Source organism: Panthera pardus, unplaced genomic scaffold, assembly GCF_024362965.1.
Source record: "Panthera pardus isolate Hobbes unplaced genomic scaffold, ASM2436296v1 HiC_scaffold_7, whole genome shotgun sequence".
In the NCBI taxonomy this organism is placed as follows: domain Eukaryota; kingdom Metazoa; phylum Chordata; class Mammalia; order Carnivora; family Felidae; genus Panthera; species Panthera pardus.
The window spans coordinates 19,153,382-19,297,560 of record NW_026527002.1 but is presented as its reverse complement, the minus strand read 5'-3'; the positions used below and the strand labels follow the sequence as shown (position 1 = coordinate 19,297,560).

Here is a 144,179-nt window from a genome sequence, read left to right as displayed (position 1 = left end):
GTAATTCAACAAAGATATAGGTTCTTTGAAGTTTAATTTTGTTAGTTTAGTGGTAAGAAGATAGATGTAACGTTAAAATAAAAAGAGACAGAAATTCATTAGGTGATTTTTACAAATGCTCCTATGGAAAATGACCTTATTGATTGTTGTGGATATGTAGACTGAACAAAACATCTAGAACTATGCCTGGGAAAACATCCACAAAACCAAAGAGTTATAATAAAACATTCTATTTCAAAATGGATATTACTTCACCACAGTTTTAAAGGGGCATTTTTTCAGATTTACAGATACTGAAACAGCCTACTTTCTATCAGTTAGAAATGGGTGAGATCAGTATGAAAGTTTGTCTTTTTCTTTAGAAAAGTACACATGTGAAGGGCTCGGCCATAAACACTCAATGAGCCAACCCTGGACTTTTAAGAGAATTCTGGTCTCCTTTTTCTTAAGGCAATGACTCAACTAATTGCCCAAGAGACTCACAAAGTACAATATTTTTATGACAGAATTTTTTATTCTTTCACAGTGGTCACTAAAGACAAAATTGTTTCTTGGAGACAGACTCTTAGAGCTATGTTTAAAAGGCATAAACTGCTACTGAGTTTTGTTTTCATTCTCATTTTAAAGTTTAAATAAACAAAATGTGTTTCCATCAACTAAATGTTTTTGCACTTTTGAAAATAATGAATAAAAAAAGAAAATAATGAATATATCTTTAAAATATTTTAAAATTTTGAGTTATTTTAAACCTTGAGCTTGGCAATAATGTCCCTGTCATAAATGAATACCAAAACTGAAGTTTAAAAATATACCTTCAAAAAGATGGAGGCATGAACAAACATGTATTGAGCATACTATAATGAAATTTTCAGTTCTTATTATTTATACATATGTTTGTGAAAGTACCTATGTAAAAGACATTCTAGCTATTAATAATTCAGGGAAAGTAAATTATAGAGCAAACATGTTCATGTGGCTTTTATCTTTCATGTCTCATTTTACTTTTCTTTCACATGCTACCAAAAATAGTAATTATCAAACTACTTTTATAAGACTTTTAATAACAACTCTGTATCTAAGTATTCTATCAAAACAAGGGAACGTAATGTAGAGAGAGAATCTTCATATTTTAAAGTAACAGACACATTGGAATTTTAATCTGTTTCAAGTGCTGAGTGTTGTTTAATCCAGTGTTGCTCAAATGGTTCTCTGGGTTAGTGGAGGGGACAAGAGGGATGGCATGGCTCAGGGTGACATGCCATGAGTCAGGACTGGAGCACCTGTATGCAAGAGGACAGGTGTAGGGAGGCATACTCAAGTCCGTGGATGTGCAGTGTGAGTTTGAAAACACAAATGTAGAAATTTAGGGGCACCTGGGTGGCTCAGTTGATTAAGCGTCTGACTTCGGCTCAGGTCATGATCTCACAGTTTGTGAGTTTGAGCCCCGCGTCGGGTTGTGTGCTGACAGCCCAGAGCCAGGAGCCTGCTTTGGATTCTGTGTCTCCTCCTCTCTCTGCGCCTCCCATGGTCATGCTCTATCTCTCTCTGTCTCTCAGTAATAAATAAACATTAAAAATTTTAAAAATAAAAATGAGAAAAAAACAAATGTAGAAATTCAGAGCTGATGAGAGAATGGGAGACACAGGGCAGGAGCAGAGCAAGGGCTGAGGTGGTGTTTTCTGATTTTAAGAGTCTGTCACGGGATGGGTAACGCATGGGTAGACTTCAGTGACCAGAGAGGGTGCCGAAAGCAGCCACTGAACTCGTTCACCTCTGTAACAAGAGACTAGAAGAGCTCTGTGGTCTCCAGGGAATGTGGTAGCAGGAGACACAGCAGAAATCAACCTCGAGAACAATCTCAGACTCTTCTTCCATCTAACCTGCCCACATCCCACACACACTAGTGTCAAATTTTAGGCTTTATTCATTGATTCTCTGGCATCTTCTCCTTCTTTCTCAGCTAGTCCTGTTCCCACTTCCATCTGCTTTCCCCAGCTTTCCTGAAATACTGATGAAAAGTTATCTACATACACCTCACTGAGTCTTTGCAACAATTCACTGAAATAAGCCTTTCCGTATTTGCAAGGGGGAAAGTGTCTGGTGACTTTCCCCACAGAATCACACTCTACAAGTGATTGATGCCAGTTAGATCGTTAACCATGTTGTAAAATGTAAACATAAACACATAAAAATCAAAAACCTACTAAATCCTGCCACTCAGAAATGGCCACTGTTGTCGTTCGGTGTGGTAATATAATGTACGTTCCAAATCAGGATCATATCTACTTTTAGACACTACCTCTCCCCCAAAGAATAACATATTGTATGTATTCTTTCTCATTTTAGTCATGAGAGTTCTTTATAGTCATTTTGGACTGTGCTCATATCTGTCATCCTTCCCCCACTCCCTACATCCCCTAAACTCTCAAGGTACAACTAAACCAACTGCTAGAGTCTTCCCTTAGCTACTTCAGCCCAGTCTCCACTATTATCATATATGGCCTAAAAAAGAAGGTTTCTATGAATATATTCTCTCTTTTTTTTGACGCTTATTTTATTTATTTTGAGACAGGGAGCACAAGCAGGGGACAGACAGAGACAGAGGGAGAGAGAGAGAGAATACCAAACAGGCCCCACAGGGCTTGATCTCACAAACCGCAGACTGAGCCGAAATCGAGTCTGACGCTCGACCGACTGAGCCATCCAGACGCCCCTGAATATATCCTAAGAGAACACATACTTCTATATGTTTAATTTCCTCTATTATCTGTGTGAATTCGCAAATATTCAGAGTTTGCAGTCTAAGGGGAAGGAGAATGTTGGAAAATGAGATAGGTTATCAACATAAATACCTCTGGAGAAAAGCAAAGAGGAGTTCAGAAAGCAATTCAAATCACCTGCAAAAGTATGCTTTATGCATTCCAATCGAAAGCCAACTTTGATCGTCTCCATGGACCTATGCTGTCTGGCTTGTCCCTACATCAGCTAGCTTTCCCCCCCTTGATCTGGATAAATCTAAATGGGAGACTTATCAATCCAGTTGTTTCTCAGCGCTGTCATGAACAGTTGGCTCTGGCACACAAAATGAAACTTAGAAAGAAAAGTCTTATTTTAACAATCCTGTTGACTTTCCAACTTCTCCGTTACCACAGTCATCAGAGTCTAATTTACTCTGGAGCTGGGCAGAAAGAAAATAATTTGTGCACTTAACAGAGGGGAAGTCTATACTCCCCAAACAAACCCAGTCAGACAGAGAACTTTGAATTAGCAGGCTCTGCTGATGGAATCCTTTTCCCTACTTTTCATCAGTCTAGTGACAGTGGACTCTGGACAGAGATAAATGAGGGGTCAAGCGACCCTTCATTTTTCCAGAGGATTATTTTGCCCAAAGATAAGGTACAAAGAAGGAAGTAATAGTCAAGACCAGCCTGTAACAAAACAAAAAAGGGATAACTAACAAAAGCTCATTCTCCCAGCCGCTGCCCCTGCCCCCCTCTGGCATGGTGAGCCTGCCCACCGGCAGGCATAGTTTGTTATTTTTTTCAGTGAGGGGTAATAAAACACAATGCTAATATGTGGCAAAGATAACTGTGCCTCACATAGTAGATACTTGCTTTGCTTTTCCCAACTTTATAGCCAAAGTAAAAATAAATAAATAAATAAATAAATAAATAAATAAATAAATAAATAAAAACTTTCTGCACTCATTATATTTCATAATACAGACAGCCCAGGACCCTAGCACATAAACATATATGGACTGATTGATTTTTAATGAAGAAAATAGTGATAAGCCTGACAGTCTCCCATTGTGACTCATTTTTCAGAAGGAAGAAAACTTTCTGAACTCTGTTATTATTCTTATGATTAAGAATAAGGGTTAAGAAAAAGGGAAGGCTCAACCCTATAAAAAGTAAAAAACAAGCACAAAGATACACATGAGTTTGTTACAGGCCTTTCTTGGTGGTGAAATTTGATTTGTGTAAGTCTACTTTCTTTCTTTTTTTAATGTGTTCCTTTTTCTTAATCTTAAAAAAATGCTAATGTTTATTTATTTTTGAGGGAGAGAGAGAAAGAGAGAGAGAGAGAGAGAGAGAGAGAGTACATGAGCAGGGGAGGGGCAGAGAAAAAGGGAGACACAGAATCCGAAGCAGGCTCTGGGATATGAGCTGTCAGTACAGAGCTTGATGTAGGGCTCAAACTCATGAACCATGAGATCATGACTTGAGCCGAAGTTGGATGCTTAACCAAGAGAGCCACCCAGGTGCCCCTACTTTCTTTCTGAGTCACTATTGAACTTTTACTTCTGTGGAAATAATACTAGATTCTTTGATTTTGTCAGAGAAACACTAATCCTTAATATATGAAGGACTTTGAAAGTCCTCATTCCTACTTCTTCGACTATTTTAAATACATGGTTTGAAGTAATGACAAGTCTCAGGATGACTTCTTAGAGACTTAGCACTCCTTAAAGATGTCAAATAAAACCCAATAATTAAGATTATTACTGAAAAAACTACTTTTAAGTAGACACATTAATTTATGTAGTTCCTTTAAGACGTACTTGTGGAAACAGAATACACAAATGGCTTATACCTGGTGGAATAAAACAGGTACATGAGCATTAAGACGTTCAGAAGTTGGGAATGCAAGCTGGTGCAGCCACTCTGGAAAACAGTATGGAGGTTCCTCAAAAAACTAAAAATAGAACTACCCTACGACCCAGCAATTGCACTACGAGGCATTTATCCAAGGGATACAGGTGTGCTGTTTCGAAGGGACATGTGGACCCCCATGTGTATAGCAGCACTGTCAACAATAGCCAAAGTATGGAAAGAGCTCAAATGTCCATCGATGGATGAATGGATAAAGAAGATGTGAGATATATATATATATATACATATATATATGGATATATATACAATGGAGTATTACTCGGCAATCAAAAGGAATGAAATCTTGCCATTTGCAACTACGTGGATGGAACCGGAGGGTATCGTGCTAAGTGAAATTAGTCAGAGAAAGACAAAAATCATATGACTCCACTCATATGAGGACTTTAAAAGACAAAACAGATGAACATCAGGGAAGGGAAACAAAAATAATATGAAAACAGGGAGGGGGACAAAACAGAAGAGACTCATAAATATGGAAAACAAACAGAGGGTTGCGGGAAGGGTTGTGGGAGGGGGATGGGCTAAATGGGTAAGGGGCCCTAAGGAATCTACTCCTGAAATCATTGTTGCACTATATGCTAACTAATTTGGATGTAAATTAAAAAAAATAAAAAATGAAACAAGTTAAAAAAATAAATAAAAATAAAAATAATAAAAAACAAGAAAAAAAAGACTTTCAGAAGTTGACGATGACTTCTGTTTATGTGCATTTTATAAACACCACGCCCAAACTGGTCCATTCTCACAAGGTACCAATATTGAAGAATGCAATTTAGGAATTTCAAAAAGTTGTCTGCCTGGGGTTTATGCTTATTTTTTGCTTAGAGGTTCATATAAAGTAAACCAGTTCCTTTTGTAGACTGTGAAGCTCTATGTAAATGGCAGCAGGGTGGCTTCAGAACCGATTCCAACTGCGACACTGTTAGCAAACCGATGAGCACCCACATCTGTCTGTCTGTTCAGGGGCCATGGGTGGTTGTGACGAAGCGGCCACGGCCTCTTCCCCACTACGCTGTCTCACTCAACAATCTTCCCACCGTACCCCCCGGCACTTTTCTCCCCACGGTTAACACAATCTCTCACACCCTCAAACTCTCCCCTTTGTGCTCTTGCTTTCGTTCCTCCCTGTAACCGAGCCTTGGCATCCTCCAGAAGGAAGCACTCCATCTCTCGTCAGTGAAAGCAGCTTTTCTGATAGGCAGCAGGATCAGGGGAGTGTCAGATGCTCCTCGCCACTTACTCCTCCAGCGCACCGTTATTCTCCAACACTCCTGCAGATCGCTGCTCTCTCGGGTCCTGCCATTCACACAGAGGACGAGCTTCCCTCCCTCGTTACCACCATCTACCCATCTTTAGGCCACGCCCTCCATGTATTGAATACTCACGTTCCCGTCTTCCTTCCTGCCCAGGTCTTTCCATCATGCTGGGTTATGGTAACCCTCAAACCCCTAATTTCTTATTTCCTTGGACTCCTTATCATCAATGACCTTTACTTCAACTCCATTTCCATGCTTTGGAATGTGCCATTTCCTGCAACTGCCCACCGTGGTAATCAAATTCTAACATCCCACACGCAGACCATGCCGGCGATTTCATTTGGTTACACCCACTCACTGTACCTGCCTTGGGTTTCAAGACCTGCTGTTGTCTCCACATATCACTTGCACCTTAATTTCCTATCCAGGTTCGATTTTACAGTCTCTGTTTCATTTTTTACCCAGCATCCTCCACCCCCTCATTCATTGTTTACTGTAGCATTTTGCTGGCAAAACCCCTACCCAGTCGACCTTCTTAATTTCTTGGCAAAGTTCCCACAGTTATTTGGGATTTTACCACTGTAAAATGGGGTCCTATTTCTATCAGTCCTGCATTTCTTCCTTGAAAAAATTCCATGCTGACTAATTTCTCATAAGTGTTCTATTGTGACTATTCTCAATATTTTAAAATTTTCTTAAACCTCTGAAACTACCAACTTGCCACTTGACTAAGAGATGCTCCATTGTTTTTTTTTAAAAAAATAACTCATATATTTAATTAATTATCCAGTTCTATTGATATATAGCACCGCATAAGCTTCAAGTGGACGGCACAATGATTTGCCTTACATATATTATGAAATAATTGCTATAATAAATTCCACATAAAGCATTTTTGAATGAACAAATAAGGATTGAATAAATACAGGTCTCCTTGGTTTTTGTCAAAGTCGCCTAAAATACTCTCTGTAATTGTAAGATGTCTATTTTTTTCCTTCAAATTTACCTATACATTCAATGCATTCTCTTTTTGAGAGAGGGACAGTATACACGTGAGCAAGAACACGAACAGGGGAGGGGCAGAGAAACAGGGAGAGAGAAAGTCCCAAGCAGGCTCCACACTGTCAGCACAGAGCCTCACAAGCACTCATAAGCACACACAAACTGACGAATATTCTATTTCTTGCTGATTAAACTGGATATTCATTTGGGGGAAAATGTATCTGGACTTGTACTTTACATCATACACACAAACTTAATTCCAGATGGATTAAAGGTATAAATGTGGGGAATAAACAGTCAGACTCTTCAAAGGGATACACTTTCATGTCTCTGGAATATTAAGAGACTTCTTAAATATAAGAAACACTGAGAAACCATACAGTGGGAGAGGTCTTCACAATGCATGTGTGAAACAAAGAAATCCTATCTGGAATGTAAAAAGAATGACTCCCGATAAATGAGAAACAAAGGCAGTCAAGTCATTAAAAAAAGTCACAACTTGAATAGAAATTCCACAAAAGAGGATTTCCAAATGGCGAGTAGACATGTGAAAAGAAGCTGAACTTCATTAGTAACCAGTGAAGTAAAAATTAAATCCACCATGAGACATCACTACACACCCACCAGATGGATAAAAATAAAAAGACAGATGATGCCAAGTACGGGCAAGGATACTGGAACTGATATATTGCTAGTGGGCGGGTAATTTGGTAAAACCACTTTGGGAAATTGTTTGACAGTACACACATAATCCTGTGACACAGTGATCTACTCAACATGCCCACCAAAGCCATGAACTAGAATGTTTATAGATGCAATATTTGTAATAGTTCAAAATAGAAAATACTCAAATACGGTGGCGTATTCACACAATAGAATAGTATAAGCAGGACTGCTAGACTCTTTCTATAAGGAGCCAGATGGTAAATATTTTAGGTTTATAGGCCATACAGTCCCTGTGCAACTATTGAACACTGCCATTGTAGCATGAAAACCGTCAGAGACAATATGTAGATGAATGGACATGACTGTACCCCAATTAAGTTTTATTCACAAAAACAGGCAGCTGATCAATGGACCATAGTTTGCTGACCCTGGCTATACATCAATGCATAAATAAAATTATTATATATTTGCACAATGAGATACTATATAACAAAAAGAATAAGTGGCCTACAACTGTATGCAGCAAAATGGATGTATCTCACAAACTATAGAGTGAAAGAAGACATGCTAAGAAGTACATATTTTTTTTATTGCATTTACATCATAGTGCAAAGATAGATAAAACTAACTTATGGTGTTGGAAGTCAAGAGGGTGGTTTCCTTTGGAGGGAAGGTAGAGACTGCATCAAGGTGTGAGGAAGGCTTGGCAGCATGGTAATGCTCTGTTTCTTGGTCTGGGTGCTGTTTCGCAGGTGTGTTCAGTTTAGAAAACTTCAGCTGGCTGTATAGTTACGTTATATGCACTTTTGCGTATACGTATTATAATTACAAAAGACATCCTCTGTTGCAAAAGGAGGGGAATACCTTTTTTTTAACAATTGGTTTGACTGACTAAAGTTCACATAGTTTTAAGTAGAAGCACAGGCTTCTAGAAAGATCTCTTCTCATAAGGTAGTAGTTTGGATGAAGACTTTTTTTTGGCATATGCCAGATTCTCCTTAATATAATCTAATTTATACTTTTAAAATGCAATAGCTTGAAAATAAAATAAAATAACTCAATGTGTTTTGATGTCCTATTTTTTTCTGAGACTACTCTTCCACTGGTACCTCAGGACAACTTTAGGAAAGAGAACAAGCCCATTTGAAAGAAACGCATTGGTTTCATAGTTCTTATAGGATTTTAATGAGGAATGGGTCATTTCTGGCATTAGTTGAGTGGATCTGGCATAATCTGGGGCTGTATGATCATATGATGAGAACATTTAGGGAGAGGGGCAGCTGGTGGCTCAGTCGGTTAAGCATCTGATTCGGCTCAGGTCATGATCTCACGGTTGGTGAGTTCCGGCCCCACATTGGGGTCTCGGATGACAGTGCAGAACCTGTTTGGGATTCTCTCTCTCTCTCCCTCTCTCTCTGCCCCTCCCCCATCTCAAAAATAAATAAACATTGTTAAAAAAAAAAGGAAAGACAATTTAAAAAAAAGAACATTTAGGAAGAAAACTATCAAGTGAAAGAATGAGAATAACAATTTGTCAGTAATATAGTAAATAACTTTTAGAGTCCTTGATGACATTTTCAGAATTGTTTCTTTTGTCTATGAATTATTTTTCAATCCTGTTGTCAGAATTTTATGCCTAGACTATTTCATTAGCTTTTTTTTTTTTTAATACTGATCACTTCAGTCACTTCAATTCAACTTCTTCCTCCCTCTCTGAGTCCAACCTCACAACATTGCCAAAGTGAATCACTGCAAAGACCAAGTTTGGAAATGCCACTATTCCCATCCAGTGCTATCAGGTGTCCTCATTTTCTGCCCAAATGAGGACCTCACACTAAATTCCCCTTTGATAGCCATTCATCTGGCCCTGACACACTTCTGTTAACATTTATTTCCCACTGCTGATCCACATGTGATCTCTGAACAAGCCACCTTTTGGCCTACTGATGCTCATGACTCTGACTGTAGGGCACTTATCGGTCCCGGCTGAAATCCTACCTCCATGCCCAGCTCTGATGTCACCTCCTCCATACAGCCTTAGCGGATCATCCCAGAGGGAGCTGTGTTTTCTCTCTTTCCAGCTAATGCTACATGGGCTAACTAACTATACATATAAGTATTTAGGTAGGTCTTAAGTCTCCAATTACATTTTTAGGCTCTTATTAACAATACTCTGTTTATCTTCGCAACCTAGGACACTAGTTTGTACATGGTAGGCACTTAGCAAATACTCGTTTAATGAATGAAAAATTAGCGATTTAAAGGATATTTCAAGTGTGCATATCCACATTTAACAATCGAATTCCACATTTCAAGGGCTCAATAGGCACATGTAGCTACTAAGCACAGGTATAGAACATTTCCACCTCTGCAGAAAGTTGTATTGCACAGAGCCACTTTAAACATTATCAATTTCCAAAAAGAAGAATGCTGAGGATGGAATGTATATAAAGGTATTGTTTTCCTCATCTATATTCTAAACCTAAATAAAATTTCCTAATAAAGTTATTTTCTAATAAAGTTCAGTTTTTCTCCTGAAAAACAAAAAAAGATATTATATTAAGCCAATGGAATGGCCTTAAACCCTACTATTGCAATAGTATATCAGAGAATGCTCAAACTGAGGGTCCTGTTACTAGTGGTTAGTGATTTCTTTAAAATCGAAAATGTCTTTCAATGTGCTGTGTTTTAGATTTCTTTTAAACATACTGGTTTTTATGAGGTGTATATTCTGGAAATCTGAACACATAATTTCAATGCACGTGATAGCACCATGTGTTTCCCAAAAGCCCAGAAGAACTAATTCTGCCAGTAGAAGGAGGTGGGCAGACACAAAAAGGTCTTGAAGCTCTCACCCAGGAGGAGATGGAGATGTGAGTTGGGTATGAGAAGATGCAGAGGAATTTGCCAGAGAATAAAGCTTGGGAGCACAGGCCAGGCAGAGGAAAAGCAGAGTGATCGCTGGAAGGAGAACCATGTAAAGTTAAAAATGTTTAACCTGGCCTTCTCTGGTCTGGCCTTTGCCAGGCTCTCCAGCCTTTTCTCTCTCTCTCTCTTTTGCTCCAGCAACATTGACCACTTGCAGCTTTTCACCCTTTGCTGCACTATTTGAAACGTCTGTGCCTCAGAGGGGCGCCTGGGTGGCTCAGTCTGTTGAGCGTCCGACTTCGGCTCCTCAGGTCATGATCTCACAGCTCGTGAGTTCAAGCCCCATGTTAGGCTCTGTGCTGACAGCTGGGAGCCTGGAGCCTGCTTCGGATTCTGTGCCTCCCTCTCTCTCTGCCCCAACCCACTCGCGTTCTGTCTCTGTCTCTCTCAAAAATAAATGAACATTAAAAATACCAAAAACAAAAATGTCTGTGCCTTGTGATGAGCACCGGGTATGGTATGGAAGTATGGAATCACGATATTGTACACCTGAAACGAATATTATGCTGTATGTTAACTAACTGGTCATCCTAGTGATCACTGTGCATGGCCCTCTATTTATACCTTTTGTTTCATTCACCTCCATGTCCCGGGTGCCTGGAGCAGTGTTTTGATTGAAACTAGTGTTCAGGGGCACCTGGGTGGCTCGGTCAGTTAAGCATTTGATTTCAGCTCAGGTCATGATCTCATGGTTTGTGGGTTCGAGTTCCACATCGGGCTTTCTACTGTCCGCACACAGCCTGCTTTGGAGCCTCTGTCTCCCTCTCTGTCTGCCCCTACCCCGCTTGTGCTTTCTCTCTGTCTCTTTCAAAATAAATAAACTTTTAAAAAAACCACAAATATTTATATATAAGAAAAGAAACTGGTGTTCAATGATTTGACATTGAAGTTTTCTCAAATGCTCAGAAAATACAGTTAGGTTATTGTAAGATAAGACTCAGAAGAATGTTCACATTTGTTGATCATTAAGAAAATAACTTCATTAAAATTTAGTGACACTTTTCACCTATCACATTTTTTTAAAAAATTGAAGACAATAAGAGTAATGGTGGTGGAAAGTCCTTCTGGTACACTGCTAAAAGATGACATTTTATTGCAACTCTTAGGGAAACAATTTGGCAATAGGACTTAAGGGTCTCACATCTTGATCTAGACATTCTGATTCTGGGAATGATCTCAAAGGAAATACTACTAAATATGGAAAGCGTTTTATGTACAAGAGTGTTCATCACAGAGTTATACTTGTGAAAAATTACAAACAACATACATACCCCCTCAAAGAAAAACGATGAAGTAAAAAGCACAATATAGTTATATTCTCAGCAGGAGGTTAGGATGCTTCCAATAATTACTTCGATAACTATTGTCATATAACTCTCTTAGCTTGGCTTGCTATAACAAAATGTCATAGAATGGATTGTTTAAAACACTGACATTTATTTCTCACAGTTCTGGAGGCTGGGAGTTCAAGATTAAGGTGCTGGCAGATTTGATTCTTGGTGAGAGCACTCTTGTGGTTTAGAAATGAACTTCTTGCTGTGGCCTCATGTGGCAGAGAGAGAGAGAGAGAGAGAGAGAAAGAGAGAGAGAGAGATTGAGAGGGCCATGGTGTCTCTTCCTCTTCTTCCAAGGACACTAAATGCAATATGGGGGGCGCCACCCTCATGATCTCATGGAAACCTAATTACTCCCCAAGGGTCCCACCTCCAAATACTATCACACTGGGGGTTAGGGCCTCAACATGAATTTGGCTGGGGCACAAATATTCAGTCCATAGTCCTAACAGTGAAAATGTTTGTGCTATGCTGAATAGACAGAGACAAGAAATAAACATGTAAAACAGATGGACTTCATTGTCCTGTCATGCCTCCTTCTTCCCAATTCTTTAGGTGCTCACGTATCTGTTGTTCCATCCCAGTAGCAAGGAGCTGAGACCTCAGTTTCCAGATCTCTTATTGCTTAAGAGAATGGATAAGAGGTCCCTTGAGTTTCTCTGGAGTGAAATAAAGGTAGAGCTTACAAAGCATTGCAGGGAGGAGTAAAGGTTTTTCCATGAAATGGGGAATCCAAAACTAAGTGAATGTCTCCATAGGTAAGACATGCATAGCCTACTGCTCCAGACATTGGCCTAATTCCCATTCAGAGCTGGCCTGTCCTTTGTCACCAGACGTGCAGGTAGTCAAGTGCTCAATGTCTGTACTACTCTACACATCGGCTTGACAACCATTCAGAAGTAGGGTCAGAAATTTCCCTAACACTGACAGTTTGGTTAACATTAAGTTTGCATTGTGAAAGTTGAACTGTAAATAAACATGTTGGTGTCACTTTGCATCCTGCTGTTAGAAGCCAATGCAAAGGATTTTTTATGTATCCATCATTTCATTGAGGACAATCCAGAAAGTATGACATTGGATTGCAGTTAAAGTTCTTTTGCATTTTTTATGGGAATAAAAAGGCCCAAAGGTGAATTCTGCAGGCAAACAAATCTGTGAATAGAAGCAAACGTGTGGTTATGTAAGAGCGTCAGGATGGTCACTGGGGCCCTAGGGTACACATGATTTCTCAGGACCAGGTACTGCTATGCATATGAAGGAGATTAAAGGAGGAACTACACTTGAAATTTGCTTTTCAAGGCCATGCTGTGACATCAACATTAATCCTGTCCTCCTGGGTTGTACATGAGACCCTTCAAGCATTGTTGTCCAGCTTCGAGTTACTTAAAGCACACAATCATCCAATACAATAATGTTCTTGCTCGCTGAACATATTTGACCCGAGGGAAAGTCCAGCACTTGAATGGGATTAAATTCTGCCTCTTTCAGTAAATAGTCTAGACATTACGTCATTACACCTTGGATGCTGTAATGGGCACGTTTCTGCGTGGGTCACAAATTGAGATATTTGACAGAGTTGCCATTGCTTACTGAAGTCTTTGACTGTAGTGTTACCACCGCGAGCCTGGACCATTTGCAGAAAGGTGAATCTTAGCTACCAAGAACAAGGGACCATGTGGTATAGAATGCTGTTATTCTTGGTTGGTAATTTTGCTCAATAAGCCATAGACTAATGAGACCAAATTTCTGAAACTTATAGGAAGATGAATTTTGCTGCTGTTTGGAGAATGGATTGGAAGGAGCTAAAGAGAAGACAGTTTAGAAGGCCATTGTAGTAATCCAGATGAGAGAGGTGACGGTCACTGGAACCCAGATGATTACAGCAGGGACCGAAAGAAGAAAGCTCATTCAGGAGATGTTTTGGTCATAGAGTTGACAGGATTTGCTGAAAGATTGGATGAGGGGGTAATGATTACAGAAGTATCAATGATTGTTTCCAGGTTTCAGGCTTGAGGATGTGGGTGGATGACAGCTTCTATTCTGTAGTGGGGAAGACTTGTTGGCAGCACCCATTTGGGGAAAAAATGAAAAACTCCATTCAGATACGTTAATTTTGAAATTTTTGTGACAGAGTCAGGCACAGATATAAACTAGGTAACTGGATATGCCTGTTCAGCACTCAGATAATAAATAAATTTGGAAATTTGGAGCATTACAATGACATTTAAATCCATGGTATTGACATCTGGGAGATGGGTAGAAGAGGCATGAGTCTGATCCCTGGGTTCTACAGCACTTGCAGCTCTGGAGGAGAAGGAGGAAGCATCAGCAGCTACTGAGACGTAGAAGCAGGCAGGTCAGAGCACGTGGGAACGTGTTGCTACGTTCTTACCCTCTGTGGTCTTTCCTCTCTTCCTACCTCCCACTCAGGAGCATCATTTCTCCAGACACTTGGGCCAGTACCTATCAAGGACCAAATGGAGAAGGGGAAGCTTTCCAGAGGGGCAAGTGCTTCAGCTTTAAAGTACAATTCACTGTTTTCCAGAGTTGGTATCTCTGGTAAGTGAGATATATACACTCACTGTATACATTACCCCTTAAAGGGGCCACTGACCAGAATAATTATAACTGTTGTCATTCATAAAGTGCTTAATGTATGCTAGGCAAAATAGTTCAAGTGCTTTAAATGTATTTAGTATATTCAGTTTTAAATTAAATTTAATACTTAAATTTAAATATTCAATACTCACAAATACTTGTGAGGTTGATATTATTACCCCATTTACCCCATATTATTACCCCCAAAACTGAGTCGGGTCCATAACGTCAGAGGAGTTCCTAAAATGGAGCCCTGACAAATGTTGGGAAGAAGTGTGTATGTGTGTGCACATGTTTTGGAGTGGGTGTGGGTGTGGGTGTGTCCCATTACTGAATTATTCACTTAGGTTAAAAAGAAAAAAACATCACAAGGAGTGTGTATATTCAACAAGGATTTATTAATCACATTCTGTATCTGGGGGTCAGGTTTCAGCGGAGGGGTACCCTGTGCTCACATTTATGTCAGTTGGTTTAGTGGATTTTCTTCCTTCTGCCTGGCTGAGTTAGAGAGGCCCAACTAAGGTAAGGCAGGTTCCATGAGTGACAGGGAAGAGGGTAGTCATGGGGACTGGGCCTGGGCAGGGTGTCGTGGTAGGGGTTTTAGCCGACTCACGTGGAATCGATAATTGTAGGAAGTGCTCAGTAGTTTCAGTTAGCAATACTTGAGTCAGATTTTGACTTCTGGAATTACTGAAAAGATACAGCTATATACCAATTTGCCACCTGGCTTTAATCAATCTACCTGCACAAGGGCGTATCCACAATAGATCTTCAACACAAACAGAATAAGAGAAAAGAGGTTAAAAAAACATTGATTCAAATGACTTTAATCAAAACTTGTTGGGCATCGCCTCTCAGAGGGATAGAATACTCCCAGAAATAAGGTAATTCTGTTTAAAAAATGAAGTAATTGCTTTTGACCACTAACCAATCATTTGGTGACTGTTTTAGTGTGTTATATTCCTTCTTTACCCTGGGAAGTAGTTTTGATCATGAAGAGACCCCATTCAGTATAAAAGTATACTCATTAGTATAATAGAGATGAGAGTCCACAGAATTGCAGTGCAGAGTGAAAATTAATTTGGAAACTTATATTATGGCAGTAATAAGAATTTACTTATTCATGGTTAAAGAATATTCAATTAACCTTTCAAGTTTATGTGTTCACTGTAGGTGGCAGAGTGAAAACTTCATAGCCAGAAAATTCATGCGATCTAAAATACATATTATTTATAAACTCTTATGCATACCAGATTTCGCCTTTTGATGTAAATAGCCAGATGTTAGCCTTATGGAGTTATCGAAAATTATTAAAACATGCTTATGGTTCATTTCATTACATAAATACATTTCTGATTTTAAAAAGACATGAGCTGAGACAAGAAAAAGGGCAAGACATGAAGTTAAAACAAATTTTTTTAAGTACTATGCATCCCAAATGTTTAAATATATCAGAAATTCTTTACAAATACCCAAGGCATGAGCGTAGAAGCAATATGTAGCCAATAGTGTGGTGCCATTGGAATAATGACCGTTTCATTTAGTCCAGATTTCCAGAAGCAAATGTGATTTAACTATTTTGTGAAAATGGTGAGATAATTACCGACCATGGTAATGTTTAGTGTTTTCTATGTCCTAAAAAGGCATTCATTAAAAAAAGCCTCCTTTTTTTCAGAAAAGAAGGCTTGCATAAATGAACCATTAGCCTTATATTCTTTCCTAGTGTGCGCTCTTAAAGTACCATTAGCAGTAATGGGAATCTTACACAAGCATTAATGAAAACATATCCCATTTGGAGTATGATTTCCAGTTTGGATCCGCGGTAATATAGCACCTGGTATCTTTCAGTGAAATAGGGTGTACACACTTCATGTGTACAGAGGGTGGTGATGAAGGATATGCTCAACGGTCACCCTTATGAGATGAGAACGGATCCCTTAGGGTTTTGACTAGGTTAGAACTGAAAGCAAGCAAAAATACAAACCAGTAAGCAGGTAGCTTAAGGTTAGAATTTTTAATGTATTCAAACCTCAGATTTTCTTTTCTTTTAATGTTTATTTATTTATTTTGAGAGAGAGAGAGCATGCACACACATTTGGGGGAAGGGCAGAGACAGAGGGAGACAAAAAATCCCAAGCAGGCTCAGCACTGTCAGTCCAGAGCCCAACTCAGGGCTCGAACTCATGAACCACAAGATCATGACCTGAACTAAATTAAGAGTCAGATGCTCAACTGACTGAGCCACCCAGGTGCCCCACAGACCTCAGATTTTCATTTTTTCATGACAAGTTAATGTAGAAAATGACCATAGAAACAAAGAAAATTGTTTTGAATTCTTCTCTTCCTCTAACAACAAAGTATATGTCTTCGGCAATCATAAAAATACTATTAAGTTTGTTTCTTTTTCAGTAATATTAGGGTTGTATAATCAAGGTGCTAATCATGTCTTGCACTGTCCACGTCATCCAATGCACTTATAGAGTATCTAAAGGAAATAGGGAAAAACACCTGAGTCCACTGATCTGGGCTCAGTAGCTTCTAAACTCTGTGTGTGTGTGTGTGTGTGTGTGTGTGTGTGTGTGTGTATGTTATGACTATCAGGATGACAGTTATGATGAATTTATAAGTAAATGGTAATTCTTTTTTCTCTTTGAACAGATTATTTACATGAGTACTCTCCTTGGATGCCAGTTCATGGATTCATTAAGTTCAATTATGAACCACGTCTTCACATAGCTCACAAATCAGATCATTGATGCCTAAACACTCTAGGTCTATCTATTTTATCTCAATATATTTCAAATGTTATTGCGTACACATTCACCTTCAGGTTTCCAGTCCTCCTGCTAGTAGGTTCTCTGGTGGTTTATAACAGCAGTTCTTCATGGATATGTGGCCAAAATCAAATGTGTCAAGATCAGCAGTGATACGACAAGGGCAAATTTTTTTAATGAATAATATAGTAGTAAGGTTCTCAGATTGTGTACTTCTTACAAAGTTAAACACTATCCTTACAATATCATCTGCTGTCTGAATGGCATTGTGATTTGCCTTCGTGGATAGGATGGAAGGATTTGGAGTAACGTAGGTGTCCTCATGGAATTAAGCATTATTCTTAATATTTCCATGAGGGCATGGTAGACATCCTCCCTCCTCAGTGCGCTTCTGGAAAAATATGACTTGAGAAATCTGGCTTAGGAAATGCCACAGTAACCACATGGAGGGATTTGACATTTAACCAGGCAATTGACATTGTGTATCATCATCGTCAATAAATGGTGATGGATTCTTTGAAAATGATAGTTCAGGTGCTCTATGAATATATCCACAAGCTTCAAGTGCCTAATTCATCTGTCTACTCCAATTACCTCAGAAACAAGCCCAGATAGAGCAGAAATGCACTTGCTTCCACCTGTGCAGTTGGAAATGATGACAAAAATAAGTAGCACTCTTCCTTTAGTGAGTACATATCATTCTGGACACTTTATATATGGTCTTTCAAATATTTTCAGTATATCTTTAAGTTAGAATTTTTATTTCTGTTTCCAGATGAAATGACTACACTTTGCCGTAAATGGCTGAAAAGAAACTTCTGTCTGGCTATAAAGTCAAAACAGTATCTACTAAATGATGCTGTTTTTCAAATCTCATGTCACCTTGATGGACTAGAGTCAATTGCAGTGATTTGGGCAATTCCTATGGTTGTCTTCTGATGAAGGTGATGCAGTCACATGAGCCTAATAACAGGATAATGGTGACGTCAAAATCCCGCCACCAGCAGATATCTAGAAAGTGTAAGAGAAGCCGCTGATAAAGTGAATGCTGAATATTATGCATTTCACATCAGTAAAAACCTCTGACTGCAATTCTTATTCACTGATAAATATGGAATCTAAGACCAAAGGAAGTTGGTATCTGAAAAATCCCTGCAAGGCAGTTGAGCTGTTTCTTACCACATCAGGAGACATTAGGTATTAATTAAGAATAAAATTTTCAGTTCAAACTGAATGTTTCTAGTGTGTCTGGCCCTAACGGGATAGGTATGCTTGAGCTATGTGACTCTCTTAAGCATTATACTTCTGGTTATAAGTTTTTTAAGTAAATCAAAATTCCTTCCACTGTTTTTCAATATATTAAGATTATTTATTCATACGTTTTCCACAAGAGATGAAAAAAAATCTCAAGTGCATATAGTGTTTATCCAATCATTCCCAAGAGTCCCTTATGAAATGATTATAACTTCAAGTGCTTTAGTTACTATAAACAAACTGCTCACTGAAGCTTTGTCCCGCAAATTTCAGTTAATCTATGGTAAATGTAAAGCAAAAAAACACCTATTCATTCTATTACTTCTTGTTTTTCTTATATTTTTAATCTGTCTTGCTCTAATTAACTACTTTGCTATACACAGCCCATGTTGATTTGTCATCAAGCAAAACTATCCATTTATTCTTTAATATTAAGTGACATTTAAGCCCATCTCTCTAATAATTGCACACAGGAAAATAGGTCTTCTGCTTATTATACAGTTTTATAAGGCTCCATTCATTATTTTAATCATAACTAATGGGATGCGTTACATTTTTCTTTCTGAAGGGACAAAGCATCGAGTCCGAATAAATATCAAAAACAGGAAAGGTCACTCAGACATTCATTTGTCAACACACATGTGTTGAGTGTCCATTCTGTGCCAAACACTGCTTGAGTCATTAGGGATAAGACTGTGTGAAGGCAAAGTCCCTACTCTCACAGAGCTTATGTTCTAGAGGAAAGAGCCAAAACAACAAATGAATCAATAAATATATAATGCCAGTTGGTGACAAGTGCTAGAGAGGGAAATAAAGGAACATCGGGGATACAGTAGCAAGGAAGTGGTGTCTTCTGATTAGATGACCAGGAAAGTTCTCTTTCAAGGAGGTGGTAGAAGACAAGGAAACTGGGGTGCCTGGGTGGCTCAGTCGGTTGAGCGTCCGACTTCGGCTCAGGTCATGATCTCGTGGTTTGTGAGATCCAGCCCCATGTCGGGTTCTGTGCTGACAGTTCTGAGCCTGGAGCCTGCTTCAGATTCTGTGCCTCCCTCTCCCTCTGCCCCAACCCACTCGCATTCTGTGTCTCTCTCAAAAATAAATAAACATTAAAAAAAAAAATTAAAAAAAAAAAAGACAAGGAAACTGAATTAAGTGAGTTAATGCTATAGGTGGATGTCTGGGTGAAGCATTTTCTGGGCTCAGTGATTGACAAGTTCAAAAGTCCTAAGGCAAGAGTGACTTTGGCGTCTTCAAGAACAGCTAGAGTCAAGTCAGTAAAGACTTTGAAAAACAGCAGGAGAACTTATCACAGAGGTAAGCAGTGGTCAGTCACATTGGGCCTTGTGGGTCCTGGAAAGGAAATTGGATTTTCTTTGCAGTGTGATAAGAAGCCATTGAGAAAAAGGAAAGAGATGAAATATAAGTTATAAAAAGAGTAATTTCTCATAGAAAAGATACTGCAGGAGAAATAGGGAAGCCATGCAAAACTATTGAAACAAGTTAGGGAAAAGATGTTGGCTTGTTCTGTGGTGTAAGAAGCAGAGATGCTAAGAGATGACAGACTTAGCACACATTTTGATGGTAGAACGAACGAAATTCTTCTTTTTAGATTAAATGTGAGATGTGAGAGACAGAAAAGAGTCAGTGATAATTTCAAGCATTTAGTCTGAGCAACTGGGTTAACAGGATGCCATTTCCAAGATGGGAAATGCTGAGAGAGGAGCAGTTTGGGGGTTAATGGAGTTCAGGTTTGGGTATGCCATATTTGCAATGTCTATTAGTTATCCAAGTGGAAATATGAAGTAGGCAGTTGAATAAATAAATGTGTAGCTAAGAGGGGAGGTTTGACCAGAGGTACACATTTTTGAATTATTGGTATATCTATAGCATTTAAACCTATTGAAATTGGATGAAATCTCATAAGATATCAGCTCTGAGGACTCAAAAACTATGAGGCCTGGGAGAAGAGGACCCAGCAGTGGACACTGAAAAGAAATGGCCTGTGAAGGAGGAGAGACATCAAGAGAGTGTGGTGGCCCTAGAAATCAAGTGACAAGAATGTCTAAAAAAAAAGAGAGTGATCAACTATGGCAAGAACTTGAGAAGTCAAGCAGGATGACTGAGGACCGAAGGTGGAGGTCTTTCTTAATCTTGTTAAGAATTCTTTTAGTGGATAATGGGTGTTGAGGAAGTGGAGTCTGTGAGGATATACAACTATTCTGAGTGTTTTTCTAGAAAAGGGAGAACAAAATGGGGGTGGCTGTTAGAAGGGAATGTGGGTCAAGAAATGGACCTTCCTTCCTTCCTTCCTTCCTTCCTTCCTTCCTTCCTTCCTTCCTTCCTTCTTTCTTCCTTCCACTTGGGTAATTTAAAGCCTATCTGTTTATTGATAGAATTATGTATCTGGGAGGAAAATCTGGTGATGTGGGAGCAGATGGATATACAGTTGACCCTGAACAGTACAGGTGTTAGGGGTGCTGACCCTTCATGCAGTTGAAAATCTGTGTATAACTTTTGACTCCCCAAAACCTAACTACTAATGGCCTATCATTGACCAGAAGCCTTCCTGACAACATAAATAGTCAATTAGCACATATTTTCGATGTTAGTTTCAGTATATACTGTATTCTTACAATAAAATAAGCTAGAGAAAAGAAAACGTTATCAGGCAAATCGTAAGGAAGAGAAAATATATTTACAGTACTGTACTGTATTTATCAAAAAAATCCACATATGAGTGGACCGATGCAGTTCAAACCTGTGTTGTTCAACGGTCAACTGTAATTGCAGGTCCTAGAGGTCCTAGAGCAGGTGAGAGAGAGGTCCAGTTCACGGATGGGGTGGGGGCAGACCAGCTTCAGACTGCAGCAGAAACAGTGCAGTCTGGAAACTCTGGAGGGAGTTCAGCCGCAGCTCAGCTGATTGGCGGGGGTGGAGGGTCATGAGGGTGTGTTTACGATTACTCCTATGTTCTAACTAACATTCACTAGCTGAATTGCAACGAGTGGTGAGAAGTTGAAGGGACGATGGATGTTTGCAGGGTGAGAGGAAGTGCACTAGTTTCCTAGGACTGCTATAACCAAATACCACAAACTAGGTGGCTTAAAACAATAGAAATTTATGTTTCACAGTTCTGGAGGTTGGAAGTCCCGAATCAGGCTGTCAACAGAGTCATGCTCCCCCTGAAACCTATCAGGGAAATCCTTCCTTGTCTCCTTCCAGCTTCTGGTGGTTTTCTGGCAATGCTTGAAAATGCATTCTTTGGCTTGTAGATTCTTTTTCCGATCTAAGTCATTATATGGTGTCTTCCCTCTGTGTGTCTTTCCCCCCTCGTAGTAGAAGAACACCAGTCATATCACATGGATTAGAGGCCCATCCTTCTCCAGTATGATCTCATCTCCACTAATCACATCTACCATAATCCTATTTCTGAATAAGGTCATATTCTGAGTAATGGGGGGGGGGCACAATTTTTATGGGGACACAATTCAACCCATAATAGGAAAATGTGAAATAGTTGGCCTGGAGAGGAGTGTGAGTCACGAGGTAAGACTTCCTGGCAGCTCTGAGGGTCCACTTAAGGCTGCCTTCACAAAGTTTAAGAGCTCTCTCCGTTTGGTCACCTCAGACTATGATATGACAGGTACAGGTGTGTTTCTTGTTTTAGTGTTTTTGTGTGCGTTGGTTTTTGTTTTTATTGGTTTAGCTTTGATTTTTAAACCAATTTTAATGACTTCACTTTCTGCCTAGAGGACAAAGATATCACCCCTCCAAGTGGAAGCATGGCCTATCCAAGCAGCATATATTTCTTCCTACTGAAACTGCTTTTTGCTAATAGACCAAAAGAATAAAATATGTTTTAAAACACCTGTTTATTTTAAAATTTCATATTCTTACAAACATAAAGAGACATTTGTATGGTGTAATGCAAATATACATTTTCTGCTATTAAATCAGCTGAGGAGTAAATCATTCTCAAACCAGATAGATGGTTTCTTTTTCAGAACTATTTCAGCTTATAAACAAAGAAATCCCCATAGAAACCTCACTAAAATAGCCTTCCTTTATGGGGAGATATTTAAAGGCAACACCTGTAAAAACATCCTTCTCTGAACTGTTTTTGAGGGTACGGGGAAGGGAAGGGGCAGTTCTGTGTTTTATTGCTTGAGACTCAGCCGGCACATTCCTAGTAGAGGAGAGATGAGAATGACCAGACGTTTGTGAGGCAGAGGGAACTAATCCTAACAGGGAAGTTCATCTTTGCAGATGAAGAGAGGTTGAGAATAACTTGCCCTCCGTCTCTGAGTTACCCAGCCGTGGAGACAGGATTTGAACCCGGCTCCATATAACTGCGACCTCTGTGCCTTGCCTGCTTCACTACAGTGCCAGTGCGTACCTGGGCCATGCTGTTCCTCTCTCTGGGTTGTTATACATTATGCTAATCTTTGTTTGTCACCTCTACCAACTAGAATCGAATTGAGGGGAAGGCCTTTGTGGTGCTTTATTATTATTATTATTATTATTATTTGTAATGTTTATTTAGTTTTGAGAGAGAGACAGACAGAGTGCTAGCAGGGGAGGGACAGAGAGAGAGGGAGACACAGAATCTGAAGCAGGCTCCAGGCTTGGAATTATCAGCACAGAGCCCCACATGGGGCTCGAACCCGTGAACTGTGAGATCATGACCTAAGCCAAAGTTAGATGCTTAAGTGACTGAGCCACCCAGGCTCTCCCTAGGTTGCTTAGTTTTGTAATGCTCATGATACTGTATGTATCAGGGTGAGGCTAAATCTAAGAGATATCAGAATAGGGTCAGCCTTCTTCCCCCTTCCAGGTTGGTTTATACATGGCCTAAGGAACATCATCTAGTCTTTTCCTTCAATCCACAAATATTTGAGTGCCTAGTATATGTCAGGTATATGCTGAATGCTTCACAATGATCTCTTAACCTTGTCACACTACCAAGACCCCTCTTCTCATAAAAAGAATTTAGACAATGTCAACAATCAAAATTCAGACATACACAGACATGGGTGTGTGATAGTTAATTTTATGTGTCAGATGGTCCCATGGGATACTCAGATACTTGTTTAAACATTATTTCCTCAGTGTGGCTATGAACGTGTTTCTGGAAGACGTTAGCATTTGAATCGATGGATTGAGTAAAACATGTTCCTCCACAAAGTAGGAGGGCAGCATCCAAACCCATGAGGGGTTGAAAAGAATAAAAAGGAAGAGGTTGGTAGAGTTGTCTGCCTGACAGAGCTGGAATACAGTCTTCTCCCACCCTTAAGCTGGAACTTACACCATTGGTGTACCTAGTTCTCAGGCCTTTAGATTAAGACTGCGATTATACCACTGGCATTAGTGGGTTTCCACAGAGCAGATCAGGGGACTTGTTTGCCTCCATAATTGTGTGAGCCAGTTCCTCTATCATCTGTATCATCTATATCTATATCTATATCTATATCTATATCTATATCTATATCTATATCTATATCTATGTCATATATCTATATCTATCTATATCTGGTTCTATATCTATATCTGTATCTATATCTGTATTTATCTATATATCTATATCTTCTATAGCTATATCATGTATATCTTATTGTTTCTGTTTTTCATTTGTAGAATCCTAAGTATTAATACAGAAGGGTAGTAGTAAAATATTAAAGGAAGGTTGTGGGTTCGAAGAGAGAATCCATGCAGAGGGATTACCATATTACCAGTAAAATATTAAAGAAGTCTATGGGGTTTTAGGAGAGAATCTGTGCAAAGGGATTACCATATTACCAGTATGGCCTGGTGAGCTGCCTTTGCAAAGACCGTGAGCAGTAAGCGAAAGAAATGGCTCCTGGCACAGTACAGGCAGTCATCTGAGCCAATCTTGACCTAACTGCTCTATAGGGATGTGCATACCTGTGTTCATGTGAATCTTAAAGAACCACTTGGGGCAGGCACCAATGTGCCCGGGCCCTCTAAAGCAGCCTAACACAGAGAGGAAAGAGCCGTTATTCCCCTTTTCAGCTCCCAGAAGAGATTGAGTGGGCACTGGGGCCAGGGTTAAGTGTGGGCATCTAGTCTCAGCAGCAACCCAGATGAATGATGGGAAGGGGCTGGATTACTAACCACAGGGGACAGGTGAAGACTGAACAGCAGGTTCAACAGCTGGGGCCAAACACTCAGGGCTGCAAGGCAAATGCAGAGAGGCAAGGTGGGGGCCTAGAGATGATGGGGACATGTTCAGAGCAAATCTTAAACAAGGGGTGGGTCTGGAATTGGTAGAATTTATGTAGCAAAGACATTGCATTTCTGAGGCCAGGCCCTGTTGTAAGCATTTTAGACATATCAGCGCATTTAATCCTCCCACCAACCCCAGGCATCAGGTGTCACGATTCCCTTCAACAGCAGATGAGGAAACTAAGCCACAGAAAGCCTGAGTTGCACAAGGTCCCATAGCTAATAGGTAACAAGGTCAAATCCAAAGTTGGGTATCTGGCTTGAGACTGTGCTTTCGGCCATGGTGCTCTGTTGTCTGAGAAATAGGAATCTCTGGCCCACAGATTCAGGTAATCATTTTATAAACATCTATTAAACTCTGTGCTAACCATATGCTTACTGCCAGGAGTAAAGTAGTGAACAGATAAATGAGACCCCTGCTTAAATAAAGGTGAAGATAAGAACTGGAAGGAAATCCCAGAAAATAGCATTTAATATTACAGCTGTATTATCTAATATGATAGCCACTAAAGACATGTGGCCAGTGTGACCAGAGAACTAATTTTAAATTTAAATTAATTTGTATTTAAAATTTAAAACTGAGGGGCACCTGGGTGACTCAGTTGGTTAAGCATGCGATTCTTGGTTTCAGCTCAGGTCTTGATTTCATGGCTTCGTGGGTTCGAGCCCTGCATCAGGCTCTGCACTGGCAGTGTGGAGCCTGCTTGGGATTCCCTCTCTCTCCCTCATTCTCTCTCTGCCTTTCCCCAACTTGTGCTGTCTCTGTCTCTCTCTCAAAAAAAATTGTTTTTAACTATTACTCAATTCAGTTATCAGGAGAGCTTTTAAGTACCTTTGGAATAACATGGGTATGTGAATCTATTTTTTCAACTGTAAATTTTATGAAATCTGACTACAGATCAACCATTTCCTATGAAAAGTTAGTGTTTATATGGAGATGTGCTATCAGTGTAAAATATATGGTCCAGATTTCAAAGACTAAGTCAGAAATAAAGAATGTAAAGTAACTCATTAATAACTTTTATATTGATTACATGTTGCAGTGATAACATTTTGAATGCATTGGATTAAATAAAATAGATTATTAAAATCAATTTCTTCATTTCTGCTTTTTTTTTTACTTTTTTCTTAAGGTGACTACTAGAAACTTTAAAATTACCTCTGTGGTCTGCATTATACTTTTCATGGAGCGTACTCCATTAGAGAGTGGTAAGTGTGATGGAGAAAATAAAATAGAGTGATGGGCCATATAATGGTGGGGGGTTGAGTAGCTAATTTAATTTTTATTTTATTTTATTGTGGTAAGAACACTTAACATGAGATCTGCTCCCTTAGCAGGTTTTTAAGGGCACAGTACAGTATTGACTATGCATGTTGCACAGTGGGTTTCTGAGACTTACTCATTTTGCATAGCAGAAACTTTCTACTCATTGATTAGCAAAGAAAGGTATTCACTGATCAGGAATTGAACCCAGGTCACAGTGACGAGAGCACTGAATCCTAACCACCAGGCCCCCAGGTTGCTAATTTAGATTGTGATGTTAGGCTGAGATTTGAGGAATTTATTGGGATAACAGGAAAATGTACTAGGCGGAAGGAACCATTAATACAAGGAGCCTGAGGCAGGAACCAGTGTGCCTCCTGTGAGCGAAAGCAAGCAGGCCAGCCTTGGAGCCCAGCAGGCAAAGATGTCAGATGGGATGGCAGAAGCCAGATTACGTAGGGCCTTGTCAGCCAGGGCAGAGTTGAGAATCTTCCTGTAAATGTGATAGGAAGTGATGGGAGGGGATCTGAACGGGATCGTATCAAAAAGTGATTTATGGAAAAGGGAGCTGGCGGTGTCAGGGCAGGCGGGGCTGGGATGAGGGCGCAGCTCCTGCAGATCCTCATGCAGAGCAAAGGTCCTGCATGACATCCTAATGTTACCAGGGGCGCACTGTTTGAGCCGCCACAGTAGCATGCCTTTGGCTGTGGCCACAGGCTGGGGGTGGCCCTAGAATATTTGGGTTTCACTGGGAGCCGATCGGCATATATTACATACTCAATGGGTGTTTACTGAATTGAAAACATTGAGGGTTGCATAGTTTCTTGTGAGAAGTATAAGCCAAGTCCCGTGTCAGGGATATCCTAATTCTCTTTCCTCCCGCTCGGCAATGTTTTAGCAGTGGCTTTCTGAAGGTAATCAACCTTAAACCTTAGTGTGGAAACCCTGCTAACGGTCACGCAGGACCAAGAGGCTGACAGCCAGTGGCTGACTTCTCCTGCCTCTGGTCTTGTGGTGGGTTTGCGTGTGAGTGTGTTTGGCTATACAGCAGGCGATGAGCCACACTCTGTTGAGGGAGGAGGAGGTGCGGACACAGATAAGTGCTGATTTTGAACCATAGGCTTTCAGTAGGCGGGACTTAGCACATTTGCTTTCCTCAGTAGGAGGCAGCGTGGCGCAGAGGTGAAAGAATGTTGTCACGGAAATGAGCAGGGTTGATCTTCACTGGCTTGGCCATTCTCTTCAGGGTGACCTTGAGCAAACCACTTGTATTTCCTGGGCTTCGGGTACTGTTGGGGCGAACTACTCTTCTACCTCCTGACTGGGTATGTGAATCAAAGACTTAGTGAATACTACAGTGTCTGATTTAATCTCTTTATTTTCTCCTCTGGACTATCAGATTGCCACATAAACTGTGTCTGTCTGAAGACTATTAGTTCTGGACAATTTACATCTTATTTGAACAAATCTTTCCGACCCAACAGCATAAATTAATCAGTGAAATTTCATAACTCGTGCAAATTGGCTTTATCTTTACGTCCTTACAATAGATAGTTAGGCGAAACACACTGGAAGCAGTGTCTGCTATGCAACCCAAATATTTACATAGGGTCCAGAGGGGTAAATGGATATCCCAGAGTCTAATTACTGGTAAGATATAAAAGGGTTATCCAATCAAACCACAATTTTATAAATTATCTAAGGCCGGTTAGATGTTATAATAAAAGGTAAAGGGTAGTGAATTTATTAGGGTGTTTAGTACGAATTAATTTTTTCTCACTTCAAGTGAGAAGGAGTTTTGAGAAATCAGATATTTTTAAGCTCATTAAAGTTTTAAAATCTAGTGAAGGGAAACAACCACAAGGTTGTGTCAACTCTGATTTGGTATTACACCCTTTTTTAAACTCTCATGAGGGGTTCTGAAAAATCTGATTGTAAAGATGGAATGCTGTGTGTCTCATAGCAAAGACTTGTGAGTTACAGCCTACAAAGAAATACTTTTTGATACTTTCAACAGAAAAAAAGAGAATATATAAAGTGAAACACACCTCTTATCACTATGCACTTGAATCCAGAGTGCTAAAGTATTTAGGGCAAGTGCCAAAAGAATCATGTCCAAATCCCACCATAAAATTAAATCTGAATTGAGAAAAAAAAAAAAAAAAATCTGACTCTAAGAGATAAAATGTAGAATGAACTATCTTAGAGAAATCCTTACCATCTGTCTGGAAAGGAGAAGGTGACCAGGCAAAGGAAAAGGAGATTTTCCATGTTAAAAATGCATCTTTTTTAAGACAATAAAAATATTTGAAAAAATATAAATCATTCCTTCTTTCAACAAGTATGTGTTGAGTACTCTTAATGTTCCAGGAACTGTTATAGGTGTGAGGACCAGTTCTAAGTGTTGGATATGCTAAGTGACACAAAACAGTCAATATAAATGGACTGAATAAGTCTGTGAGATTACATTAATTTATCGGGGGCCTAAAATAGTGTCTATGAAATGCCTAGCACGTTTTTTTTTAACTGTAGTAGTTCAAGAGTATATAAAATGTAGCATACGTCCACTGAAAAGACCTATGGTCTAGCTGGGCAAGCAGAACGCACGCGTCTGAGAAATGGTAGACTGAACCAAAACAACATAGAAGCAAACGCTGGGAAATCTGGCACAATTCATAGTTCTTACACTCTGATGGCACCTGAGACTCATTTTGTGATGTAGATGGATAGGAAAAGATTCAGGAAATAAATAAATGGTGAGCTATTGCTTGAAGAAGTGGAGAATGTAGATAATGGGTAAAAAAAAAAAAAAAGAAAAAGGAAGAGCATGCATGAATTTGTTCTTTTTCTGGGCTTTGAGGACACGGCCCCCAAGGCCCTCCATTTAGTGGTCAGAGAGGAAGCTGAAAACCTCCACCAAAGCCATTCTGTAAAAATTAACTACCAATCACAAAGGAGGAAGATAAAGCAGTGCCTTTCTGAATTTAAATGAGAAATCAGTGATGTGAAAATTTCGGATACCTTTGTCAAATTTGCAAAGGTGCAAAAGTTATTGCCTGAGGGGGCCCTTGGGGACTACTCCACCACTGTCCCCCATCCCTGGTGGGCCAAGGACTCTCTTCTCACAGAGCAGATTCTTTTTTTTTTTTTTAATTTTTTTTTTTTTTAACGTTTTTATTTATTTTTGAGACAGAGAGAGACAGAGCATGAATGGGGGAGGGTCAGAGAGAGGGAGACACAGAGTCTGAAACAGGCTCCGGGCTCTAAGCTGTCAGCACAGGGGCCCGATGCGGGGCTCGAACTCACGGACCGCGAGATCGTGACCTGAGCCGAAGTCGGCGCTCAACCGACTGAGCCACCCAGGCGCCCCTCACAGAGCAGATTCTATAAAAGAGACTTTTTTTTTTTTTTTTTTTTTTTTTTTTGCTTTTCTTCTCATGCCGATTAAACAGCCAGCATTTACTTTCAAGTAAATAATTGCCATATTTGCTCTTTTTCTCTCAAAATATTTCCTCCAGTCATTTCCTTGCCTGTACTTGTTAACTTTCTTCAAATTTATTACAGCAGCACTGTCTGGCTTTGAAGACCCTAAAAGCCACGGTGAGAAATGATCCTTCCTTAAGGAAACATTCTGGTGGATCTTCTTGCCACCATAACAAAGGTAACATTTCTAATAATGGATATAATTGTTACTTAAAAGCATCAGCAAAGGACCTAAGACACACACTTTACAACAAACACTAAGCATCCCTGAGGGAGTTAAATAAATCCTGCCTTGCAGAAGTGTACAAGTTAAAACCACGGCTGAAATCATTTAGATGACCATTAGTTCATCTCTATGATATTATTGTGTAATTTTAACTAACACACGTTTTCAGAAAAAGCATTATTTCGCAATGTGGTATCCAGAGTTATACACTATATCTGGATTTCAACATACGTCATTGAAAGCTGACATCAGAATCACTCAATACGTTTCACCAAATGATTACATTTAAAGCCTGTTTTGAATATTTTCCCAGGTTTCTCCCTTTCATGAAATATCTACATCCACGACTTTTCTTTGTCAAATGAATCAGCTTAGACTTTTCTGTCCTGATCTCACTTTATCATATATCTACAATCCTATCTTAAGTATGTATTTTTTTAATAATGTCTCTACCCTTGTTGAAATATAATAAATCTTTAACTAATAAGCATAAAAAGGCTCTATTGATAAAAGGGCTGAACAGACACCCCACCAAAGAGAGTATACAGATGGAAAATAAGCATATAAACACATGTTACTCATATAAGAATGTGTGTATTACATGGTAACAAACTCAATTTTCTCTTTGGAAGAAAAAGAGTGACCTTCACCTTAAGGATCTGCTCTAGTACTTTTTTGAACCTACATCTGAGCACTCTCAAACATACATAGAAGTTCAAAAACTGGTAACAGTTTCTAAAACTCCAGTCCAATGTCTCTGACTGTAAGGAAATTCACTCTGATTATCCAACAATACTGAAAATGACAAAAGCTGAAATTGACAAGATTGGGATGCTTTTAAGAGATGCATACTATATTTGGTCTATATAAAGGAGTATGGCCAATACGTGTATGTGTGCATACACACATATATATCTGCTTATATACACACAAACATATATATCATCATCAGCCTTCTTACAAGAAAACTGAGAAAATTAAGAGGAGACTCAGGAGAGAGAAGAGAAAAGAAGAAAAAGACAGAAGGATTCAAGGTGCAGCAGTGACAGCTTTCAGAAAAGGCCATGGGAGAATGAGAAGTCACAGGATTAACAGAGAAGGCCGGTGACAATTCACAGAGAAGGCTTCCTGACAACAAGGAAGAAATGTTCTCCGCAATTGGAGTTGAAGATGCCTGTGAAAAACTGTCTGTACTTCAACTGTCCTTGATAGCACCATCATAGGAATGGAAAAGAGGTGGCAATGAGATGGATAAGAACACAAAGTCACAAACCTAAGACAGCACACTGGGACCTCAGGAGATCCTCAGGGCCTGCTCTCAGCCATCCTAAACCCAGGGGGGAGTTGTAATCCATTTCTTACCAATGTGCTTGCTGCAGGCACAACAGGCAGTATAACAGAGAAAGAAAAGGAAGAAAGAAAGAGGGAGAGAAAGAGAGAGAAAGAGGAAGGGAGGGAAGGAGGGAGGAAGGAAGGGAGGAAGGGAGGGAGGAAGGGAGGGAGGAAGGGAGGGAGGGAGGGAGGAAGGAAAGGGCAAAGAGAAATTATAAAGTGTGAAAGAAAGTACTGTAGATAGTAGAATGCTAGCTTGCACTATTTTAGCGTAGGCATAGTGTAGCAAACCCAATTAACACACTCTAGAGTCTGTCTAGAGTCTAGAGTAACACACTCTAGACCCTGTCCTACTGTGGGATCCTATGGACAGTTATATCCACATATCATTATCTATTGCCAAGCCACAGTGAAATAAAGAGTGAAAGCAAATTTAGATTTATCTACTCTGAATACTGCTTATTACTTATCCATCAATAAAAATATGAGAATTTCATCTACTTGGCAACACTTGACGCTCCCTTCTTCCACTATTGTTTTGTTCCTTCTTTGGTAAACTTTAGAACTTGGATCAACTTCAGCCTCTACTTCTGTCCCATCAACTGTCTTCAGGGTCTCTCTCCCACTTTCATGTCTCAGATTCTGCCGGCTGTACCTTTACTTTGTGATTATCAGGACTCTTAAATCCCATTTTATAACCATAAGCAAATCTCATATGTGCTTTATATATAGGTTGATTCTGAAAACTGAAAATCGATAGTGCTTATATTATCATGAAGATGCATCTATTTTTCATCGCTTAGTGAATACTGTTATACACTTTAAAAGTGAAAAATAAAAGGGCTTATGAAGGAAAATCTTGATTATTCAGTGTGATATTAGTTCAATTACCTTGTATAGTAGTAAGACTTAGGAAGGGCTGTCATTAAAATTCTTTACAGATTCCATGTCATTCATTTAAAAGCTTTTAAAAAGAGGTATATCCATCACTTGCCTAATTAGAGCACCATGATTTTATAGCAATGATTCTCAGGAATCTCAGGAAGAAGGCTGTTTTTAAATGGCCATTATGCTTATTTTTAAAGGCAGAATATTTTATTTTAGTACCTAACTATGTTTATCTTCCAGAGAATAGATTTAGTGCTTCTAATTGAGACAATATATAAAACTTGATGTAGGTTATGGAAGTTGCAAAGAATAATACTGAAGTACATGAATGTGGCTTTTCCAGACACTGGATGTCTGAACACTGTTTTAGAGTTAAGCCACGGCTAGAGTTTAGCTTTCGCTGTGCTTGCATCCAGTGGTCACTGGTGAATAGAGAGAAGCATTGCTGAGTATAACCAGAAGAGAGGCTGGTTTTTCTTTCAGTTTTAGATTTAGGCTTTTCTTGTTTTGTTCCTTCCTTCCTTCCTTCCTTCCTTCCTTCCTTCCTTCCTTCCTTCCTTCCTTTCTTCATTCCTCCCTTCCTCCCTCCTCCCTCCCCCTTCCTCCCCCTCCCTCCTCCCTCCCTCTCTCTCTTTCTTCCTTCCTCCCTCCCTCTTTCTTTCTTTCTTTCTTTCTTTCTTTCTTTCTTTCTTTCTTTCTTAATGTTTATTTACTTTTGAGAGACAGAGAGTGTGAGCAGAGGAGGGGCAGAGAGAGAGGAAGATGCAGAATCTGAAGCAGGCTCCAGACTGAGCTGTCAGCACAGAGCCTGACACGGGGCCCAAACTCACGACCTGCGAGACCATGACCTGAGCTGAAGTTGGCTGCTTAACCAACTGAGCCAGTCAGGTACCCCAGATTCAGGCTTTTCTAAGAGAAAGCCTTTGGTAACAGAATAAATCATTGCCTTTTCAAAGTTATTGCACCTTTGCTTTCTGTTTATAGGAAGTAAACTAGCACATGCAAAAAGAGTTTTCTTTCTACCTTATTCTTTTATCTTTAATAAATTTAAATGAATGTATCCTAATATCCTCAGGTTACCTGCCTTACTTATGCAACCATTTCTGAGGAAAGCCAATTGAATGGCCCCGCCAACCCAGTCATAGCTGATTGGATCACAGATGGGTGCCAATACCCACCATAATGAAGACCTGGGGTGCAAGCGAGATAAATTGCTACCTCACCAAAAAAGATTTTTGCGGGGAGGATAGATGTTGAGAAACTCACAGAATTTATAATGTTTGAAAAATCATTCCTATAACGCCTGGCTCAGTTGGTTGCGCGTCCAACTCTTGGTTCTGGCTCGAGTCATGCTCCTGGGGCTATAGGATGGAGCCCTGCGTTGGGCTGTGCACCGAGCATGGAGCCTGCCTGGAGTTCTCTCTCTCTTTCTTTCTCTCTCTCTCTCTCTCTCTCTCTCTCCTCTATCCCTCTCCCCCATTTGCATTCTCTCTCTCTAAAAATAAAAACTAAAAAATAATCATTCTTACAAAACAGGAGTGTAAGAGCAGCGAGGGACATTGTCAAGAGAATGTCTCAGGTACAATCTACTTAAGATAACACTGCTCAAGCTATTGGAATCTTGATCATACTGCCACCATTGCGGTGGCAGTCTCTAACTGATTCTGGGAATTTATGTCACTTTGTCTTGATTTGAATACCAGGTGAAGACACCTGGTTTTCTGAGCGTAGTTCATGTGACCATTCTTTGAGCCAAGCAACAAGGAGAAATTCCTGGCTTCCTATGGCTGCTTCCAAAACATGCACAATGGAAAGTCTAAACAAATGGGAAGGAGGTTGGATGCGGGGCAGCCCAAATTGACAAAATCTCCTACAATACTTGGCCTAAGGGCTGCTCAACACTAGGCTCCCAGGAAGTCTATGAAGCGGTCTGGAGTGAGCGTTCTGCCCAACAGAGCTAACAGTTACAATGGAAACCAATCAGATGTTTTCCCTTAAAATGTGAGTCATACGGACAGAGTAGTTTATTTGAGGTTCTATAAGCTGAAAAGCAGAAAGAGAGAAGCCAATCAGCAAAAAAGCAGAAGAAAGGAGGTGTGCCTAAGCAGAAGTCATGAAATAAGACTACAGAGAGTAATTAGGACCAGCAAGACAAGGATTTGTTCAATCATCATTAGCACAAAACTAGAGAAGGGAGGGGCACCTGGGTGGCTCAGTTGGTTAAGTGTCCAACTCTTGATTTACGTTTAGGTCATGAGCTCACAGTTCGTGGGTTCGAGCCCCAAGCTGGGCTCTATGCTGATAGCTCAGAGCCTGTTTGGGATTCTTTCTTTCCCTCTCTTTCTGCCCCTCTACTGCTTATGCTGTCTCTGTCTCTCTCTCTTAAAATAAATAAATAAACTTCTAAAAAAAGAAAAACTAGAGAAGGGAGTATCAGAAATGTTATACTGAAGAAAAACCAGGTAATCTGGTTTCTAGAGATTATTGTATCACAAATGACTTTCCCATTCTTGATCTTTCATAAAACACAGATATTCCTATATCTCTTATTTTACGTGTCTTTTTAAAATAATCTCTACTTTAATTAGGTAGAAAGCAAAACTCTTCCCACAAATAAATTTAAAAATAGAGTAGCTTACAAGAAATAGACATCTATATCTTGCAAAAGTAACATTTCACAATAGACAGGTGGGCTTTACTCCACAGAGCGGAGGCATCTTTGCTAACTTTAACATGATACTTATGGGATTGTTCTAGTAATTTCCACTTCAGCCTGGAGAAAGGAAAGGGAAGAAAAACAAGTTCCAGAAAAGCATTTTTTAAAAGGATCTAGAAGTTACCCATTCAATGCTACTCACATCGTAATGGTGAGAACTTAAGTCACATGACCACACCTATTCACAAGGGAGGCTGGGAAATTTCGTCTTTAGCGGGGCAACTGTATGCCTAGGAGAAAAATAAAAGAACAGATTTGGGGTGGAGGGAGGATGATAAGTTACCCTATATCCTAAGGTAATCTGAGCATGTCCCTGTTCCTAACGAGCCCTACTTTTATTTGGAAGTTATCTGATTCATGAACGTCTGAAAAAGAAAACAAAGAGGGATATTTTGTAGATAGACAAATGTAGACATCTTCTTGATTTTAAAAGATTAATATGTGATAGTATTCTTGTTATCATGCTACCAAATTTCCCAAGTTCTACCTGAATGATTCAGTCTATAGAACAGATTTTTAACCAAAAAAATATTTGGTGCCAGTCCCTGATCTTCTTTTCGGGGCTTATGGATGCATTCCTCCAGCTTCCAGAAGTATCAAATGCTGAAGGCTCACTGCTCTGCCTTCACTGGGACTCATCCTTATCTGCAAGGAATCTCCTTGCCCTTGTCTACATTCCATTTTTTCACCCCCATTGGGGGTCTGCTGATAGCTAATGGCATGGGACACATCTGGAAGATCTGCTTAGGTCCAGAACTCCTTGTAGGATTGATTGGCTGAGGCTTCAGTTGCAATCATAGTGTCAGATTTTCCCTTTTCCCAGTCCTGCCTTCCTTACTTACACAAGACCTAGCTCCTAGGAATACTCTCCCAATAAATGTTTTGCATCTAAATCCTTGTATCAAAGCCTATTTTCATGGAACCGGAACTGAGACATCATGTGACCTGCAGGAGATTTTCTAAGAACTTGATCAATAATGAGTCAACTATAAGAACATTTCAATATGATACAGTAATTTGGTTATAATTTTTATATAAACTGTGGAATTCTTCATCACACACTATGAAAAAAAGTACTGCAAATGGGAGATATGTCAGTTTTAAATTAACAAAGAGGGAGTACCTGTGTTTCATTACGTATGAAGGAAAAAAACCAGAAAATATTCTAAATGCTGTTGAGCATTCAAAGGACAATGTAAGATAAAAAGATGGAAGGTAAAAAAAAATCACTTGGGAGAAACATTATTGGCTTTTTATTCCATAATGCATTTATCAGAATAAATAGTACATGAACCAGGCAGCCTTCTGAAATCTTTTCTTTACACCATCTTTAGGAAACAGAATAATTAGTGAAAATTTTGTGGGAAACCACATAGATTCAAAATAAAGTTCTCTTGTGTTTGAAATCAACATAAATTTATTTTCAACCGTATATGAAAAAGAAAATTTTAATCTAAATAATATTCTGTATTACAGAATGTTAACTATCTCTGTACTGTATCTATTCTGTTACATGAAATTCAAATTTCACATTTGCTTCTTTATCGTTCCTAAAGCTACCATGAGAAAATGTTAGTCTTCCAGCAGTTAAAAGAATTATCCATCTGTTAATCAGATGTCCAATACTATTTACTCTCTCCTCAGTAAACACATGTTCATTATATTTAGCTACCAAATGTGGCAATTCAATGAGAAAAATATTCCAAATAATGAATATAAAATGTGACTAGGTTTTTGGTAGCTAGTCCTTAATGCTAAATTCTAACAGTCTGAGAATGGGGTGAAAATGAAGGACATTACAAAGCATTCCTACTCTCTGATGAATCTAATCTATCAAACATCTCTGGACAACTTCTTTTACTCAGTTCAGGTGGGTTTTGTTTTGTTTTGGTTTGGTTTGTTTTGTTTTGGTTTGTTTTGTTTTGCTTTGTTTTATTTTGAAATAAGAGGAGCAGCCCCCTGAAACAAAAACAACAAAACTGAAAATCACTCTGAATGGTTTCTAAAATATAGACATCTGGTCACAAGTTCTCAAATATTTTTATTTTAAAAACCACACTTGGTTCTGACTGAAGTTTGGAGGGTTTGCATGATTGCTGTTTGTTTTATCATATAGATGTTTCTCTTAGTTTAGAGACTGGTGGTTACAAATTTCTTGCCTTCCCACACCCATGTATGCCTCTTTTTTCCTCCTCTGTGAGAAAATTTGAATATTGCTTTCAGCCACTATAGTTTTCGTTCTTTCATTTCTTTTGTTTATTTATTGTTTAAACATTTATTTGTTTATTTTGAGAGAGAGAGAGCGCGCGCATGGGTGTGAGCACATGAGATCAGGGGAGGGGCAGAGAGAGAGAATCCCAAGCAGGCTCTGCGCTGAGGGGCTCGACCTGATGATTGTGAGATCATGACCTGAGTCTAAATCAAGAGTGGGAACCTCAACCGACTGAGCCACCAAGGTGCCCTCCTTTCACTCCTTTTAGACCTTAAATTCCCTTTCCCCAAACTAGAGAATTCCAAAGAAAGACCACAATGGACCTTAATACGTCTTTGAATCTGACACTGAAGAAGCACGTATTAAAAACATGTAGGGGCGGGGGCACCTGGGTGGCTCAGTCGGTTAAGCGTCTGACTCTTGGTTCCCACTCAGGTCATGATCTCACAGTTTCGGGAGTCTTGATTCTGTGCTGGCAGTGCGGAGTCCTCTTGGGATTCTCTCTCTCTTCTCTCTCTGTCCCTCCCGTGCTCACACTGTCCTTGTTTCTCTCAAAATAAATACACTTAAACAAAAAAAGGGGGAATAATAATGTTACTGTTGTTGTTTTTCATTTGTAAGTATATTGGTCATGAGGAACAGGGGAAGAGTTTAAGATAGACAGTGTGCCTGTTAATGTTAGCAAATAATAGAGATATATAATCAAGGCAACTAATTCTTTATGACCCTGCTCTGGGCCCTGCATGAGGTTGCCATATTGTCACAAAAAAGGGATTTGGTAGTTGGATGTAGTGCCTGCCTTTCTTCATCTTTATTTACTTCTTAACAAACACATGGCTTTGACCTTAAAATTAGGTGCCCTGGGTTTCTAGTTTTCCTGTCTTACTTACTACCATGTCTTAGAGCTCACTCCTTTTAAATTTAACTCTGAGTTCATCTTGGGACATTATTCTGCCCTCAATTGTTCTGATGAGTTCGGCCTGAGGTGTCCAGGCCCTAGTACACCGTTGGCACAACACATCTGGGTAAAATATCAATATTATCAAAAGACCCTATAATGTCAGGGTCAATGATTGGGGAAATCATGCTGAAGAGGTGTCAGGGATGTTTAACATTTCCTTCCTTTGTTAACTGAGGATAGCCCAGAAAAGGAACTGATCTGAAATTGACAGTGCCTTTCCTTGCCACTAGATTAAGTCAGCTGAGGATAAAGATATCAGAAGCTACCTTAACTATAGGTATCTATACCCAGAGAGCCCTGGCTTCATCATAAATTGTGGTTTTCAGGGGTCGGTACCCAGACTCAGGCTGCTGTAGACTCAGCCCCATTAGCAGACGTATCTGTAAAGCAGAAGTGTGAAGTCTGCCTTGGTTCATGTAGATATTTGTTATTGGTAGCTGTCCTCTGATGCTAAGGGAAGGCAGTGTGCATTGAACACCTTTGCTCTGTGCTAGCATTTGTTCTGGAACAATAGTAACCTCGGTCTGATTCTTTTTCTTCCTTCTGTGATAAGTTAACTATCGTGATAGTCTGAAAGGAAGTTCTAACTTTTCTTATGCTATAATCTAAAATGGACGAGAAGAACAGCTAAAGGTTTTGAGTGGATCATTCTAAAAATAAACAGGAAGCATTGTTTTTATAAAAGGATTAGAAACTGAGTAAATTAATCTAAGCCACATCAGTGAGTTAGTGAAAGGGTTGAGGAACAGATTTCATGTTTTATGACATCTGGTCTGGTTCTTAGACTCCTTGTCTACTGTCTCACTGTGTGTTCCTGGAAAAATCACTTCCCATATACTCATTTTATGGGAAAATTACATTAAATCCATCTTATAAATGTACTTAGGGAAATCTCAAATCCCCTGAGGGCTGGGCTGGTGTCTGTTTTCACTTGCTTACACATGCATTGCTGCCTCTTGTAATTGAGGAGGACATTCCTGATGACTTACTATCTGCACGTTTCAAAAGACCAACTCAAAGCAAAGTCCTTTTCTCCTAACCCACAGAACTTTTATAGACCTTCATTCATGGAATGGGCTGTAAGGATCCTAGTGAAGCACGTCAGACCGTTGAATGCTTCAGACTTCTGTTCTCCGTCTCTTCAAAATTTCTACCTCTCCTTCAATTTTCAGTATTTATATAAGAAAGACTCCATTACTTGTAAATAGTTTTTAACACTTTCTAGTGTGTTAGCATGACTGATTAGATTCCACTGGCCATTCCAAGCAACACTTGTGAAGGGCATTGCGGGGGAGACCAAGAGAGGAGAGCTCCAGGGAAGAAAGGGCCACCATGACTTTCCTACATTGGAGTGACAAGGGGTTTTATTCCCTGTCCTTGATTTTCTGCTTGGAAACTATTGCCTCAAGTACTAACTTTGAGTCCAGTATAGGTAAAGAAATGAAAGTCCCCATTTTGATGTGATCTTTATGAACGCATCATAGTCATATGGGCCAGAAAGCTGTAGAGTCATGCACCCAAATTCATGATGATTATTTGAGAGTAGCAGAGGGGACACTTCTGCTGCAGAGGAGTCTCTTGCCAGGCCCAGAGTCATGCAACTGGTGATGCCAATCAATTTACCTTTCAGTTCTACCTGATATTCTCAAGGAGACCTATTCACAGACATTCTGCTTAAGTCAGTGTGTGTCTCTAGTCTGCCGGGTTCAGTTGTGGAGGTGAGGTAGTGAAAGAGGCTATGGAGGTGGATTCCAGAGTCCCCACTCCTATTCAAACTCTAAAAAAAAAATCCTGATTAGATCAAGACTTGGCTTTATGATTTCCTTGGGGGAAAAAACACCCCCGTGACTTCTTCATTCAGGTTTTTATACATAAAACAGAGCAACGTCATTTTTTCAGTAGAATTGTTAGCATAGCTTAAATAACTGGGAAATAAACATACATGTTCTACTTTTAAATATTCATGTCACAGTAGAGTAATTGATCTGAATATATTGCAAGGAACAGAGCTCTATCTCCCTCGATGCTGTCATCATGGCCAGAAAGAGATGTTTCAGCGAAGTATCATCAAAAACATGGGCCACATAAAAAATGTGAGTCAGAGACCCTATACCTAATCAGTCTTCTGAAACAAATGGTACTGATTACAACATGCCTATAGTTTCTTTCAAATTCTTCCAAAAATGATATACTGAATGAAATATATAAGCTATTAAAAATGAAGAGCAAGCAGGCAACTGGAAATAAAAGTGCTAACATGCCACTTTAAGTGGGAACACATGGTCCCATGGAATATGGGTGTGGACAATCTAATGCTAAAACAAGGGATTATAAGAATGACATTGCAAACAAGTAGCTTCAGAGCCCGAAGGAGAACTATTTTTCTCCTTTTCCACTGTCTCTCATTACTCCGTCATTTTGGAGCAATTTCCAGGTTCAGTGAGATTCAGGAAAAGCAACATCACTGGTAAAAACTCACCAATATTGGCAATATTCCCCCAAATGAAACCTACATGGGACTATGTTAAAGCTAACACTAGTTTGTGCGATATTTCATAGACAGAGTGCAAACTGGACTGATTTATGTCTTTGTTTTGGAGATGGAATTTTTCATGATCCATTAACGGATTTCTTTTCTTGAATTCTGTAACAAAATGAGTAATCTGCTTCATTTTAAAATAAACAATGGGCCTTGAGAAAGCTCAACTTTCCCCTTTAATAACAATACTCAAAATATGCAATGTCCCAATGGACAATTGAAAAAAAAAAAAAAGATAGTGCTGAGGATGTAATAAGTAATTACATCGGTATCCAAGATTATTTTTACGTACATAAGGTGTGATTAACTTTATTCAGCATATTTTTTTTTATAAACAAGTAACATTAGGGGCACCTGGGTGGCTCGGTCAGGTAAGCCTCTGACTCTGGATTTCCACTCAGGTCATGTTCTCGCAGTTTGTGAGTTTAAGCCCTGCATCATTGTGGAGCCTGCTTGGGATTCTCTCTCCTTCTCTTTCTGCCCCTCTCCAACCTCTCAAAAATAAATAAATAAACTAAAGAAAAAAAAAGCACAATTAAACAAGTAACATTACAACTGAAGCCTGTGGAATAGAGACACATTGTGTCTCATCGCTCCTTGGTATAACTACCCATTTCCCTTAGTCAGTAGAAGGCAAACCAAAATAGTGTTTAAGCTATAGAATGGGAGAGATTTTAGTGACAGAGAAATAAAAACAAAAGAAATGGAAAGAGGCGAAAGGAAATTTGGGTCATCGGTCATTCTCTTTGCATGTATTCTGGTTTTATATGTTGAGTGGTTTAGAAGATTTTGCTAACACCTGTGAACACACTGATACTTCTCCACTAAAACTTGAGATGGTAACCAAGGCTATCAGGTAGCATTCCCCCTAATTAGAACATGTTTGGGAATGGACAATATGGACAGTGATTTACTACGGCAGCTGTACAGAGGGTCACTAGACCTTGAGTTTCGGCTTATGGAGTTGTACCATGTATAGCTTCCCGCATTCACTCACCAGCTAAATATAGTTTGTTTACTTGCTTGAATGGGAGGTGAAAGGACTATAGCAATACATTTTATACTATGCACCTGTTAGGAGGAAGAACTAACGAGTGAAGTCAGGAAGGAAACATTAAAACGTTTTTCCAAGGAAGCAAAAAAGAGTTCGAATCTGACAGTCCTTTTGTCACAGGTTCTCTTCCAGCTATTGCAAACTGGTCTGTCTGCCCAAGTGACACTCTGTTTGAGATCATGGTTAAGGGCACCGATTTTAGAGTAAGGCAGGCATTAAGGTCAAATCTTAGCTTTGCCGCATGTTGATTTGTTGAATGCTTGGCAAATTGTTAAGCTCTTGGAATTTCTAGCTCTTTATCCGCTCAGATGATTTTCTCCCGTGGGCGAGAATGAAATAAGGCAATGCATGTAAAATGCTTACCAGAATACCTATCACTTATTAGAAGAATAATCTATACTTGGAGGAGACTCTGATCTTCTACAACCCACCCTCTGTGTCACTGTGCTGAGGTCAAGTTTGATTCCCCTTCTTCCTCAACTTGGCTTTCCAGTCTCATTCTCATTTCCTACTCTGATCTTTTATCTTTTGTGAATTTTGCCCATGATTCCATGGTAACTTCCCTGTCCTTCCTGGAAGGAAGGAAAGCTTATCTGTGTCTTAGGACATTTTCTTTTGCCTTTCCTGCTGCCTTGGCAGATTTTCCCCTGATCTTCATGTGGCTATTTTCCTTCTTCGGTTTGGTGTCATTTTTCATATCACACCCCCAATTAGACTTTTCCTGAACAACATTAGCCTTCTGCTTTCTCACCATTGACATTGCCCTATTTTTTTGTCTTCATAGCCCTTCTATTACCTTACAGTGGTTTTTTGTATTTATTTTCTGTCTCTCTCCACTGGAACGTGAGCTCCATGAGACCATTGCTGCAAAACTAAAGTAGTGTAGGACATGTAGTTAATGTTAAAATAGTATGTTGAATAAATGAATAAATTTATTGAACCTCTACTCTGTGCTAGAGACTATTGGGGATTAAGAATATTGTGGTCAGAAAAACAGACATCATCCATGTATGCCTGGAATTGCAGGTGAGGAAAAATAATTTACCCTTCTGTGTTCTCTGTTGAGATTTCCCTGTAATAAAAAGATTAACAAGAAAAAGACAAGCAGAATCTGAACAATACATATACCTTCTGTATACATGGGAAATACTCAGGAAAACAGAGTAACTCCCCCAAAGTGGCCCAAGCCATCACATTAAATATCTTCCTCAGCTAAAGACAAAAGATGTAGAGAGGGGCGGGGTACCTGGGTGGCTCAGTTGGTTAAGCCTCAGACTTCAGCTCAGGTCGTGATCTTAAGGTTCGGTTTGTAAATTCAAGCCCCGCATTGGGCTCTATGTTCTCAAAGAGCAGAGCCCAATTCAGATCCTGTCTCTCTCTGCCTCTGCCCTCCCTAGCTCTCAAGCGTACCCTCTCTCTCCCTCAAAAATAAATAAACATAAAAAAAAAAAGAAGTAGAGGGGTGGAGGAGTCAGTTTTGGGAGGTTTTCAGCAAAGCACAGTAAAGGAGAGTATAGTTGTTATGCAGATGTAAGTCTTGGCCTTCTTCATTGATAAGAGCTTCTCTTTTTCTAGAGGGAGGGAGACACCTTTACAAATGGAGATTCCCCTTATAAATGTAAATGTCTTTTACAAAGGGTGGCAGAGGAATTCCATACAAAACGTGCTGGCCCTGAAATGGCTCAGGATAGTGGAAGCATAGAAAGATAATGGTGTGGCCCACTGGATTCTCAGCCCACTGCCAGCTCCTTTGGGAATAAATCCCGGGAAGGGACTGTAGTGACTGAAATCCAGCTGAAAATCTGCAGATGGTTATTTTTTCTTTTCTTTTCTTTTCTTTTCTTTTCTTTTCTTTTCTTTTCTTTCCTTTCCTTTCCTTTCCTTTCCTTTCCTTTCTCTTTTTTTTTTCTTTCTTTTACTTCTGCTCATTTTTCTCAGAATGTTGATTCCTTCTTTAGCTAAGAAGGGAAGCGGGTAAGAAGGAAAGTCCCGCATAAGGTTTTTCCATGTTTTCACATTTAACTCAGAATAATATATATAAATTCAAGAATAGAAATGATTAATAATAATTTGAGATTAAATATACTTAAAATTTTTAAATAAGACTGGTAAATAGAATAGAGAAATAGGAGTAAGCAAAAGTATATAAAATCAGCTCAATCATGGAACAGTCTAAAGATACCATATTTGTATAAAACTTGTATAATTAAAGAATTATGCCTCAAGAATGTCTTTGAAAGATTGTGATAACCACTAGTACTATTAAAAATATATTGAGTACTTTTTAAAACACTAGAGAAGCCAAAAGCTAAGAAAACATATTCTGCAGTATTTCACACAGCAGAAAATATAAAACAAATAAGACAGATGTATAAAATAAGTTGATAAAAGTGAAGCTGAAATCATCAGTTATGGAAGTAACATAAATTATTTTAAAACTATGTAAAAACAAAGACTCTTGGATTGCGTTACTAAACAAAATCCAGCTAAAAATTATGCATATGCTATAAATCTAACAAGTGAAGCAAGATATTAAAAAGAAATGGGCAGAGCCATCAGGAAAAAACAAAAAAAGAAAGTGAGGGAAGTATGGGTGTATAAAGTTAGCTGTAGGCAAAGTGAAAAGGTATTAAATGAGAGAGGGGGTCATTTGTAATTAAAGGAAAAATCTTACAAAAAAGCTTACCTTAAAATTGCAAATGTAATTCCCATGAGATAGCAAATGCTGACCAAGCTAACATCAAACTATGTAAAACGAAAACTATATAAGTCCAAAGAAATAAATAAAAACAGAATTGGAAGAAAATTTACTACCTTACTCAGTCCTGAGATTTAAAAAATTAAAACAACACCCCCCCACCAAAAGAGCGAGAGAGTAAAACATTATAGGAATGTATTTCTTTAAAATTGAATAATAGATGTAACAATTCAAAAAAATTTTTTTAAATGTTTATCTTTATTTTTGAGACGGAAAGAGACAGCATGAATGGGGGAGAGGCAAAGAGAGAGGGAGACACAGAATCTGAAGCAGGCTCCAGGCTCTGAGCTGTCAGCATAGAGCCCGATGCGGGGCTCAGGCTCACAAACCTGGAGATTATGACCTGAGCTGAAGTCAGATGCTCAACCGACTGAGCCACCCAGGTACCCCAATAGATGCAACAATTTAAAAAATCAAGTATTATTTTTCTTGTCTACTAGCTATGTGATTTCAATGCTCCCTCTGTAAATGAAAGATATTAACAATATATCGTCACAGTGATGGAGTTTTGGGGTGATGATGGTGGGTTTGGAGCTGTCGGCCATGAAAGAATTCTTGAGGATGTCTTTGGTGCAAAAAGGTGATTTTATTAAAACAGGGGGACAGGACCCATGGGCAGAAAGAGCTGCACTGGGATTGTGATGGGTAACTGATAATATACACTCAGGTTGGGGGAGGGGGTCAGGGATAAAGTCTCTAAGACATATTTTGGAAGCAAGGTTTTCAGGACCTTGAGGGGCTAGGTATTGTTAGGAAAACACTGTTTATTACTGTTTAGTAAAACCTCAGTGGTGAGACCCTTCAGATGTATATCAGGGGGCCACAAGCTTGGAGTATGATTCTCAGCATATATCTTGGGGGAGTTGAGATAAAGGAAGTTTCCAAAGGAATTTTTATATGTCAAAGTAGACTTACAAGATCGTGAGGGGTCAGGATAATGTTAAGCCAAGGTTCTCTTTTGCCCCTAGAAAAGTATCATCATCAAGGTGGCTGAGATCCTAGAGGGAGGTCACTCTGCCTGTTTCAAGGACTTGTCAGTGGGCTATAGGCAGTAAGGGAATTTGATTTTTCATTTACCTTTGTTTCCCACATCATCATGACAAGAATTTATGCCCCCTTACATCTTGATGAGGGTGATATTAGGGCTCCAGGAAATGGAGTCTGTAGGTGTCTGGAGATTAGGTTATGGATAAGATTGCTTTTTTCTTGCAGTTTACTAAGTTATCCGTAAACTGAAGGAGACTCCTGTCCTGCATGTGACAGTCTATCAGTCAGCCCTTTGCTTCTTTTCCTCTCCCTTGTTCTTGGGCAGCTGGGAGTGTCGGAGGAATAGCACACATATCCCACCTGGCAGTTGTGGGGGTGGGGGGGGGGAATGCCGTTAGGCTGTACTTGGCCTTCAGCTTGCCCCATGTTCCCTCATCAACAGTATGATTAGGTAGATTAAGTGAGATAATATCTATAATTGCATAGCATAGTACCAGCTAAACTCTTAAAAATGCTGTTAATATTATTGTTATTAGTAAGAAAAATATTGCCTACTTATTTATTCTATCTTTGAGTGGAATATTTTTTCTTTTAATTTTCTTTTAATTTTTTAATTTTTTTTTTTTTGAGAGAGAGAGAGAGCACAAGTGAGTGGGAGAACAGAGAGAGAGGAGGACCGAGTTTTTTGAGGCAGGTTCTATGCTGACAGCAGAGAGCCCAACGTGCGCTCCAAATTAGATCATGACCTGAGCCAAATTTGATCATGACCTGAGCCAAAATCAAGAGTCAGGTGCTTAACTCACTTAGTCACCCAGTCACCCCTGACAAAGAAAACTTCTAAGGAAAACCTGAACCAGCCAATTTCTATTAAAAATAAAAGTAAATAATAAAAGTTTATTTAAAGGTAACACAAATACATGTAAATTTAAGTCTACGAGTTCTAACACTTAGAAACTATCTAGACATTATTATAATCTCAGAGATACAGCTAAAGTTGTACTTAAAGGAAAATTCATTGATTTAAAACCTTTTGTTAGAAAGTGAAAATAAATAAACCAAACACTCTACTAGAGCTTTTTGAATGGCAATGGAATTACATTAAGGAAGCAAGAAGAAACAAAATAAAAAGGAAAGCGGAAAGATGATGTTAAATATCAAAAATGTAATTGTTACTTTGGTAAGCAGAATCATGTGTTTTCCCATCCCTCCCAGAAGTTCATGCCCTGATCCCTGGGACCTGTTAGGTTCCACAACAAAGGAGAATTAAGGTTGTGAGAGAATTAAGGTGACTAATTAACTGTTTGTAAAACAAAGAGGTTATTCAGGCTAGTCTGGATGGACTCAACAGAATCCGAAGAGTCCTTCAAGTGAAAGAGAGAGGCAGAAGAAGAGACAGCATTAGAGGCAGATGTGACTACAGAGGTTTAGTGACACGACGTGGAAGAACTGGACCCCTCCCTTGTGTCTAGCTTTGCAGGTGGAGAAATGGAACCTCAAGACAAAGAATGGAGGTGACTCTTGAAGTTGGAGAGACAAGGATATGGAATCACCCCTGGCATTGCACTCTGAAAATGTCCTGTCCACATCTCGATTTCAGTCTTGAGACCTGCATCAGTTCTGACATACACACCCATGAAATGATAAATTGGTGTTGTTTTCAGGCATCAACTCTGTGCAATTTGTTAGGGCAGCTACAGAAAGCAACCACAAATATATCCAAGAACTTGTATTAGAAACAATCAGATAAGACAAACTTCTGATTTTAAAGAGGATCAAAAAGCTCAATAAATCATGAGTAACATTTTAATGAGATTAACAAGAGATGAAAGTGATTAGAGTGAATATAATTCTATGGTAATATATTTGAAAATCTTGAATAAATAGGAGATTATGTTGGGAAATATAAATTAGCAAAGCTGACTTAGATATAGGGGCCTGAATTAACTGATAATCACAGAAAAAAACATACAAATGTGTATAAAATAATTTTATTCAGGATGTGTCTTTTTAGACTTTGGTGAGCTTATTTTTTAAATGCCAAGGAAAAGATTTCTGTATTATATAAGTTATTCCAAGATTTAGAAGAATAAAAAAGTCTATTCTATTCTGAGTATTTTATGAAGTTGGTAGAACCTTGACATTAAAACAAACGAAAGATAATCCAGAACAGTAAAGTGGACAACTTTATTTATAGATATAAAAATTAAAATTCTTGGAACAGAACTTAAAATATGGTTCATTAGTTTGAGATGTGACAAAAGTGGTATCACCCAACAGTATGAGAGAAAGGTGCACAGCAGAAAGCGGATAATTATATACCCTACATTACACCAAAATATATTCCAGAGGAGGAAACAGTTAAATATTATTGCCATTAAAAAAAAAAAACAACTGGAGTATGTAATATTATCATGAAGGAAGGATCACAAATCGATAAGGAAGGGATACATCATTTTTAAATGGCACAGAAAAATCTAGCTATTCGCATTTAAAAGATAATTTTTAATATTGATCACATCTTTCTCACTAAATTAAAAGCCAGATAAATTAGAGTTAAATGACAGAGCCATTTAAAAATGGAACTTTTAAAAAAGTTGCTTTGTGACAGGTAGGTTGCTCAGAGTCTGGACCAATTCTTGAAGATGTTGGAGGACTTTATTTGTTGGGATGCTGTATAAATGCCACTGGAGAGGTCTCTGATCATTCAAGCAAAAATATCTTCCTCTGGTCACTCCATATCTCTGCCTTTGTATCTCATTTACGGCACTCATTACAGTCTATGAGTGTCTCATTTATTTCTTGCTTTGTTTATGATCTGATAACTCTCTGAAATGTATGTTGCATGAAGCTGGGGACTTTATCTCATCTCCATTCTCTAGACTGCATAGAGCAGCCTATCAAGTAATATTTTTTTTAGATAAATGAAGGCATGAATGAATGAATGAATGAATTCTTTTTTTTTTTTTTCTGTAAGCCTTATGTTATTTACTTGAAATCCAGGGGATATTCCTTCATTATGGTTTATTCATAAATCATATAATCCATTTATACTTCAGATGGGAAATAAATTTGCCCAAAATTAGGTAGGGCGGAATCAATACCAATGTCCCATGTACTAAAGATGCAAGGAGCCCCTCTGGCATCTTATGATGCATCCATCCACAGACTTAAACCTAAACTCATGCATATGGATAACAGAGGGAAAAGCTTTTACTGCTGCAGGGGAATCAGAGAGAGACTTGCATAATACAACATCTTGATCGTATGAAGTTAAATTAATTACAATGTATTAGCTATCAACCAACCAGTTGGTGGAGTTGAATACCAGTTACAATTTAATACAGCCTCTGTTTATCCTCTAAGGGAAAATTTCTATTTATCTTCAGAAGTTGCTTTGTAGGCACAGTTAAATTTTATAGCATCAGGAAACCAGTGGTAGCTTGGTAACCTGAAGGCTACCTCACTAGGAAAACAGAACTCTGATGATCTAAGATGTCTGACAGAAGAACAAGACAGGCATTGTGAAAAGGCTCCTGTTTTTATTTTTGTCTCTTTTCCAAATTTACTTCCACATAAACAGTGTTTTCTCCACTACTTATTTCTCATTATTTCCAAACCTACCATGCCTAATATTTGGTTTATTTAATAATCTTACTTTTGTTCTTAAACAAACCTGGTGATAGTATAACTAATGCCTTCTTGAATATGAGGAAACAATAATGCACATCACTTGATGTTTCCAGAAGTTTATTTAATGGTGTACATAGGAAGTATCAAGCTGATAATGTTTCTGGAAAATGGAGTATCTATTTTCATCATATAGTCAGGGCTGGAAATGATTTTTTTCCCTTCCTGAAAGCCCTCCCGTACATAAAGCATATGGAAAATACTGATGTTCCAGGGAAATACTGATGCCATAGAGAGAACACAGTTGCCAGGAAGAACAGAGCACTCAAGAGAGAGAAATGCATAAAACATCACCTGGCACATAATAGATTCTCAAATAATAGATTCTCAAACAATATTTGTTTAATAAGTGAATAAATATGTTCTCTGTTAAGAAATCAAGCAGGCAGCCTGGAATGAACCATGCAGATTGAAAGGAAAGAAAATTTGGGCAGGAAATACATTGTTGATGGCTTTCAGCAAATTGATTTGTCAAGACTCTTTGTGATTAGCAATAAGGGTTCTGAAAAGAAACACGGATTTCCAACAGTGCCCAATGGGAGAACAATAATAATTGGAACATAGTAAAGGACAGAGAGATGGGAGAGACCAAATTATCAGCAGAAAGGTCAAATTTTGTCACCAATTCTTTGGTAAGAAGGAATAGTGGATTATTGTTGTTTATTCTATGATTATTTTCTTCCAAATAACAGCATTCCTGTATGCATTTGGTCATTTATTCATCTTTCACTAACTGTTCATTGAATACTTTTTGTGTGTTTACATGTACCAGGCACTCCTATAGGCAACAGACATAGCAAATGAACAAAATAGGTGAAGTCTCTGGTTTCACGGTGTGTTTGCTCTTATGGGAGGATTTAGGCAACACATAAAAATGTGCACTCCCACTACTCTAAGTCAACAGGGTCTTGGAAGTTCTAATAATAAGATAGGAAAGGAAATAAGGGGCATACACATTAGATAGGAGGAAGTAAAATTGTTTCTCTTTGCACATGCCTTGATTGTTTACATAGAAATTCCCCAGGAATCTACCAAAAATACTTTGTAGAACTAATAAGTAAGTTCAGCAAGGTCACAGGATAATGTAAAATCAAAAACAACAAAATCAGTTGCATTTCTGAATACTGACATTGAACATGCAAGAATCTGAAATTAAAAACATGGTATCACTTAGAATTGCTCCAAAGAAAAAGAAATACTTGGGGTTAAGTCTAATACACATATACAAGATTTCTGTGCTAAAAATTACTAAACACTGATGAAAAAATTAAAAAAGATCTAAATAAAAGGAGAGACATCCATGCTCATGGACTAGGAGATACTATATATTAAAGATGTCAATCTAGTCTAAATGTATCTATAGGTTTAATATCTTTTTTATCAATATCCTAGTGAGGTTTTGTTGTTGTTGATATAGATTTGTTTACTCTAAAATTTACATAAAAGGGCACAGATCCTAGCATAGATTAAAAAAAAATCTTGACAAATAAAACTAAATTTTGAGGTATCAATCTACCTGATATGAAGGCTTGTAGTTATAGGAATCGAGACAATGTGGTATTATGAGAGAAACACATAGATCCATGAAACAGATGTAGAACCAGCACTCAACCCACACAAATACGCTCAACTGATTTTGACAAAAGTGCAAAAACAGTTCAATGAGGTAGGATAGCCTTTTCATCAAATAAGCTCACATTTTTACAAAAATGAACTGAAAATGGATCATGGGCTTAAATGTAAAATGTAAAACTAGAAAACTTTTTAGAGAAAACAGTAATGAAAAATATTTGGGACCAGGATCTAGGTACAGAGTTCTTAGACTTGATCCAGGAACAAATAATAAATTGGACCTCATAAATCAGGTGAACAGACAAACTACAGACTGGAGAAAATATATGAAAACCACATGTCCATCTAAGAACTAGTATCTAGAAAATACAAAGTGCTGTCAAAACTCAACAGTGAGAGGGCTTCCAGGGAAGGTGGCAGAGTAGGAAGACCCTAACTAACTCACGTCATCCCATGGACTCAACTAGATAACACCTACATCAGTGTAAGTAACCCAGAGAATGACCTGAAGACTGGCTGAACTGACTCTCCACAACTAAATGCAGAGAAGAGACCATATTCAAGATGGTAGGAAGGGCAGAGACATGGTCAGGAGTCAAATGGACCTGTAAGATTGTCTACAGGAGGGAGGGATGCTGTGAGCTCAGAATGGAGAGAGAAACAGACTCCGAACCAGGCACCCCAGGCATGGGGTACCCACACGAATGAATTCTCCATAACATTTGGCTATGAAAACCAGAAAGGCCTGGCTTCACGAGTTTTTACAGTCAGTGGGGCTTAACACCTGGAACTTTAAAAATCATCAAGTTAAGCTCTGAATTCCAGAGGGTGATAGGAAACTGAGTCTTTGCCCTTAAAGAGACAGAACAACAAACAGTTCCACTGAGATACTGCAGAGAGGAAGCAGTTTGAAAAATGCCTGGGGTATACACGAAGGAGATTTATTTAGTAGTCTGAGTGTGTGCTGGAGGGGCAGGAATCTGTGAGAGACTTCCTGAGGAGCAAAGGAGCTGGTGGGTATTTCCCTTCCTGACCCCCAGCCTAGATACACTGACACCTGCAGGAACCAGGAAAGCACTAATACCCTCCACCTAGTTTGTTAAAGTATGTCCTGTCTCTGGGCTCTTCTGTGAACCTGCTCCATCCATCCAGGCCTGGGCAGGAGTTTTCCCGGGTGGCTTCAGTTTCCCTCCACAAGTGGACCAGTGTGGGCTTTGCTAGCTTTCTAAGACCTGTCCCTCTGTTCTCTTGCAGACACACCCTCCAGCATAACCTTGACAGGAGTCCATCCAAAGTGGTGCCACAAGCCTGGTAGTGTGCAAGCAGCCTCAACAGAGGCCAGCACCACTCCAAAATGACTTGTGCTCCTAAGAGAGGGGATTATAACCACATAGATCAATCTACCTGCAACCTCAGCAGTGGGCTAGGGGCACACTTTGGGTCTGACTGCAGGCCCTGCCCACCAATGAAATCTTAGGGGACAATACAGGGAAAGTGCCCTATAGTTTGGTGCTCCTGCATCTCTGGCTAATGCCTGGTCTCCCTCAACTCAAACCCAAGGCAGCCACAGATGGCCCATTAACAACACAGGGACCAAACCCTGTCCACAACAGGCAAAGAGAGGCATTGCAGTTGACTGGACTGAAGGCAAACACAGCTCAGTCACAACAGCAGGGTGCACACAACACACATAGGAGATACCTCTGCAATGCCAGGTTTTGGTGACCAGGGGACATTGCACTACAGGGCACTACAGAAACTCTTCTTCATAAGGCCACTACTTTCAAGAGCAGGAGATATAGCTGGCTTTCCTAACACATAGAAAAAGACACAGTTAGAGAAATTAAGGAGACAGAGGAATATGTCCCAAATGAAAGAACAGCATAAAAGCACAGAAAGACGGCTGAACAGAAAGGAGGTAAGTAATACACCTGATAAAGAATTTAAAGTAATGATCATAAAGATACTCAGTGGACCTGAGAAAAGAGTGGAGGACCTCAGTGAGATCCACAACAAAGAGACAGAAAACATAAAAAAGAACCAAAGAGAGATAAAGAACTCACTAAATAAAATTAAAAGTACACTAGAGGAGGCAGAATAATGAATTGGTGACCTGGAGGACAAAGGAATAAAAAGCAATGGAGCTCAACAGGAGAGAGAAAAACAAATAATAAAAAGTGAGAAAAATTAAGGAAACTCAGTGACACCATCAAGTATAATAATATTTGCATGATAGGGATCCCAGAAGGAGAAGAGAGAGAAAAGGGAGCAGAAAATTTATGTGAAGAAATAATAGCTGAAAACTTGCTGAATCTGGGGAAAGAAACAGACATCTAGATCCAGATGATACAGAAAACTCCCAACAAAATCAACCCAAAGAGGTCAGCATCAACACACATAGTAATTAAAATGGCAAAAAGTAGTGATAAAGAATTTTCAAAGCAGGAGAAAAGAAAATACATATAAGAGAAACCCCACAAAGCTATCAGTTGATTTTTCAGCAGAAACATTGTAGGCCAGAAGGGAGTGCCATGATACATTCAAAGTGCTAACAGGGAAAAATCCACAGCCAAGAATACTCTATCCAACAAGGTTATCATTCAGAATAGAAGCATAGATAGAGTTTCCCAAACAAACAAAAGTTAAAGGAATGCACTACCATTAAACCAGCCTTACAAGATACATTAAAAGGGACACTGTAAGTGGAAAGGAAAGACCACAAGTGGGAGTAAGAAAAGTAGGAAGCACAAAAGCAATAAAACTAGGTTTACCTATAAAAATCAGTCAAGGGATTCACAAAATAAAAGGATGCAAAGTATGACATCATGTATCTAAAATGTGAGAGAGAGGGATAAACATTTAGTGCTTTTAGAATGGTTCGAACTTGGGGCATCTGGGTGGCTCAGTCGGTTGAGTGTCCGACTTCAGTTCACGTCATGATCTCACGGTTTGTGGGTTCGAGCCCCGCATCAGGCTCAGTGCTGACAGCTCAGAGCCTGGAGCTTGCTTCAGATTCTGTGTCTCCTCCCTCTCTACCCCCCCCCCCCACCAGCTCATGCTCTGTCTCTCTCTCTCTCTCAAAAATAAATGAACATTAAAAAAAATTAAAAAAAAAAAAAAGAATGGTTCGAACTTAAGCAACCATCAACTTTATATAGACTGCCATATGCATAAGATGTTAAGATGCATATATAAGCCTAGTAGTAACCACTAATTGAACCAGTAATAGATGTCCAAAAAATAAACAGTAAAGAATCCAAGTACATCACTAAAGAATGCCAGCAAACCTGGAGGGAAGAGAGCTGGAGAAAAAGGAACAGAGAAGAAATATGAAAATAATCATTAAACAAGTACCAAAATGTCAATAAATACATACCTATCAATGATTACTTTGAATGTAAATGGACTAAATGCACCAGTCAAAAGACACTGGGTGATAGAATGGATAAAAAAGCAAGACCAATTTATACACCTCCTACAGGAGACTCATTTCAGACCTAAAGTTACATACAGATTAAAAATAAAGGGATGGAAAAGCATTTATCATGCAAATGGAAATGAAAAGAAAGTTGGGGTAGCAATACTTAATACTGGACAAAATAGAGTTTAAGGCAAAGACTGTAATAAGACACAAAGAACAACACTGAATGATCAGAAAAAGAACAATCCAACAAGAAGAAATAGCAATTGTAAATATTTACACACTCAACATGGGAGCACCGACACACATAAAGCTGCTATTAGCAAACATAAAGGAAGAAATTCATATTAGTACAATAATAGTAGGGGACTTTAACACCCTACTTACATCAATGGAGAGATCATCCAAATAGAAAATCGACAAGGGAATAGTGGCTTTGAATAACACATTGGACCAGATATATTGGATCTAACAGATATATTCAGAACATTCCACCTTAAAAACAGCAGAATACATTCTTTTCAAGTACACATGAAATGTCTCCATTACAGATCACATGTTATGTCACAAAACAAGTATCAACAAATTTAAAAAGACTGAAATCATACCATGCAACTTTTTTGACCACAACACTAGAATCAACCACAAGAAAAAATTTGGAAAGAATACAAATACATTGATGTTAAATAACATGCTACTAAACAATTGATGGGTCAACCAGTAATCAAAGAGGAAATTAAAAAATACATGGAGACAAATGAAAATGAAAACCTAATGGTCTAACATCTTTGGGACCAGCAAAAGCTGTTCTAAGAGGGAAATTCATGAGCAATACAGGCACACCTTAAGAAGCAAGAAAAACCTCAAATAAACAACCTAACCTTACACCTAAGGGAGCTAGAGAAAGAAAAAGAACAACAAGCAACATCCCAAACCAGCAAAAGGAAGGGAATAATAAAGCAACAAACAAATGAGAAACTAAAAAATGGTTAGAATAGATCAATGAATCCAGGAGGTGCTTCTTTGAAGAGATCAACAAAATTGATAATCTTTAGCCAGACTCATCAAAAAACCAAAATGATAGAGGACTCAAATATACAAAATCAGAAATAAAAAAGGAGAAATAACAACCAATACCACAGAAATACAACATATTTTAAGGAAATATTGTGAAAAATTTTATGCCAAAAAATTGGACAACTTAGAAGACATGGATAAATTCCAGAAACATAGACTACCAAAACTGAATTAGGAAGAAATAGAAAATCTGAACAGACCAATTACCACCAATGAAATGGAATCAGGAACAACAACAACAAAAAAGATGTTCTCTCTCACCACTTTTATTCAACATAGTATTTAAAGTCCTAGCCACAGCAATCAGACAACAAAAAGAAATAAAGGCATCCAAATTGGTAAGGAAGAAGTAAAACTTTCACTATTTGTAGATGACATGACACTATATACAGAAAACCCTAAAGACTCCACCAAAAAACTACTAGAACTGATAAATAAATCCAGTAAATTTGCATGATACAAAATCAATATACAGAAATCTGTTGCATTTCTCTACACTAATAATGAAGCAGCAGAAAGAGAAATCAATAATCCCATTTATATTTGCACCACCACCACCAACAAAAATACCTAGGAATAAATTTAACAAAGGAAGTGAAAGGCCTGTACTCTGTAAATTATAAAACATTGATGAAAGAAATTGAAGATGACACAAACAAATGGAAAGATACGCTATGTTCACGGATTGGAAGAACAAATATTGTTAAAATATCCATACTACCCAAAGCAATCTACACATTTAATGCAATCCCTACTAAAATGCCATCAGCATTTTTCACAGATCTAGAACTAACAATTGTAAAATTTGTATGGAACCAAAAAAGATCACAATAGCCAAAGAAATCTTGAAAAAGAAGAACAAAACTGAATGTATCATAATCCCAGATTTCAAGATATAATACAAAGCTATAGTCATCAAAATAGTATGGTACTGGCACAAAATAGACCCTTGGATCAATGCAACAGAATAGAGAGCCTAGAAATAAACCTATGATTATATGGTCAATTAGTCTTTGACAAGGGAGGTAAGAATATGCAATGGGGAAAAGATAGTCTCTTCAATAAACTGTGTTGGGAAAGCTAGGCAGCTACATGCAAATGTATGAAAATGGACCCTCTCTCATGCCATACACAAAAATGGATCAGAGACCTAAATGTGAGACCCGGAACCATAAATATCCTGGATGAGAACACAGGCAATAATTGCTCTGACATCAACTGTAATAACAATTTTCTAGGTACGTCTCCTGAGGCAAGGGAAATAAAAGCAAAAATAAGCTATTGAAGCTACATCAAAATAAAAAATCTTCTGCACAGCAAAGGAAACAATCAACAAAACTAAAAGACAATCTACTGAGTGGGAGAAGATATTTGCAAATGACATATCCAACAAAGGGTTAGTATCCAAAATATATAAAGAACACCAAAAAACCAAATAATCCAATTCAAAAATGGGCAGAAGACATGGACAAATGTTTCCCCAAAAGACATCCAGATGGCCAACAGACACAAGAAAAGATGCTCAACGTCATTCATCATCAGGGGAATGCAAATCAAAATGACATGAGATAACACGTCACACATGTCAGAATGACTGAAATCAAAAGCATAAGAAATAGCAAGTATTGGTGAGGATGTGGAGCAAAAAGAATCCTTATGTGTTGTGGTAGGAATGCAAACTGGTGCAGCCACCAGGTAAAACAGTATGGAAATTCTTTAAAAAAATAAAAGTAGATCTAGTGTATCATCTAGTAATTCCACTACTGGTTATTTACCCAGGGAATACAAAAACATTCTTTCAAAAGGTTATATGCACCCCTATGTTTACTGCAGCATTATTTAGAATAGCATAAATATGGAAGCAACCCAAATGTCCATTTATAGATGAATGGATAAAGAAGCGGTATACATACACATTGGAATATTACTCAGCCATAAAAAATTATGAAATCTTGCCATTTGCAGCAAATGGTTGGATGTAGAGGGTATAATGGCAAGTGAAGTAAGTTAGTCAGAGAATGACAAATACCATATGATTTTACTCATGCATGGAATTTAAGAAACAAAACAAATAAACAATGAAAAAAAAAGAGACAAACAGAAAAACCAGACTCTTAACTATAACAAACAAACTAATGGATACCAAACTAATGGGGGAATGGGTGAAAGAGGTGAAGGTGATTAAAAGTAGACTTATGGTGATGAGTGCTGAGTAATGTATAGAACTGTTCAATGACTATAATGTACCTCTGAAACCAATATAACATTGTATTTTAATTATACGGCAAATTTAAAAAGCAGTAAGAAAGTAAGCGATCCAACTAGAAAATTGTCAAAAGACACGAACAGACATTGCATCAGGAGGATACACACTTGGCAAATAAGCACATGAAAAGATGTCAGTCTCATTAGCCATCAGGTAAACACAAATTAAAACTTCAAAGATACATCAATATAAATCTAGCAAGATGACTGAAATAAAAAATAGTGACCATATCTAATGCTGGCTGTGACTAGAATACACTAGATCACTCATGTATTGCTGGTGGGAATGTAAAATGGTAGGTTACTATGGGAAAAAGTTTGGAAGATTCCTATAAAATTAAATATGCCAATGTCTCTTACCAACCAATTACACTCCTGAGTGTTTATCCCAGAGAAACAAAGACATGTTTACATAAAAACCTATGCACGATTGTTCGCGGCAGCTTTATTCATAATTGTCCCAAACTGGAAACAGTGCAGATGTTCAACAGGTAAGTGGCTAATAAAACTATGGTAGAGTCAAACCAAAGCAAAGGAAAGGAACAAGCTTTTGATACATGCAACAACTTGCTTGAACGTCCAGGGAGAAAAAAGCTAATCTCTAAAGTTTATGTACCGCATGAATCCATTAATACAATATCTTGAGATAACAAAATTGTCAAAATGGAGAGCAGATTTGTGGTAGTCAGGGATTAGGGATGAGAATCAGGGAAAAGCTGGAGGTGTGGCAGGAGAGAGGCGGGTTTGGTTTAAAAGAGCAACATGAAGGATCCTTCTGGTGACAGAAATTTCCAGCATCTTGACTGTCATGGTAACTGCATAACTTACACATGTGATAAAATCATATATAATTACACACACACACACACACACACACACACACACACACACACACACATGTACCGGTAAAACTGGAGAAATGTAAGATCACTGGACTGCATTAATATCGATATAGCGGTTGTGATATACTGCAGCATTATACAAAGGAAAAAACTGGGTAAAGGGTATAAATGATCTCTTTGTATTATTTTTTTCCAACTGGCTGTGAATCCACAATTATCTTAACAAACAGAAAAAGTGAGTGTTGGGGGGCCTGGGTGGCTCAGTCAGTTGGGCATCTGACTTCAGCTCAGGTCATGGTCTGGAGATCCCTGGGTTCAGGCCCTGCTTCGGGCTCTGTGCTGACAGCTCAGACCCTGGAGCCTGCTTCAGATTCTGTGTCTCCCTCCCTCTCTCTGTTCCTCCCCCTCTTGTGCTCTGTCTCTCTTGGTCTCTCAAAAATAAATAAACGTTAAAAAAAAATTTTTTTTTTTAAAGTGAGTGTTAATTCCTAGATTGTTTGAGTATCTTAGTCAGGAACGCTTGACAATTTGGGGTCAGGGAATCTTAATCCTCAGACCCAATCCACTGTCTGTGATGAGTTAACAGTTTCTCATCTTCAAATAAATACTTAAGGATCTTCATCAGTATATTAAGACTGCATAGACTTTAATTTTTTTTTTTATCACTGTCAATAGTTTCTCTCTCTCTCTTTGTAATGTTAGCAGAAATAAATAAGAGTCATTTCCAAAGCTTCCTTTGAATGAGAGCTGGAGTCCTATTTATTCATGACTGGACTACAAGAACAACATAGGGCAGACCAGGGCTATTATTTAATAAGCACCAGCCTAAGAGAGTTGAGCAAACAGCCTCCATTTATTTCAAATAATTGCTGAAACCAAGAATGGAATAATGAGAGAATAAGCATAAGGTATTAATTGAGTCACTGTCTCCATTTCTTCCTGGGAAAATGCAAAAATATAAAACACACACACTCAAAAGGATACACTGAAATCCCTTTAGAGATGCCTTTCATTTCATTGGGAGACAGGAAATGACTTAAATAGATTTTATGGTATTCTTAAGAAATAAATTACCTTGAGTGATGAAATGATGTAAATCTTAAATAGTGTGTTCTGTGAAAATGTCATGGAGAAGGGTTCTATAGCTGCAGATCTTTTATCTAAAAATAAACACAGAACAGCAATTACTCATTGCCCCTGTGTAAAACACTGAGCCATTGCAGTTGCATAATTTTTTTAAATTCTGAAGTATTCAGTATTTTGTTGGCAACACCTTTCCCAACATGAACATACTCCTTCCACATGAATAAAGACATTTGTGCTTTCTTTGAGTCAGATTGTTTAATAGACAAACTCTCAGAAGAGTCGGTCTGAATCACAAAGTCCTATGTCTGCGAAACTGTCTTTTCTTTCTTTTATCTATTTACCATCTTTGTCATGTGAGAAATGAGTATTCACCTTTATATCTATTTCACTCGTATGTACAGAGCTGGCCTGTATCAATTATCTTTTTTTTTTTTATCTTTTGTATTCAAATCATCCGGTTAGATTTGGAACAATTTATCTTGCTCCTTTAAAAGATATTCTATACTTACTCTAATCTCTGTTTTCTGTGAATGCATATGATCTCATATTCCTGAAATCTAAACTACTTTTCCAAGACACATTTTCCCACATCATTCATGAAATATCACTTTATTGTATTAGTTTTGGGGCTGCTGTAGCCAAATAACACAGACTGGGTTTAAAACAAAAGAAAGCTATTCTCTCACAGTTTTTGGTCTGGAGTCCAAAATCAAGGTGTTGGTAGGCCATGGTCTCACTAAAAACTCTTGGGAAAAACCCTTCCTTGCCTCTCTTAGTTTTTGCTGGTTGCTGGCAATCCTTACCATTTGTTGGCTTGAGGCTGCATCATTGCAGTTTTGGTTTTCACTGTTACATGGCATTATCTCTGTGTATCTCTGTGTCCAAAGTCCCCTTGTCTTATGTGGACACCAGTCATAGGTTTGGGCCCACTCAAATTCAATACGACCTCCTCTTACTTTGATTATATCAACAAAGACCTGATTTACAAGTAAGGTCATATTCACACATACTGAGGGTTAGGACTTGAACATATATCATTTCTGGGGACACAACTCAACCCACAACAATTGTGAAAATGTAGTTTGACTTATGCTGATAGATTAGGATTTAGAAAATATTTATTAGCTAATAAAGTCCACATGGAACTTGAAGGTTAATGAAATTTTCTCTGATTATTGTTTTCTTAATGCAATGAAACTAATTTAAAAAAATTTTTAAATTAAAAAAATATAAACATGATTTTCAACATTTCTAAATTAATTTGTAAGATGCAACTTGAATGGAGAACAATTAAATCATGTTCACAGTTGAGCACAATTTATATAATATTTTTTAAAATTATTTTTGAAGCTTATTTATTTTGAGAGAGAGAGAGAGAGAGAAAACAAGAGGGGCAGAGAGGGAGAGAGAGAGAATCCCAAGCCGGTTCAGCGCTGGCAGCATAGAGCACAGCACAAGGCTGATCTCAAACCATGAGACCATTACCCCAGTTGAAATCCAGAGTCTGATGCCCAACCGACTGAGCCACTCAGGCACCCCTTTCTATGGTATTTTAAATAGTGAATTGTTTTCTTTCTGTATGGATGATTCAAGAATATGGCATGAAATTGAAAAGCAAAAAAGGAAATGATCTTCTACCTCTTGTCTTTTAGCTACCTAATTTCCTTATGTGAATCCTTCCAGAAATATTCTTTACATATTTGCATGCACAAGCATCTCTCTCTCTCTCTCTCTGTCTTTCATCTATCTATTAAAACTCAGAACACACAAATGGTAGCATACTATACACATTCTACACATTTCTCGTTCATTTAATAATAAACAAAACTCTTTTTACTCCTTACTCCCCTGTAGTTACTATCCTTCTCGTCTCGTTTATAGCAAAAATACATCAACAAAGCCATCTATACTCATTGTTTGCTTTCATTCACTTCCTCCTTTCTCCTACCCTCCACTCCCACCTCAATCAGAATGGTCCACACCATCTACAATAGCTGTCTCCTCCTTCACTGCTACTGTCATTTTATCTTGCTTTCTGTGTATCTCTTGTCTTTAGTGTCCTCGTAACTGTTGTGCTCCTAGCAGTTTGATGATGAAAAATGTTATCTCATGGTTTTAATTGCACTTCTCTTAAGACGAGTGAGGATGACCATCTTTTTAGATGAGTTATTTCTATTTCTGCTTCAGCGCACTATCTGTACATGTTTTTTGCTTATTTTTCAGGGTTTTGGTTTTATTCTTATTGATTTATAGAAACTTTCATGTATCAGAAGAATTAGGTCTTTTTTTTCTGACATGCTCTTTACCACCATACAGTAGTCTTTCCTTTCTTTACTCGGCCATTCTCATCTGGATTTAAATATTCTTTGCTTCTTATCAAGCTCTGTCCATTTACTGTACTATTGAAATATCCTGTGTTTCTATTACAGTATCCATGAATGAGATATAAACATTGTCATCTTACATCCTGTTCCCTTGCCCTCCTTCACACAAAGTTGGATTCTCATTTACTCAGTTACTCTGAAGAGTACTTGATTTCAGTAAGAAAATTTTAATCTTATTTTCTGTTCTGTGTATCATCAAAATGTGTAAATTTGCCATTAGTTAGCAATTTGGAATATTTATAAATAAGGTTCCATGCTAGGGAACATAACTCTACCTCTCTGCCATTCCTGGAACCACTCAGGTTTCCTGTTTTGCTTTCTTCACTAGAGAGCTTTGAACCACATGAGCTAATCCCTGTTAGCAACCGTTGAAGACCGTCAGCTCATTGTAACTGTAACTATATCAGTAATCATAACCTCTTTTAACTTTATGTTTATAAGTCACTTAAAAATCTGTTAGAAAGGAGTAAATTGTAAAAATGCATTTTTTTTTTTTGGTATAGCACCCAGCAGAATATCTGGTACATACACCCAAAAAATGAGATGCTGATGATAATAAACTCTATAATACTTTGCTCAAGGTAAAAAGGCTTTACCTAATGTAGATTGTTGAAATGGTGAAATATAGCATAAATTTCCAAAAAGTAATAAAATTATTGATTAGCTACAGTACATACTTTTTGCTATAATATAAATCAACAGCATAAGGTGTTTGCTTATAGCTAGGTTGTATTAGACAATATGTGTAGCTTGAGGTAGATTTGTTACTTATTCACTATGCAGAATATAGCAATTATAGATTTTCATTCACTATCTCTCCTTATCATAAGAAATAGATGATTTGCTTATCCTGTAAATTTGTAAAAAGCGGAGCCCTTCTGCACAGAATGTACTTGATGAGAGTGGGAAGCAGAGATACATGCATTCTTATAGGTCAGGTTGAGTACATAATTTTCAGTCCCTTGAAAAAAGGAAGCAAAAACTCATGAACCACATCTTCGATGCAAGATTTCTGGTAGAGCGAGTGAGATTAAAGGCAGAATTTTATGGGACACTTTGTATTAAGTTAAAATCTGTATTTAAATTTAAACTGACTTTTGAATACATTAGACAAAGAAAGACAAATTCTATTCTAAACCCAGTACACTGGAGTAAACAACTAATATACATAATTTTATACGTAAAAAAATTACATAGGACTGTTATAATAAAAGCCAGATTGAGTTCTGCTGAAATTTGATAAGGCTTGAAGTGATTTCATTAAAATAAAGGAGAAAATTTCAAGTGAATTAAAAATGGAAAACTAAGTGCAATCAAGCTCAGTATCATTCTTATTTTTTGAAATAATTCAATTATTTCATTATTGAGTATATATGATATATGCCAAGATTATTTGGGCACGAGAATGAATGAATAAATCATGTTAATTGTCCAATATTCTAACTGGTTCCTTGGACTAAACCTTTAAGATTTTCATAAATATTTTAATTTTATTTTGCTATGAAAATACCTGCCCTTCAAAAGTTTCTTGTATTCATTCTCTTCATTTAAGTTTTTCTTCTCCACCCTCACCCCCAAGATTCAGGTCAATTTCTGCCCCTTCTTTACCATCTTTTCTAACTTCTTTGGTGCACGTTTTTCTAAAGTATGTATTGTGTGATCAGTACATGCTTGTTAATGTAATAGCCACGATGTAGCCAGCATTCAAACGTACTACAAATATGCCTTCAACTACATTCATTTTTATGAGTAAAAATGTGGGTCAGGTACTATGTGGTAAATGGAAGTCAAGTGGAAGAGGGAAATATAGACACCCCTAACTAAAGTGTTTCCATAATTCAGTAGATTTGGATAACTACCTAATACATTGAAGATAAGAAGGTTGCATGATTGCAAGAGTCAAACTTACACAGTAGAGTTGCCAGATTTGGCACTTCAAAATACAGGACACTCAGTTAAATTTGCATTTCAGATAAACACTGAATAATTTTTTAGTATAAGTATGTTGCTGTTTATCTGAAATTTAAATTTAACCGGGCTTCCTGTGTTTTGTCTGGCAACCCTAAACTTGAGGTGTAGTTCTCTTAGCCTGGTTCATTCTGAAGACCAAGGTTGGCTTCAGTAATGGGGAAGTTAGTGGGCACACTGCCACTTTGTGGCAGCCAAGAGCAATGACATTACAGCTCCTTGTGGAGCTATGGGCGTTCATTTTCATTGTGCAGAACACATCAAGTACCAGGAAAGGCTAAAGTGCCCTTTAAAGAAAGAAGTATGGACATTACCACATTTATCTCCCATAACATTAGTTTTGGTTGGCATGGCGACAAGATTTATCTGCTTTCTGAAGAACGGATATTCCAGCATTTCTAGATAAGGTTTTGAAGAAATGGGAAAATGACTCTACTGGTGAAGATTCCCAGTAACAGTATGTAAACTGTTCTCACGTGACAAACGGTGATTATAAAGAACTGCTTACAAGAACATGACGTTTCGAACTGCTAATATGATTTTGTTTTTTATATCAAACCAATACTTGGGAGAAGGATAAAATAATTTCCTGAAGTTTGCATATCGGATCAATAATAGAGCTGGAGAGAAGAGTAATAATCTCCTGACTTCTGACCCTTGAAACCTTTCATTAGCCCGGAATCACCATTGTTTTCTGAAGTGAATCTCTTTCAGGCACCCTAAAATATTAGTCCAGAAATACTAGCCACACATGTGGAAGTGATAATCTCGTGATAACTTAAGACATCCTATTGAAACCGAAAAATTCCAAATTAAATTTCTCAACTATCTTTAGAATCTCCAAAGCAAACAGAACTTTCAAAAATTCATTTGCTCTTGTCCTTTCTCCTAATTTACTGTCATAAATGTATATTCATGTTCTTTGGAAAAAGTGGGTATTCTTGAAAAATAGTGATTTTTTTTAAGTTTATTTACTTATTTTGAGAGAGAGAGCAGAGAGGGGGCAGAGAGAGAGAATGAGAGAGAGAGAATCCCAGGCAGGCTCTGCACTGTCAGCATAGAGCCTGATGCGGGGGGCTCGAACCCACGAAACCATAAGATCATGACCTGGGCAGAAACCAAGAGTCAGATGCTTAATCGACTGAGCCACCCAGACGCCCCTAGGATGGTGATTTTTTTTAAATCTACACAAGACTGTATTGAAAGTTAATTGATAGTAAGCTACCAAACACTTATTTACTAACACTGTCAAAAGTTTTAATTGAGCTTGAATTTCATGTGGCTACACTTAAATATTTGAACCTAGACAATAAACAAAGGTAGAAAATGGAGGTTCAAATGTATACCAAATCATTATTTTTATTCATAGTAGAAATTATAGTTTCTATGTATAGTCTACATTGAAACATTTAAAGCTGTTTTTACCCTGAAAAATATGAAGAGATTAGACCCTGAGGCTGTTAAATTAGAAAATAAAAAGTTATTCTAAAAAAAAAAAATCATGGTCCTACTAATCAGTGAGCAGAGGCAAACACTGGTAGACTTAACCAGAACTGCGGTTTGGTACAATACTTTATTTATTTATTTAAAAATTTTTTTTTAATGTTTTACTTATTTTTGAGAGGGAGAGTTGGAGTACGAGCTGGGGAGGGGAAGAGAGAGAGGGAAACACAGAATCCATCAAACAGGCTGCAGGCTCCAGGCTCTGAGCTGTCAGCACAGAACCTGATGTGGGGCTCGAACCTGTGAACCATGAAATCATGACCTGAGTCGCGGTCAGATGCTTAACCGACTGAGCCACCCAGACGCCCCTGGGTACAAAACTTTATTAAGGATGTTTCACCTTAATCTTGATGGAAAATCACCCAATAAATCAAAATTGTAGTAATTTGTCTACAGACTGTAGACAATTTGAAAAATATGCATATGTCACATTATTTAGTTTAGCAATCTGCCAAACATGCCATGTAATCCTGTGATAGAAGAAAAAGGGCAAGGTCACTCTGGCCTTAACCGCTTACTGGCAGAGCGTTGACCTTGTGCAATGAACTCAGTGTTCCAGAAAATAAGCAGTTAGCATAGAGAAAAGAGATAATATGAGACTGGGTGGGAAATTATTGTGAAAAGAATCTATTCTGTTAGCACCGGTTCCTTTGGGATATTAAGTGACTTACAGCATATGAAAAGATGACTCTAATGAATTCAGACAAAATCAGTATTGCCCCAGAATGCTTTTGTAAAATACATGCTTGTGTCGTAAAATAAGCTGATAAATTGGTGGTGGTATTGGAAAGTGTTTCTATTTTAGACGTAGTCAATCATAACCTCTGGACCTCTTTTGCTACCTTTCTCCGTAGAAACATACTGACTCTTAAGTTTTTGAATATAAACACAAAGGTGTGTTCCTTTTTTTCTGTTATTTGTTTTGTCTGCTGTTCTTTCTTTTTGGTCAGCCTTCTGCAATATTCTCTCCACCTCTTTGGTATGTCTGAATAGTATCCAGTTCCCTTTGAATCACTTCCTTCCTATTCTTAATGCGAATGATGTCATAAAAATGATGTGTGCATGAAGAGTTTCTCCCGGAGCTCACACAACAAGTCACAGTAATTGTCCTATCTTTGACAGTGAAGAAAATCTTGAAATATATGAACAATTTTAATCCATAGACACCTAAGTCACTTTTAAAACTCGATTTCATTTTATCAAGATGCAGTCCTAAGAGATAATACAATAACAAAATTGAAGGCAAGACCATTCACTTAAAATGTAGGCATATTTTGCTGGGCTTAAAAGAAACAAGCAACATACAAACTCTGAGGCTCCTAACAGTTATTTTGATTGCTAGTTCAATTTCGATAGCATGTGAGTGATTATGTCCTTGAGAAGAGCTAAAACTTCAAAACAGTACCATCATCTGAAAGTTTGCCTTTTGGTCAACTAGTATGAATTACTAGTTACTAATGTGAACAGCCTGTGGAAGGTTAATTTCAGAACTGAAATGATTAAAAAACCATGGTGAAGAAACTCATAGTTTCATGCCTTGAAATTCTGGCAATGTTCCTGGACCTATGCAGGGCCTTCAGAATTATTAATAATGTTTAAAAAGTGGACCTGGAACGAAAAATCCAAATTCTACCCAGAAATACAAAACAGATCTTTCTTCTATTCATCTTAATTTTCATGTTGTTTCATCTGATTCCAGTTTTTATAGCATAAAATCTGTTTTTGAGCATTGCAGTCTTTCTCACCTGTTCATGTTATGGGTCAAGCCAAAATTTTCTTAACTCCAATTATTGGCACTGAGGCCATTTCTAATGTTCTAAGTGTCTCCATTTTCAAATGCAGAAATGGAAAGGGTGAGAAAGTGACAACTGTGGAAAGGCACGGCTGCAAAAGAGCCACTCCTTCTTTGTGACATTGCTCAAGTGTCACCTCCTATGTAAAGTTTTTCCGGACTTCTCCACCCACCCAGAGTACTAGCTGGACCCTCCTGCATTCCCGTAACATCCATCGGTGTTATGCCCTCACTAGACTATGAGCTCTTAGAGTTGGCTGTTCTGTTTCTTATTTGTAACTATAGTGCCTAGAACATTGACCTTGACAAATAAGTGAAGGTACGAATGAATGGAAAGATCTGCAAAGTACTTGGAATCGCTCTGTACACTAACAAAAAGTGACAACCTTAATTAGTTTGGGACCAAATATTGAGTTGTCTGATTAAATACTCAAGTCTGAGTGAATTAGTGAGGTTAAAAAACAAAAACAAAACTTGTAAGTCTGGTGAATACAGTTTGCAGGTTAAGATGTTAAGTTTCAGGCAAACTTTTGTTATTCTCACCTAAAAAAAAAAAAAAAAAACTGTGTTCTGTAGTCTTTTATTTCATTGGTTTTCTAATACTTTGTGGTTAATGGTCAACACTCTTGGTTACAAGTGACAGAAATCATCTCTCACAAACTTAAGTTAAAAGGAGGAATTTATTGGCTCACAGAAGGGTGATGGAAGAGCTGGCCTTGGGCCTTAAACAAAATTGGAATTCTCTCCCTTTCTCTTTCTCTATGCATTTTCTATTTGGCTTCATACTCTCCTTCTACAGATGGATTTTCTTCCTTTCTTCACCGTACTGAATGGAGATCACAACCATATTGCAGCACGGGCTTCACACTCCATGATTTCCACCCCCCAGAGATGAAAAGTGTTCTCACAAGCTTTAGATACAAAATCTCAGGAAGCATTTATGTACTCTAGCTGTGCCTCTATCTGAACTGAGGCCACAGAGATGGTTTTTCCATGCTGGGTTTCGTGTCTGCCTTTGAAATCAGGCCAAGATCTATTAATAGAAAAGGAAAGAGTTCATTTGAGGCAGACAAAGACAATGGCTAATACAAGGAGAGATGTCACATTTCCCTTTATTTCTTTGTAAAGAACCTCTCAATAATTCCAACCAACCTGAGAAAAGTGTTCAGTCCTCGACCAAGATTGTGAGTCATGTCAGCTACCAGTAGAGGCCATTCATGGTGGTAGAGATGGCTCCAGATGGAGATGGTAAAGAGAGAACCCATTGTGGAGGACCAGTAGGAAAACAAAAACTTGAGTCACAAAGAGAAAGGAAGTAGGGATTCTTTCCAGCCAAGACTTCTTATTCATGGAACGTAGTGGCAGTCACAAGAATGCTCTGCCCAGACTACTGGTGATCAAAGGGCACCAAATAATTGATTTATCATCTTATATGCTGAACTTAACTTAGTTTGAGGCACAATGAGATTCTGTGATATACATAGAGGGCAAAGTAGGACAGTAGCAAAAATATTCTCAAGACTTCTCCAAACTGATTACTGTCACATAGACAATAAACTTTAAGACTGAACTTTGAGCCTAGCTATAGATAACTGTAGTAAACATCTAAGTATTGTGAACTAAATTTTACTAAATTTCTACCGTTAGAAACTTCCCAAGTTTGTATTATTTACAAATGACTCAGTGTGTGTGTGTGTGTGTGTGTGTGTGTGCGTGTGCGTGTGTGTGTGTGTTTTAAGATTCCAAGCCAGAATGGTGTGCTATTCTGCAGAGCTGGCAGAGTAGAATGCCAACTAAGACTTTTTCCTTATTTTTAGACATCTACTGGAATAGTTTATTCACATTTAAAAAGCCAACTTTACTGTAACTATTGTACTGTGAAATCTTTTACTAAATCTTCCTACTTAACAGATTTCCTTAGTATTCCATGAGTAAGAGTGATAAGACCAGAGCATAATTACATTCATTTTGAGTTCTTTGCACACAAGTCTTGACTGGTATGTGAATAAGCATTTAAAACTATTCATTTCTGGGGCGCCTGGGTGGCTCAGTCGGTTAAGTGTCCGACTTCGGCTCAGGTCGTGATCTCGCGGTTCATGAGTTCAAGCCCCGCGTCAGGCTCTGTGCTGATGGCTCAGAGCCTGGAGCCTGTTTCATATTCTGTGTCTCCCTCTCTCTCTGACCTCCCCCATTCATGCTCTGTCTCTCTCTGTCTCAAAAATAAATAAACGTTAAAAAAATGAAAAAAAAATAAAGTTGATACATTAAAAATAAATAAATAAAAATAAATAAAACTATTCATTTCTATGAAAAAAATGGTGATTTTTAAGAAAAAAATGGTGTTTTTAAGGTAGTTCTTCCTGCATGACGGTCAGAAATACACTTGGACATGCAGTCTGTCTAAGTTACCAAGATCCAGGAATCAGAGTGATCGACCTCTTTCAACATTTCGTTTAGTATTTCCTGTTTGAAATAGTAAGCAAACATCAAGAATGAATGAAGGCATTGTATCAAATATGTATTTTTTTTTGAGAGAGAGATAGAAGGTGTAAGTGAGCGAGAGGCAGAGAGAGAAAGGGAGAGAGAGAGAGAGAGAGAGAGTGAAGTGGGGGCTCATCTGAAGCAGGGCTCGAGCTTACCTGAAGCAGGGCACAGATTCACCCTAAGTAGGACTTGAACTCATAAACTGTGAGATCATGACCTGACTTGAAGTTAGATGCTTGACTGAGTCATCAAGGGACCCTGTATTTTTTTAAAAGTTTTTATTTATTTATTTTGAGAGAAAGAGAGCACAAGTCGGGGAGGGGCAGAGACAGACCGACACAGAGAGAGAACCCCAAGTAGGGTCTGTGCTGTCAGTGTGGAACTCGATGTGGGGCTTGAACCGTGAGATCATGACCTGAGCCAAAATCAAGAGTCGGGCACTTAACCAACTGAGCCACCCAGCTGTCCCTCTACTATGTATTTTTATAGACTTTTAAGGAGATATGCCTTAACTTACATAAAGTTGTCTAATAATGGAAATTCAAATCTCTGTTAAATGGCATTTTCTGTAAAAAAAAAAAAAGGCAATGAACTTTCCTGCATCTCTGGCATCTAGAGTTGGATTTATTTCTGTGCACAAGCTTTGTTCATTCATTACTTCATTCAGCAAATATTTCTTATACAATTATTAATTCCACAGAGCACATTATTTAAATCCCAAGAGCAAGCCAATCTGTAACCTGTAATTTGCTTCCAAGACTTCAAAGCCGTAGATTCAGTCATGGTACTGATATATTAATGATGAATTTTTCATATGTAAGTGTGAAAAATGACCAGATAGCACTGCTTGGCCATGTTTAAGCAATTTGGGTAAGTAGGATGGTTTGAATTTAGTCACTTTTATGTTATGAAAATAAAACATACTATATTTTTCTTGTATAATGATTTTCTTTTATATAAAGTAGCTTTTTTTATCTTTTAGCTGACCATGGTCTCGTGACAAACATGGCATAAATAGGGAAAGTGCCAGAGGCAGGGTCATGGCGTGAATAGATGGGACTGTCTGACCTGCTGTTAGGCCATGTAAATTCAAGGGCACTCTCCCTGAAAACTTGGTGTATCACATCAATTCGAGAAAAGAGAAAACTTTCTGGCCCAGCATCACCTCATATTGTCTCCTTCTAGTTCGTAACCTCTCAAGGACTCCACTTAACCAGTAGAACACCTAAAATAACCGTTTACCAATCAACTCAACGTCTAAGGGTATTGGGCTAGTCCAAAAGCAGCACTATTTAAAGAGAAGACTTTTATGAATTCCAATGAAACTCGAAGACCACTATCTTTGGATCATTTGCTTTTCTTGTTTATTTGAATTTAAACATCTACAGACAATTCTGGCAAAAAGGATATTTTTCTCTTGAATTCTTAGCTATGTCACTGATTAACTATAAAGATAGAATTACCTCTGAGGTTAAAGCAAACCCTTGAGATTTAGTGGTTCACTGCAAGCACTTCCTCTAAGATTTTAGTAGTTCATGTTTGTGAAATTTCCTTGACTGAAGTTACTTGATATAGAAAATAAACTACCCTAATCAAATTCAGTAAGCATCCCACTATTTTCCTCTTTGGGCAACCTGGAAATCGTGCCAGTTAGCTTCTACAGGGCTGCAGTATTGTGACTGGCAGAAGACCTAAGGAATGAAAACCAAGCAAAATAAGATGGAAAGGTCATATCAAGTTAGTGAACAAAACACTAAAAACACGGGTCATTCGGAAACTTCCCTCTACTAACTGCATTTTATATACAGGCTTGTATTTTATTTTTTGCACACTGATAAGAAATACTGAGTTTGAACCCATTCCTTTTTCTTGATGTGCTTGTTGTAAAGCAATCCCATGCAGTGCTCCTGAGCAGCAGAGTTTCAGGACTGGTGTCCTCCAGCCCACTTCCAATGGCACTCATTTCTCGCCACAAATCCTTTTTTTGGGGAAGACTAACATTAACAAGTCATTTAATAAAGCACATGGAATTGTCACGCTTAGTGCAAGCTTGGCTGTGAGAGACAAGAGCAGCAGTCTACCTGCTGGTAATTAAATAGCTGCTTAACATGTAAAAGAAATATTGAGTATTTCCCCCTTACGTCACAAATGAAATCTAATCTACTCTAAATACCTCCGCGTGCTTTATAAAGACCTTTTCTTCAACAAACCTTTTCCTCTACTATACTGGAAGTGAATTGAAATAATTTGCAAATGTTCAGTATGTATCAAACAAACCCCTTATCATGTCATCTATGTCTAAAAGACTATGGTTTGATCACTTTCTTTTTTTCTGAACATTCTCTAAAATATATTATGTATCCGAAACACCGTAAAATGCCATTCCTTCCACCTTGCCCATTTATTTTATTAAAAAAATTTTTTTTAATGTTTATTTATTTTTGAGACAGAGAGAGACAGAGCATGAATGGGGGAGGGTCAGAGAGAGAGGGAGACACAGAATTCAAAGCAGCCTCCAGGCTCTGAGCTGTCAGCCCAGAGCCCGACATGGGGCTCGAACTCACAGACCGTGAGACCCTGACCTGAGCCGAAGTCGGACGCTCAAGCGAGTGAGCCACCCAGGTGCCCCCCACCTTGCCCATTTAAAAGTGCTCCTTTAAATAGTTTATCAGGAGTGTTCTCTAGTTCCTTTCTTGATCCTCTTTAAGAATCAGTCAAGCAAATACTAGCTAAATTTATTTGCATTTATTAATGTGTCTAAGCCTGAACATTTCTTACTGAAGAGAAATCACAAGGCCAGAAAGAATAAAATTCAATTCTTGGCTGAAGCTCCAGTAGCATGGGGTAATATTAGACGAAAAATAGAGACTGAGGGAATGCAAACTCTAGTTTATTCAGTTCAACTGAGTTTCTTCCTGTTAAGGTACATTCTGTACCTTAAGATAGCTTCCCTCCCACTTACTAAATAACTCGGTTCTGACATCATAAAGAAAACTGCAATTCACATCACTAAGGCGAATGTCACCCAAAGATAGCTTGCTATTTTAAATAATATGGAAACTGCACTGGGATGACAGATAAGCAAAACAATCCACTTTATTTTTTAACTGCTTTCGATGTGGTCCAGACCTAGAATATTCAGACAGAGGAATCATGGAAGAGTTACTATTTTTTTTTTACACTAGATCACCCCTCCACACCTCAGACTACTCTTCTTCCACCCTCACCCCTAACCTGTTTGAACAAAATTGAAGAGTGCGACTTTTCTTTTCTTGCCAGGAGACTAGCCCTGGGCTTAGTTTCAGAAGTTCTCAATCACTGGCAATTTTTCCTACAAGAGCACTCCCAGGTGTATTTCTAAGCAATGTCCCTTCTCTTGTTGGGGGAGATTAGAAAAGCTGTCTTCCTGATGCCATATCAGCTCAAGGCTGGACTCAAATAGTGAAATGCTCTGTCATTTGTCTCTGGCTCTCTGTCTTTGAGCAGATGTCCTGAGGCTCCATAGGAGGACCACGTTTCTGTCACAAACCAGCAAGAGAAAACTGGGGTCACACCTACAGCTCACACTTTCCAGCTGGTATCAGACTGCATCGTTCTTTTTTTTTTAAGTTTATTTATTTATTTTGAGAGGTAGAGAGCGAACATGAGCAGGGAAGGGGCAGAGGGAAAGGGAGAGAGAGACAATCCCAAGCAGGCGCTGCACTGTCAGCCTAGAGCCCGACAGGGTACTGGCACTCATGAACCGTGAGATCTTGACCTGAGCCGAAGTCAAGAGTCGGACACTTAGCCTACTGAGCCACCCAGGCTCCCCACAGTGCTTTGTTTGTAGTACTTGAAAACTGTGGTGTCACTTCCTTTTGGCTTCAGTGTTTCAGATGAGAAATCTGCTGTGTTCAAATTGCTGTTACCTATAGGTAACGGGTTATTTCTCTCTGGCTGCTCTCAAGGTTTTCTCTTTGCCTTTCATTCTCAAAAAGTTAATTACGATACATCTCAGTTTAAATTTCTTTGGGTTTATCCTGTTTGAGGTTTGCTCAGCTTTTTGAATGTATATATTTATGTTTCCCACCAAATTGGGAGAGTTTCCCATCCCATTCTTTTTTCCCTTTTCTTCTCTGACTCCAAAGGTGTGAATATTAGATTTTTCATTATGGTCTCACAGGTTCTTGATACACTGTTCATTTTCTTTTTATCAGTTTACTTTCTCTCTGTCGTTCTGATTGGGTAAATTCTATATATCTGTCTTCAAATGCACTGATTCTGTCCTTTATTATCTCCATTCTATGACTAAGTCCATCCAGCAAGTCCTTATTATCAGTTGTTACATTTCTCAGGTCTAAAATTTCCATTGGGTTCTTTTCTCCCCCCCCCCCCCAGTTTTATTGAGGTTTAAATACAAATAAAATTATAAGATGTTGATAGTGTATAATGTGATGATTTGATATATGTATACATTGTGAAAGGACCCATTAGATTAATTAACACATCCATCATTTCATATATTTACATTTTTAACATTTTTTAAAGGATAACATTAAGTTGATAGAACAATTAAGAACATTAAGCTCTTGAAAATATTCAATTATACAATACAGTGTTATCAACTAGTATCATCTATTTGGACCTTTTAGTATAACTGTTATTTCTTTGCTAAGATTGTCTTTCATTTTTAATTGTGTGAAGAGGATTCATAATTGCTTAATCAAGTATTTTGATGATGACTGCTTTAAAATCCTTGTCACTTAATTCCAACATCTGATCCATCTGGATGTTGGTGTTTGTTGATTTTCTTTTCTCATTCAAGTTGGGATTTTCTTGTGATTTTACAACTGTCTGCTGGACATTTTGGATATTAGATTATAAGACTCTGAAATCTACTTAGTCTTTTCTTTTTTTTTTTCTTTTTTGTAATGTTTATTTTTGACAGAGGGAGAGAGACAGAGCATGAGCAGGGGAGGGGCCGAGAGAGAGGGAGACACAGAATCGGAAGCAGGCTCCAGGCTCTGAGCTGTCAGCACAGAACCCTATGTGGGGCTCGAACTCACAGACTGCGAGATCATGACCTGAGCCAAAGTTAGATGCTTAACAGACTGAGCCACCCAGGTGCCCCTCTTCCCTTTCCTCTCCTTCCCTTCCTTTTCCTTTCCTTTCCTTTCCTTTCCTTTCCTTTCCTTTCCTTTCCTTTCCTTTCCTTTCCTTTCCTTTCCTTTCCTTTCCTTCCCTTCCCTTCCCTTCCCTTCCCTTCCCTTCCCTTCCCTTCCCTTTCCTTCTCTTTCTTTCTTTCTTTCTTTCTTTCTTTCTTTCTTTCTGGCAGCTACCTGTTGATATGCAGTGCAAGAGTCAGGTAGGTGTTTATGTTCTTGCCACCACTTTGCTGCTGCAGAGCTGGGTTAGAAGTTCAGCTCCCTACTGAATCCTGGGGACTCTAGGGGTTTTGAGAAGATATGTGCAGTGCCAACTAGCCCTGCCTCTCATCATCTTTTCCTGCTTTATTGATGCCGTTTGGAATGGATTCTCAGCTCCATAATGTGCCCTGCTGCTGTCCGAGTGGGGGAGGTGAAGCACTGACTAGATGAGGCCAGCTCTGTACCTCTTCAGTCAGTGTCATTGCTGCCGGGTGGGCATAGGCATCCAGCTCCTCCCTGGGTCTGCTGACACCAGCAGTGTCAGCTAGCCCTGCCTTGTATCACCTTTTCTGGTCTTGTTGAGGCTGGGTGGGGGTGGAGGCTCAGCTCCCTACTGGAAATACTGACACTACTGAGTGAGAAAATAGAACACCATGCTTGCACACACAGGGTGTAGGGTGGAAGAAATTTCATTGCTTGGCCTCACTGAAACCAGGGGGAGAAAGTGTGGGGTACTATTATTATTATTATTATTATTATTATTATTATTATTAATGTTTGGCTATAGTAGGAAAAACACTTTCTGTTGAAAAGCTACCCTATTTCCATCCTTTGGTAGGGGGAATAAGATATCCTTGAAGGTGTCTGTTTGTTTGTTTCTTTGCTCCTGCACCTGTTGGCAGTTGAGGGTTGAAGCCTCCTAAAGTGCTTTCTTTGGGATACATGGGAGGCAATCAAAGAAACCCAGAGGATTCACCACTGTGTTGTTCCTTAAGTCCTGAGGTCCCAAGGCAGTCTGTCTTCCTTCCACCTTTCATAGTCTTCTTAGGCTTCTTTTTTGGTGTTATAGCCAATGTTTTTATTATTATTATTATTATTATTATTATCATTATAGTTTTTAGAGAGAGAAACTGGAAGGAATGAGCCTACTCCATCTTGGCTAGAGTTACGAATCCCATTATAGATGTTTTTCTCTCTTATATGTATATGTACATATACTGAAAATCAATGATATCAATTCAGTACTAATGAAAAAATTCATGTATCCCCTATTTTTTTAGGCAGACCTTCTTGTATATGATTCTGGAATAAAATGATTAAAAAATTGCACCACAAAAACCATTTCTTGTCCTAGTTTGTAAATTTGTGGGCCCACAAAGCACTGTTCAAACCTGAGAGTCCTCTCTGCCTTCTTCAGCCCTTACTATAGGTATTTCATAAATACTTTTGCTGTGAAAAGAATGAGACCATGCACAAAAAGGAATATTTTCTTTTCAATTCTTACTGTACCTTCCAAATAGTTTTGTAATACAAAATAAGGTCTTTAGTCACCTCAAGAACCTGGGGCCAGAGCAGTGGGTCAACATAGCAGAAGGATTGAGGTGAAGGATACATAATAAACCCTATGAACTTGAATTGGAATTGGAGGTATTCATGTAAACTCACACTTTTTAACATATGTAGATAAACTGATTTAGAAATAGATATACATATAAGTGAATTTGTGAGTGTGTGTGTATTTACTAGTTCTAGTCTCTGAGAGGGCCTATAAAACAATGGCGTTCCAGAAACAATGAGCGCCAAGATCTTGTTTTCTAAACATCCGTTCCCACTCAAAAGAACAGAGGTCTTTAGAGAAATGACTGATTTCAATACTAGGCCAGGAAAAGTATGAATGAGCTTTCAACATCCTTTTGCATAAGAAAGTAGGCATAAGAAAGTAGGAACTGCACGAGAATGGGGGAGATGTCAAGAGAATACAGAAGTCAGCTTAACCGTACTTTTAGTTTTCAAATCTAGGAAAATTTGAGCAATGAAAAAAGGATGATAGTAATGGATTATGACCCGCTGGATAAAGTAGGAATTTATGAGTGCATGCTGATCTAAGTGAATGAATGAGTAAATAGGTGAGAGAGAAGCGAAGTCTCTATCTTGGAGCAACATGTCACCTACTAAGAAATAATGGACTTTAAAAATGAACATTTGGCAACCTCATGGTAATAATTGATTTAGACAAAAATTATCAATAGATACTGAAACTAGAGGGTGAATATTTGATGAGAAGCATGATAATAAAATTGTTATAAAATCTTTTTCCATTAAATACTTGTTAAAATATTTAAAATACAAAAACTTTATTAAGCATCCTTATAGTGGAGAAATCTGGCAGACATTTGGTGAACCAAGTGGTAAATCAACATTATGTGCCTATTGGTATGATACATTGAGAGGAATAGAGCATCTCTGATACGCCTGCCAAAAAATGTATAACCTAAATCCAGGAAATATCAAGCAAACCCACAATGAAGACTATTCTACAAAGTAACTGGTCTGCATGCCTCAAAAATGTCAAGATCATGAAATACAAGGGAAAAATAAAACCCTGAGGAACTATTCTAATTTAGGGGGCTCAAGAGACATGACAACTAAATGAATGGATTCTGAACCATAAGGGAAAGAGTTCATAAGTGATATCATTGGAGCAATGGACAAAATCTGAATGGGGCCATTGGATTGGATGGTAGTATTGTACCAATGTTAATTTCCTCATTTTTATGATTGTATCATAATTATATAAGAGCATGTCATTTGTTATAAAATGCATATTAAGATACTTATAGGTAATGGAGCATCATGTCTGTGACTTTCAAATGATTACACACACACACACACACACACACACACACACACAGCAGGGAGATGGAGGAGGAAGGGGGGGGAGAGAGAGAGGAAGGGAGAGAGAATGATAAAAAGCAACTATAGACAGATACAGTTAGGATACTGGGATATCTGTGTGAAAAGTATGTCAGAAGAAAAGGTCTTCACTTAGTGAAGTGTCTCACTTGGTTCTCAAGTACCAGTGCTCCTCAGTCCCAATCCCTTGGTAGTTGAATTTGGGAATGAATCAATTTGGATACAGAGGGGTATTTGTATTTGCTAATACAGTATAATAAAATTTCATTAACAATGATTTCACTAAATTTTGCTTGATAAAGAGGATTTAAGTTTATATTTCTTTTTGCAAATGAATGGTAGAAATTATTTTAAATAATTGTTATGATTGATTCTGGGTGCATGATAGGATTACACAGCCCATACTACTCCCAGCCCTATCCCAACCCAGTGAATTTGGCTGGGTCATGAAGCTTTCTTTGATTAATGAAATATAGGCAGAAGTATCACGTTTCACTTGCAGATGTAAGCTCTTAAGGACCTAAGTCACCTTAAGGCCTAAGTCACCATTGTCACTTCTGTCATTGAAGTGACCAAGGAAGCATGTGCCACACTGAAATGAGGCTTCCTTCATTGTGGGACCTTGAGTGAGCCTAATTTAGAGCTCAGCTGACCAATGACTGACACTTAAGTGGATGACAAGTTAACTTTATCTTTTAAAATCAATGATATTTTAATGGCTGTTTGTTAAAGTGTCATAATCTACCGGGCTATTGTCACTAACCTTAACTGATCATTACTATGTGCTAGGCACTGTGCTAAGTGTTTCTTTAGATTACCTCATTTAATATAATAACCTATGAAGTTGATTTTATTCTTCCTGTTTCACATATGAAGAAAGTGAGTCTTGGGGAGTTTAAGTAACTTGCCTCAGGTCACAGAGCAAAGCTGTGGCAAAGCTGGGAAAGATGTCTATTCCAGAATGATATGGTGAATTTTGAAACACTTTTTTAAAGCATTTAAAATCATTCACTTGAATACCAACCACCAAAATAATAGAAATAAATTTTAGGTAATTCTCAAGGAGCTTTCTTTATCAACTCTTGGCATGCTGAGGATGTGCTGAGGAACAGCAGAAATTGCAGGGTTTAGGAGTCAGTGGTTTCTAGTGAAAAATCTTACTGTTGAGTTTCTCCTGTCTGTATGACCTTGGACAACTTATTTAACCTCTCGTAGTCTCTCTTTCAGCTATAGAATGGGGTTCAAAATAACTATAGCGGGCTACTCGGAGAAGTGAGTTAATTACATGTGCTAAAGTCATATCAATTAAATTCTCTTTCCTTCACTCAAGTGAGGGATATTCTCCTGTTCTTGCTCTCGCTCCTTCTCTCCCCTCTCCTATTTGTCTGTTTCTCTTCTCTTTCTCTCCTCTTCATCTCTGACTCTCTCTTTCAATATAAAAACTGCTTTAGAAACACTCTCTGATCCAGACTGCCCAATAATTACCATTTTGCCAGTTACTTCAAATTAATAAGAAAGGATTTCAAAGGATGGAAAAGAACAATATTCATTAAACGTTTCTCTTGTGGAATTTCAAGCTTAAAAGATTACAGGATAAGAAATACGGGGCTTTGTGATATATGAAGTAGAACTGCAGGTTTTAAAATTCCAGTCGTATAATTTCCTAAATTGTCTGGCTTGAAAATGTGGGCCATTCAGATGGCCTGTGCCACGCACACGCGAGCAGTTCTCCATTCTCTGGGAGGGTGGTCTTTTCCAGGAAATTTCAGTTGCAAACTATTACAGGAAAATCCATTCTATGGCCAGTCCTCTGGTTCCCTATTTCCATTTGAGCATGTTTGTCAGTCAATAAATTGCTGCCTCTTGCTTGTCTCTTAATATATCTGGTGTTCTCCATTGGACAATGAAATACCCAGGCATTTTCCACTTTCCTGACTTCAGCTAAAACTTGTTTGGCAAGGCATGAACATAACTCAGCCTGCCCTTTATGGCTTAATGGGGAAAAGCCATTGCATGCCAATGTGGATTTCCTCACTGTTATGTTATGCTCACTGACACCAAAGGGTGCTTTTCTCTGAAATAAGATGGAAATTTTCTGATATTGCCAGACAATTACCTGATAGTACTTGGCTTTTTGTTTATGCACTTACCAAAGGTCCCACCGGATGGTCCCCAATAAGAGTAGTGCTGGCCGAACTCAAAGAGCTCTTGGAATTCCAATAACATAGGCTGCTTACTTTTCCTCTTCAGTGTTTATTTTCAGTCTATAGTTTGACTGGATTAAATTTCCTTTATTTAGACTTCAGCAAGAACAACTGACATAAAGAAAGGTAGGGTAGTTGAAGCTTAATTTGAAGAGACAGTCAAGTAAATCACTGACATAAAAATATCAGATCACATACACTGGCTTATTTTCCCTGTGAGCCAGATGACCTTAGTGAGACTCTTTAATTTCAAAACCAGGACAATATGCATCTATAGGTCAGCTGGTACATCGACATTCAAGAAGATCACAGTTCTCTGATTTTCTATTTGGCATACTGCAGTTTCATTGCAAAGTTAAAGCTTGGCAGTGTGTTTGATATCAGATGGAAATACGTGCTTTTAGTCAACTTGACACTTGCATGGTGCTGTGAAAAGTACTCTGAGTACATGACTTTGAACTATTTCATGCAAGAACAAGGAGAAACTCAGATGGATGTGGTGTGCTAACTATAGCTGTTTTCAGGATTCACTTGGTCCACGATTTGAAAATTGTTCAGTGTTTGTGCAATGGTCTTCCAAAGCAAGGGTCATTTTTATGTTTCAAAGAAAACTGAGTAAAGGGGCTAGGGTTTTCCACATTGTTTAATGTATGACTGATTCTGTCATGAGGACACCTGCAACTGTCCCCTTCTTTCTATTATAACTTTCATTCACGTGCTCACTCAGCCACTCAGTATTTAATCATCCGTCTTCACCTGGGCTGTTAGAGCAACATTTTAATATTTCCTCACTCCAGTGCATTCATAGCACTACAGTTAAGTCTTCCTAAAGAACAATTTGAATATCATGTATTCATCTATCCATACACTTCGATGGTTTCCCACTGCCGTCCAAGAATAACCATGCAATATAGCCCAGAATGCAATCCTTCTACATGATCCCAACCTCCCTAACGAATCTATCATAACTCCCCCCAGGTTCCAGCAGGCCTACCCAGCATTCCCACATACACCCACACTTCCCCACTCTATGTCTTTGGTGTCTCCCCAAGACTATCTGTCTTTTATCTTTTTATGGTTAGAATCTACCCTTTCCTACCACCTGCTCCCTACAGAGTGAACGTAACTAGCTCCCCTTTCCCAGTTATATAATTCTATTGTAAAGTAGCTTTTTACCAATAACTCATATGTATAAGCTAGCAAAAATCTTACATAAATATAACAGTACATGCCTCATTTTTCAGTATATGTAGGTATTTATTCCTTAAATAATAGTTATTTATACAGACATCTTCTTTACGAGTACTTTAGCTTCTTGAAGTAAGGATGTGTGCCTGATTTATCCATGATTTCTTAAAATTCTGAACACATAATGTTACATAAATTATGAGTCAAAGAATTAATAAATCAATCGGTTGTACAAGTCACTGGTGTTACCTGTAATGTTACTAGACCCACAATTTAAAGTCTAGGTAAAGGTTACATAGCTCTCCAAGACTAAGTAAAAAACTTTACAAACCAAAATATTCAGGAAGATACAAAAAAAAGTGTAACAGATTGTTAAATAACAGAACATTTTATTGAGCTTCCATAATTTTAAGGATAATTAGGCAACACACTTCAATTTTCCCCATAAAAGCAAATCCCTCTCCCAATTAAACTAAACAAGGAATTATATTAATTAATATTCTATTTTTGTAAGTCTCATTTAGAAAGTTCAGTCATATACTTTTAAGTCATTTACCTGTGTCATTGGCTATGGTGTCATTTCATGGATAAGATCCCCATATACACATGCTGAGTATTTGGAAAGGTTTTAATATTTTGATATCTCTGAGAGTAGGCTATTTGAATTCGTTTCTGTTCCATATAAGGAAGGCTTTTCAATCTGTTTTGAGTCATTCCACAGTTGCTATTGGGATTAATGAGAAATGTTGTGGGACCAAAATCTTGATTGTCAGAGGGTGTGAGGGGCAGAAGTGTATCAATAACCCTTAACGTATTTCAGCCTTTACCCCCCCCCCCCCCCCCCCATTCTCCTTCTCTACTTTCACTGATCTGTCATTGCTACCAAACCATTGGCCAGACAGGACTGCCAGCCGCATTTAAAGGAGAGACATTGGGTGATTTGTTGCACCTCTCTGTAAGATCTTGAATATCCTCTACTGGAAGTGACACAAGATTCCATGTAGGCCTGAAGAAATGACCAAACCGTAGGGAAGAATAATTAGGTTTCTTTGCAATCCCCATGATTTGGTTACCCATGTTTCTAAGTCCTTGGAAGAATATGCTGCCTACCATAAATTTAAGGCAATAGATTATCTTGGTCATGTTTTCCTTTAGAACAGATTGAAAACCAGGAAATAATCAGCAAAAGTGTTTGTAAAAGGCAGAGCCCAAATCCTGCATACCTCCCCCAAATTGATGGTATAGTCTTCTGGGGGTAGACTGAGATCCAGGCTTGCCACAGGCTTCAGTTTATTCATTCTTTCTCTACTGCCTGGGTTCAGAAAAATGAGTAAGAATGAAAGAAGAGAGGGGGCAGGAAATTTTTACATTTAATTTAAAAGCATGAAATGAGAAGCATGAACCAGAAATCACAGAGGTCATATTTCACAGTTTGATCAAGGAGCAAAGAGAAGCGGCCACAGGAAGCCTGCTTCAAGAGTCTGTCTTGTAGGGGCAATAGAGAAAAGTTGGTGGTACCATTTTGAATATCCTGGGAGAGGACTTGCTCTTGGTTTGTACTAAAAGCTATAGAGTGAGGCTAGTTTCAGTGAAAGGCAATTGCCCAAAAATTCTGTGGATTTTCCCATCAAAGCTTGAAGCTTTTAGTATATTGTGTTCTTTTCCTTGGATATTATGTGGTCAAAACTCTTGGATAGCCCAGAAAGTCTAATGTATCTCTGCTAGCCAAGAGCGTAGAAATGCGGTAGGGGCCACTTGGGCAATTCTCATTTCATGTGACGGGGCTCTTCTGACCACCTGGGTAGCCATACTATGGTCACAGCAGATGCCAGTGCTAGGAGGGTGGGTCCTTGTGGCCACTCCAACAGCTAGTGGCACTGTCAGTCAAGCTTCTGACTGGGAGGGTGTGGGGGGTGTCCAGGAGGAGGACTTCTTCCCTTTGTTCCCTTGGCTGCTGGTTCACTCTCTGGTTGACCAATGGACTTAAAAGTCCAAAGGATTTATTAAAGTTCTAGTTGCAAAACTTTAGTCTCTTTACTTTCTGATAGTAGGCCAAGATCTGCATTTTGAAAGAAGTCTGAGGTGGAGAATGAATTGGGGAGAACATGGATCAGGATGTTTATGATAAAACACATTCTCTTTCTTCTTAAATGGTTTACCACAAAAGATCTAAAAAAGCAGCTGTGGGGCCTTGTTAAGTATACAGCTGGGACAAACCCAAGAGCCTTTTATTTTCCTGCCAATAAGATACTCTATGTTGCAACGCCGAACAAAGCACATTTTTGATAGTAAAAGATAATGTATCCTCCTAGTTGTGCTGTTTCATGTGGCTAATTTATAGTAAATTTCCCATTATATGGCTGTCATATCACATGTCTTGCTTCACTTTGTGGCTGCAGATTTATCTCTAAGAGCTTTCCTTTTTAGAAAATCTTTTAATAAGACCTCAAATTCTTAATATTGACTGACATTATTGCAAAATGGAAAGCATTCCTCCAAGGGTCAATAAGTGTTATATATAGAAGATTACCTATAGCCCATTTGCAGTCATTTATTTTCTTGTAACATATGATTTGGAAAACTTAGTGGTCTGAGCATAGCCATACCCAAAATTATAGTTCTCCGATCACGCTCTCCCAGTTAATGCTAAAGAGTTTTAATTCTAAAACAAGAAGCAACACAATGAAAGCAAGATGAGGGGAACCTGGGTGGCTCAGTTGGTTAAGTGCCTAACTTCGGCTCAGGTCATGATCTCGCGGTTTGTGAGTTCGAGCCCCATGCTGGGCTCTGTGCTTTCAGCTGTGCTGTCAGCATGGAGCCTGCTTCGGATCCTCTGTCTCCCTCTCTCTGACCCTCCCCAGCTCATGCTCTCTCTCTCAAAAATAAATAAACATTAAAAAGAACTCCTAAAAAAAAGAAAGCAAGATGAGAGTGGAATGTGTTTCTAGAATCTTCTACTACTGGTTCATTATTCATAAGCATTTGAAGGAAGGTGTGCACTTACAAGAAATCCAGAGTCCCTGCCTTTTCTTCTCTTCTGCAGCCACTACCCTGTGAGTACTTGCTTGCCAGAATTTGTAGCCTGACTCCCACCCTCAATCTGACCCCCTCACAGGTCACTTATTTTAAAGCAGAAAATATTATTGTCCATCTCAGGTCACTTATTTTAAAGCAGAAAATATTATTGTCCAGTAGATAGGCAGAGTTTAGAGGAACATACAAATGTTTACTCGGTTCAGATTGCCAGCTTATTTCCTAAATCTACTCTTTTTTTTTGTCCTTGGTCCTTCTCTCCAAAGATTTCTAGGAAGACTCGAATCCTTAAAGCCACCCCAATTCTGCCTGAGATACAATGATGCGTCTTGATTCATTTCTGCCGCATCTCAAGAGAGCAGTCATGAAGCCTGATTTCTCATTTCCCATCTCTGGCTTTTGCACATGGCTGCTCTTCCCTTATTCTCTTGAGATCTTACTAATTTTTTCCAAAGAAAAATGATTTCTCTCTCTCCTTTTGATTCACTCATTATTCTTTGCTTTCCACACCAAAGTTAGGGTGGTTCATATCCATGGTTTATTTGAGATATTTATCTTATCTTCAGATTCAAAAACTGAAACTCTAACATTAATTAATGCATACACACATTCATTCAGAATAGACATATTAAAAATGATATTTTGTTTACAAAGACATCATAGATGGGTTACAGTAGAAGTGATTTTTCACTATTCACCATGATCTTCATGTATTTTGCCTTTGAAAATATGGCTACGATTAAACATTTCCAACTTATCTACAGGTAAGATATTTGTCCTTTAAGTTTTAAAAAAGTTTAAATTGAGTTAATACTATTGTTTTCTCCTTTATTTGAAGTCACTCATCCTTTTCTACCTTGCCGTTTCTTTGTTGACCTATAGAGAAAATAGAAGACTAGAAAAGATTTCCTGGATGGCCATACAAAAGTGGAAGAAAGTTCAAATCAGTGGTAAGTATCTCCTAACAGAGGATCATTACTTGATTTTTACTAAAATGTAGTTACCAAGTGGCTTTTTTGCGTGTGGCACTCTGCTAGGTGTAATGGAAATCAAATTGTGAAATTATTGTTATAAAATAATCTTTACAATAAGAATTTATATAAGAAGTTACTACACAGGTTATTTTATATATTATAAAGGTTGGGCGTGGGTACCTCACCTCCCTCCTTGGGGTGTGGGCAGGGTCCAGGAACAACTCCAACTCTGGCTAAATTGGCTTTTTTTTACCTATAACACTGATTACAACTCAACACCCAGGGCAGAATACATAAAACAACTATCTGAGGACCGTGAAAATAAATAATGACAGGTAGTTTGGGGGCAGAAATAAAAACTAAAATAAATCATTATCTTGAAGAGATATATTTGTACTCCCATGTTCATTGCAGCATTATTCACAATAGCCAAGGAATGGAAACAAGCTAAGAGTCTATCAATAGATGAAGGGATAAAGATAATGTGTTGCTGTGAATGTTGATGTACAAATTTTTGGTAGAGATCCATTTTCATTTCTCTTAGGTATATACTTATTAAGGAATTGTTAAGTCCTTTTGAGGAAGTGCCTAACCGTTTTAAAAAGTGGCTGTGCCATTTTAAATAACTATCGGCAGTGCATGAGGGTTCCAATTCCTCCACATCCCCAATGATGTTTATCATCTGTGTCTTTGATTATAACCATTCTGGTTAGTTGGCTTTCTTACTTCCTTTCCTTGTTTTTTTAAAGTATAGTTTAAATATTTTAAATATATTAAATATAGATATAAAAATCAGCTTAGTGCAGTGGTTAAGAGCAAAACCTCCATGACAAAATCATCTTGGTTTAAAGTTGGCTTTTACGGGGGTGCCTGAGTGGCTCAGTCAGTTAAGTGTCCAACTTTTGATCTCAGCTCAGTTCTTGATCTCATGGTCATGAGTTCAAACCTCACATTGGGCTCTGCTCTGGGTGTGGAGCCTACTTATAAATAAATAGATAGATAGATAGATAGATAGATAAATACATAAATAAATAAGTGGGCTTTTACCACTTGCCAAGATGACCTGTTACCTCTATATCTCAATGTCAGGCTGCTATAACAAAATACCACAGATTGGCTGGTTTAAACAACATTTATTTCTCCCAGTTCTGGCGGTCCAAGATCAAGGTGCTGGCAGATTTAGTTCCTGGTAAAAGACTCTCTTCCTGGCCTGCAGACAGACACCATCTTACTGTGTGCTCACATAACGTCTTCTTTGCGCTTGCATAGAGAGAGGGAGAGCTTAGTTTCCCTTCTAGTTTTTACAAGGACACTAACCATCATGGAGGCTCTACCCTCAGGTCCTCATCTAAACCTAATTACGCAGGCCCCACTTCCTAATGCCGCTACATTGCGAGTTATGGCTTCAACGTATGAATTTGGGGTTGGGAGGACACAAGCATTCAGTCTACAGCACTCAGTTTATCCATCCTTAAAAAGAGCACTTACTTCATAAAATTATTTTCGGGATTAAATGGGTTAATATGCACGAAAGATAAAAGCGAGACAGAGGTCAAGTCCAAGACCGGACAGATTCAGCTAGAAAAGACAGTGAAGGGCCTTGAAATTTACGCTGTTTATTACTTACATAGACAGGAAAAGGAAGAGTGGCTAAAAGGTGCCAGCAACCTGGCCCTGTCCCGCACACCAAAATGGATGACACCAAAATGAAAAGGGGCAGGAGAGCGCAATGCAAATTGTTGAGATAGTCGGCTGTCCAGGAACCAATTGTAGGCGGCAGCCAAGCCGTTTCACAGCCTGCAGCTATGTTCTGGGGCGTGGGGTGGACAAGAACAGCTCTCACCTTCAAAACCTGGGAGGGGATGAGAAACTGTTTCATAACAGCCTCCCAGGTGAGAGAGGGAGTGGGCGGGAGAAGGCCTCCTAGTGGCTCCTCATAAGACTCCTGTACTCTGTGTTCCAGGAGAATAACGAGGCTTCCTGCCAAGAGTCGCTTCTGCATGGCCTGTGTGGTGACCTGTAAAGTCACCTGTGCACCCTACAAAAACAGGTATGGCAGTATTACCAAAATCTTGTGTTCTTTGATAGACATTACGTTACTGAATTTTCCTTTCAGTGCACCGGCTTCCTCTGGGGAATATATAATGGGCGAAAAATGAATGGGAGATTTTACATTGTACTTTATACAATGAAGTACCGGGATGTGAGTGTGTGCGTGTGCGCCTGCACATGTGATTGTTTTAGAATGTTCATAGATTGTGCTATGAGTTATAAAAGCCCTTTAAAAATTAGATTAGGTATCAAATTTATGTCTTCATAGCAACCACAGTATTGTGAGGTAAGAAGGTCAAATAGATTGGGATGTTTCTCAAAATAAAGGAATGATTGCTGTTGACCTCATAATGGGGCAGACAAACTTAAAGGCCATTTGGAAAAGCAAACTAAGGGTGAATTGAGACTTGAACTCTTATTTTTCCACTCTGTCAAATAATACTTGATTAAAATATGGGTTCTGAACAGAGCTATTTCTAAATTGTGAAGCAGTATAAGCCAAATAGATTTACAACTATCAAATTGTCACATGGCTAACAAGACATCCATCTAATAAATTTAAGGAGCAATATCTCAGGACAAAAAAAATGTGTAACATTGCTTCAGAGAAATCCCATAAAGAACTTAGCTAAACTGTATCCTTAAGTACAATTTGGATTTGATTTATATGTAAAAGTAACATTTAAAATATCTCATAATGGCTCAAACACCAACCAATCAAACTAGATGCTAGCCATTTACAGCTGGTCTGGCAGTACCAGGTCCTTGTAGGGCTCAGTGGCTTTGACATGAGCAGTCTTTAAATGAGCAGCCTAAGTACAAAAACAAAAATGAAGAATCCCCTCCTCCCATAATTTATTAAATCGTTCATCTTTCAGCTGCCTTCATATCTCAAGGAAATCTTTTTCAGTTCCAGAAGTTAGGGTTGCCACAAGCTGGGCTCCGAGTTGGATTTTTTTCTCTCCTTTCACGACCCAAAGTCACTCTCCTCATTGGCCTGATAAGACCTTGACAAGGGAGGAAAAATGCAAGCACTAAGGTAAAATCACCTGTTCTCAAACAAGTAAAACCAACCACATCAGAAACCCTTAAACTATGACTCCCTTAAACTATGGCAGTTTGTGTCTCCAAAGCCTTCATGCGTGGCCTGCTTGTGCAGCCATGTTGGATCCACCAAGAGATTCACGATGGCAGCGTGTTCGTAGGACAAAAAGTTGCAGCAGAAGAGAGTTCATGCCTGTATTCATTTTGTGAATGACTTTTGGGTAAAACAAAAAACAAAAAACATCAATAATTCCTTCTGCTGTTGAGTTATGTGGACTGCAGCAAGCAAAATTTTCTTCTCTTTATTTTGACATAGAAAATATAGAAAAGTTGAGTTTGAGGTAAATGGATTATATCATGATTTGGAAAAGTAAAAATCCAGCGGAGGGAGAATAGATAAAATAAAAATGAGGGATGGTGTGTGGTTAATTTTATGTGTCAACTTGACTGAGCCAAGAGATGACCAGATAGCTGGTAAAACCTTATTTCTGGGTGTCTATGAAGATATTTCTGGAAGAGATTAGTATTTGCATCAGTAGACAGTGAATAAGATCCACCTTCATCAGGGTGGGTGGGCACCACCCAATGTGTTAAGGCCTGAATAGAACAAGGAGGCAGAGGAAGAAGAAATTTGCTCTCTCTGATTAGGTTGTAATGTCCCTTTTCTCCTGCCCTTGGACGTCAGAGCTTCTGGTTCTTGAGCCTTTGAACGCTAGGACTTACACCAGCTGCCCCAAGTTCTCAGGCCTTCAGAGTTACTGTATCGGCTCCCTGGTTCTCCAACTGTGGACCATAGATTGTGGGAGTTTTCAGCTTCCATAGACCTGTGAGCCAACTACTATACTAAATCTCCTCTCACATAAGTTATAAGTGTATGTAACATATATTCTATATACAGAACTAATAGTAGGGATATAGATCTAGATATAGATATAGATATAGATATAGATATAGATATAGATATACAAACTGTAAGTTGTGCTTCTCTGGAGAACCTAGACTAATGCAGAAGGCTAACAAAATAATGTTTGGTTTCTTTCTTCTTTCTGAATTACAGAAAACATTAGTACTACTTGCATTTATACAATTAAGGGAATAATTTGTCTTCTCTTTATTGGAAGAAAGTGCTAGAAATATTTCTACCTGAGAAAGGAGACAAGACCATCTCTTCATGGCCTCATTTGAATTCTCCTCCTTAGCTCCTTTTTTTAAATTTTTAATTATTTTATTTTATTTTTAACATTTATTTATTTTTGAGGGTGGGGAGGGGCAGATAGAGAGGGAGACACAGAATCTGAAACAGGCTCCAGGCTCTGAGCTGTCAGCAAAGAGCCTGATGCAGGGCTCAAACTCACAAACTGTGGGATCATGACCTGAGTCAAAGTTGGATGCTCAACTGACTGAGCCACGCAGGTGCCCCTCTTCTCCTTAGATCCTAATTTCCTTATACTATATTCTCCACTAACAAACAATAGGGAATTTAAAATTTTCCCTTCTTAGCAGGAGAAGTAGCCATATTGGCAAATGACTTTCTAGGATTGTTCTCCTGACTCAGGTGGCCTGTGAACATGCAGGTGCTCTCTGAGGTCCACTTGCCTTTCTTTTCCCACATCACTCTCCTGATTCTTGTTCTCCAAGATCTCCCATAATGTGTCCCAACATACATCAATTTCTGACATTTACCAAGTTCTGTGCATCACGTAGAGCACATATTCTGTGGATTATGTTAAAATACTATTTCATTATGTGTGCAGGGGATTCTTTAAGAGAAAATATTTGAATTATTCCAATCTTTATTGATCAAATTCCAGGTACCTTTCAGGGACCATGCTGTATACCATACAGTCATAGCCTGTAATTGTAGTTACATTTATATTATTTACATGTCACAGAATGTGTTTTAAAACATGATTTTTTAATGGTTGCATTCTATTTTGTTTTGTGAAATTATTCTAACGTATGCAACTATTTCTATTTTGTTGGGTATTTGGTTTGTTTTTGTTTGTTTGCTTTTGATGTACGTTTGCCAGACCAGTTGGAGAGGGCCCAGATGTAACATTGCCACAGAAGCCTCTGTACTGATAACAAGGACAATGAGGGAAGGAAGCAAGCTTCTAATTTCGAGCCCCTCAAGGACAGAGCGTTGTGTATACTTTCATCGTGAGTCATTTTTGACTATTTCCCTTAAGTATAACTCAGCCGCCAATAGTAAAATTAGGACCCAAACCAGCTGTGACTCCTGAGTCCATGTTCTAATCACTGGTTGGCAAACTACAACCACCGGCGAAATCTGGCCCCCTGCCTATATTCAAATAGGCCCGTGAGTTCATAATGTTTTTCGCCTTTTCAATGGTTGGATAAAAAAATCTGAAGAAGAAGAATATTTCCTGACACAGGAAAACTACGTGGAATTCAAGTTTCAGTGATGATACACAAAGTTCTATCGGAAGATAGCTGTGCCTATTCATTTGTTTTGTTCAAGCTGCTTTCACTCTCAGTGGCACGTCAGGTAGTTGGACAGAGAGACCACATAGCCGACAAAGCCTAAAATATTTACTCCCTGACCCTTTACAGAAAGAGTTTGCTGACCCCTGTTCTGAACTGTTGAGCTCAAGTTTCCTGCTCTTTCTTGATGGAGTGCTAAGATATTGGGACTAAATGAAATTTCAGTTCCAGATAGGCCTTCTGATTTCCCAAGAATCCTGAGTCATGCTTCCCAAACATGAGCACAGCCATGCGATCTATTGCTGGATCTAGTACTGGATTACCAGGAATTTTCCTACAGCTAATGATGTTATGATAAACACAACTTGAAAAAATTCTTATTCATATTTTTGTCCTTAAGATGAATTATTAGGAGTGGAGTTATCGTGTTAACTCTTAACACGTTAAAGAACATTCTGTGGGGAGCCTGAGTGGCTCAGTTAGTTAAGCATCTGACTTCGGCTCGGGTCATGATCTCAAGGTTTGTGAGTTCGAGCCCTGGGTCAGGCTCTGTGCTGACACCTCAGAGCCTGGAGCCTGCTTCGGGTTCTGTGTCTCCCTCTCTCTGCCCCTTCCCTGCCGTCTCTCTCTCTCTCTCTCTCTCTCTCTCTCTCTCTCTCTCTCTCTCAAAAGTAAATAAACATTTTTTAAAAATTTTGAAAAAGAACATTTTGTTACATTTGCCGATCTCCATGTAGGTGAGCAAAATCAAGAAAAGATTAGATTTCTACTATATTATGACCCAGCACAAAATCAAACTTCACCTAAGTTCTCACTGTAACAGTATTGTCCCAAAGAGCTTTCTTTCTCAAAGGAAAAAAAAAAAAGGAAGTGTCCTCAAATGTTGTCTGGCAATATACTAGGATCCAAACTTACTTTTGCACACAGTTGGCATGGTATGACCTGCCAGGAGAAAAAGTTAAAATATCCAAAAGACAAGCCAGCACTCATAAAATAAATTATACAGCCTTGTAGGCCCAGTTTGTGTAAACCATGTGCCTATATCCACTAAATGAATTTAAAAGAGAAAGTCAAAATGGAAGCTGTTTATGGGGCTAAATCTCCCTTGTCTTTTATTTTTCCACTTGTACAGTTTGGAAAGCAGCTGAAGAGAAACACCCAATGTTTTTGGCTCCCACTGTCAAAAAATAGGAAGTAAAAAAAAAAGGAAGTAAGTAACTTAAGCCTGTAATTTCAGATCTTTCTGAGAAACTGTCTGGCGTACCTAAGATCCTACTAATTATTGAGAATGAGAAGTAGTTGTGGTTAACTTTTCAAGGGTCTCACAATTCTTCTAGAGCGTCTGCTGAAACTGATGTCTGGCAGGAATATAAAAACTACACTTAGAAAAGTAAACTAGAAATGATGCAAATCCAAATGCAAAAGTGAAATCAATGCTCTAATTTTCTTTAATACGTGTTCTGTTAGCAGTTGACTTTGAGGTAGTACTGAGAAAAAGAGCTATTTTCATGCTACTGTAAGTTTGACATAAATGTTTACAGAAGAGGTGTAAGATTCTGAAATGCCTTGATGATGTATCAAAGGCTTTGGACTCCATTTTAATCTAGAATATACAATACTGCCTGGATCTATGTCAGAATGTCTTGGAGTTCCTGACTATACATTCCAGAAGAATCGTATATTGAAAGGAAAATTGTTAAAGTGACCATGAATATATAAAAACTTATTTGTTTCACACACTGGATATCTTTTCTTTGTGGTAAAAACCTGGGTTTGATCTAGTTGAAATGCTTGTTTAAAGAAATTAAAAGGCTCTAGCTCTTTTTAAAATATATAAATCTTTTATTCCTACAATCGAAGATATTTTTACAGTTAGGGTTATATTTACTTTTATGAAATTCAGTCTAGATTTTATTTAACTTTAGTCAGGACATTTAAAATTTTTATCTTTAAACAGATTACTTAATGCATTAAGAAGATGCACATTTTATCTATTACACATAAATCTAGAAGTGTGTGTGTGTGTGTGTGTGTGTGTGTGTGTTTTGGTTATATTAACTTATTGCATTATAAGGCTCAGCAAAATTGTTCAGGGAATAACATAGAATGGGATTTGTGGGTAAAATTACTGGGATTAATAAATATTAATCAATAATTCAGGTCACCTTCAACACAGTCCTTTCATTCAAAATATTAATTGAGCATCTTCTATGCTGAAGGGGAAATTTTTCAAATAGCGAACAGTTGAACTACATGAAAATTTCCTTGCATCCAAAATTCCATGACAATACTGTTGTCTATAAAACTCTATGTTCATTTTAATTAGTCCTCAAATCTTTTTTTTTAGCCCTCAAATCTTGACTCAACTCTCAAAATACCATCATTTTTTTATCTGATAGTAAGAAAATCTCAGTGTGTATTAACATTTTAAGAGTTTCTCAATGTTAGTTTATATAATCTTCAAAAAACTGCAAAAATAGTCACACTGCAAGAAGACTGGAACAAAAGTTTGTGAGAGTTGCCTAAATATTGAAACATACTTCCCAGAGATTTCCCATACCAGATTATGTTTCCTGGCTAGATTATATTTGCCACAATAATACTCTTTATTTAAAAAAAAAAGTAATTTTCATTTTAATATTGTGGCTCTGGTTTGAAGCATGAAGATTTAGGGGGTTATTGGAAATATCTGTATATTGAATTTCTGGTGGTGAGTGGTTTGAGACCAGGTTAATCTGCATACCTACTTACCTCAGGATCCAACCATTCCCAGAAGGACTCACTGAATGGATGTAAGGGGTTGGGGGATTAAATCATATATCTTTGGTACTGGGAGTAACACCCTCAAGCAAAGGGATAGGTGGTTACTCCAATGCCAGGGAAGATGGCAGGAGTCAGGTGGCAATTGGGTGTTAGATGGGGAGACAAATATCCTAACAAAGAAGGTATTCCCTCTATCGTATGACAAACCAGAAACACATATGCCTATATCAATCCACTAGTGATTATCAGTGGGAATAAATGATTTTCAAACACTCAGCTATCTTCCTTCAAATTTTGTTCCATATAGAATATATTTTAAGTTACTTAGGAACCATTGTAGCTGTTACTAAAGAGCTAGGAATGATGAGAATCCTCTCCAACAGCAGCAAACTCAAAGCAGTGATATCAGGCTGGAAAAGGAGAATATCAGGAGGAGGGGATGGAAGGCACAGAATTGGGACAAATGACATGAGCAAAAGAGAGAGGCATGATTGGCTGTGGCTGAATGAGGCAGAACCCAGCTGCTGAGCAAGGCCAGCTAATATGGAGGAGTACAGTGGGCCAACAGTGACAGAAGCAGTAGGAAACCTTTGTCAGTAAAGACATCAGCACTACAGAAACTGCTTAATCAGTTCCCATATTTGCATCAGCTTAAATAACTATTAAATTTTATATCTGTATATCTATTTATATCTATCTATCTATCTATCTATCTATCATCATTATCTATCATCTATCAACTATCTATCATCTATCTACTATTATTATTTATCTATTATTATTATTATCTACCTCAATCTACCTATCTATCAATCTATCAATCTAGTATCTATCTATCCATCTATCTACCTATCTATATCATCTATCAATCTATTATCTATCTATCTATCTATCTATCTATCTATCTATCTACTTACCTTCCTATCTATCTATCTATCATCTATCTGTCATCTATCTATCTATCATCTATCACCTATCTGCCTCCTAGTGGTTCTGCTTCTGACTGATACACCCTTCCTTGCATTCTTTTCTCTTGCCATATCAAACTATGTACATATAGTTTCTCCTAAAACACAAGATGCTCTGTCTATCCATGGTTTGTACATACTTTGTACCTGGATCTTTTCCTGTTCTTTGCTAACTATTCTTTGTCCTATTGTTTAAAGGTTCATTCAGGGGCCATTTTCATAGAGCCTGTCATAAGACCCTTCATTTCAGTTTGCTTTAGATCCACCACTCCAGTCTTCCTGAATACTGTCCACATACCACTGTTAAAGTGAATTGTAATGTCTCTTTGGATTGTACATCCCTTTCAATAGATTCCTTAAAAACAGGAACCTGCTCTTTCCATTAAATTTTAGAACAGTCTCTGGCATAATATAAATATCCATAAGTGTTTTCTATATTTAAATGAATTATGTTTTATTTTCTTAGGCCTAGGTAAATTTAAAATATTTACTTATCTGTGATATGCAAACCAAATCAACTGACGTGTTTGTATTTTTTTTCTGTTCACTTTAGCAACCTCTATATTTAATTAGTATTTATGAAGTTCAAAATATTATAATGAATAAAACTTCTATTCATTTATACAAGAAGTATTTATTGGGAGCATACTATATTCCCAAGTTCTGAGAATATAGCACTGAATTCTTTAACCTCATGAAGTTTATATTCCAGTGGAACACTATGAGATCTAGTGATGTCTTTGAAAGCTAGTTCATTAAAAATGTAGAAATCTCTAAAAATAAACAAGTTGTACTTTTTGCAGACTGAATACATGCTCTACCGCCTGGTGTGAGAATATAGTCCTGTCTCTATTAATTTTCAGTGTAATTGATGGATTCAACACCTACTTTGATAGCAAGAATTCTAGTTCCTTCTCCTCCCCCTGGATTTTCCACGAACCCAAGGGTATTACACATCCCCAAATGGAAAATGGAGTAGCAATTGGCTTCTGTATCAAATTCAGGCTAGTGTTAACAGTTTATCAGTCTATTATTGCACCTACCTCTTGCTGCCATGTGGTGTCACTTTCAGAAATTGACCCTACATGGTGTGACAATGGTGGCCTTCTGTGGTTTGGTACTCCCACGGTAAGATCTCATTTGCTCTCTCTTTCTCTCTGCAAAAGCAAGTATAATCCCTTTCTCTCTAGACTAAACTCTAACGAAGGTGTCCCATGCTTGGATTCTTTAAACTCCCACTGTCATCGTTGAGCTCTTTTATTTTTATGCATGTATGTATGTATGTATGTATTTTAAATTTTTAAAAATTTAAATCCAAGTTAGTTACCATATTAGTGTAATAATTTCAGGAATAGAATTTAGTGATTCATCACTTACATATAACACTCAGTGCTCATCCCAACAAGTGTCCTCCTTAATGTCCTTCACTCATTTAGCCCTTCTCCCACCCACTCCCTGCCAGCAACCCTCGGTTTTTTCTCTGTATTTAAGAGTCTCTTATGGTTTGTCTCTAGCTCTCTGTTTTTACCTTATTTTTCCTTCCCTTCCCCTATGTTCATTCTGTTTTCTTTCTTAAATTCCACATATGAATGAAATCATGTATCTGTCTTTCTCTGACTTATTTTGCTTAGAATAATACACTCTAGTTCCATCTACGTTGCTGTAAATGACGAGGTTTCATTCTCTTTTTTATCACCAAGTAATATTCCATTGTGTGTGTGTGTATATATATATATATACATACATATATACATACACACACACACACACACACACACACACACATATATATATATATATATATATATATATATATATATATATATATATAAAACACTTCTTCTTATCCATTTATCAGTCTATGGGCATTTGGGCTCCTTCCATAATTTGGTTATTGTTGATAGTGCTGCTATAAACATTGGGGTACATGTGCCCCTTCGAATCAGCATTTTTGTATCCTTTGGATAAATACCTAGTAGTGCAATTGCTGTGTAGTACGGTAGTTTTATTTTAATTTTTTGAGGAATCTCCATACTGCTTTCCAGAGTGGCTGCACCGGCTTGCATTCCCACCAACAGTGCAAAAGGGCTCCTCTTTCTCCACATCCTCACCAACATCTGTTCTTGCCTGAGTTGTTAATGTGAGCCATTCTGACAGGTGTGAGGTGGTATCTCATTGTGGTTTTGATTTGTATTTCCCTGATGATGAGTGATGTTGAGCATCTTTTCATGTGTCCATTCATTAGCCATCTGGATATCTTCTTTGGAAAAGCGTCTATTCATGTCTTTTGCCCATTACTTCACTAGATTATTTGTTTTTTTTTGGGTGTTGAGTTTGATAAGTTCTTTATAGGTTTTGGATACTAACTCTTTATCTGATATGTCATTTGCCAATATCTTCTCCCATTCTGTTGGTTGCCTTTTAGTTTTACTGATTGTTTCCTTCACTGTGCAGAAGCTTTTTATTTTGATGAGGTCCCAGTAGTTCATTTTTGCTTTTGTTTCCCTTGCCTCTGGATACCTATCAAGTAAGGAGTTCCTGTGGCTGAGGTCAAAGAGGTTTTTGCCTGCTTTCTTCTCTAGGATTTTTTTTTAATATGAAATTTATTGTCAAATTGGTTTCCATACAACACCCAGTGCTCATCCCAACAGGTGCCCTTCTCAATGCTTATCACCCACTTTCCCCTCCCTCCCACCCCCCATCAACCCTCAGTTTATTCTCAGTTTTTAAGAGTCTCTTATGGTTTGGCTCCCTCCCTCTCTAACTTTTTTTTTTCCTTCTCCTCCCACCATGGTCTCTCCTCTAGGATTTTGATGGCTTCCTGTCTTACATTTAGGGCTTTCATCCATTTTGAGTTTATTTTTGTGTATGGTGTAAGAAAGTGGCCGGGTTCATTCTTCTGCATATTGCTGTCCAGTTTTCCAAACACCGTTTGCTGAAGAGACTGTCTTGTTTACACTGGATATTATTTCCTGCTTTGTCAAAGATTAGTTGGCCATACATTTGTGTCCATTTCTGGGTTCTCTATTTTGTTCCATTGATCTGAGTGTCTGTTTTGTTCCAGTACCATACTGTCTTGACAATTACAGCTTTGTAATACATCTTGAAGTCCAGGCTTGTGATGCCTCCAGCTTTGGTTTTCTTTTTCAGGATTGCTTTGGCTATTCAGGGTGTTTTTTGGTTCCATGAAAATTTTAGGATTGTTTGTTCTAGCTCTGTGAAGAATGCTGGTGTTATTTTGATAGGGATTGCATTGAATATGTAGATTTCTTTGTGTAGTATAGACATTTTAACAATATTTGTTCTTCCTATGTTGGACTTCTGTAGATTACATACATACCTGCCTATATTCACCCTCTCTTATACTAGCACTAACCAAATACCCAAAGGAAGTGAGCAATGAGTAATCCTGTGGTCTCTCATGGACTGAGATTCAATATCTTATTTTCCACTCCCCAAAATTTAAATTCTAAGGCCTGGAAGTTTAATTCCTCAAAAACACAGAATCCAATGTAAATTCATTCCTTTGTCAGTAATACTTGTAACCATTGACCCCTCATCCCTGGAGGAGGGTACCCCCCATAACCCCATAAGTTCTTACACCAACACCTCTGGAAGAACCTATCTCCTCTTAATGAACAGTGACTTAACATTCTAAGGGTTCTCCAGGGGCATGACATTCTCCATTGACTTGTACATATTTAAATTTGGAAGAGGACATGGTTAGTAATTCACATGATACTGTTATCTTACTTGCTATTTTTTGTATTATATTTACTTTTCAGGGTTTTTTTTGGTATGAGATTCTGTTATTGTGCAGTTCTTCCTATTTGATCTCTCCAAAGTTTACTTTAAAAAAAAATGTTGTCCACATCCTCCCTTAAGAGAGATTTCAGGCCATCTCATCTTCTAAAGTCTCTGAGCTGGCCTCAGAGTCATAAAGCAAATGATTGCATTGGTCACATCCTTGTCTTTGTCTGATTACACCACATTGACTCTCCTGGCTCCGCCAATCATTCTGGCTTCATGGTCACCCTAACCACAAGCTGAACCTCACATTTCTCTCCTGTTTGCCTTCTCTGACTGATGACACAGTTTGTGCTGACCGTCCACACAGTCTGTGACTGTGTTTCAGGGATGGGAAAGGACTATGGGAAAAACCAGTTCCTGGCACAACGCCACTAGAAAATTACCCCTTTAGGAGACAAACTGACAGTCTCTCTCTGGTGTTTTCCTGTTTCTCTCCTTCGAAATGTTTCTAGCTAGTACACTTAAGTTAAGAAACAAAAGGCCATACTTCACAAATCTTCCCCTAAATCACTACTTTCCCTGAAGAGAAGTCATTTGGTAATTCCCAGCCTTCAGTGCTTTCCTGCCCATGATGTATGGATATCCTTCATATCCAATATTGGTTGATAATATAGAACAAATTGAGTGTCCAAAGTGGTACAATCAGAAGTAGATGATAGGGTTTTTTTTTTTTTCCCTGAAAGGAACTGATGTGAATGGAAAGTACTCGGAAATGTTAAAAAAGAAATACATCAATTAAGATAATTAAACTGTGCAATGGACTCAAAAATTGATGAGAGAAGAGTCAGACATGACTTAGTCCAAATTTAAACCTGCACACAGTGCATTATAAAACCTCAGAGAAGAAGACTTGAACAACAAGCAAACTGAGGACCATGAGGTCACATAGTCAGGAAAAGATGAACTTTATAATGGAAAACAACATCCCCATGGCAGACCTCACTGTGGATTTATAGTTTCAGATGGGACAATTATACTGAAAAAAGAGCTCATATTTATTGATCATTTACTACAGGACAATCTACCATCTCTAAACATCTTGACAACCTCTAAAGGGTTATTACTGTTTATAATTATTTTGTAAGATGAGGAGTGTTGGCTGAGGAAAGTTATGAGATTTGTTCATGGCTACATTGCTAGTAAACGGTTGAACCAGAATTCAGATTTGCATTATGGAAACCAACTTGTTAGCCAGCCAATCTGGGACAGAGTCATATCAAACAAATGCTATTATTTTTTTAATTAAACAATTTTTTTAACACGTATTCATTTTTTGAGAGACACACACACACAGAAGGGGAGAGGGAGAGGAGCAGAGAGAGAGAGGGAGACCCAGAACCCAAAGCAGGCTCCAGGCTCTGAGTTGTCAGCACAGCTGACAGTGGAATGTACGAGAAAAGTATAACAATTTTTTAATTTCTTTCATACCAGTAATACATTAGGATATTTCTAGTATTTCTATTTCTTCTGCCAGAAATACTCTCTGAACTTCCTGAAACTTTCAAGACATTCTTCTTTTCTTTTATGTAGTGGTAAATTGAACACCATAAAAAAAAAGCATGTTGACTTGCATTTCTCTTCTAATCAAGCCCAGATTACACTGATTCCTGGTATCCTTCCAATGTGATGATGTCAAGTTAATCACCTCTCAACCAAAAGCATTTGAGCATGGAATACTTAGGATTTGACCTCATAGCAACAGAAGGTAAGTTTAGACTTGTATAAAATTAGTTTTCGGATCTCAAAAAATGTCTATCCACTTTGTATCTACATTGTGTTTTGCCAGATCAGTCATTTGTCAATCAGGGACTTTGGGTCTGCAAATGCATCATATAGGCTCCCAATGTCTAAAATGTCCATCAATTTTAAACCCTGGGAGGCACAGTGAATGTCATCCTAAGTTATAATTTTCTTTTCTCCAGGCAAATGTTTATTATTATTTTTATTACATAGATAATTTAAACTTGTGAAATGAACTTGAAGTTTTAGTAAAGAAGTTGAAAAACTCTTGCTTATTTTGCCTGCCCTTCACTGCTTACATTTTTTTTTTGAGTTCTGAAGCAGGGTTTTTCCCTAAAAGAAGTAATTTTTTGCTGGGTGAGTTTAACCATCTACAGATAGTATCGAACAATTCAGCTGCAATCAGTTCATCCTTTTTAGGCTTCTCTGCCCTCTTCCAAGATCAACAAGCAATTTTGGAGATTCAACATATAAATTTATGTTTGACTATTATCTTTTTCTCTTTGACTATTATCTTTTTCTGCACTCTCGTTCTCAATATGTTGAATTAGAGAACATCTTCTTGTCCCATATTTTGAAAATATATTACAGCAGGCCCACATTTAAACATCTTTTTTATGTCTAGCAATGAGAGCCATCTTGTAGGCATATGTCTAAGGAGAGTAACTTCTTTCATTTGTGTCAAGTCAAAATTTCATTAATCGCTTCTGCACATTTTGAAGAAACTGAAAAGCGACCCAAAGCTATCATTATGGAAACTTAAATATCATCAGTAAGCAAATCACATCCCTATCTAGCAATGTTGTGTGCTAGGTATGCAGGAATTTGCAGGATCTTTTTCTTTTTTAATTTTTTTTTAACGTTTATTTATTTTTGAGACAGAGAGAAACAGAGCATGAATGGGGGAGGGGCAGAGAGAGGGAGACACAGAATCTGAAACAGGCTCCAGGCTCTGAGCTGTCAGCACAGAGCCCGATGCGGGGCTCGAACTCACGGACTGTGAGATCATGACCTGAGCCAAAGCCGGCCGCTCAACCGACTGCGCCACCCAGGCACCCCAATCTTTTTCTTTTCTAAAGAGAAGTAAGAAGCTTATAGACTAAACAGAAATTGCCAAAATTTACATTTGCACTATCAATCAAACATGCAGATAAATGAGCAAAGTTTAGTTTGTATTTGGACAAGAAAATAATTTTTGTTTTATGTTTTCTGCAATGTCACTAAAATATTTTTTAAAATCCAGAAGACAATTTTTTTTTTAATTTTACTGAAGTATAACTGATACACAAAAATTGCACATATTTTATATGTTGATGAGTTTGGACATTGCATACACCCAAGATGCCATCACTACAATGCAGGTACTGAACGTTTCAAGTAGCTTCCCAAATTTCCTTGTGTTCTTCTACTTGTGTGTGGTGAGAATACTTAACAGGAAATCAATCGTCTTCACATGTTTTAAAGTGCACAATACCATATTATTAACTGTAAGTACTCTCTTGTACAGCAGATCTCTAGAGTGTATTCATCTTGTGTAACTGAAACTTTATACCCATTGAGGTTCATTTCCCCATTTTCCCCTCCCTGCCAGATCCTGGCAATCACCATGCTACTCTCTTCTTTTATGAGTTTGGCTATTTTAGGTACTTTGTATAAGTAGAATCATTCAGTGTTTAACCTCTGTGACTGTCTTATTTCACTTAGTTTAATGTCCTCTGGTTTCATCCATATTGTCAGGCCACCGTTCAGAGTACCAAAGAACTAAAATACTTGTTGTTGTTGCTGTGATTCAACACATCATTGGTATATGGTACAAAGCATGATTTTTTATATGATCCGACAGAATATGTGCGGTGCTAAGGGGCCAACACATTTTTATTAAAATATTCCCTTTTGTTTGACCTTACGATATTTTAATTGCAATTTCTGAATCAGCAAATGGTACTCAGTATCCTAGAGCAATGGAAGCAATGATACAATAACCTGTGGTATGCCCACGCTAATGCAGGGGCTATTCTTTCTGGCTGACTATGACATCTTTTAAGGGCACGCGCAAAAATGGAGAAGACAGGATAATATCTCTACAGAAATAAAAGTATTTCTGATGGCAATTACCCACACTGTCATCTTTTGCTTTCATGATAAATCTGAAGAATAAAATTGAGCTAATTTTGAATTAAATATTTGCAAGATTTTGAACTTTAATTTGAAGTTTGGTAAATTTAGGTTTAATTTCAATTATAGGACCCCCAGTTATATCTATTTTGTTTATTTACTTTTTAAGTTTATTTATTTATTTTGAGAGAGAGAGAGAGCATGCAGGACGGGTGGAGAGAGAGGTGAGAGACAGAATCCCAAGCAGGCTTCACACTGTCAGTGTAAAGCCTGATGCAGGGCTCGAACTCAGGAACCATGAGATCACGACCTGAGCCGAAATCAAGAGTTGGGCTTTTAATTGACTGAGCCACCCATGTGCCCCAAGGACCCTCAGTTTTAAATTACACAATAGTTGTTGTCAGACCATATTACATCTAGAATATAAATTTAAAATGTTTACTAATAATTTCTTTTGCATAAAATTTAAAATTATAATACTGATGATGGTTTAATTAAGTCAATAATAAAGGGAACTATCAATTTAGCTTCTTGGATTATATGAGGATATAATTTTTTAAAATTTTTTTATTTTTACATTTATTCATTTTTGAGAGACAGAGCACAAGTGGGGGAGGGGCACAGAGAGAGAGAGGGAGACACAGAATCTGAAGCAGGCTCCAGGCTTTGAGCTGTCAGCACAGAGCCCGACGAGGGGCTTGAACTCACAAACTGCGAGATCATGACCTGAGCCGAAGTCGGCCGCTTAACCGACTGAGCCACCCAGGCGCCTCAAGGATATAATTTTTTAAACCATTTAGCTTTGGGATTTATCTTATTGAAGATAATTCATATTTTCTTATATATAAGCAGTCAAAATAATTGGTTATGGACATCTTTTCTTGGCTGGACTTCATGTAAACATCTGGCTTCCATTCTTCCCATGCTGTTTATCCACAGGAAGATGGTTATTACAAAATAAAACAATCTCAGCAATATGGAGAAGTACTGTTGTGTGAGGGTATTTTCACATACACATACAAACACCTCTATAGACTCACATATATTTCTAAAACAGAGCTGGAGGCACCTGGGTGGCTCAGTCGGTTGAGCGTCTGACTCTTGATTTCAACTCATGATTCAAAGGTCATGGGATCAAGTCCCACATCAGGCTCCGTGTTGAGCAAGGAGTCTGCTTGAGATTCTCTCTTTCGCCCTCTACTGTTCTCCCCTGCTGTCTCTCTCTCTCTAAAATAAAAAAATAAAAATAATTAAAAATAAAATAAAATAGAGTTGCTTACTTTTTCTTTACAATACAATGAAAATCCTATTTGGACTACAATTTTACTTGTGTTTACTTTGCAAACTCCTGCTATTCTAGTTTCCTGGAACTGGACTGAAAATAAATTTCTTCACCTTCTTTTTTGGGGGGGAGAATTCATTTATTACCAAATGTTTTCATCATTCTCTGAATCTACACATGACATGACACTAAATTGTATGTATTAATTGACACACTTCGAGTTTCAGAAATGTGATTTTCATACTAAATTTCTTAAAAGCCTAATCTAGTTGCTGCTTAGCGTTGTTTGTCACAAACTGGGATCCATGTAAAACTTCCATATTCACACAGATCAAAATACTCAAAATTGTGCCTGTAGTTGAAAAGCACATGTCAGTTAATTATCTGCAAGCATAAATTGCATTTTGCTACTCTCTGCTAAACTTGCCTCTTCTACATCAAGTTCAAAGGAAGGACTTAAGGCAATTATTTGCTAAAGGAGGCCCAGTAGCATTTAAGGCAGTTCCAGATCAATTCCTACCACACTCTTCCAACTTTAGCTGCTTTTCCCCAGCATGTATTTATATGCTCAGAATTGTGTTTCACTCAAAATATCTATTCTTCCTGGTGTTTCTGACTTCACTGACTTCTTCTACATGGAAACTCTCCTATCATCTACATCTCTTTAATCTTGCCCTTTCTTTCAAGCACAGCTCAAATATCAGCCCTTTTATGTTATCTTCTGGTCATCTTGGCAAGTAATTCTGAGCACCCATTACACTTTCTACCTGTCTGTGGCACTTTCTTTATGATGCCCTGAAGAATGGTGTGAGTATTTGGCCATATCTTGCTTACTGGAGTGGGAACCTCTTGAAAATGTAGACTGTGTCTATTCAAGTCTTCTGTTCATTTTTTAATCAGGTTGTTTTTTTGATATGAGGTTGTATGATGCATTCATTTTAGCATGACCCACCCACACTGCCCTGAAATGTGCGCAGTCAAGAAGTGTTTGTTGGGGGTGCCTGGGTGGCTCAGTTGGTTAAGCAGCTGACTCTTGATTTCAGTTCAGGTCATGATCTCACAGTCATGATCTCACAGCCCTGAGATCGAGCGCCATGTCAGACTTTGTGCTGACAGTGAAGAGTTTCCTTGGGATTCTCGCTGTCACTCTCTCTCTATACTTTCCCCCTACAACTCACATGTGCACTTTCTTTCTCTCAAAATAAATAAATAATATTTAAAGAAAAAAAGACATTGTTGGAACAATTAATTCCATCCACTTCCTTACTTATTTTGGTTTTTATGAATAGAAAATTAAATAAAACAGGATAGAAATTATTCTGTTCTAATTGCTGCTTTTCAGCCTTTATGACAATCACTTCCTCATCTTTTTCTAGCATGTCTAAGATTCATTACTTAAATACTGGACACATGTTTCTATTTTAAGTTGCTCTCTTTCTAGCAACCAGTTCTGGGTTCTCCATTCCATTTGAGCTTGGTTTCATTCAGTCTTTTTTTTAATGGTTATTTATTTATGTATTTAGAGAGAGAGAGAGAGCATGAGCAGGGGAGGTGCAGAGAGAGAGAGAGAGAGAAGGAGAGAGAAAATCCTAAGCAGGCTCCGTGCTGTCAGCACAGAGCCTGACTTGGGACTCCATCCCATGAACTGTGAGATCTTCACCTGAGCCAAAATCAGAGTCAGCTGCCTAATCGACTGAGCCACACAGGTGCCCCTGGATTCACTTAGTCTTACTTATACTGATTCTCTTTGCTTATAGTCTCTTCTTTCTTACTTAGTGCCCATTAAGTGGAGGCCATATACATCACATTTCACATTCAAAAGTGGTTTCCTGCTATTAGTGTGCTTGTTCCTCTCTGAAGGCATTCAAAAATTTTCCCTGTACTCTGGTGCTTACAGGTTAGGCAGTAACCCAATTAGACTTCTGCTTACGTCTTCTGTGGTGATGTACAACACACAGTAGTTAATAAACGCTCAGTTATTTGTGGTTGGAAAAAATTGGCTAGATGACTTATGGTCAGTTCTATGCATTAGTTTCACCATTTTCTATCTTAGGTACCAAAATCCTTTATTTTTCTTTTTTCTCTTTCTTCTGTATACACTATGCATTGCCTCTAACCTCATCAAATTGGATTATCTTTACAGTCTCAAATATACCCTGTGTCTAGAGTATACACCCTTCATATACCAATTTTTGTGCTCACCGCAAACAATCAAATACTGTAGCAATATACAGTCAATATTGTATAATTGTTAAAACTGTAGACACCCAAATAGATGAGCCTGGGTTTGAATCCTAACTTTGTCTCTTATTTCCTCACCTTGTTTTCTCTTTTTGGGTAATTTACTTAGGATTTCTAATTTTCTTTCCTCCTCATCAACTGAGCATAATAATAAGATCCACCTTGGGACACCTGGGTGGCTCAGTTGGTTAAGTGTCTGACTTTGGCTCAGGTCATGATCTCATGGTCGTGAGTTCAAGCCCCACGCCAGGCTATGTGCTGATAGTTCAGACCCTGGAGTCTGCTTCGGATTCTGTGCCTCTGTCTCTCTCTGCTCCTCCCCTGCTCACGCTCTGCCTCTCTCTCTCTCTCTCTCAAAAATAAAAAAATAAATATTAAAAAATTAAAAAAGATAATAAGATCCACCTCTTAGGACACTTACAAGAGACAAATGCAGCCCTGTATGTAGACTGCTCGTATTTTGTCTTGCACATATTAAGGGCCAGATAAATGGTAGTCGTTATTAGTTTAGTGATGGTCATTCTAGAGGACTTTCTGTTCTGTTATGTGGCATGGTCTAAGGATCTCCAAGATAAACTAACTCACAAATACCTCCTCTAGGATGATGAAAACGCCCACAAGGACAGGGCGGAAAAAAGGACAAAACAGCATGATTAGTGTTCTTCCCTTTGGCTTCTTGACCATTTTGCATGTTCTGTAGGTACCTGGAATGATAAGAACTTATTTATCGATTCATCAAAGTCAGAAAAAGGAGAAAACTAGAAACCAGAAACAAATTAGTGATTAGCTTTACACATTTGCTTCTTAATTTTATGATCATTATAGAAATTTGTGTACTAAATGTCTAAAGTTAGAATTGCCTTTCGGAGGCTGTGTTTCAAGGGAGGACAGGATGCATGTATCCCTGGTTTTGCTATGTAAGTTTCTAGAAACATTAAGCCATTTACTTTAGCATCAAAACGTTCTTGCTTAAAGTTTGTAAAATTTGAATTACTTAGAGATCATTCTTAAACTTTCTCAGCTTTTTAAAATCGGTGGGGTGACATTTATTGCATTTGTTTTGAAAGGCAGTTGCTTTTCTCATGTGTCCTTGCAATTCCTCAGAGGTGGTTTCAGAATGGCGGCTCACTGTATAGACGATTTCATTCTTCACTCCAAAAGCTATTGATTATTACCGCTTGTATTTTCCGTGTGAACTTATGCTCTCCTGATAGGAGCCAGCCAAGCATTTATAAAAATCAAATAGATACCATAACCACTACATTGATTTAGAAATACAAGGAATTGGTTTTGATTCAGTGTCTGACTGTAATCTTTAGGGACAGCATGCCTTCACCTTGGATTTTTGGCTGCCTTTGATTCAAATGTTGACAGTAAATAACCTTGTCTGATTCAGTTCAAGTTCTCTTGACACTGGTTTTTCTGGCTTGTTTGCCTCTGTCTCAAATTGAGCCTAAGCATTATTCACAAATCTGGTATGATTCATTGCTTAGGTTATAGAAAAGGCATTCACATTCCACTCTAAGGCTGTCACCATGAAGCCCACAGAGGAAAAAAAAATAAAAGGTTTCCAGTAATTGGGTGGAGCAAGGTGTGGGTCTGAGACCTTCCTTAACCATTCTAAAAGAAGTCATTTTAGTGGAATGAACTCATGTTGTGGGGTGGGAGAGTTGGTGCCTTATTTTTAATTTTAAGGGGATTTACACCACATTCTTCCTTCTTAACAAAACAGTGGCAGCAATAAGGGCATTACCTGCCAACATGAGCTGATGTAAAACAGACTTGAAGAACTCCCTCCATTGTCTACGCTAAAACACCCACTCATTATACACCCTCCAGTTGTGATGAAGGATCTGATTTTGCTGTAAATGTCAGCCAAAGCCTGGTTTGTTTTTTCCCCCCGTCAGGATTTCAAAGGTTACTCAAAACAATGTTGCACAGAAATTATAAAGAGACGGAGGTTTTCCTGATGAGAATCTGATCTCTGTGACTTGCTTTTTATTATAATGTTCTTATACGCAGGCTTCTGTTGACTCACCCTTCAATAGTTAACCTCTGAAGTCAGCATTGGACGTCTGGCTTATATGTAAACTAACACCAATTTGTGGCCGGCAAAATATGATTTCAAAGGCCAGTTACTTTAAGAAAAACAAGCTATTTTTTAAGCTGAAAGAGAGCACCACAAACCATCATTGGGTGTGCAGCATTTTTCCTGTATTTAAAATATCAATGTACCATTTTATAGCTAATTAATCCTTCAAATAACAAAGAATCATAGCAGAGAACTGCTATTGTGTTTTGATCATACTGACTTACGGAAATATGATGATTTGGGGACGAAGACTTCTTTTTGTACACACAGTAAAATCACACCTTCTATTTACCCATTCAGCCATTATTTGTTGTTTTTGTTTGGTTTCTGCTCAAGCACATGTCAGCAATTTTGTTCGTGTCCATGCAGTAAAAATGACAAAGCAAATTGGTATTGGAATCTCCTTAACAAATTCTATGTAGAGATCCATGAACTTCCATGAATGGTGGTGGTTCTACCCTTCATGATGTTGGCTTGGGGGTAGAGGGTGATGCTAGAGGATGGAATATAGACAGTGGTCAGCCCTAATGCAATACTTTGGGAAAGTCCCCAAATTTGAATGTTTCAGACATTGTTTCAGGCAATTTCATTGCCTCTGACAGTAGAATGAGATGGAGAGTAAAATAATTCCTGGGATCTGTTTTCCTAACTCATCCCAACAGGTTTTCTTGCAGGCAATGCTTATTCCCTCCTCCTCTTTACTCCTTGTTATTCTGCCTGGAAGATGGTTTCTTCAATTCTGCCTGGTTAATCTGTACCATTTTTCTTACACCAGTCAACAATCTAGTTTGCAGTTAAACACTAACCAGTTTGCATCACTTCTCGTTAGTTCTTGCTACCTCTGAAATCCCAGAACACTGGTCACTGCCAGGGATATTAGCATTGAAGCTATTGTTCTATTTGTCTCGTCTACCAGGTGGGAGAGTAAATTCCTTGAGTTCATGAAGTGAGACTGTTCAATGTATATTTCATATCTTTTTCTTCTCTATCTTCCACTGCCGACATGGTGAGTGTGTCATAGAAATAACAGTCAGAATACCCTTAATGATTATCTTGTTGAACTCTGCAATTTTCCCAATAAAAGGTTGCCGAACACTCCCTGGAGACCCAGAATTTATGATCATAGAGGCAGTCCCTCTCATTATTTTACAGCATTAATTGTTGCAAAGTTTTCCCTATTTAGAGCAAAGCTCCCCTGCTGTTGTACCGAATGAAGCATCATTGCCAGTAATTTTTAAAGTCCTATTTCCAGGGTAGAAACGCTGAAAGCAGACAATACATCTGCACCTCTGATGAATCCAGGTTTCCATTCATTCAGCTGGAGACACAGCAAACCAAAATGTGCTCTCTGGGCTGAGATAAATATGAAATTAGATGCAATGCACAAGTGCTGTTCTGTTGGTAGTATTTGTTTGTTTGTTTATTTATTCATTTATTTATTTGCTATTACTCTCCTGGAGAGTTCTGTTTAGCAAATGGGAATGAATAGCACAAGTAACATGTAAAGAAAGGAGTTTCCTACCTCAGATGAATTAAGAAAATGTGACCTATGAAGCCTTCCAGGTACTGTAAAGAAGAAAAGGATTAAACAAGGAAAGAAATCCTAAATTTCAAATCAGTTTCAAAAGTTCCAAGCAAATGTTTGGTTGAAAGGATGAGGTTTTGTAGATTTCTTGAAAACAATAAAATTAAGGCCATGAACCAATTAGTCTCTCTCTGTTTTTAATCACTTGCAACACTGATACTGAATGACAAAATCATTAGGGCCTTTTGTGTCTCTGTGGCTTATTTTTCACTCAATCTTAATTTGTTTTTGTAATATAGTTTGTATTTTTGACAGCATAAAAAGGCCAGTGGCAGTATGGCAAACATTTTGCTTCTTAATAAAGCTCAAAGAAATGCTAAATGCAAATAATGCAGTGGTGGGGTTTTTTGTTTGTTTGTTATTTTGTTTTTTGTTTTGTTTTTTTTTTTTTGGTCTGTTCTCTTTAAACAGAGATGTAGTGAAATACAGTGAAATGCTGACATAATGAAGACAAGTTTTCTATGATGTGAAATTTTTATAGTTGCTGGTTTATTAGAAATTTCCAGATATACTTTCCAAATATAAATTCTTAAATCATGTTATCTCTTCATTAAGGCCAAAACCAAAAACAAAAACAAACCCTGCAAATATGCATCTGGTTATTCAATTACACATGTGCTTGCTATAGGAACTCTGCAAAATTGGAGTACATAGTGTCTATTGTGAGAAATTTTCCTTACACAAAATACTAGGGGAGAAAACCAAGAAACTAAATAACTAGAAGAACATATGGAAGTGCATGGAAAATACTGTGGAAAATCCCAGGACAAATGACTAATGCTCAGTTGGAAATAGTTAGATATCACAACAGGGGCATAGAGACTACTGCATTTTGTTTTAAAAATATTAGTTCATGATGAATAGTCTTGGAGCATTTTAAACCAGGGATGTAGCCTTACATTTCTTTAAGAAAAACTCATGCTTTTGTATCTTTTAGGTGAAAATGCTAACGAGAGGCAAACAATGAGAAACTGAAAAACTGCAGACTTGAATGGGGGACAATCGCGGCGAGGCAAAAGCGTCGCTGTTAATTTGTTTCAGTGCCTCGTACTCGAAACTCCGTCTCACAGCTTCCTTCAAAGAAGTTTAAAATTGAAAATGTGAACAGTGCTTCCTGCCTGACCAGTGAGTGCTTGTAGCAAGCACCACTCCCATAATTGAACCTTTCTCACAGAAGTAATGTCTATTAGGTGACTTAACAAGGGGGTGCACGAGGTGGTCACGAGATGGATGTCAGTGACAATGATTCCTTGCTGATGCTTTCTATTAAATCTAGACGTGCTGCCACACATTGATCAACTGCACAAAACCTGATGATAAATAAGTCAACCAGGCTTCCAAATCGTCGTATCTGTATTGACGAACCCTGAGGTGAGCCTTCCGCACAAGGTTATGATGGAAATGGCAGTAGAATCTATAGCACTGAGACTCACGATGTCCACCAGTGTGTAGCACCATTCATTTTATTTGGTCCCTCCAGAAAGGCTCAACTTTTTTTTCCTTTTTGTCTTTTCTTTTCTTTTTTTTTTTTTTTTTTGAGAGAGAGAGAGGGAGCATGCACACATGAGCAGGAGAGGGGCAGAGAGAGAGAGGGACAAAGAGAATCCCAAGCAGGTTCCACGCTGTCAGCACAGAGCCTGATGCAGGACTCTATCTCACCACTGTGAGATCACGACCTGAGCCGAAATCAAGAGTCAGATGCTTAACCAACTGAGCCACTCAGGCACCCCTAAAGTGCTAAGGGAAGACAGTACGTATGCATAAAACACATATTTCAGATGTACTGCTACTTAGAAAGTACATACTCACTGTCTCTGAACAAAATTTTTTGGCAATAGAATCTGGCGAGAGGAAGAGCGGATAAAAGAGAGTGTACACGCAATATAAGAAAAAACGAGGAGCAAAGAAAAAGAAAACCTGTGGGGATACCTAAGCAATCTCTGCCAGTGTAAATCTGAAATTTAATACAATGTAAGAAAAGACTTCTAAACTGATAGGGCCATGATGCAAATGCAAACAAATCAAACCAACCTGGAAATAAATTTCAATTTGATTTTAATTAGATATGGTGAAGAGGATAGGTAATAACATGACTGTCTTGTTTCATTAGAGGACTGTGCAAGTATAGTTTAATCCTTGATATTGAACAACAAATTAAATTCATTTGTAAAAAGTTATGAGTGTAATCTAGAGTAAAAAAGATACACACACACACACACACACACAGAGTTTTAAGCCCATGAGATGACAAAAGGAATAGAATAAATTGAGTAATCAAACTACCAATAAGAATATGAAATTCAGACACAGCAAATATAAAACCTGCAGAAAAATGGCAAGAAAGGGTCAAACAGGTCAATAAACATAATAAGTGGGATGAATTAAATCCTCAAATATAGAAAGGCACAAATTCTAAAAATCCAATTTAAAAAAATCAGTTGCATTTTTTATTACTAGATACACATAACAGACAAATTACCCCAAATGAATGGACAAAAATAAATTTATTAATACCTGCACTGATAACCGTGATAACTACTTAAATATGTTTCTGAGTAAAAAAGCATTCTGTTGGACTGAGCATGAAAACTCAGGGCTAAAAGATGACATTTATCAAGAAGTTATGGCATCCATATGTATTTATGCTTTAAATGATATGGAATTAAAATTTATAAAGCAAAAATCGTTAGAGGTAAAAAGAAATTCCTCAAATCATAGTATGGTAGTTTATACTGTAAGTCGACTGGTGTCTGCACTACTGATATTCCAGATGGAATCATTTTTCTTTTGACTAAAGAGCACCCTTCAGCATTTCCTGCATAGCGTGTAGGTGGTAATGAATTTTCTGTTTTGATTTGTCTAAAAATACTTTTATTTCGCCTTCATTTCTGAAGTACAGTTTTTTTGGTTGAAAATTTTCAGTTGCAGATTATTTTCCTTTAGCACTTTAAATATTCCATTGTCTTATTTTTTTATTTCTTTTTTCTTTTTTTCTATTTTCAGCTGTTGATACTATTGTTGCCCCTCTGTGAATACTGTGCTATTTGTCTCAGGCTGCTTTCGAAATTTTTCTCTGTCTTCTCTTTTCACTTTTGTTTGTTTACCCCATCGTGATTTGGTATGCTATTTTTCCTCACTGAACAAAAAAATTCTTGGGGCGCCGGGTTGGCTCAGTTAAGCATCCGACTTCAGCTCAGATCATGATGTCATAGCTTGTGAGTTTGAGCCCCACATTGTGCTCTGTGCCGACAGTGCAGAGCCTGGAGCCTGCTCTGATTCTGTGTCTCCCTCGCTCTCTGCCCCTTCCGCACTCATGCTCTGTGTCTCTCTCTCAAAAATAAACATTAAAAAAATGTTTAAAAAAATTCTTATTGGAATACACTTTAGAATCTCAGACTTGATTTCCCCATTGGTGTGGAAATTCTTATTCTTATCACCAAGTATCTTTTGTAGTCCATTCTTGTTCTTCTTTTAGAAACACAGCACGCATGTTGTTAGACCCTCTATCATACCTCCTGTTTGTCTCTTACATGTGTTTCTCTTTAATTTTTTTCTTTTCCTCTATAAACTTTAGTCTGCATGATTTATTCCAATCTATTTTTTCAGCTTACGCATACTTTTTCCTTTCTAAATTGATTATTTTGGAATTTCATCTTTTCCAGTTTTATTGAGATATAACTGACATGGAACATGATACTATTAAAGCTGTACAACGTAATTATTTGAGACGTGCGCATATTGTGAAATGATCATCCCATTCAGTTTAGTTAGCAGCCACCACCTCATAGTTACAATTGGTTCTTCACGTAATGAGCACTTTTAAGATCTACTCTTTTAGAAACTTTCAAAAATAAAACACAGTATTGTCAACTATAGTCACCATGCTGTCCATCACCTTCACCCATTTCCCCCAGCCCCCACCACCTGCCTCTAGCAACCACCAAACTGTTCTCCGTTTCTGAGTCTGGCCTTTTTAGATTCCACATATAGGTGAGATTATACAGAATTTGTTTTTCTGTCTGACATATATATATATATATATATATACACACACACACACACATATATACATATATGTATTTATATATTTACTTATATATTTATATGTATATATAAATACTTATATATGTAATATATATACATATATATATACATATATATATGTATATATATATATATATATATATATATATATATACACACACATACACACATATACCCCACATTTTCTTTTTGTGTCCATCCATCGACAGGCACTTAGGTTGTTTCCATGTCTTGGCTACTGTAAATAATGCTGCAGTGAGCATGGAGTTTCAGATACTTCTTTCAGGTAGTGGTTTCATTTCCTTTGATATGTACCCAGAGGTGGAATTGCTGAATCATATGGTAGTTCTATTTTTAATATTTTGAGGAACTTCTATACTGTTTTTCATAGTGTCTGCACCAATTTACATTCCCACCAATATTGCACATGGGTTCCTTTTTCTCCACATCTTCGCAAACTCTTGCTATCGTTCGTCTTTTTGAAGATAGTCTGAAAGGCTTGAGGTGATAACTCATTGTGCTTTTGAATTGTCGTTTTCCTGATGATTAGTGATGTTGAGTATCTTTTCAGGCACGTGTTGGCTATTTGTCTTCTTTGCAAAAATGTCTATTTAGTGCCTCTGCCTATTAAAAAAAAATGTTTTTGCACTTTGAGTTGTATGAGTTCTATATATATTTTGGATGCTAACCCCTTCTCAGATAAGTCATTTGAAAATATTGTCTTCCATCCTATAGGTTGCTTTTGTGTTTTGTTGATGGTTTCCTCTGCTGTGAAGAAGTATTTTATTTTGAAGTAGTCCTACTTGTTAATTTTTGGTTTTGATGACTTTGCTTTTGGTGATAAATCCACAAAATTATTGCCAAGATCAATGTCAAGGAGCTTAACCCTCATGTTTTCTTCCAGGAGTTTTATGGTTTCTGATTTTATATTCAAGTCTTTAATCCATTTCTAGTTGATTTTCCTGTATAGTATAAGATAGGAGTCCGGTTTCGTTCTTTTACATGTGACAGTCCAGTTTTCCCAACACCATTTTTTTTTAAGTTTTTTTATTTATTTTGACAGAATGAGTACAAGCAGGGGAGGGCCAGAGAGAGAGGGAGAGAAAGAAAATCCCAAACAGGATCCATCCACACTGACAGCACAGAACCCTACGAGGGGCTCGAACTCACAAACTGTGAGTTCGTGACTTGAGCCGAAACCAAGACTTGGACACTTAACCAACTAAGCCACCCAGGCTCCCCTAACGCCATTTGCGAAGGACACGATTCTTTCCACGTTGTACATTCTTGACTTCTTTGTCATAAATTAATTGACCACATTTGTATGGGTTTATTCCTGAGCTCTCTATTCTATATGCCAATATGCTACTGTTTTGGGGTTTTTTTGTTTGTTTGTTTTGTTTTTTGTTTTTAGTGTTTATTTATTTATTTTGAAAGAGAGAAAGAGCACAAGAATGGGAGGGGCAGAAAGAGAAAGAGAGAGAGAATCTCAAGCAGGCTCCATGCTCAGCACAGAGCCCAATGCAGAGCTCAATCCCACAACCATAAGATCATGACCAGAACCAAAAGTCAAGAGTCAGAAGCTAAGCAACTGAGCCACCTAGATGCCCCCATATTGCTTTGATATAGCTTTATAGTATAATTTGAAATTAAAAAGAGTGATGCTTCTAGATTTCTTGTTCTTTCTCGAGATTGCTTTAGATATTTCAGGTCTTTTCTGGTTCCATACCAAATTTAAGATTGTTTAGTCTATTTCTGTGAAAAATGCCATTGTAATTTTGATAGGATTGCATCGAGTTTCTAGATTGCATTGGATAGTATGGACATTTTAACAATGTTACTTCTAATACATGAGCATGAAATGTCTTTCCTTTTTTTGCTATTTGTGTTTCCTTCAATTTCTTTTATCAATATCCTACAGGTTTTAATGTACAGATATTTTATCTTCTTGCTTAAATTTATTCCTGAGTATTTTATTCATTTTGATGAAATTATAGATGGAATCATTTCTTAATTTCCCTTTCTTATAGTTGATTGTTGACTTATAGAAACACAGCTGATTTTTATTTATTGATTTTAGATCTTGTGACCTGACTGAATTCACTAAGTTCTAATAAGTTTTTTGGTACAGTCTTTAGGGTTTTCAACATATAATATCATGTCGTCTGCAAATAGTGACAATTTCCTTCTTCCTTTCTAATTTGGATGCCTTTATTTTTTCTGTCTAATTGCTCTGGCTAGCACTTCCAGTAGTATGTAAAAGTGGTTAAGAGTGAGCATCCTTGTTTTGTTTCTGATCTTAAAGGAAAAGCTTTTCACTGTTGACTGTGGATTTTTTGTATATGTTGTATATGTTGGCTGTGGATTTGTTGTATATGGCCTTTATTTTGTTAAGGTGTATCCCCTCTATAACCAGTTTGCAGAGTTATTATGAATGCATGTGGAATTTTGTCAATGGGTTTTCTGCATCTAATGAAAAGATCCTATGATTTCTATCCTTGGTTTCGTTACTGTGATGTATGACATTGATTGACTGATTAGCAGATGTTGAAACATCCTTGCATCTCAGGGTAAACCCTACTTGATCCCGCTGTATGGTTGGTTCTTTTAATGTATTGTTGAAGTCAGTTTGCTAATATTTTGTTGAGGATTTTGCATCCATGTTCATTTGGGATACTTGCTTGTGACTTTCTTTTCTGATAGGACCTACTTGTGAGCGCACTGAAAAGCTTATGAAATGGACTGGAGTTCTCCATTTGGAGCTGGCAAAAGGCAGGAAAATTTTAAAAACGTATGTTGGTCAAATTTAAAACTTTTCTTTAAACCAAATAACAGCTGATAACTTTGCTTTTCACATCTAAAGTCCAGAATAATTGATTGGTTTTATTAGGTTCAGCCAGTGTTTCCATTTCGACTGAACTAGTGTTTTTAATTTAGGGTGTGATTTGGGGCACTTCAGAGCTCTTGGAGCCATCTAAATTACTAACTATTCATCTATTCCACGTGACTTTATTCCATAAAATTAATTCTATCTATCCATATATATTCAACTAGAATTTGCTTCTATTAGATATAACTTTAAAAATGACCAGGAAGTTTGTTTGGCTTTTGTATCTCCCGATGCTGGACAAGGCAAATTGAAAGAACTTGATTTATTTTTGAATAAGCCTGCTACTTGGATATGGAAATAGGCCATGTTAGTTTTTCATTTTTTTTCCTGACATTATTTTCTTTTTTATGACTATTAAGTCCTTCCTCTTTGCTTGGTTGTAAATACAGGAAGTAGGTCAGCTCTTCCTTCTCAGAAGAACTAAAGAATAGAAAAAGAAGCTGTCTTTAACTTGACAGTACAGTGCTTAATATGATCCTACTTACATGCCAACTCTTTAACAGAGTGTTTACTATAAAAAGATATGGGAGGGGCACCTGGGTGGCTCAGTCGGTTCAGCCTCTGACTCTTGGTTTCGGCTCAGGTCATGATCTTGCGGTTTGGGGGTTTGAGCCCTGCATTGGGATTCTCTCCCTCCTTCCTTCCCTCCCTCCCCCTGCCTCTCTAAATAAGTAAATAAACGTTAAAACTTTTAAAAATACATGTGGGAAAACATAATCCTAATTCAAGCACAAAGATTTAAACAGCAAACTATAACAAGGCAAGATGTAGGATCATTTATTTTGTTCATAGCTCGAAAACAGTTCGGGAAGGCTGAATAAGTTGTAGTTTTGCATGGGTCGTGGAGCCTTGGTTCAAATTCAGGCTTTCTTTCTAATTATTTACGAGGGTTATTTTACCTTTCTGTGTCTCAATTGTCCTCATCCATAAAATGGGATTAATATTAGGAGTGACTATGTAGAGCTATTGTGCCTGACACAAAGCAAGTTCTCAGTAAAGATTAACTCTTACTGTGGACTACAAGTCCTGCATCTTCCATATGGGAAAACCCATCTAGAGGGATGAACAAACCTGGCAGAGCTAGGGCTATGGTTCTTATTCTCTGATTTTCATCCACCCAAGATGGCTGTCGAAGTCTGTCGGGACAAATCCTTTCCACTGAGGAAAATAAATTCTGCTTTTACTAGGGGAGAAGAATTGTCTGATCTATAAGTTAACATGGAACATGTCTAATTTTTGAGGTATCTGGAAATCTACCATAAACAAATACTTGAAAATGAAAGATTTTTTGGCACATGCATACTTCTGTTTGACAATTAAAAAAAAATCAAAGTGAAAATCTCCTTATGTTGATCATATAACATTACACATAAGAGCATAAAGTATGCATTACAAAAAAAAAAAAAAAGAAAGAAAGAAAGAAAAGAAACCTTTGTGTCTCCTGAAACTACTCAATATACTATGCTATTTCTGTCAACAGAGTATCAGGTTCTAGATAAACAATTCCACCCAGACTTTTGGGTCAATGCTATTTAATATCATTTTAATTTTTTCACTATAAGCAATGCATTATGAAATATGGTTTAGAGTTTAAACTGAGATAAGCCTTTTAATGATCAGGAGACAAATATTATAATAACTTTTTTTAAAATTTGGAATATACAGAGAGTTCTTCAAGTTCAGCAAGCATGTGTAGACCATTTTTTCTATATACACCATGATTTCTTTACAAGACCAGAGCGTGCTACATGAATAGACCTTTCCATAGGGCCTCAATTTTAATTTTCCAGAGTTTGGAGAAGCAGTATCCATCAAGTTCCCTCAACTGTTGAGAATAATGCTGTTTTTGTCACACACAAGGTCTGTTTTGAACTCAAACATACACACCAACTGTAGACCATAGACTTGCAGACCTGTCAGCACAATGCCCCATTACAGATTGTCCCTTTAGCAAGATGACTTCATTTTAGCAGCCTGTTCTGGTTTCTACATCCTTCCAGGTTTCACAGTTCAGTGCAGTCAAACAAGGTGATGGCATTTTTAAGGCTCTAGATTTTATTGGTCTATGAATAAAGGTAGGTGGCCAGGTACCATTTCAGGGTTTCAGCTGGCAACCTGGTACTAAATTTGAGTACACTGAGACTAAGACGGTTGAAATTTTTTTAATACTGGAAACATAAACACTGGCATTTATGGAAATGGTTGCTCTAACAGGAAGTGATTTCATATCTCATTAGCTGAAATAAGATTATGGGAATGTCTAACTTTAATCTGAAGTATCATTAAAACTTGGGACATACTATTTCTCAAGAAGAATTTATTAGAATCCAAGCAACCCCTATTTGCATTTTGAGCCTTCTACTTATTGGATGCTAATAAAAACCCTATACCATGGTACTTGCACATTTTTAATTTCCTATTAAGACATAATCATGTCTGAAACAGGCACATATATGGCCCATAAACAGCCATGCCTGTTCTCTAAGTTGTATATATTCTTTACCCAGGAATAAATTTTGCTCAAAACTGGACTGTGCATGTACTGGAAAGAAGAGAGTCAGATAAAGACTATAGTAGGTAGAGAAAAGCTAATGAAGAGACACCTGGCCTCATAAGACTTTAAACGAATTCTTGGCTTTAATAGGAGTGAATGAACAAAGAAAAAACGTCCAGTTATACAATAAATAAGTCATGGCGTTGTAAAATATAGCACAGGGAATATAGTCAACAATATTATGATAACTTTATATGGTGACAGATGGTAACTAGACTTCTCATGGGAATAATTTTGTAATGTGTAAAAATACCAAATAAGTATGATGTACACCTGTAAATAATAGGAAATTTTATGTCAATCGTGCTTCAATAAAAAATCGTTTAGGTTTTTTAATCTTTCATTTCCTCCCTTAGAATAGAAGCACTAGTAACATGTACTCACAGGCTGGTGACTATGAAACGAGACAATGCATGTTAACAAAAAAACAACTAAGATTTGTCTGTTCCTTCTCTAGACAAATACTCTGCCACATCCTGTTTGAATGTGCTGTGTTTTGCAAAATGATATATAAATAAAAGGAAGCATCACTTGTGTAATGTGTGCATGTAGTATAGACATAACTTGAAAAGTATGTGGCTAACTGTAGCTAAATATGGAACACTTCACCAATTTGGGCATCATCATTGTACAGGGGCCCTACTCATCTTCTCTGTGTCTTTCCAATTTTAGTGTATGTGGTGCAGAAATGAGCTTGACTAACAGTAACTAAAAACCAAAGAAATGAATGTACAAAACTTGCTTCTGTGTTTATTGTTCTTGGCTTACCTCAGTGATTTTAGAATTCCATGTTCACTTTGATAATTAAACTCTCTTGTCTGCTACTTTGTATAATTCTCTCCTTTGTGAACTGAGTTCAGTGAAACACATTCTATATGGGAATGCACTCTTCAAAAGCAGAACTGGCCCTTAGGTGTCTAGGGAAGGTCATTCATTCTTGTATCCAATTTTGTCCTATAAGGGGTATGCAGCTGTCCAAGTTTTGCTTTTGTTTCACAGATCATTTAGAACAATATGAAACCAACAAAACATCAAAGTTTTAAAAACAGGCTATTCTCAATGTAAAAATTAAAGTACTTGAGGTGAAACACAAGCTCACTCTCCATGAGTGAGCAAAAAAGAAATTTTGGAGACCTCACGACTTTGCTTTGATAATTGAAAAATGCAACACAATTAGAGTCCAAGTAAATTTTTTTTTTAGACATTTTAGGGCATAGGCCCAATAGATAGGAGACCCCAGGGTTGCAAATATTCTTAAAATGGTTAGCATCTATTTAAAGCAGGGTTAATTCAAAAGACATGTATCTGCACAATAAGCATTGATGTCCTCTGGGATTCTGGTTACGCTTTTTATTCTAAACCTACTTGTAGGCTCACAGGATCTGAATCCTGGTTTTGTAAATAATTCGTAAATTTATAATCTCAATTTTTCACTCCAGTCCAATATCTCTTCTGTACTTTGTGTCTAATACCCTACTCTATCAATTCCAGTGTTTTCAAGGAAGAAGTGTTCAGGATTTCACAGTTACCAGGAAGAATCTGAAATCTTGCCATTTACATCTTTTCCTAGGTGGCAAAAGAGAAGTTTGAGAAGAAACAATTCGTTTTTAAAGTTTAAATCTAAATGAAGGCTAGCTTTCTCTTTTTCGCTTCAGTAGAAAAGTACAAAATAAAGCGCAGAGACTGCTTGGGATTCTCTCTGTCTCTGTCTCTCTCAAAAATAAAGAAATAAACATTAAAAAGAAGAAAAGCACAAAATAGAGTATAACCCAATATTTTGTTATATTTTCACTTTCATTGGAAACACAGTAATCCTAATTTCAAATAATAAATAAATCCTAGCATAATTACACCATAATATGACACAAAATTTATAGAACCATAGAATCAAACTAATTTGGAGGAAGTTGTTTTAGATTCTTATTTTTCTGAGTAATACCTATAGGTGAATAGTGACTACTTACGTTAGTAAATTAAATATTCAACTCATTCAGCTAATATACTGTGTGAACCAATGGGGAGAACTTTGTTGAATGAATAATCCAAATGCATCATGTGAAATGATAGGGACACAGAAAGGAATAGATAGTACAATTTAAGAAAGAGCTAGGTTGGAGAGTCAGACATCACTGTTTTAATTTTGCCCCTAAATTTGATCTTTTCTTTAATCCGGCCTTCTCTTCTCTATCTGCTCCTTGGAGACAGAGGACTAGTGTTAGCATTTGGAGCCCCAGAAGAGGACAGAGCACTCTACAGGAACAGCTGGCTCTCAGTGTGTCTGAGTGACGTGAGTGAAAAGAAAATACGCAGTATGTTAAACCGCTGGGATGTGGTGAGGGCTAGATACTTCATACTTCTTATCTTGGCTAATACAATGATCTCAAAGGGTTGGGGTTAAGAGTAAATAAAGATAATATTTAATGCACCAGCATAGGTGCTCATGTAGTGTAAATCCTCTCTCCAAAAATTCCCTTTACTTTCTTTTTTGATTCTTAGTGATATTACCTGTAAATCTGAAGCATGTCGGACAATTTTTATTTATAATAATAAATAGCGTTACTTACTTTGTGCCATTCATGGTACCAAGCACGAATGGAAGTGTTTACTTCTCTACCGTCATGAATGATCATTGTCATCGTCTTCTTTTTACTGATGGAGAAACGGGGCATGATCTATAAGAAACAGTACATGACACAATTATTAATATAAAGACCATTGAAGGCGACCAGGAATATGACTACAGTTTATTAAAACAATATAAATTACTCTAATTCATTACAGAAACATTTCTCTGAAATGAGTCAACTAAATTTGGCCTTTTTACCTAAAAGCTACAGTAAATCAGTTTCTCATATGCAATTACAATGAGAAAGCAGATCATTTCTTTAATGACCAAACTTGGGGAAAAACACAAAATACCATGCCAACAAATGCAAATTAAAAAAACCCAGAAGTGTATTAAGTGAGATACTATACGTTAAACTATTAGATTATACTTAAGCTTCTGGGGAAAGTTTTTATTGGGAAGTGTATGATAAAATCAGCAAAATATACTTTAGGAGATATCTTAGCTTCTCCTCACTATTAGAGTTATAAATTTTAATTGTTTCTTTTGGAAAGTATCTTAGAATAATGAAGTACTATCATAAGGAATGATACTGCTTGTTAGAGAAGAAACTCCCCTTTATTAGCTCATTTATCAAATGTCAAGAATAACAGATCCAACTTTATTAATTTTATTGAAAAAATATGAAAAACAATAAGTTTACAGTAAAAGGCTTCACTCTAGTATTCTCAAACATAAACACAATTAGAAAAGAACCTATAACAGGTTTTCAGATGAATTTTATTTGTTTAAAGATACACACTATGCTAATTATGTTACTGTTATTCTTAGGGGGTGGTTAAAAAGGCGTTTCTTTCTTCCCCTGCTATTATCTAAAGAAAAAGTAAAGAGGTAGAAAAGAGGCCATAGAAAGGCAGGAGATACAGTTTTTTCTAAATATCTGTCTTTTATAACTTCTAGATCAATAAATTTATTCTGTCAAACATTTTAAAAAGAGTAAGTTTTTGGGGGCGCCTGGGTGGCTCAGTCGGTTAAGCGTCCGACTTCGGCTCAGATCATGATCTCACGGTCTGTGAGTTCGAGCCCTGCATCGGGCTCTGGGCTGACAGCTCAGAGCCTGGAGCCTGTTTCGGATTCTGTGTCTCCCCCTCTCTCTGACCCTCCCCCGTTCATGCTCTGTCTCTCTCTGTCTCAAAAATAAATAAACATTAAAAAAAAATTTTTTTTTAAAAAAAGTAAGTTTTTGCTTTTATAAATATGAAATATATCAGTTGTAAATATTGAATAACTGACAATTACAAAACATGCTTGTTAGAGTAATTAATTCACCCACCCATCCATTCATTCATTAAAAAATAATGTTATTAAATACCACTACTAGGTACTAGATACTGTTCTAGGCACTGAGATAAGGAGTCAGGGAGGTGCTGAGAAAGAGATTATCTACTAGTATTCAGTCACTAACAGTATAATTGTAGCTTGATTATCTGGCTACATATCAAATGTATTTAATGTAACATTTAATGTAATATTTTTAAAGGAAAGAAAGTTACTATCCATTTTCTTCAATGTCAATTTCTTGTTTGCATACTTTATGAAGGTGCTATGTGCTCTCAAACACTCTTTGCCAGACTAGAGAAATTGTACATTGGGAAGTATTGAATATCATGCCTAAAAAAATACAAGTCTGAATTTTTACTGTACTGAAAGTCCGATATTTAGTTGATTTTAAAAATAAAATAGTAGGGCCCCTGGTGGCTTAGCTGCTTAAGCATCTGACTTCAGCTCAGGTCATGATCTCACTTTGGGAGCTCCAGCCCCACACTGGGCTCTCTGCTGTCAGTATGGAGCCTACTCGCGATCCTCTGTCTCCCCTCTCTCTCTGCCCCTCCCTTGCTCGTGCTCTCTCTCTTAAAAATAAATGAACATTAATAAATAAATAAATAAACAAACAAATAAACAAAAGAGCAATGACAACAATAATAACAAACCTGAGGTGTGTCTGAACTAAAACCAAAACTACATGTACGTGTGTATTTAAGACATTAAGGGGAACGCTCCACACTGTGTGTCATCAGGGAAATGAAAATTGAAACACCAGTGAGATATCACTCACTGCACACCTATTAGAGTGGCCAAATCTGGGACACTGACAACAGTGCATGCCGTGAGTAGAGGAACAGGAACTCTCATTTGTTGCTTGTGGAAATGCAAAAATGGTGCAGCCACTTAGGAAGACACTTTGACAGTTCCTTACAAAACTAAACACGCTCTTATCATATGATCCAGCAATTGCACTCTTGATATTTACCCAGACAAGATGAAAACTTAATGTCCACACAAAAACCTGCACGTGGTGTTCATATAACTTTATTTATAATTGCCGGGAGTTGGAAGCAACCGCATGTCTTTCAGTAAGTGGATTGATAAATATCCAGAAAATGGAATGTTTTACAGCACTAAAAGCTAAAAGGAAATGAGCTATAAACCCATGAAAGGGCATAAAAGAGCCCTAAAACATATTACTAAGTGACAGAAGCTACTCTGAAAAGGCTACATACTGCATGGTTCCAACTATATAACATTCTGGAAAATGGACACATATATGGACACAATAAAAAGACTGGTCCCAGGAGTGGGACTGGGGGGAGGGATGAATAGGCAGAGCACAGATTTGTAGGGCAGTGAAGATACTCTCTATGATATCAAAACAATGTAAGAATGTCATTATACATTTGTCCAAACACAAAATTTACAGTACCAAGAGTGAAACCTAAAGTAAACTATGGACTTTTGTTAATTATGACGTGTCAGTGTCGGTTCCTCCCTGGTAAGACATGTATCATTCCGGGGAATAGTACTGACCATAGGGGAGGCTGTGCTGGTAACTATGCATGTGTGGGGTGGGAGGGTACAGGAAGTCTCTATACCGTCCTCTTTATTTTGTCGTGAACTAAAATTGCTCTTTAAAAAATTTTAATGTTTATTTATTTTTGACAGAGAGAGAAACAGAGCATGAGCGGGGGAGGGGCAGAGAGAGGGAGACACAGAATCCGAAGCAGGCTCCAGGCTCTGAGCTGTCAACACAGAGCCCAAGGCAAGGCTCGAACTCACAGACCGCGAGATCATGACCTGAGCCAAAGTTAGACGCTCAACCGACTGAGCCACCCAGGCGCCCCTAAGATTGCTCTTAAAAAAAAAAAAAAGTAATCTTGAAAAGAAAAAAAAAAAAGAAAAGAAAGGGAAAAAAAGATTAAGAAGGAATAAAACTGGAAGATTCTTTGATTCAAACCAGAAATGAAACGTATTTTATTCAATGAATATTTTTCTATTTGTAACAAAGTAAGAGGCACATTTTAGGGATTACCAAGTCATATAGATATATTCCTGGCAACAGAGGGGTGTGGGGAGTAAATTTAAAAATTTTAAAATAATGTGAAAGAGAAAAGAGAAATTCTTCACAAGACTAGATAGAGTCTTAATACACATAATTTTGTTGGGGGGGGGGCATCAGTTGACACGCATGGAAGTCACATTTTTTAAAAAATATATTGATGACTAACCTGAGAAACATCTTAGAGCAAGAAAGGTGTTTTACTGTTTTATATCCGTTGAGCCCAGCAGAATAGCAGCTGTAATAGGCCGATACTCAGTAATGAGCAAATGAAACAGTGAATCAATGCGAAAGAATTATTAATAATAGGACTATTTCCACACTAATGGAGCTTCCAGAAATTTGCATGGGAAGATAGTATTCTTTTTAGTATATATAAAAAAAAAACTATATTTCCTTCTCAAATTAAGGAAAAACACAATTCTATTCCTTATTGATATCTGTTAAAACTATGGTCTTTTCAAGTATTTATTTATATAGGATCCCCTTCCAGATGTGCTGTGCGGTGTCACATGGGAAACATTTATCTTCACGTACTTCTAAATCTCTCTTATATGATTCATACTGAATTTCAGCCCAACCACCTTTAAAAAAAAATAAAAACAAACATTCCCTAAGGTGCTCAAGCTCGTGAGTTCCAATACACCATATAAACTGCAATAAACCATATGCTTCAGGAGTCTAGAATAAATAGCCCTTTTAAAAAACTGAGCTGCCAACAAAATTGAGATTCCATTTTTAAATGATATTCTGCAAAGTAAACATTTTTCAAGCTTGATCTTTGTGTAATTTTTCACTGGCATTTTTCAAGCTAGAAACAACCTGCACATGTTCTTTTCGTAAAGAAGGGTTTAATACTCCACTGTGTCACCAAGTCCCAGTGAGCTAATTTGTTCTAAAGACAACATTACTACATCAATACAACGCAGCTTAACCTTCAACTAACCTTATTCTGTTTGCTTTCCACATCCCAACTGAGGCTCTCAGCCAAAACGTCCCCTCAATTCTGGGTTCATTTCTCTCTAGGTAGAAAGTATGTGCATATAAACTATGCTGCTTTTGTATATCAGAGAAAAGGCAACATTCACACAATCCAAAAATCACACACACACACACACACATGCACACACACACACGTGCACACGCATGCATGCACACACACTCCTTGCTCCCTCTCTTATAAAACATGGAATCACTTCAGGGAGGCAGAAGGTTTAATACAAAACTCCATCTTAAAGCAAAGTCCCCAAAGAGAAATCGTGAAACCCCAGAACAAACCCAAATCCCACAGCTTAGTGTTTGGGCTCAAGTCTGTTTATTTCTTCTTTTTTAAGGTCTCTTGCTCTGACATCCTTTTTCCCATGAGCAGATGATGACAGTTGTTGAAACTGCCATGAAACCGGTTCTTATCTTAATCTCCTCCATTATTTCTCCCTTAGCTCTCCTCTTCCAGATCCAAAATAAAATAGGTACGCTTTTAGTGTTTCTTCATTTGTTGAATTCTGAAATTTAATTGATTTGTTTGCATTCGAACTTGCTAGCACTAGATTCTCCTCTGTGTCGAGGTGATGTTATTTTCCAATTTTCCCTTCAAAAATCAGGAAACATTAGTATGTTGAAACAGTTTTGAAAAAACTTTATTCAGACTTTATGCCAGTTAGACCAGTTGAAACGTTCTCAGGGTTTTTTTGTTTGTTTTTTGTTTTTACAAAAAATAAAAATTCTAATTAGAAACTGTGGGGTGAGGAAGAGAATGTTCTATATTTTATTTTCAAGGATCTGTTTAATTAGGTAGGTGGTTTGCTGACTCTAGGTCAGATCTCACTATCTCAGATAGCCACATATGTCCAAAGACACTCAGCTGTCAGAAAGAAAGGGGCGAGGGGGGAAAAAAGTACGAGCCAAATGAGCATGATAACTGACGAATCGCAAAGAATATTTGTTATCCTCAGGATTATGGGCTGCCTTACAAAATTGATCTCAAACCTGGAAAGTAACTTATGGGCAGTAGCAACCTTTTTATGAGGGAAAAGCTCAATATTTTTCATGTAAGATGCCACTGTTTTATCACTACCATTTTAGTTTAAAAATGTCTCCAAGGCAGAGCATTCTTAAAACTTAGCATGTTATGAAGTCCCCGCTGATGTTTGCAAACAGAGAGGCAATTGTAAAATGTGTTAACTACAGTTTTATCTGATTACAATGGTCGATAGATAAACTAGAAAATCCGATTTCTAAAGCCTTTCACGTTACAAATAAGATTCAGGTTGGGTCCTGGACAATTCACACTACTTGTATTTTATTGAAATCTAATTCCTGGAGAACTGACAGTGCAGATATTACCCATGCCAAAGTATTTTTGGAGAAAGAAGAGGAGACATCTGATGTTCCCAGTTGAGTTGTGTCTTCCTAAAATTCACGTGGAGGTCCTAACCACCAGTAGGACCTCAGAATTTGACCTTATTTGGAACGAGGATCTCTATGGAGGTAATTAATTAAAATGAGATCACTGAGATGGGCCCTAATCCAATATAATTGGTGTCCTTAAAAAAATAGGAAATTTGGGCACAGACAAGTACACAGGGAGAATGCCATGAGAACCTGAAAGCAGAGATCTACAAGCCAAGGAATGCCAGAGATTGGCAGCAAACCTCCAGAAGCTCGGGGAGAAGTACGGAACGGACTGTTGCTCATCACCCTCAAAAGGAACCAGTCAGGCTGACATCTTGATCTCGGACTTCTAGCTGCCAGAACTGTGAAACAACACAACTCTGTGTTGCAGTTGTGTTACTCTGTTATGGCAGCACTGGCAATTTCTAGGTCTGGTAAAGACCCTCTCTTTTTCTGATACTTTCCTGACTCTCAGTGTCTGAATGAATATCGAAGTTAGTGGCTGTATGTGCTTGTTTTACTTCAGAGCCATCCATGAAGGCTTTTCAAAACACGAACGATGAGGCAAACCCTCAAAACGTACTGAATCAGAATCACTAACATGGGGATCAAAACTCGGTCCTTGGGGCTCCTGGGTGGCTCGCTCATTTAAGCATCTGACGCTTGGTTTCGGCTCAGGTCAAGATCTCACAGTTCATGAGTTCGAGCCCTACCTCAGGCTCTGTGCTGACAGTGCGGAGCCTGCTTGGGGTTCTCTCTCTCTCCCTTCTCTCTCTGCCCCTACCCCACTTGTGCTCTCTCTCTAAGTAAATAAACTTAAATTTTTTTTTAGAAGAATCGGTACTCATAAAATGTTCCATAGGGCTATTGATGCACGCCTTGTTTTGAGAGCCACTGGTCTAAAATATGGGTAGTTCCCACAGTTCTGAGAGTCCTGTTCATTCCTTATTTTGGAGGAGGGTGCTATGGCTTTGTCAGTCATGGAAGCATCATGGCAGCTTCTTCAACCTTGGCTGTACGTTACATTTATCTGAGGAACTTTTAAAAAACACATTCCCAGTCCGTACCCATATTAAACAAAAGTATCTAGACATTGTATTTTTTTTGTTAAGCCTCCATATGGTTACAATGTGTACCCAGAACTGAGAACCTTAGGTTTAAGTTTAAGAAGTAAAAGTTGTGAGCAATGACTAATAAGCTAATTAACATTGCCAACGATCAGGTCACTCTAGGTGACCCAAATAAATCAACTAACAACCTCAAAATGTACTGAACGGATACGTTTCTCCTTTGCTCTCCTCTTCTCTTTCTGTATCCTCCCTTGGTTTCTTTCTTGCCATTCTACTTTATCTTTCTGGTCACTCAATTCCCTTCTTTATCATGATATGTCATCTCTTCTCTAATGTTGACTTGAGAAAACATGAAACTGGAGTCATAAACATGTATCATATTGTTGAGTCAAATTTTATCCCTCAGCTTGAAATTTTGGAAATTGTCCGAGCTAAAATATTTTATGGTTCTTTACAAAACAACATCATCTAAATCAAAATGCTTGTTCCCCTGTTTTGTTAAATATACTCGCCTCTCACTCCTGGCCTTCCCTTGAAAGAGTGATGGTGGATACTATATAGCCTCAGGATACGTCAGAATACAGTCGGATTGAACATTAGGCCTCTGATATTAAAGAGCTTAAGGGGCACCTAGGTGGCCGGGGTGGGGGGACAGGGTGACAATGTGTTTCCATTCCTCTGTTTATTTCCCTGGTGCAGCTCTGAAGAACTTGGAAAACTTCCTGTGGAGCATGACAGCAGCTGCTGGAAGGCAGCAGAAAGTACCATACATTGCACTCCGAGAAGGCGTTGAAAGGAAAACAATGAGTTGTCTCACCACTGACGAAACTTTGAGTGGTGCCAGGAGTTAAGAACTGCCAGCAAAACTTACGGCTGTGAACAGCGAGATAAACTTATTTGGGGTTGGGTTTAATTCCCTGGGATCCTCTTCTAGGAAACTTTGAGTCCTCCTTTTCTCAGGACTGATTTTCTGTTTCTCATACTATCATTCTGTAAAGGAACAAGATCTGTTTCACTTAGGTCTTTGCCGGGTCACAGAAGGAACTCTCTAGTCACTCCAGAGGATCCACTGCAGACATAAGACATCAAATCTATTCGCCACAAAGCAAACCGGTATTAACCGTGCAGGAGCCCAAGCAGAGAAAAGGGGCCACGGGTTTGCAGCCCATTAGGAGCTTTTCTCTTTTAATTTATCTTTTTTTTTTTTCTTTTCTGGACCCCTGTCCCACTTCGGCTTCCTTTTCTTCTTTTATCCTCCCAATTGTAGTAAGGAATGCAGTTTTTAAAAAGCCTCCTGTGCCACGAATCTGTGCGCACAAACATGGATCTGTAAGCACAGATAGATCGGATTTCATTACAATGTTTTTCAAAAGCTGGCCATCTACAAGTGCCTGGTAGAACACAGGACTAGAAAACATTGGCCCAGAGGATGTCCATCTAATTAGCTGACCACATTTTTAAAAGTTCACCAAGAAATCAGATTTTCATTTATAATGTCCAGTTGTTTTGGTGTGCTTTGAATAGTTATGGTTTATCTCACAGGAAAAATGCCCATTTCCTTTGTAAAAGTTTGGGATTTTTTTTTTTTTCTTCCTGCTTCACGAGTAAGTGCTGTAGCTGTCTCTTCTTAAGCTTTGGGACTTTTAAAAAAGAGAGCGCAGGGTTGAAATCTGAAAATAAAAAAGTCAACAACCAGTCAACTGTAAAAGATGACATTATTTTTGATAAAAAGGCTTTTGGAAAAACACAGTGAACCACCCTCTCCCTGCCTCATTTCCCCCAACATACAGACACATAGGCACCAGTCTTAACGAGCTCAGAAGCTGTTATTAGTTTCTTAGGGATGCTGTAACAAAGTGCTGTAACCTGGTTGTCTTCAAACTATCAAAGATTATTGTCTCACCATTCTGGAGGACAGAGGTCTGAAAGCAAGGTGTCAACAGGATTGGTTTCTTCTGAGCACCCTGTGGGAGAATCTGTTGCACATCTCTCTTCCCGTGTCTCTTCTTGGTGTTCTTGGCTTATGGATGTGTCATTCCAATCTCTGCCTTCATCTTCTGGATTCTCTGTATCCAAATTTCTCTCTGCTTGTAAGGACTCTGGCCATATTGGATGAGGGCCCACCCCACTGACTTCAGCTTAGCTTAATTAGGTCTCCAAAACTCTTTCCAAATAAGGTCATAGTCACAAGTACCAGGGTAGGGCTTTTACGTATGTTTTTGAGGAACGTAATTCAACCCATGATAGTGGGTTATAGGAACATTCCATATATGTCCTTATACACCAGCTAAATTTCAATGTTAGAAAAACACGTTTTTTGGCAAAGAAAATTATAAGCATGTTCTTAACCTTTTATTTTGGAAAATTTTAACATATACAAAAGTAGAGAAAATAATGTAAAGAAAGGACATGTATCTACCATCCAGCTTAACTTCAACAAATGTCTGATCCTGCTACTGTTACACTTTTTACATAAAATCACTTCGCACATCCTTCCATATTATTGTGAAATAAGTTCTAGACATCATTTCATTTCATTCATAATAATTCCAAATTATGTCTCCAAGTATTAGCTATAGCCACAATGCCCTTATTCATTAATATTATTGGTCAGTGTTCACGTTTTCTTCATTTCCTTATACATGTTCATCATAATTTAAGTCAGCCTAAAAATACACTTAACCTATTGCAATTAGTTGATACCATTATTACATCTTTTTTAATCTGTGAGTTTTATTTCCTCTGTTTTAATAAATTTTAAGAGACCAGGTCATTTTGGCACTAGTGCTGGCCTGTGGGAGATAAGCGTGTTGACTCAGAATGATAATGACACACAGCTTCCTTCAGCCGAACTGAAGAGCGTGCCTAGTTATATAATTGATTTACAATCTGACACAAGATCCTTATCTCACTATGGACTGGTAACAATTCCCAAGCCTTTCACTTTGGAGACCACATTTTGAGAAGCACTGTTTTAGAGTGTATCATTGCCTGGGTGATGTCTTCTGAATCTTCAGAATGTCACTTAACGTATCCCGTTGTCTCCAATGTTTCATGTAGGCAGGTGGGCCATCTAATGTCTTGGTCAGATTCAGAATTAATTTTTTGGCAAGCCAACTTCCTAGGTGGTGCTGTGTCTTTCCACCAGCAGATATGCCTGTCTGGTTATCTCAGTATTTGTGGTGTTAACCGCATTTGGTAATTATTTCTTAGAGTTATTAGTTCGCAAAGAATGGCAAAATGATAGTCGTATTCGATCATTTCTTCTTCATATATTGGCTAGGATGGTTATATATTGAGAAACTTCCAATATCCACTATGGGATTACTTTGAGGTACAGTTCATGGAGGAAAGGCAGGACAAATCTTTGTTAATAAACAAAGATTATAACAATAATAATAAAATTAATAAACAACAACAACAATAATAATAAACAAAAATAAACCTTTATTACTGGTTTTAAAATGACTGAGATGTTTTTCTCAACATCCTCTAAAGGTGAACCGTGAAGGCAATGACAGACATGTGTGTGCACATATGTGATAAATTATGGGTTCTAAACACGTAAGTGTTTCAGTGCACTTCACTTATTCCTAAGAATACTCAAACTATTTCATCTTTGGCCAGTGGGAGCCTCTTCCACTTGATTCCTGAATCCTTTTGATATACCCTTGAGTAATTGTTAATATTTCTTCATTTCTGGTGCAACGCAATGCCCCAGGTTCATCTGCGTATCTGTTGTGACTGACCTGAAATCAGTGTTGGTGTTTTCACGGCCTCTGTTTTTTTACTCTATTTTTATAAGACTATTCTGGGATTCAGTTGCTCATTAGATAGTGTTTACAATCTCTTCCCATATTTTATAAAAGGCTCTTTTCCCCCCAGAAATAAAGATTACTGTGGATGCAACAGAGCCCTTATGGTCCTTGAGTTACTCAGATAAAACCCAGATGGTTGGTCATAATTACCCCAATAAAATTTAATTTTAAAATTTAATAAAGGGAACTTAATGATAAAGTTTCTATTGTCCCTACGAGTGCATTTTGGATCCTCATCTCCTCCTATATACCATTAAAATATAGCTAAATATCTATGAGATTCAATTCTCTTTAGCTATGATAGTAGGTCCAACTATAAATTCCCCTACAGAGATTTAACCAACAATCTTTTAGTAAACTAATGCAGGCCAGTGTTGATGCTGTTACTGTTCTTGCTGTTGTTGTTGTTTTGGTATTGCTTTGTTTTTGAATCACAGTACGGAGATGTCTTAGAAGGTGTTGATTTCAAATGATGTTAGCTCTAGATTCGTGCATTTATTTATTCTTTCAACATATTTATTGCGTACTGCTTAAGCATTTGGGGACTGGAAATTCAGAGATGAAGAGATAAGAAGCTACCATCGAATTGCTTACACTGCCTAGGGAGATTAAATTTCAAACAGTATCTAAGATTTACACAACACAATTTAAACAGCAGAAGGGAAAAATTAAATATACTTATTCTTTGACTCTTAGTAAAAAAGGTAATTCAAATGTACAATAAGTTCCATTTTTAAAAATTTTTCATTGTTGATGATAGATTATAGAAAAAAAAATAAGATTAATAAAAAGAAGTGTGTTTTAGTGGAAACTATAGCTTTCAGTTAGAGAAAGAAAAATTGAGACTTTATCTGCTAAAACTGTGAGACCTTTAAATGCAAAATGCCAGACATCTGGTTACTACAGCCTCAGGGCCATAGCAATAAGCAGAAGAAAAAGGACTATGTCATTCTTACAAATCCTGACCTCAGACTTGACACAAAGCCAAAGTGTTTTAGTGCTTGGCAATGTTATTTTATTGACACATGTCAAATAATTCTAATTTATGGCCGTATAATCCTACATCTTGAGGTTCAACTTTGCAACACACAATGGAATTCAATACAATGATAATGTTAATATTAGAGCCAAGTAAAATGAGAACTCAACTTTTATGTTGAATTTCAGGAATAACGAGGAGAATCATAAAGTACTTAAGTGTTTTGGTTGTTTTACTAATTCTGTGGCCTGTGAATGTACTTATATCTTTACTAGATTTAGCTTTTTTTTTTTAATTAAATAACCAATGACACAACTTAATTTAATGGATTATGAATGTAAAACATGTCATATGCAAAAGGCTGATGTTTACATCAAATAAAAAGAAGCCATGAAAAGAATTCGTAGGGAGGGTCCAGTCTTTATGAAAAAGAGGTTACATATTATTTTTGATAGATGAATATCTTAGTTGTGAAAGAATCTCAGAAAAAATTCTGTTTCACTGTCATCTTTGCCAGTATTAAGTATCATTATTGTTGGCCACTCTTTCATTTATTTTCACATATCAGGCAGTCTTCCACTTAAACCAATAATTTTTTATTTATTGGTACTAAAATTGGATTAAAAGTACACAAAAGAAACAACTACAGATTGATTTTATGAATAGCAGTGCAAACACCATGAGAGAAAAATAGCGAACAGAATCCAATAGCACATTAAAAAAAAAAAAGAGTTGTGGGGTGTCTGGGTGGCTCAGTCAGTTAAACATCAGACTTCAGCTCAGGTCATGATCTCTTGGTTCGTGGGTTTGAGTCCCACTTCTGGCTCTGTGCTGACAGTGTGGAACCTGGAGCCTGCTTTGGATTCTGTGTCTCCCTCTCTCTCTGCCCCTCCCCAGTCTCTCTCTCTGTCTCTCAAAAATAAATAAACATTAAAAAAAAGAACTGTGTTTACTTCAAGATTGCAAATATGGTTCAATATTAGGAAATTGGTTTGATTCACTATATTAGCAGTCCTATGGAGGAAAACCACATATCAAATCTATAGATACTGAGAAAGTATTCAAAAATCTCTCTCTCTTGACATTATAATACATATATCTCAGTCCCCAAACTAGCATTTTACATATTTTGGAAACTTTAGACCCATTCCCGCTAAAGACAGGGAGAAAACAAGGAAAACTACATGACATTAGAGATGTTAAACAATACAGTCAGAAAGAAGAGGGACTTTAAAATAGCAACTCAAAAGACATATCTTTATCAATACTATTTTAAATATCATTTTCTTTTCATTATATCTTTAAGTGACTGTGTGTATGTGTGGTGTGAATGTGTGTGTATGTGTGGTGTGAATGTGTGTGTATGTGTGTGTGAATGCATGAGAGAATACATACACAATAGATTAGGAAGAATGTTCATCAACACATTAACAGTGATTATTTCTGATATATCTGAAGGGACATTTAAAAAAAAATATTGACTTTCTTCTTTATACTTTACTGAATATTACCTGAATCTTATTTTATAGAAAATATATAACTTTTAATTTTAAAAGTTGCTTAGAAAAAGCAATTATTCTTTTAAGATCTGTCAAAGTGGAATAATGTAACATAGATAATGACCTGGATATCAAGTCAAACTACCCAGACCACAAGATAGGATATGACATCATTTGGATATCTGGCATCACATAAGTTACTGCTTAAAGTCTTTTGACTCATTCCAAAATTTCAAGGCAGTAAAAATTATTTGATTTTTATTTATTTTAATAGATACTATCTTTAATATTAGATTAAATACAAAATAAGGAATAGACAGTGGGCTCTCCACTCTCACTTAATTTCAGCACACCATTCCTTTTTAAATTGGAAATGATACACTTAAACATTTTTCTTAAGAAAGTTATGCATAGAGGAGCACATGGAACCTAATTACTGACCACTAAAATCCTTTTCTCCTAGTCTAGCTTTACAGAGGTATTTTAACAGCATGTTTTAATTTTTATCACTGAAAAATCTTTCAAATTGTAGGAAAGAATGGGCTCCTTAAACATCTGATATAGTTTTTCCATAAATAAGTAATTCTCCTTCTTAAATGCATATTTATCGACTTTCCACGGTGCCAGGCACGGTTTTGTGCTTCAGGAATCCATGACTACTGGAAAGTAAGCCTCCATGCTAAAGGGACTAGAAGGGGAGACTCATATGTAAACAAATAGATGGCAGGAAGTATTTGGGGACACAAAGGTAGGAGAGGTTTTATATTGGGACTAGGGGGCAAAGACAAAATAAGAGTCAATGAAGAAATAAGAATTTGGATGTGCTTTTAAAAGCTGAGGATGGTTTTCAAGCAAACTTAAGCATAAGTTGTAGGTGCAAATCATTAAGGTAGATAGCTAAGAGTTGAGTCTGATTGGATATTATGACATAAATAGAGGAGAGGAAGAGATAGATGGCTTGAAGCAAAGCCACATCATGAAAGGCCTTGTCATGTGAAGAGCCCATCAGTACTGACCCTATTCTCTAGCTAGAATGAGCTCTTCCTGATGTCTTCACTGGTGAACTGCTGGTATAGCCTTTAAGACTCAAGTGAAGGGGCTCCCGGGTGGCTCAGCCGGTTAGGCATCTGACTTTGGCTTAGGTTATGATCTGGCGGTTCGTGAGTTGGAGCCCTGCGTTGGGCTCTGTGCTGACAGCTCAGAGCCTGGAGCCTGCTTCAGATTCTGTGTCTCCCTCTCTCTCTGCCCCTCCCCCTCTCATGCTATCTCTATCTCTCATAAATAAATAAACTTTAAAACATTAATAAAAAAAGACTCAAGTGAGAAATCAACTCTTCTTTGAAACCATCCTGGCTTAGCATTTACAACAAAGCATTTATCACATAAACGCTTGTTAGAGGACTAAAACACAGGTGAATAAGGTTAGTTGGATTATTAGGGGGATGTCAGAAATAAAACCTCATTTGTTAGAATAGGCCATATCCTTGGCATAAAAGGATATGCTGGGTTTGAGCAATTGAATTCCACTAGTACTCTCCTTAAGTAGGTTATGATTGAATGATTTTAGAAAGACATTTGTTTCCCACCTGCTTTTACCCTTCAAAGATCTATTTTTCTTGGCAGAGGCACACCCGGAAATTTGGCTGCATATGAAGTTTGCATTTCCATTAATTCTGAAAAAATATAGTCAAGATTTAGCACATGCTTAAATTTTAGTTAAGTTTGCTCTTTTTACAAGCCCCAAGCACAGGTGTACTCAGCTTTCATTGGTCATTATGTTATGATATTACGTTATTTTAGGCAACAATATTGATTTTGCTGAAAAATAGGTTAAATATGTATAAAAATGGTTTTGCATAGGTTTTTTTTTTCTGGCTGAGGTATTCAAGCATTACAATAACCAAGTCAACTATGTTCCAATAAAATAATTCATAAGAGTTATTTATGGTATCATGTATTCTATCCCTGGGAGCATTTTAATCTGTAACATTACCTATCATGCAAACAAAAATGAACAAATACACAAACAGAAACTTAGTAGAACCTGCTACAACATGTAAACTCTAAAAGGTAAAGTTACTACATTATCAGAAGAATTTGACTTTTTATTTATTTAGTGGATGTTAGCTGACATATTGTGCCAACATCAGAGTAGGCACTTAATAATGTAGTAAATGCATATGGAACTGAAGTATTAGGCATAATGGAAACTATGAAGAAATTAAACAAAAAGTCTTCCCTCAAGGAATGAAACATATATTTAGGGATCTTACACCTAGAAAGCAGAGGTTTCTAGGGACAGAGATTTTAAAGACTCTTATCCAAGTTCTTTGTTTCACAGCTGAGGAAGCACAGGCCCCAAGGGAAGAAAGGACTTGCCTAGAATTGGCCTTGGGGCGTCCAGAGGAAGAGTCCTGAGGGGCAGGTGGTGTCACATCAAGGGCAAATGTAAAATCAACTGAATTATCTTAAAATGTACATAGAGATGACTTAGTCAAGGAGGTTACAGGGCAATACTTGCAATATGTAGGGAAGACACAGCCTAGGAGCCCAGGCCTCGGCTGCGCATTGACTAGATGTCTTCATCCCACAACCATCTCCCCATATCCTAGACTTCCAATCCCAGTTCCTGTGAGAAACACAGCCCATTCACCAGTGTCCACAAAAATCCACGCACAGCTGGGAGAACATCAGTTAGGAGCTTTACTAAAGATCTAAATGGTTGTTCATTGGACACCAAGGGTCAGACTTGATGGTGCCTGCCATCTCTCTGGCTCCACTCCCACGTTTCTTTCCTTCATCTTTCCCCCTGTTTCCTCTTAGGACAAAAACTATGATCGCCGTCTTTATCTCTGAGAGGTGGAATTTTAGTAATTTTAAAAACATAAACAATTTTACTATAATCTCTGGATTTGTAAACTGTTATATATATAAAGATTAAAACAGTAAGCCATCAATGAATTTGATGCATTTGACTTAATGGACCATGACCAAATGATGTTCAGTTTTTAGAAAATAATACAATACATCCAATTGATTTTTCTTTGATGAGAAAGTTAAGATAAAAGAATGGAATGCTTTCTTGTTAAGAATTCCCCAAATTTACCAACTCATACATTTGTTTTATTTTATAATCATTTGTTTTTATTGCTGTGATTTATTCCTTTTACATATTTTGGCAAGAGAAAAAACTAAGGAGAAATAAATTCTAAACCGTTAAATATCATAGTCCGGCACTTATTTTTAAATTTTTCTTTTCATATATTTTTCACAAGTAACTTATTTTAACCCAAACAATGTCTGCTATTAAGCTGTTATACCTATCGATAAACTGGGATAGAGAATAAATAACTGGGTGACTTATCTCATTTAAAGGTATGACCATAACTAGGGATGCCTGGGTGGCTCAGTCAGTTAAGACTCTGACTCTTCGATTTCAGCTCAGGTCATGATCTCAACAATCGTGAGATTGAGCCCCATGTTGGGCTCTGCACTGACAGTGTGGAGCCTGCTTGAGATTCTCTCTCTTCCTCTCTCTCTCTGCCCCTCCCCTGCTCACACACATGCTCTGTCTCTCTCTCTCTCTCTCTCTCTCTCTCAACATAAATAAACAAACTTAAAAAAATAAATAAAGGTAGGACCAAAACCAAAAATTTGGGCATGGTGATGAAGTAGCATTCTTGTCTTAAGTGGCACAAAATCTGTCTAAGCAGCCTCTCTGTTCTATGTGAGTGAGCCAGCGAAGACCTCCGCCCTACCGGGAAGCATGCCTCATGATCACACCAAGCAAGTATATTATCCCTCTTGTGGTCCTCCATCCTGATGTTGATGCAGTAGAACAAATGTGCATTTTAAAATTAAAACGATCCACTAGTGGGCGAAATCAGTTTGGTAGTCTGCAGTAGGATTATTTCTTTAAAGAAGAGAAATGCAATGATACCGGTTTTCCTAAATGTTTTCAGTCACTTGCATAAAGCTCTTTTACGACTCTCTACCTGTATTGGTCAGCTGAGGCCGCCATCACAAAATACCACACACTTTGTGGCTTAAATAACAAAAATTTATTGTCTCACAGCTCTGGAGGCTAGAGTCCAAGATAAAGTTCCTGATAAGGTTGGTTTCTCCTGGGGGCTCTTTTCTTAGCTTGCAGATAGTCGCCTTCTCACTGCACCCTACATGGCCTTCCTTTTCCCTGTGGGCATCCATCTGTGGGGTCTCATCTTTTTATAAGGTCACTGGTCCCATTGGATTAGGGCCCCAGCCTTATGATTCCATTTAACCTTGATTACTTCTTTAAAGATCTTATCTCCAAATGTAATCACAGAGGATTAGAACTTCAGTATATAGATTGGGGGATGGGGCACAATTCAGACTGTAGCAACATCCTACTTGTTCTTTTCCTAAATCCCCACCATAGCTTTTAATGTGAAAGCCAGCACCACAGGTATGTTCTGCCACAGAGCAGAAAAATATTTGACTCAAAGTTAATATAGGAAGAAGTTAGACAAAAAGTGACAGTGGAATTAAAACCAATGAACCTGAATTAAGCAAATGAAACTGTAGCAATGTAGTTTAAATTAAATTGTTGATAACTGATTTAGCAAATGCAGAGAACAGAATTCTGTCAGCAGCTGAGAAGCAACTTGATTGCACTGCAGATCCCCCTCACCTCCCCAGCTCCCCCACCCCCGCCCCTGCCCCAAAGCTCAGGCATTGGTACCAGCTACCTCTGGCAGTAGAGTGAGATTGGGCTGAAAAGAAAGGCATGGAGTGAGGTTCTGTTTAAAAATCTTTCACCCCCCTGGGCACCTGCGTGGCTCAATCTGTCGAGCATCCGTTTTGGCTCGGGTCATGATCTCACCGTTTGTGAGTTTGAGCCTCACATCAGGCTCTGCAGAGCCCGCTTCAGATCCTCTGTCTCCCTCTCTTCACCCCTCCCCTGCTTGTGTTCTCTCTCTCTCTCTCAAAAATAAATAAACATTAAAAAAAAGAAAAAAGAAAAAAGCGGTTACCCCCAACGCTAATCACTGCCACTATAAAAAGCAGCTGGGGAACTCCTCCTTTTCTACCTGGCAGAAAACTGGAGGCATATTCTCCAAAGACAGCACAACATGTTTTCTAGGTTGGAGAACACCAGGTACGATTGGAGACAAGGTTATTATGCTGTAAACAGGCAGATTAAGGAAAGTATACATATTGAATGCTAAGAAGCCACTCTCTCACCCCTTGTTTCAAGTCAGCCCACAGAGTTTGGCAGCCAGATTTATACTTCACAGGCAAAAGAGTAGAGGACTCTTTTCTGTTGCCTATTGAACAACCCCAAAGAGACCTAAAGTACTTACATCATGGGTTCTCCATTGAAACAACATCAGTAGCTACAAAACTGCTCAGCGAAGCACCCTGTAGTGAAGCCTACAGGTGATGGCCCTATTCACAGAAGGCTTGTGGTCAGTGCTTTGGTCTCCCTCTTACATTAACGGACAACCAATAAAAACTAGACATGTTGAGAAAGCTCTCACATGAAATATAGCAAGAAAGTAACCTAGTCAGAAACAGCAGAGAACATGGGACATAGAAACTAAATAAAAATTATAACATTCTGAGAGGGATAAAAAACACGTGGCATTGAGGTGCCTGGGTGACTTAGTCCAACAACACTTCAGAAAGCAAGTAAATAAAAAGCAAGAAATTCTTAACTCCAGGGGAAACAAAAAGTTGTAATGAAGATTTAAAAGTAATCATATAATTTGTACATGGTTTAGCGGTGAATATGATTGCATAGCCATGTTGATGTAGGCACTGAATACTGACCTAAGAAATAGTATTATTGTACTGGTATGGAGCAGATGTGTAAGGTGCTTGTGGATAGCTGGTGGCAGGGAGGGAGGGATAAATCTTCATTTTTCACAAAAGGGAGTCAAAGGTCATGACTGATATTAAAAAAACAACAACAACAAGAAATAGAGATAGAAGTATGCTATTTAGAACTACAAATATAAATGCCAAAAGAAAGACATTAAAAAAATGTTAGTCCCACTTAGAAATGAGAAATTCTGGTGGGAGACTGAAATACAGAGATAGATAGATAGATAGATAGATAGATAGATAGATAGATAGATAGAATGATTAAACTGTCTAGAATTACTTACGCTAAATTAATTGCATATAGATCTTTGAAAAATTAAAACTTGGGGCGCCTGGGTGGCTCAGTCGGTTGTGTCCGACTTCGGCTCAGGTCATGATGTCGCGGTCCATGAGTTCGAGCCCCGCGTCGGGCTCTGGGCTGACAGCTCAGAGCCTGGAGCCTGTTTCAGATTCTGTGTCTCCCTCTCTCTCTGACCCTCCCCCGTTCATGCTCTGTCTCTCTCTGTCTCAAAAATAAATAAAAACGTTAAAAAAAAATTTAAAAAAAAAGAAAAATTAAAACTAAATTTAAAACATTTAGAAATTGAAAAACAATAGTCAAAAGTAGAAAACTATTTGTAACAAATATTACCCAAAGTTAAAATCCTTAAAATACAATTAAATAAATTAATTTCTAATTAATTTAAAAATCAGTAACACTCCAGTAGAAAAAAAAATAAATGAAGGAGAGATAATTTGCAGGGAAAGAGGTGCCAAATAGTACAATTTTTTAGTAGTACAAATTGAAACAATGATGAGATTTTTTTACCATTCAAATTGGAAAATATAACAAAGCAATATTACTCTACGTGGGCACAGATGCTCTTCCATGAGCCTGTTTATTGGATCTATGAAATGATTCCATCTTTCCCAGAAGGCATTTACCAATATATATAGAGAGAACTTTAAAAATTCCCCTGTTATTTAACTAGTAACTCAATTTCTAGGAATCTTTCCAAAGGAAATAAAATCAGAATTGTAAATAAAGTTTTATGTGTTGGGAAATTGGAAACAACCTAAACATTCAAAATTATGCTTTTTGTGTGTGTTTCTTAGTCTGGCTGCTGGTTATACCAGTGTTTTCACTTCATGAACATTTATCAAACTATAGAATAATGATTTGTTCACTGTTCTGTATATATATATTATACGCAATAAAATGTAACAGTAAAAAAAACAGTTAAAGACTTAAAAACCATATTTTAAAAAATCAGTAAAGTAAAAATGTTCATATTGCAAGTAAAAAAGCAGAAGCATGTATGGGATTGCACAATTTTTGAAAAAGTAACAGTATAAAAAGTAAATACACAATGTATTATAAGCTGGTGTTACAGACGTATATTAATTTTATAATTACACTTAAAATAATGATATTGAAAGAACTGATATAGCTAGTTTTGGCAAAGCATTTTGTAGTCTGTGGCACATTTTCTCTTTTTCCTATCAAGAGTATCTTTGATAAAAGGTCATTGTGTAACCAGCTTAGTATGTTGTCTCTCCTTAGGTGTTAATTTTCTGGAATTGTCCTTAATTGTGCTCCTGGTCACATGAATTGTTACAATGAGAATATAAGACCTTTCAGCAATGTTACTAGACCACCAAAGAAAAGTCCTTAGCCTTTATCTACATCAGAAAGAATCAAATAGAAAATATAATAGAAAACAAGATGACAGTCACAATAGCTAGAAGCTAAAACCGAAAGAACAACAAAAAATGCCTAGAGTTTCATAAAGGATATAACAATGTCCATCTTTTTTGTTTCTAAAACTTGCAAACTGATTCTAAAATGCATTTTTTTTTTCAACGTTTATTTTATTTTTGGGACAGAGAGAGACAGAGCATGAACGGGGGAGGGACAGAGAGAGAGGGAGACACAGAATCCGAAACAGGCTCCAGGCTCCGAGCCATCAGCCCAGAGCCCGACGCGGGGCTCGAACTCACGGACCGTGAGATCGTGACCTGGCTGAAGTCGGACGCTTAACCGACTGCGCCACCCAGGCGCCCCTAAAATGCATTTTAATGAATGTCAAAGGCAATTTTAGAAAAGAAACAAAGCAAAGAAAGGGGCATTCTCTATTAGCTCTTAACATGCTATAAAATGACCACACTTAAAAACCAGTAGTCTGGCACAGCAACTGTCAAGTAAGCCCACTGAACAGCGAGAGCTCAGAATCTGGCTATTTTATATAACCAATTTGATAGAGATGATATTACATAAATTTTGAAAATGAGAAATGATTCAGCAAAAGATATGGAGTAATTAACTCACAATATGGAAAAGAGATAGTTAAGTTAGATCCCTATCTCATACCATATATAATTCCAAATAATTGTAGACCTGTAATTTTTTTTTTTGATGTTTATTTTTATTTTTGAGAGAGAGAGAGACAGAGCATGCATGGGGGAAGGGCAGAGAGAGAGAGGGAGACACAGAATCTGAAGTAGGCTCCAGGCTCTGGGCTGTCAGCACAGAGCCTGATGTGGGGCTTGAACTCGGGAATGGCAAGATCATGACCTAGGTGGAAGTCAGACGCTTAACCAACTGAGCCACCCAGGTGCCCCCCAAATAATTGTAGATTTAAATGGGAAAGACATCTATACAAAGCTAAGAACAGAAAGAAATAAAATGTATAATAACTCTTTTTTTAAAGGTTTGTTCAAGTAATCTCTGTACCCAACAGGGGGTTTGAACTCACGACCTTGAGATCAAGAGTCATGTAGGGGGGCGCCAGGGTGGCTCAGTCGGTTAAGCGGCCTACTTAGGCTCAGGTCATGATCTCGTGGTCTGTGAGTTCCAGCCCCGCGTCGGGCTCTGTGCTGAAAGCTCAGAGCCTGGAGCCTGTTTCAGATTCTGTGTCTCCCTCTCTCTGACCCTCCCTGTTCATGCTCTGCCTCTCCCTGTCTCAAAAATAAATAAAACGTTAAAAAAAAAATTAAAAAAAAAAAAAAGAGTCATGTAGGGATGCCTGGGTGGCTCAGTTGGTTAAGTGTCCAACTTTGGCTCAGGTCATGACCTTGCGGTTGGTGAGTTCGAGCCCCGCGTTGGGCTCTGTGCTGACAGCTCAGAGCCTGGAGCCTGCTTCAGATTCTGTGTCCCTCTCTCTCTGCTCGTCCTCCGCTCACACTCTGTCTCTCTCTCAAAAATAAATAAACATTAAAAAAATTTTTAAAAAAAGAGTCACATGGTCTTCCAAATGAGCCAGTCAGGCAACCCTATAACTCTTTGACTATAGGTAAACATAATATAAACAATAAGGAATTTGAAAATATTACAATTATAGCTTCTACTCAACTACAGGTATCGAAGCCAAAATTAACAAATAGGTGACATATTAAGGTATTTGTAATTTCTAAAACTGGCAGTTATTTAAACGTTAGAATGTGAAACAACTGCTTGTAAAACAGCAAGAGAAAGACAAAATACCCAAAAGAATGCTGAACAAAGAACACGAAGAAATATTCGGCCTCACTGGTAATCAGATACATATACTTCAACCAACAAGATACCTTTTCAATCCCACTAGAATACCAAACATAGGATTTAAAAATACTTACTGTAGGGAGATACACAGAGAAACAAAAGCCTTCAAACACTTCTGATGGGAGGTTGAACTAGCACAAGATTTTTGCAGACAAGTCTGATAGCACTTAGTGAAATCATGTATGTGTATGCCCTATAACACAGCCCTTCCATTCCTGGATATGTAGCCCTGAGAAACTCTCACACAGCTCCATAAGAGAACAAAGGATGTGATTACAAAAAGTTGGAGACAATCCAGTTTCCAATCCCAGAGGACTGGATGAGCAAACTGTGATTCTGAATAGGACAGAATGCTTTACAACGGTGAGTAAAAGTGACTAAAAAAAAATAAAGGAGAACTCGAATGAGACGTATAGCACAATGTCTTTTGTTGCCAATCAAATAAAACACACATCCACAAAACCACATTGTGTATTTATCAAGAATGTGCATATATTTAATGGCACACAGAAGGTGGATTAGCAGAATAATACTAAGTATGCTGTAGCCACTGTCTTTATTATATAAATAAGTAGACATTTAAAATTTAGTTTCAGTTGTCTCCATGCATTTTTTTTATTTCCTCTTTGATTTCCTGCTTGATCCATTCCTTTTTAGTGGCATGTTATTTAACCTCCATGTATTTGTGTTCTTTCCAGATTTCTCCTTGTGGTTGATTTCTAGTTTCATAGCATTATGGTTGGAAAAGATGCATGATATGATTTCAATCTTTTTGAATTTGT

The 144,179-nt window shown here is 37.8% G+C and overlaps 1 long non-coding RNA gene and 1 other non-coding gene across 2 annotated transcripts; both read right to left on the bottom strand.

Annotated features, from left to right (window-relative positions):
- Window positions 1-34,680: 34,680 nt before the first annotated feature.
- On the bottom strand, window positions 34,681-120,969 carry LOC128775307 (uncharacterized). The gene is made up of 3 exons (XR_008419940.1): window positions 120,860-120,969; window positions 59,090-59,175; window positions 34,681-34,870 (listed from the first exon to the last, which is right to left on the bottom strand). It is a non-coding gene; the product is annotated as an uncharacterized LOC128775307 (long non-coding RNA).
- Window positions 118,885-118,988, bottom strand: LOC128775405 (U6 spliceosomal RNA). Its single transcript, XR_008420128.1, has one exon. It is a non-coding gene; the product is annotated as a U6 spliceosomal RNA (small nuclear RNA).
- Window positions 120,970-144,179: the final 23,210 nt, after the last annotated feature.